Source organism: Eriocheir sinensis, chromosome 31, assembly GCF_024679095.1.
Source record: "Eriocheir sinensis breed Jianghai 21 chromosome 31, ASM2467909v1, whole genome shotgun sequence".
Classification (NCBI taxonomy): Eukaryota; Metazoa; Arthropoda; class Malacostraca; order Decapoda; family Varunidae; genus Eriocheir; species Eriocheir sinensis.
The window spans coordinates 619,892-744,781 of record NC_066539.1 but is presented as its reverse complement, the minus strand read 5'-3'; the positions used below and the strand labels follow the sequence as shown (position 1 = coordinate 744,781).

At 40.6% G+C, this 124,890-nt stretch overlaps 1 protein-coding gene and 2 long non-coding RNA genes across 4 annotated transcripts; 1 reads left to right on the top strand and 2 right to left on the bottom strand.

Annotated features, from left to right (window-relative positions):
• Positions 1–6,392: 6,392 nt before the first annotated feature.
• LOC127005778 (uncharacterized) lies at positions 6,393–64,943 on the bottom strand. The gene is made up of 4 exons (XM_050874872.1): positions 64,804–64,943; positions 47,472–47,558; positions 16,626–16,925; positions 6,393–6,560 (listed from the first exon to the last, which is right to left on the bottom strand). The coding sequence occupies exons 3-4, from the start codon at positions 16,833–16,835 to the stop codon at positions 6,408–6,410; spliced, it is 363 nt and encodes a 120-aa protein (XP_050730829.1). The 5' UTR covers positions 16,836–16,925; positions 47,472–47,558; positions 64,804–64,943; the 3' UTR covers positions 6,393–6,407.
• A 4,007-nt stretch (positions 64,944–68,950) lies between these two features.
• Positions 68,951–70,602, top strand: LOC127005779 (uncharacterized). 2 transcript variants are annotated; one of them, XR_007758908.1, is made up of 4 exons: positions 68,951–69,013; positions 69,056–69,139; positions 70,184–70,309; positions 70,519–70,602. It is a non-coding gene; the product is annotated as an uncharacterized LOC127005779 (long non-coding RNA). The 2 variants fall into 2 exon arrangements; XR_007758909.1 differs by lacking the exon at positions 68,951–69,013 and having other exon boundaries at positions 69,034–69,139.
• Positions 70,603–104,649: 34,047 nt separating this feature from the next.
• Positions 104,650–111,296, bottom strand: LOC127006013 (uncharacterized). The gene is made up of 3 exons (XR_007759012.1): positions 111,081–111,296; positions 106,526–106,585; positions 104,650–105,522 (listed from the first exon to the last, which is right to left on the bottom strand). It is a non-coding gene; the product is annotated as an uncharacterized LOC127006013 (long non-coding RNA).
• Positions 111,297–124,890: the final 13,594 nt, after the last annotated feature.

The window sequence follows — 124,890 nt, the reverse complement described above, 5'->3', positions numbered from 1 at the left end:
TATGACGAAATGAAAGCTTTGTGAATCTTAAGTCAACATTGATAGCTGAAACATAAGTTCGTAGCTTTTACTGTGGGCCATTAACGCACATCTCTGTGAATCTCGCTAGTTGATCGGGAATTTTGTACAGAGATTTAAAGTCAGCTGCATTTCACGGGAAGCTCATTGAAATTCTAGTCAGAAACTCAGTCACCAGCGTGTTGGTTATTTTCTCATGAGGTCGGTAAGTTGTGGTCACAAGAAGAAGAAGGTCATATCAGCTGATCGGGTTAGTAGCCATTACATGTTTATTCCAGTTCCACAATGAGTTCCATGAACCTAGATAAGCTTGGAGTAACCAGGTTGAGCAGGTCTTGGACTTGAGTCTTGTCCAAGCGTAGCCACTGCCTCATCATGCCTGGGTCCTCATTGCTAAGCTCTCGTGGCATTTAATTAACAGTAGCTGTAACACACTCTCCCTTTGTCTCTTAGCTAACTACTCATGGACCAACAAATGCTTTCTTTCCATTTTTTTTCTTTTTCTTCAGCAAACACCACAAAGCAAACGTCTGGATCCATTGTTTGTTTTGCTTCTCAGCTGATATATCCCAGAATGCAACAGTCCTCTGTGTGACCAAACTAGAGGATCAATTCGAGGCACAAAAATTGTCAGAAGATAATTTCGGTGATTCAGTGAGAAATTCCCAAGAAACTAACTTGTGTGACCACGCCTTTAAGCTGCTGATGTCACACTGGGCCTTTTTCCTCCAACTGCGTTGGCGATAGGGGCGACCGACAATTCGCTCCCGGTTGGGCGCACGAGCAACCGCGGTTGCCAGTAGCCCCATCGGATGGAGGAAAACGGCCAGTGTGACACCGCCTTGAGGAATTGCACATGATGCCGACGGTAGGTAGATGTGATCCGTACACGTCAAAACAACGCAAAACTCGGGGCGATAATGCGTGAAAGTCGGGATGGTAAGAATTTAGGACTGAGCGCGAAACACGAGGGTCGCAAAACTCGGCTAGCACGAAACTTGGGAGGGTACTGTAGGTAAATACACACACACACACACACACACACACACATAAAAGAAAAAACAGAAATAGTGAGGGACACAGTTGAAAAAAAAGAAGTCTGTAATAGTGGTGGGCATTAATGAAGAGCACATGCCGATCAAACATACAAGGAAAAAGAAGGAAAGGAAGGCAGTGGAGCAAATAATTGAAGCAATTCAGGAAGAAGGTCATGAGCTGGTAGGAGAGTTCAAAGAAGTATTCAGGCTTGGAAAGTATGAAGGAGCCCAACGACCAGTAAAAATTAGATTTAGGTCTCAAGTAAGAACATAAGAACATAAGAACGCAGGAGTCTGCAAGAGGCCGGTAGGCCTGTACGAGGCAGCTTTGACCCTAAGCTCCCGTGTATCTAACCCCACCTAATATCGCTGTCCATGAATTTATCTAGTCTATTTTTGAATGTGACAATTGTATTGGCACTCACCACATGACTGCTAAGCCTATTCCACTCATCCACCACCCTGTTAGTAAACCAATTTTTGCCTATGTCCCTGTTGAATCTGAATTTATCCAGTTTAAACCCGTTACTTTGTGTCCTACCCGGTTCTCTTACCAACAAAACCTTATGAATGTCTCCCTTATTAAAGCCCTTCATCCATTTATAAACCTCGATCATGTCTCCACGCACCCTTCGCCTTTCTAGAGAATGCAAGTTTAACTGTTTGAGTCTTTCCTCGTATGGCAAGTTTCTCAACCCCTGAATCATCTTAGTCATCCTCCTCTGCACCGATTCTAACATTTTGATATCCATTCTATAGTAGGGTGACCAGAACTGAACCGCATAGTCAAGATGAGGTCTAACTAATGCTAAATATAGTTTGAGGAAGACTTCGGGGCTTCTGTTGCTTACGCTCCTTGAAATAAATCCCAGTACCCTATTAGCTCGATTTCTAGCTTGAATGCATTGTGCCCTTGGCTTGAATGCATTGGCTGCAGAAGAAGTGGTGGGAAAGTCATGGAAGTTAGCAAGAACAGAGACCTACAAAAAAGTCTGGGTAAGAAAGGACAGAAGTGTGGAGGAGAGGAACACGATAAGAGAATTGAAGACTCAAGCCAATGAAAAGAATGAAGGAAGATCAGAAGAGGAAAAAAGGAAGTTTTCTGGAGTGATAGACATGGACCTAAGGAAGTGGTACAGAAGGGAAGAGGTGACAGCTTGAAGGTGGCATACAGTATGTGAACGGGTTAATATCGTCAATGTTAGAAATAGGAGATTACCTGAGTAAGGAAAAAACAGATGTTTTGGGGGTTACGGAAACCAAATTGTCTGGTAGTACAGATGCATTTAACATAGGGGATGGTAAATATAATGTATGGATGAGAAATAGAGAAAATAAACAAGGAGGAGGAGGATGCTATCGTTGAAAAAGAATGGACAGTGGAGGGTGTCACCTATGGCGAAGGGGAAGCAGAGGTCTTGAGTGTGGGAGTAAGACTGCAAAGGGGGAGGATGCAGAAATATCGTAGTGGTGTATGTCCCTCCAAAAACCAGCTCATGGATGGAAGAATTGTACAAGAAGAAGCTGGAAGATACAATGCCTAAGGAGATTGCTGGAGGAGAAAGATAAGATTCTGATAATGGGAGATTTTAATTGTACGGAAGTGTCATGGGAAAACTGGTCAATGGAAGGAAGTGAAGCTTCATGGGGGAACAAGGTTTTGGAATTGGTTGTAGATAACGTCCTCACACAGTGGGTGGAGGAAAATACAAGATTCAGAGGAGAAGACGAGCCATCTAGATTGGACTTGATAATCACCAGGGAGCCAGATACCATAGAGGAGATGAACTATAAGAGCCCTATAGGGAAGAGCGATCACGTACTTATCGAGTACATATTACGAGAAGGAGGTAAAATAATCAGGAATGAGGACTACAGGAAAGAATGGTTCAACTTTAATAAAGCAAATTTTGAACTTGGGAAACATTTTGAAGAAGCACAATGGGATACTTTTTTTGAGGCTGAAAATGTGGAGGAAAAATGGGCAATCTTTCTACGGATTTACAACGAAGAAGTGGAAAAGTGGGTACCAAGGATGAAAGAAGGCCAGAAATCAAGAGAAGAGTGGTACAATAGAAAGTGTGTAGACGCCAAGCAGGAAAAGGAGAAGGCATGGAACAAATGGAGAAAAAATAGGAGGATGGATCTATGGAATGAGTACAAAAGGAAGAGGAATGCTTATGTCAAAACAAGGAGAAGAAAAAAGAAATTTTGAGAAAAATATTGTAGATAAGTGCAAAGACCAGCCAAAACTGTTTTATAAGTTCATAAATGGAAAGTTGAAAAATAGAGATGAGATTCAGAAAGTTAAAGTTAATGGTGAAACTTTTGATACTATATGTAAGTGAAATAGTAGAAGTGATGAATAATTGTTTCCAAACAGTGTTCACAAGGGAGAGTGAGTTTGAAGGTGTAGATGCAGTGCCGTGAATAGAGTGGGTCTGGAGAGAATACAAACATCAGCAGATGAAGTTAGAAAATTATTGGAAGAATTGGATGCGAGGAAATCAGCAGGACCGGATGGTATATCAAATTGGGTGCTAAAAGAGTGTAACCAGCAAATAGCTGAAAAGTTGAGCAACTTGATTAATGTCTCACTACCACAAGGGAAGGTACCGAGAGACTGGAAGAGGGCTAACATCGTCCCAATACTTAAAGGAGGAAGTAAGGAAGACCCGTTGAACTATAGGCCAGTGTCATTAACAAGTGTAGTAGCAAAGATGTGTGAGAAAATTATAAAAAACACAGGTGGAGTATTTAGAAGAAAACAGTATATTAACAAATAGCCAATTCAGATTCAGAGGAGGATGGTCTTGTGTAACTAATCTGATCAGCTTCTATTCAAGAGTAATTGATATAATACAGGAGAGGGATGGTTGGGCAGATTGTGTGTATCTGGACTTAAAGAAGGCGTTTGATAAAGTACCACACAAGCAGTTAATATGGAAACTTAATCATGTTGGAGGTCTGGGCGGTTCAATATTGGATTGGATTGTGGACTTTTTGACGAAGAGAGAAATGAGAACAGTAATCAGGAATAATAAATCAAGCTGGATGGAAGTGACGAGTGGAGTCCCCCAAGGATCGGTGCTGGCTCCGATTATGTTTGTAACTTATATTAATGACATGACAGAAGGGGTGACAAACTATATGAATATGTTTGCTGATGATGCTAAAATAATGAGGAGGGTGGCTAATGAAGAAGACTGTGTAGCCCTGAGCCAAGATCTCACTAGAATAAGCGAATGGTCATGCAAATGGGAAAGGACATATGACTTTCAGGTTGCATATAATCTTGCATTATTACTCCCAGGTCTCTCTCTTCATTTACTTTCTTTAATATTTCACCATCTCCCATTTTATATGTCCATTTTGGTCTTTACACTTTTTCCCATTTCCATAACATGACATTTCTTCATGTTGAATTTCATCTCCCATTTCTGACTCCATTTCCAAATCTTGTTTAGGTCTTCTTGCAGCTCCTTGCAGTCTTCACTGTTTCTTATATGTCTTTGCAGTTTAGCATCATCTGCGAACAGGCTCATGTAGCTGTTTATTCCCTCTGGCATATCGTTAATATAGACCAGGAAGAGTACTGGTGCTAAAACCGACCCCTGGGGCACTCCACTTTCCACCGTTCTCCATTCCGATCTAGTGTCCTAAACCACGGTTCTCATCTCTCTTCCTCTTAAGTAGCTTTCCATCCAGCACTTCATTTTCCCTCTCACTCCTCCTTTATTTTCTAGTTTCCACAGCAGTCTTGAATGTGGAACTTTGTCAAAAGCCTTCATTAAGTCTAGGTAAATGCAATCCACCCATCCGTCTCTTTCCTGTAATTTGTCCGTCACTCTTGAGTAAAAGCTCAGCAAGTTTGTCACACATGAGCGGCCTTTCCTAAACCCATATTGATTGTTTGTGATTAGATTATGTTCTAGAAATTTCATCTATTGTTCTTTTATTACTTTCTCACATATTTTACATACTACGCTGGTCAGAGACACCGGTCTGTAATTTAGGGGTTCTTCCTTTTTTCCACTTTTGTATATAGGTACCACTTCTGCCCTCTTCCACTCCCTAGGCACTGTGCCCTTTTTTATTGAGCACCTAATGATGTCATATATCGGGCCGACTAACTCATTTCTGCACTCTTTAAGTATAAAACCTGAAACTCCATCCGGTCCCACGGCTTAGGTGCTTATTTAAGTGTGTTCCTACTTACGTTGATTTATATCGTTTTTATTTTTTAGGCTAGAAAATACTTATTTTACCGCAAAATCCCGCAATACAGCAAAAAATCTGTGATACGATACAATTTAAAAATCCATGATAAGTGAACATAATATGGCGAGGGATTACTGTACAGACAGAACTGCCACCTTACTATAGCAAATAAACCAAAAACCGAGTCCTTGTGAGCCCTTAATACCAACATATTAAAAATGACACGAGCGTGTCACGTGGGGTGCACCCGATGACTGGTGGGCACATCAAGCTGTGACACGCACGTATCACAAAACAAAAAATTGTATGGCCGCTGAGTAAAAAGTCAATTATAAGGAGAGCAGAAAGAATTCAGAGGGCAGCAACAAAACTGGTTCCAGGACTATGTGATTTAACATACAAAGAGAGATTGAAGCAGCTGAACCGACCGACACAGGAACAGAGGAGGGAGAGAAGAGATCTGATTGTGGTATATAGGGTGCTGAATGGGATGGAAAAAGTGGACAAAGAAGATCTAATAATGTGGGATACATGAAAATCAAGAGATCATGGAAGGAAGATGAAAAACTAAGGCTGTAGAAGAGACATAAAGGAGAACAGGTTTCCACACAGTGTGGTGGAGGCCTGGAATGGCTGGAATAAGAAGTGGTCCACGCAAAGACGATTCATTTTTTAAGGCCAAGTTGGATTATGGTAGATAAAGAGATGAGACAGTACAAGCGTAGCTCCTCTCCCTTATACCACGACTAGGTAAATACACACCTGGTACTGAAGGGGTTCATATCATCGTGAGACAAGGGATAGAGGTGGTGGCAATGCAATAACTGCCTTTGAAACCCATGGTAGTAAGCTATGCATGATTCAAAATTGATGAAATGTATACTATTTCCAACCCCTCATTTCTAGTAGTAAAAACATCCATTTGGTAATGAACTAAGAACTAAAAAATTGGGTTGAGAGACCTGCTTCAGACCTCCATATCACTTCCTTTGTATGGATTCAGAGTAGTGCAGTGTGCAGAAAATTCAAGTTATATTTTTTGACACTCTTTTTATCTGTGGCTGCTTGATCTATGGATATGAAACACACTGGTCTTGAGGGCTGACTATATGATTACAAAGATGCTATGATTCACTTACTTTCATTCCACTCTAGGACATTCTGATGGTGGACCCTGAACTCTATGTCTGGCACCAGTGTCATTGCCCGTCGATAGAACTGGATGGCTTCATACAGTCGTCCACTTTGCTCCAACTCAACAGCTTTTTTGAACAATTCTGCTGCCTAAAATGGAAGCATCAATTAATTTTACATATACAGTACCCTCCCGAGTTTTGCGCTTGCTTCATTCCGAAGGTATAGCGCTAAACTCAAGGATCGCTAAACTTGAGGTATTGAAAACACTGAAAGAGCTTATTTGTTCTGACCTGTGGTGAACCTGACTTTTTTTTCCTCCTTTACTCCCTTGTTATCTCAAAATACATACAGTACTGTCTCCAAGTTTGCGATAAATAGGTCGACGTTGTGGGTCGCAAATGTTGAAATCGCAAACTTTGAACCATTATTCTAATGGGGAAAATTGAAAACCATCAACATCTCTTCTGAAATGCCGGGCTGAAAGCTGGCGATAGAGAGAGCCGCATGCCCATGCCTAGCGTGTTCCACGAAAGGACCGGAGACAAGCCGGTCCGAGCTCTCGGCATGAGTGGCGAGAGGGCTCAACTGCCACCGCAAAATGCGAGCCGCGGCACACCGGGCCGTTTGCTCCACACCCCATGAGTGTGTCCTGCCTGTGACCTGCGCTGCGTGAGCCCTGCGGTGGATCCCTGCCACTGCCCTGCCATGCCGGCTTTAGCGCGGACGGCAGAGGGGGACTGGGAGCGAACGGAGAACGCCACGCCGAGGCTTTGAGGGCCCAAATGATGTGGGGGTAGAAGTGTGGGTGGGACCAAGGATGAGAGACATATAAAGGATAGCTCGCTAAGCATTTATTTTTCCCACAATGCACCGCGCTCGTGATGTCACATGTAAACAGAGACGTCACTGGAGACCCACACGTGTGGCCGCGGCGCCACTGGATTGAAGTTTCAGAGAACACCACACTGCATAATATGATGTGTAAATCCTTGAATAAAACCAAAATTCAAATGAGACTCTTGCTGGCGAGGGTCTCCAGCATGTGTCACCGACGTGACGTCATAGAACACGTGACGTCATGGCTAAGTTGATGACGTTTCACTGAACTATTGGCCACGGCCACACGTGTGGGTCTCCAGTGACGTCATGGCTGAGTTGATGACATTTCACTGAACTATTGACCGCGGCTACACATATGGGTCTCCAGTGACATCATGGCTGAGTTGATGACATTTCACTGAACTATTGGCCACGGCCACACATATGGGTCTCCAGTGACATCATGGCTGAGTTGATGACATTTCACTGAACTATTGGCCACGGCCACATATGGGTCTCCAGTGACATCATGGCTGAGTTGATGACATTTCACTGAACTATTGACCAGGCTACACATATGGGTCTCCAGTGACATCATGGCTGAGTTGATGACATTTCACTGAACTATTGGCCACGGCCACACATATGGGTCTCCAGTGACATCATGGCTGAGTTGATGACATTTCACTGAACTATTGGCCACGGCCACACATATGGGTCTCCAGTGACATCATGGCTGAGTTGATGACATTTCACTGAACTATTGACCGCGGCTACACATATGGGTCTCCAGTGACATCATGGCTGAGTTGATGACATTTCACTGAACTATTGGCCACGGCCACACATATGGGTCTCCAGTGACATCATGGCTGAGTTGATGACATTTCACTGAACTATTGACCGCGGCTACACATATGGGTCTCCAGTGACATCATGGCTGAGTTGATGACATTTCACTGAACTATTGGCCACGGCCACACGTGTGGGTCTCCAGTGACGTCATGGCTGAGTTGATGACGTTTCACCGAACTATCCTTAGTTGGGTGGGACCGCGGGGGTGAGGTGAACAATGGCAGTGGGCAGCAGAATACAGTGTTGTGGTGGTGATGCCGCAGTGCGTCCTGATGTCATGACCCCCTCCGCCCCGTTAACTACAGCGGAAACCACCACTTTCTCACGCGCGCCACCCACAAAGTTTGGGTCATATCGCAATTTCAGTTGTCAATAAAAAGCGTATTTTTTGGGTCCCTATTGCAAACTAAGTGAATCGCAAACTTGAAACTCTCACTCCTGGAGACAGTACTGTACCTTGGAAAAAGGAAGAAAACAGTAAGAGAGAATGGGTCGTTATAAAGTCACATATGAAGCCTTATGATTGGCTGAGCTCTGAAAGCACGCTTGTGATTCACTGGGAGTCCGAAGACATCATCACTGGCGCTCACCCAATCGGCGGCCTCACTGCCTTAAGGGGGTCCGTTTTCCTCTAACCGTTGTGGTTACTGGCAACGCCCGTACGCACGTTCGGGAGCGAGTTGTCAGTTGTCCATAACCTGGTGTCACACTGGGACTTTTTCTTCCCACCACGTTGGCGGCAGCTTGAGTAACCGGCAAATCCAACTTTTCCGGGTGTGCGTCACACACGGCCAAGGTCGGTTGCCTGTATCCACATCCACAATGTAAACAAAGCACTTGCCCTGTATCAACATGGCGTCGTCTGCTAAAGTATGGGCTGTTGAGGCTTGTGCTGCCATTACCCAAGTTGTGGACTTGTTGCATTAGTTAAATGGACGGAAGAAGCTGTTGTGGGTGTAGCGTGTCTGTGGGTCCTCCGTGCCAGTTCTCATTGTCACCATTGCACATGAGCGGCCAACGCACCCATCTAGACTCCGACAACATAAACACGTGGATTGAGTAACAACAAACACACACACACACACGCACACACACCACACTCATCATGAACCATGGCAAATGTTTTTCACAAACAAAAATGGCTTTGCCATTTCCTTGAGTGTGTTAGAACTTATTTGGTGAGCGGTTCATACAAACCAAACATACCCAATGGCAAGAAGAGAGCAGTGTTAAAGACGACTGCTCTCTTCTTGCCAAGAGCTAGGTTTGGTTCATGTGAGTCATTCACCAAATACTGCCTAACACACTCAAGAAATGGTGAAGTTGTTTCTGTTTGTCAGAAACATCTGCAATGGATCCTAATGAGTCTGGTGTGTGTGTGTGTGTGTGTGTGTGTGTGTGTTGCTATTCGATCCATGTGTTTAAATGTGGTTGAGTCAAGATGGGTGGGTTGGCCGTGCACTCGCAGTGGTGACAATGAGAACTGGCATGGAGGAACCACAGGCATGCCACACCCACAACTGTTTCTTCCTTCCATTTAACTGCAGCAACAAGTCCACAACTTGGGTAATGGCAGCACAAGCTGTGACAGCCCTTACTTTAGCAGATGACGCCATGTTGATGCAGGGCAAGTGCTTTGTTTATGTTGTGGATGTGGATGCGGGCAACCGACCTTGGCTGTGTGTGACGCACACCAGGAAAAGTTGGAGTTGCTGGTTGCCCAAGCTGAAGCCAACGTGGTGGGAAGAAAAATGCCCAGTGTGACACCAGCTTACAGATAACCGTGAACTCGCTCCCGGTTGGGGGTACAGGCATTGCCCATAACCCCAACGGTCGAATGAAAACGGCCAGTGTGACACCACCTTAACCCGAGAACGTCGGCAGACCCTTTTCAGGGCTTTCACGAGTCGTGGCTGTGGTACGGTGGACCCTAAAAAGGGCTTGCCATAAAACACCTAATTCAAGCTAATTGTAGGCGGTGGTGGCATAGCGCAACCCACCATGAATGCCCTGGGTCATTGTGGTGGGTGAGTGATCTTTAGGTGGGCTTTTTCCGTCATAGGTGGTGCTGTAAGGTCATGGCATAATGAATTAGCTATCCACACAGTAATCACTTGTCAAATTCTCTAAAGTTGACAACAAGCGACTTTTGGCTAGATGCCATGAGTCACGAGACTGTTTATTTTGTAACAAACACCACCCAAAAAGAATGGAGTTTGAGTAAAAGTAAATATTTTTAACGGCTTTATGGGGATCAGAGGAGTACTGTGATGTACGTTCCATGCTCTTTTCTTAGTCTCAAAATGCAGTGTAATTTTGTTTCTTGGCCACTTCTCGGCGTTCCCATATGTCAGGACCCAGAAGATGGACAAACAGAGGATGACCATAGCAGCACAGTTAATTAATAATGACACCAATCAGAGGCAAATACCGAGTGGAGACATGGAGACAAGAATTGTAAATATGATAGGAGAGGGAAGGAAAGCAATTAGTCAGATATATAAAGTCGTAAACATCTAATAAGCACTAACACTACTGAGAGGTTATGGAAAATACCCAGACCCACTTACAGAAAACAGATACCCAGTAGGCGTGGTCAGGAAGTGTGGATAACCATTCAAGAGGACTCTAATATGTCACGTGCGGTGTGACGAAATGCTATAAGCGAATAACTGAAAAGAGAAGTCACTGTGGGGGTGTCTTAAGAGTGCATCACGAATAAGCAGGAGAAGTAGACAATACAACATAATGAGCGAGCCAATGGTTGTTGACAGGAAATATTGGCTACTGGTTATGTAGGAAATGAAGGCGTGTCAAGGATGTAGTTCCGCCTCAAGCAAGGAAAAATGTGACCTAGACAACAGTGGTATGAGCAGACCGAGCCTTGCACTCGCTTCAAGCAGTACTGCTACTCACTCAGCTGAGAATGGCTGTTATGATCTTAATCATGAGTAGAAATTTGAGAATCTAAGGGAAACCGACTGTATTGTCCTGGAGATTATAATGTAGGAGATGTGTAGTAGGATTGTGAGTGGGACAGGATTGTGATTATTTTATTGCGATGTAAAGCAAAGGTAAAAACCACTGGGTGTGGTATAATTTGGTGCTTCCGTGAAATTGTAGTAGATTATACTATAGGAATGTGTTATTAGGATGTGAGGAGAGTATCTAAATATTGTGATGCAAGCAGAAAGAAACAAACCACTGCTTGTGGAACGACGAGTTATTATTATTGGCAACAACTGAGCACATATTGTAGTATTACGTTTAAGACATGTTGTTTGTCATATGTTGTATCCATTGCTGAATATGCCAGAGTGTTATGATCGTCTGAGCATAGAATATTGCATAAGGCAATTACTTTCATTTAATTTTAAATAAATGTATATTTTCTTTTTCTCTTGTTTATCCACGAACACCAGTCTCCAACAACAACTTAAGCCGGATCATGCTGCCAGGGATACGAGACGGTGAGATCATTTATGGAGTAATTAATGAGTGATAAAAGAGTTGTTTTAATACAAGTTAATGCAAATGAAATAAAATGGTAAGAATTAAATACAAGAAAAGAAGGATCCAAAACATAGCCGAAGCCCACGGGTTAAGGCAGTGAGGCCACTGATAGGGTGAACGTCGGTGATGACGTCATCGGACTCTAAGCGAATCACAAGCGTGTTATCAGAACTGTCAACCAATCATAAGGCAGCCGCCTTCAACTGCGGCATCAAAACGACCTGTTCTCTCTTCCCATTTTCTTCCTTTTTCCAAGGCACATATTTTGAGACTCTACATGGACAGGAGTTCCTCACATCCCCCCTCCCACTCCCTAACTTTGGCTTCTCTCTCTCTCTCTCTCTCTCTCTCTCTCTCTCTCTCTCTCTCTCTCTCTCTCTCTCTCTCTCTCTCTCTTGCCATAGCCACAATGTTTGAAGGAAAACGTCCAGTGTGATACTACCTTTTAAGGTAGCGTGCGTGACACCAATGGTAAGTAGACATGACCCGTACATGTCAAAGCAGCGCGAGTCTCGGGGGTGATAATGTGTAAAAGTCAGGATGGTAAGAATTTAGGACTAATCGTGAAACTTGAGGATCACGAAACTCAGATAGCGTGAAACTCGGGAGGGTATTGTATTTTTTTTTTTTTTAAATCTAAAGTGAAAATCTTGAGTCATACAGTAGATCAGACAGTCTCGGGAAGTGAAATGTTGAAACATCGTTAATAGGCACACCTATCACCAAAACGTGGGGTACAATCTTGGCTTAGGGACGGTTTTGGGGGGCCATAGAAGGTAGCGGGCTAAAGAGTGGCCTATCCGGATATTTTGTTTTTATTTATTAATGATCCACGAGACATCCAAGAGTTAAATCAAAGTATGTGCTTATCTTTGTATTCATTCATACACACACTGGTAATATTTCTGTGGGGTCTAATTCACTTATTAGAGTGAAATTCTATTGTGAAAAAGTCACAAATTTGTGTCACTGGCAAAAATGAAACTAGTAATATAAGTTTTGCCACCATAAAATATACACAAATAGATAAATATGAAAGCTCATGAAGTCACAATAAGTGGCATTATCTACTTTGCGCAGTATAAATATGCTATTTAATGGAGGCGGTGGCTGAGTGGTTAGCGTGACGGCCCCGCGTTCAGGAGCTCCAGGAGGGACGCGGGTTCGAATCCTGGCCGCCGCACAGCTGAGGTTTTTCAGTCACCGCTGAGTGGCCTAAGACTACCCACATGCTGGCCTGAAGACCATCCATCAACCCAGGCTCTTGATAACCTCTCCAAAGAGAGGCTCAAGATGAGTTCCGGGGGGCAGCACGAGCCAACACAAGATGGTGCCACTATAAACACATGCCTGCACCAGAACAGGCTGGGCCGACCATCAGGCCCCACGGGGAAGAAGCCTTGGGCCGACCATCAGGCCCCGCTGGGAAGAAGCCTACTGGCGCAATAGGCTGCGATGTAAAAATAAATAAATAAAAAAATAAAAAAATAAAAAAGTCTGATACCCTCAAAATGGTGTGCGCGCTCCCTCTGGCCTCGGAGATATACAGCCTCAATGTTACCAGGCTGTCGTACTCAGCCGATTATATTTCCTGACTTCCTTCCCCCCAAACTGTCTTCTGGGCTCCAATAACGAAACTAATTTATAGTTATCGTTAAAATTTAGATTCTGATGTTTCTTGGCAATAGTTAGGCGTCAGAAACAGGTAAATACTATGCTCTGAGTAAGACAATCTGCCAAAGGTGGCTATACGTATTTTCATATTATTTTTCTGTTGTTTATTCAATGTTGTGTTCAAGAAAATACTCGTAATTTTAATTAGTTTTTGGTTATAAGGATTCTTTATGAAATACAATTATAACGCTACCTCCTCTATTTTAGGAAACGTACTGAATCCTGGATCTGCTCAGGTGATGTTAGGTGCGCCTATTCATCTCAATTAACTATGAGGACATGTTGCAGTTAGTATATGACAGGCTAGTGTCACCTCTGCTGCATCTCCTTACCTTCTGTGAATAGTTTGTTCAACACTGATTGATGTTTCAAGTAAATAATCATCTCTAGGAGCTGCTGCAGGAATATTGTAAGGAGGCTGTTGTTGAGGGACCCCATTTTGGTTGCGTTCACCTGATCGACTGTCTGGTTTGGCTCCCACCCCCCCACCCCACCCCACTACTGCAGGGAGCTGTGCAGGCTAATGAGTGAACCAAACACAGCTGAAACTTGTCAACAGTGGAGATAACTGGATACTCACTCCACCCTTGTTCAGCTCATGTGCTAATCAACTGGTGTCTGCTAGATCTGGCAGTATGCTTGTAGAGCAGACTGTAGCCTATAAACTGATAGGGTAATGACTAGCAACTGCAGCATGAGCAGTACTTAAAGCTTGAGTTTCAATACCAACTAAAGGAGAAGCATGGGTGGGGTGGCCAAGACCATGGTCGCCAAATATGACTCAGGGGAGGCGGTGGCTGAATGGATAGCGTGACAGCGCTGCGTTCAGTATGATGCGAGTTCAATCCCCGCCTGGTGCCACCAAGCTGGGATTTTTCAGCCGCCACCGAGTGGCTCAAAACTACCCACATGCTGTCCAGAAGACCACCCATCAACCCGGACTCTAGATTCTAGGATTAAAGATGAGCTCTGGGAGGGCAGCATGAGCCAATGCAAGATGGCGCCACTATAAACACTCGCCTGCGCCAGAACAGGTTGGGCCGACCATCAGGCCCCACCGGGAAGAAGCCTACTGGCACAATAGGCCACGACGTAAAAAAAAAAAAATAAATAAATAAAAAAATAAAAAAAGGTGTTTTCTGGGGAGGGAGGGGGGTAGTAATTGCCAATTGGGAGAATGTGGTCGCAAAATGAGAATTGGGGTAATGACTGACTGAAGTCACTGAATGCAAATTTGCAAAATATGAACACACCATATATAAAACTTTACTGTATAATATTCCCGGAGATCAACTGACAGCTAAGTACCTTATAGTTCTGGTTGGATCTTAGGTTTAGCCCTATGTAAGATCTAAGGAGTCTAGCAGGTAAGTTCACACCTTTGAATTCTTTCTTTCGAGTTAATGTGTGGTTCAGTTGTAGTGCGGCGACGGCCTGATGAACGAGCCACCCAAAACCCACTTAGCCAGTGGGGTACCTCTTTGGCCGACTCGGTATCAATCCCAGGCAGCCGGGGAATACCCTCATTTTGTCTTGATTAATTTCTCGTGTTATTTCGATACACGCAGAGGCCGTGTTGAGAAATAGGAAGGATTGAGAAAAGAAGCTCGCGGGGCATTACAGTGGTGGCATAGCGGTGGGCATCCTCTCCTGCAGTTCTGTTGAGTTTCCCCGAAGGGGTAACAGGTAGGATGGCCCATGCTCCGAGGTTGATAGAAAATGGGAATGTTGGAGGTAGTATGTCTAAAAGGGACATTGTGGAGTTATGTCTCAAAGGGACATTGTCAACACACAGAAATTAATCTACATAGGGGGGAAAGCTGTGTAGTGCGGCGACGGCCTGATGAACAAGCCTCCCAAAACCCACTTAGCCAGTGGGGTACCTCTTTGGCCGACTTGGTAAGGAGTGGCTCTCCCGTCACGCTGGTCGCGGGTTCAATCCCAGGCAGCCGGGGAATACCCTCACTCTTGATTAATTTCTCGTGTTATTTCGATACACGCAGAGGCCGTGTTGAGAAATAGGAAGGATTTAGAAAAGAAGCTCGTCGGGGCATTACACAGTGGGCTCCCTTAACCCGGTAGCAGCGACGGGCCAAATTTGTGGCTTCACCGTGTAGCAGTGACGGGCCAAATTTGTGCCATGATATTTACCCCCCAAAATAGATGATACATAATCTGATCACAAATGCTTTGATATATATTATAAAATGGTTTGTGTGAGGGGTGATTTTTCTCTCATTTTTCTTGCTTGGAGGGACCATTAAGAAACATGATCCCCGCTGCTACTGGGTTAATTTAATTTATTTCCAACACTTGCAATGCCCACACGTAATTTTGACACTCTCTCTCTCTCTCTCTCTCTCTCTCTCTCTCCAAATACACAGCTCAAAAGAAAAAGCTTAACAAGATATTCCTATTCTGTTCAAGGTATTTCTTTTTTATCAGGTGTTGAGAGCAATTATAAAACACTGGAAAATCAATAAGCTTTCAAATGATATACAATGCAATATTCATGAATGAAATCTTTATGGAAATATCAATGTTTTATTAATTTCAATGTTCAAACCTCTTACGTACAAGGAAGTCTGGATTGTCCTCTGTGTCATATACAGGTAACTCTTAATTTATGCGAGTTTGGTTTTCGCGTTTTTGAACTAACATGGGATCCAAATAAATGTTTAATTTACACGTTTTTTTTCACTTATACACGATATTTTAGGGAGTGGCCACCAGATATCTAACGCAACTACTGACTGGACACACGGCCACACAGCTGAGCTCAGTTCTTCTTGCACGCCACTTGAACAACAATACAGTACCCATGCTACCACGCTACTCAACAACAACAACAACACCCTCGCTGCTGTGCTACCACGAGGGGAAGGGCAGCCAGAGGAGGAACCACAAGAGGGAGAAGAGTCAGAGTGATACAGTAGGCAATAAAGGTACAAACCTACCTCTTGTTTAATTTATATTGTTTTTGATTTACGCGACCTTTTCAAGGACACAATACTCGCATAAATCGAGAGTTACCTGTACTGGGGCAAAGGGGTTAAACTTACTGATAACCGTAAGCAGAGGCACAGAAGCCCTGTCCTCCATCCACTTGTTACCTTACAACACTAATAATCTTGTTATTTTCTAGAGAAAAATATAAAATACATATCAGGACCTTTATATACCTCTAAATTTTAAAAAGAAGTGAGGGATGAATGTTTTTGATGACTGTTAGAAGGTCATAATCTGATAAAAATTGACAACTATTGCTCTAGGGCCCCAACTATTACTCATAACAATATATTATGCACCCAAAACATTGAATCTGCATAAACAATTCCATAAGCTTCATACCTTTGTTTCAACATCTGGAGTAACTTCCTCCATATGAGCACTGCTGTCAACATCAGGCTCACCATAATCCTTATTCTCTCCTGCTTCACTGATGTTTGCACCAACACTATCACTATCAACGTCCTTTTTAGGAGAACTCTGCAAAGCTTTCAGACTTCCTTTAGGAAGGTTGGGGGACACTTCTGTGGCTTTTGAGGGAGACTGCTGCATGGACTCATTGCACAGACCTCTCTGAACCTGAGCACCTTCCAGTTCACGTTGCCATTCCTTGCGAAAGGTAGCCAGCACAGCTTCAGGGTCCTGCAAAGACATCATGGAAACAAATATTAAAAAATGACACCGACTATAAATTCGTAGTAACTGAGGAAAAGGAATGTTTCGTTCAGTCGGCGCAACATCTGTGGTCATATGCCGGAGAGAGACAGAAGGGGAAGGAATTATAGGAAAAGGGAACAGATCCCAGGAGACGGGACACAACCAATGATTAATACCTGGTACCCATTCCCTGCTGGGTGGACAGGGGCGTAGGGTATTGGAAAAGCCGCCCAAATTTTTCCACTCCACCCGAGAATCGAACCCGGGCTCTCTCGGTTGTAGTAACCATAGCTGGGCATTATCGCGATACTTTATCACTGATAACAAAATTGGGATATCGGCCATCCGCTACTTATTTTAATATATATCGGTATCTTCGTTACTTTTGTAACCAAACTAGCGATAATCGCTACTTTTTCCCGCCTCTCAGAAAAAAAAACCGTTGTCTCCTCCCTACTGCACATGCGTGGTTATTTTTTATGTTACTCAAAAATCAATATATCAAAGAGAAAAATCATTTAACTTTGCCCCCAAAATTATTATTCACTGCCTCAAATTTGATATTCCATATTCGTTTGTGAGCATGCCATGGTATTGAAGGCACCTGGTGAAGTGTATTTGGTTTCCCATCATCGAAAAGCGCACACTGGTCTCCCGTGAACTGCGCATGTTGAGACCAGTAAGCGTAGCCCTGTACAGTCTCACAAAGCTTTTTATCACATTAAGAGTTGCTGGAAGGCTGAATCAGACAAACAGTACCACTATCCTCGCTGTTTCTAGAACGACACTCTGTACATATAAATACAACTCGTACAGAGTGTCATTCTAGAAACAGCGAGAATAGTGGTAGTGGTACTGTATGTCTGATTCAGCCTTCCGGCAACTCTTAATTACGGTTAAAAAGCTTTGTGAGACTGCACAGGTCTACGCTTGCTGGTCTGAGCATGCGCAATTCACGAGAGACCAGTGTTTGTAAACAAAAGCGCCAGCTTTTGACGGTGGGGCCGCCAAATAACACAACACCGGTTCAGGCGTTTCTAGAATTACCGTCCATATGTACGTGTCAACGTGTGGTTTTAAGGTTTTGTAAGTTTTCTAAAATACAGATGATGAAAATTTGAGTTCATCTATGTTTTTTATTTGAAATATCAATATAGTATCATTTTCGCCTATCGGACTTATCGCTAGCTAGTATTGGAATTGTGGATTTATATCGGTTATCGCCTATATTTGCGTTTCCAGTTAACGAATATCGGTTATCACCGTTAAGGTTTTCCATTATCAGTTATCGGTTATCGGGAATAAGGTTTTTTGTTATCGTGCCCAGCTATGGTAGTAACGGAGGGAAACTTTGAATTTTAAGGGTAGGCAATGCCTGCTAATAGACTTGTTTGCTCAACTTGAGGTAACGATGGATTGGAAATCTACCAGCCCAATATGGTAGGGCAGTGAGGTTGAATTTTCAATGTGAACAGTATTTTTGATGTTACAGCCAGTTTAAGTACATATACATTTCTGTGCTCCAAAACAACTGGCATCATGTTATGACGCCACCACATGACAGCAGCACTCCACTGCTCCCGGCTGCAGAGCACCAACCAGTCAAGCAGCCTCTCCACAGTACCATCAACGTGCATTACCACTACTACCGCAAGATGGCCAGGAATCCTCCTTCAGGTGATGTGATAGGTTCACTGTGTTTGTGAATAGATAAGTTGTAGTCTATAAGGAAGAAGTGGATAGACAGGGACAAGTGGCTTATGACAACAGGCAAGTGATATCTGTGTAATGAAATGTATAGCTAGACAGATGGACGAACTCATAGAAGAACAGGTAGAACGAGGTATATGTCATCCTTTCCCCACACGAACCAAGCATTCGCTTGTTTTCGTCAACCTAACACCCACCTCCCACAACACTGAACTCGACTCAGTCAATCTTTATTAATTATTTTGTATATATGTACTATTATTGATGAAAGAAGTACTGGTAGGCTAAAGCCTTGTTATATTTACTTGTGCCATAACTAGAGGAGGTCAAACTGTAAATTTTGGTTTACAGCATCCTGCCATTTTTTTCTTGTTGTTGTTGTTGTTCCTTTTATTTCATTTTTGTTTTTTCAGAGAAGTCACCCTTTTCATGAAGGGTGGCCCTACCTGAAACAATGAAGCAAGTTTACAATAGTTCATGATCATGATCATCTCATCGACGCCTGCTCCTAGGAACTCCCGCCAGGGGATGGCCATGGCAGAAGAGCTTCCAACTTTCTCTATCCAGACACTCCCTCCTTGCCTGCTAAAAGTTTCTCATGGATCTTTCCCCCCTCTCCCTAACGTACTCTTGCACCTTATCTCTCCATTTCACTGGAGGTCATCCTCCAACATTCCCTCCCTCAATCTCACTCACATACACCCTTCTGGTCATCTTACTCTCCTCCATTCGCTCCATGTGGCCAAACCACTTTAAAGTCTGTCGCTCCACTTCTTCCACCACTCCACACTTCTTCCCTTCACCCCTGTGACACATTCCAAAACACTCATACACACTTTCATTACTCACTCCATCCATTCTACTCACACCACATACACTCCTCAAATAACTCATTTCCACTGCCTGCACTCTAGACCTCTGACTTTCATTCCAGGCCCATGTTTGGCTTGCATATGTGAGGGTTGGTTCTATTATTGTATTTCTCAAATCCCTCTTTACCTCCATGCTCACACTTCTGCCAGTCATGATACGTCCCAAAGACCCTACCACCTTTCTTCTTGCAATGCCCTTTCTCTTGTCTCTCCTGTACCACCATGCTTACACATAACTGATCCGAGGTACGTAAACTCATTAACACATTCCCCACATTATGGCAAGAGCTTGTCCCGCTCCCCTTGTGATTCCTTCCTTTGTCTATTACATCAGTCTCCCACGCGCTACCAAAGCGAGAGGAGGTGAGCGTCATCTCAACTGGCTGAGAAATGTCAAGAGCAGCAGAAAAGTGGTGGCTCACCAGTGGCCCAACACATCACACAATAATAATATATAGTAGGAGGAGGTAGGAAGACACCAACCGAATGGGAGTGAGCCACTCCCAGTGAGGATATATGGGAAGCGAGGAGGGTGCTGAAGCCCTTCAAAGACCCTTCCCATGTCCTCACTAACCATTTCCCTTTTGTCTCATCAGCACCAGAGAGCAGTTCAGCATGCTCTCTAAAGACAGTTCCTCTCTCTTTCTACACCACACTACATTCACACAACACACAACTTTTCCTGAAATTCAAAATTCAAAATGGCGAAAAATAACACTGCCTCGGTGTCCCGGCTGGAGGGGGGGACCATAAATTCTCCCAGGGAGGACTCCCTGGGATAAAATAAAAAAATAATAAAAAAAAGTCCGCTACTCACTGCTCCAAAAAAGAATTAAAAGAGGTGGCCAAAAGAAAGATCAATTTTAGAAGGAGAGGTGTCCTGATACCCTCCTCTTGAAAGAGTTCAAGTCGTAGGCAGGAGGAAATACAGATGAAGGAAGATTGTTCCAAAGTTTACCAGCGTGAGGGATGAAAGAGTGAAGATGCTGGTTAACTCTTGCATAAGGGGTTTGGACAGTGTAGGGATGAGCATGAGTAGAAAGTCGTGTGTAGCGGGGCTGCGGGAGGGGGGGAGGCATGCAGTTAGCAAGTTCAGAAGAGCAGTCAGCGTGGAAATATCGATAGAAGATAGAAAGAGAGGCAACATCGTGGCGGAATTTAAGAGGTAGAAGACTATCAGTAGGAGGAGGAGAGCTGATGAGACGAAGAGCCTTAGACTCCACTCTGTCCAGAAGAGCTGTGTGAGTGGAGCCCCCCCACACTTGAGATGCATACTCCATACGAGGGCGGACAAGGCCCCTGTATATGGATAGCAACTGCGCGGGGGAGAAGAACTGGCGGAGACGATACAGAACGCCCAACCTCGAGGAAGCTGATTTAGCGATAGAGGAGATATGAAGTTTCCAGTTGAGATTTTGAGTTAAGGATAGACCGAGGATGTTTAGTGTTGAAGAAGGTGACAGCTGAGTGTTGTCGAAGAATAGGGGATAGGTGTTTGGAAGATTGTGTCGAGTTGATAGGTGGAGAAATTGAGTTTTTGAGGCATTGAAGGACACAAGGTTCCTTTTACCCCAATCGGAAATGATAGCAAGGTCTGAGGTTAAGCGTTCTGCAGCCTCCAGTCTGGAGTCGTGTACTTCCTGATGTGTTGGTCTTCTACTGAAAGAAGTTGAATAATGCAGAGTGGAGTCGTTGGTGTATGAATGGACAGGACAGTTTGTTATGGAAAGAAGATCATTGATGAATAACAGGAAGAGAGTGGGTGATAGGACAGAGCCCTGTGGAACGCCACTGTTGATAGATTTAGGGGATGAGCAGTGACCGTCTACCACCGCAGAGATAGAATGGCCGGAAAGGAAACTGGAGATAAAGGAACAGAGAGAGGGATAGAATCCGAAAGAGGGCAGTTTAGAAAGCAAAGACTGGTGCCAGACTCTATCGAAGGCTTTCGATATGTCTAGCGCAACAGAGAAAGTTTCACCGAAACGGCTAAGAGAGGATGACCAAGAGTCACTTAAGAGAGCAAGAAGATCGCCAGTAGAACGCCCCTTGCGGAACCCATACTGGCGATCAGATAGAAAGTTAGAAGTGGAAAGGTGCTTTTGAATTTTCCAGTTAAGGATTGATTCAAAAGCTTTAGATAGACAGGAAAGTAAAGCTATAGGGTGGTAGTTTGAGGGATTGGAACGGTCACCCTTCTTAGGCACAGGCTGTACAAAGGCATACTTCCAGCAGGAAGGAAAGGTAGATGTTGACAGGCAGAGACGAAAGAGTTTGACCAGGCAGGGTGTCAGCACAAAAGCACAGTTTTTAAGGACAATAGGAGGCACTCCATCAGGTCCATAAGCCTTCTGAGAGTTGAGGCCAGAGAGGGCATAGAAAACATCATTTGAAAGAATCTTAATAACAGGAGTCAGAGGGGGGATGAGTAGGAGGAATATGCCCAGAATCATCCAGGGTGGAGTTCTTACAGAAAGTTTGAGCAAAGAGTTCAGCCTTAGAGCAGATGAGACGGCAGTGCTGCCGTCAGGGTTAAGGAGAGGAGGGAAAGAGGAAGAAGTGAAATTGGAGGAGATATTTTTGGCTAGATGCCAGAAGTCACGGGAAGAATTAGAAGAAGCAAGGTGTTGACACTTTCTATTAATAAAAGAAGTTTTGGTAAGTCAGAGAATAGATTTGGCACGATTCCGGGCTAAAATGTAAAGGTCATAGTTAGCGGGAGTTCGAAGGCTCTGGAACCTTTTGTGAGCTGCCTCTCTATCGTTTATAGCATGAGAACAAGCGTGATTAAACTAAGGCTTTTTAGCATGAGGAGTAGAGAAAGTACGTGGAATGTATGCCTCCATTCCAGAGACAATCACCTCTGTGATGCGCTGAGCACACACAGAGGGGTCTCTCTCCTGGATGCAGTAATCATTCCACAGGAAATCGGAAAAGTACATCCTCAGGTCGTCCCACCGAGCTGAAGCAAAATGCCAGAAGCACAGCCTCTTCGGCAGGTCTAGAGGATGTACAGAAATACAGAAAGGTACAGAAATACAGAAAGGTACAGAAATAAGGTTATGATCGGAGGAGCCCAACGGAGAGAACAGTTTGACAGAGTAAGCAGAAGGATTAGAGGTAAGGAAGAGGTCTAGAATGTTGGGCCTGTCTCCAAGACGGTCGGGAATACGAGTAGGGTGCTGAACCAACTGCTCTAGGTCGTTGAGGAGAGCAAAGTTGTAGGTCTGTTCACCAGGCTGGTCAGTGAAAGAGGATGAAAGCCAAAGCTGGTGGTGAACATAGAAATCTCCCAAGATGGAGATTTCAGCAAAGGGAGAGTGAGTCAAGATGTGCTCCACTTCAGAGTTCAAATAGTCAAAGAATTTTACATAGTTAGTAGAGTTAGGTGAGAGATAAACAGCACATATGTATTTAGTAATAGAATGACAATGAAGTCTTAGCCAGATGGTGGAAAATTCAGAAGAGTCAAGGTCGTGGGCACGAGAGCAAGTGATGTCGTTCCGCACGTAGGCGCAACATCCAGCTTTGGATTGAAATTTAGGATAAGAGATAGTAGGAGGGAACAGAGTAAAGGTTGCTGTCAGTAGCCTCAGAAATCAGTGTTTCGGTGAGGAAGTGAAGATGAGGTTTAGAGGAGGAGAGATGGTGTTCCACAGAATGAAAATTAGAACGAAGACCACGAATGTTGCAGAAATTGATAAGGAGGAGGTTCGAGGAGTTATCACGACACCTCTCAAGTCGGCAGCCAGAAGGAGAGTCCTTCCTGGGGGAATTTATGGTCCACCCCCCCAGGCGGGGACTCCGAGGCAGTGTTTTCGTTAGCCATTTTGAATTTTGAATTTCGGGAAAAGGTGTGTGTGTTGTGTGAATGTAGTGTGGAGTAGAAAGAGAGAGGAACGGTCTTTAGAGAGCATGCTGAACTGCTCTCTGGTGTTGATGAAACAAAAGAGAAACGGTTATTGAGGACATGGGAAGGGTCTTTGAAGGGCTTCAGCACCCTCCTCGCTTCCCATATATCCTCACCGAGAGTAGCTCGCGCCCGTTTGGTAGGTGTCTTCCTACCTACTCCTAGGATAGTCGTGGATGTTGCGAGAAAATTTATCTGAATGAAGGCTATGCTGCAGCAAGAAACAAACTGTGACCACTGTGATGATAAGCCACATCTTTGTCTTCCTTGCTTTACTGAGAAACATAAGTGTAGAATAGTGTGTTTCAACAGGTACTAAGTCATGTCAGTCATTATTATGTGAAAAAAAAAAAAAAAAAAAAAAGTTATAATATAAAACAAAAAAAAAAAAAAAAAAAAAAAAAAACATGAAAATGATGTTACTTTGGTGTAGATAGTGTTTCAGGTACTAAGTCATGACAATCATAATTATGTGGGGAAAAAAAAAAAAAAAAAAAAATCTTTCAGTTATAATAGTGTGTTTCAGGTACTAAGTCATGACAATCATAATTATGTGGGAAAAAAAAAAAAAAAAAAAAAATCTTTCAGTTATAATAGTGTGTTTCAGGTACTAAGTCATGACAATCATAATTATGTGAAAAAAAATTCTTTGTTATAATGAAAAAAAAAAAAAAAAAAAAAAAAAAAAAAGGAAAATGCTGTTACTTTGGTGTAAAATATAGTGTTTCAGGTAATAAGTCATGCCAATCATTATTATGTGAAAAGGAAATTAATTTTGTTAAAACAAACAGTAAAATTATGTTAATTTGATATTCCTGAGACATTTTTTTAGTTTTGTGTCAGCAATTTTTCTTGCAGTTTATTAATATACTTTGGATGGCAATGATATGTGAGTGTTTCATTTAAGCCTTTGTGATCAAGAAAACAAACAATCCAATTACATATTAGCCTATAAAAGGGATAGAAAATATGCTAATTATCAAGTTCTGAATTTTTTTATTTTTTGGCCACCAGTGGAACAATATGTACCAGAACATAGTCTGATATGGTACACTGGTGAACCAACACGCGGGTAACGTGTTAACCTCCTCCATTTCTTCACCATTCAAAATTATTTTGCATTCTCTTTCACATTCAATTCCCACTCTATATGGGCGTACAAAATCCACAACCTCACTTCTACTCCACTCACAAACCATCAATTTACTTTTGTTGACATTTACTTTCAGCTTTCTACTTCTACATACCCTATCAAAAATGCTGACCAAATTTTGTAGGTCACTTTCATTTTCTGCAATGACCACTGTGTCATCAGCAATAAGATTGAATTCAGTACCCACTTCCTTCCCTCAGTGAACATTTTTACTCCAACTTCCCCAACTTTGCCCTTAATTTCTCTCATAACACCATCCATATAAATACTGAACAACCATGGTGACATGACACACCCCTGTCTTAAGCCCACTTTTATCTCAAAATGTTCACTTGTTTCTCCACTAATTTTAAAACATGTGGATGCATCCTCATAGAAAGACTTCATTGCAGTAAGCAGTTTTCCTCCCACACCATATATCTTTAAAACACCCCACAATGCCAGCCAATTGACTCTGCCATAAGCTTTTTCTAAATCCATGAAGGTAGCGTATAGTTCTTTCCTTTTGGTAATATTTTTCTACTACCATCCTGAAGGCAAATATCAGATCCACACATTCCCTTCCCTTCCTGAAGCCTCCTTGTTCTTCACTGATTTTCTCTTCTGTAAGTCTTTGCACCCTCTCTATTATGACTTTTCCATATACCTTTCCGGGTGTACTCAGGAGACTTATACCTCTATAGCTCCCACATTCCCCTCTCCTGCCCTTCCCCTTGTAAACTGGGACAATGATGGCTTTTGTCCAGTCTGCTGGCACCCCCCCCCCTCCCCCCTTCCCATGCTACTTCATATATCTTGACCATCCATTTAACAACTACATCTCCTCCACACTTCAACATTTCTGCTGTGATTCCATCAATTCCTGCTGCCTTTCCATTTTTAATCTTCTTATTGCTTGATTTACTTCTTCATATGTTATAGTTCTTTCTTCATATACTCCTCCTCTACCTCCACTCAAAACTGCTGCTGTTACGGCTGCTGGACGTCCATCCTCAAAATTCATTAAGTTTTTTAACTATTCTCTCCATCTCTCTTTCACAGTTTCCCCGTCTTTCAACATCTTTCCATTCTCATCCATAACTTCATTTATTTTACTTGGGGAGATATTTTCTGCATTCCTTTCATTCTTTACTTCTTTCCAATATGATTTTGTTTCCTTTATATTTTTCATTTAGTCTTTTTCCAAAGTCTTCATCAACTCTCTTCTTACTTTCTTTTATTGCTTGTTTTAATTTCATTTTGCATTCTCTTTATTTCTTTTCCCTTTCCCTTTTTATTTGCTCAGCCACATTTCTTTCTTGAGTTTTCTTAAAAAGTTCCCTTTTCTCTTTTACTATCCTCCCTATCTCTTTTGTCCACCATGAATTTCCTTTTCTTTTCAATCCCTCACCACTTTCATCCCTTACACTTTTTTGTTGTAGCTAACATTATTTCTTTAAATGTTCAAAAACTTTTTCAATATCTGTACTATCTTTTACACTTTCCCATTTTTCATTTAAGGCATCTGCCATTTCATGTTTATACTCCTCTTTTATTTCTTTTCCCTGTAACTTTTCTAACTTCAATATTTCCTTTTTTACTTCACTTTTCTTTTCAAACACCCACTTTTCCTTCAGCCTTAATTTTGCCAGCACTGGAAGATGGTCAGAGTCATCAAACATTTCTCTTACTACCTTTGCGTCACAAATATCGTTCCTAAGTCTTCCATCTACTGCCACATAATCAATCAATCCTTTCTGCTCATAATCTTTCCCCCTCCTCCACGTGTATCAGTGGATATTCTTGTGCTGAAAGAAGTTGATCGCTAGGAATAGCCCCATAGCTGGGCGTTATTGCAATAAGTTATCGCGATACTTTATCGCTGATAACAAAATCGGGTTATCGGCCATCCGCTACTTATTTAAATATATATCAGTATCTTTGTTACTTTTGTAACCAAACTAGCGATAATCGCTACTTTTTTCCGCCTCAGAAAAAAAAACGTTGTCTCCTCCCTACTGCGCATGCGTGGCCCAGGCGCCTGGTGTTGTATGAAAAAACTTCAGGGTATGAAATATCTTTGGTGAAGAGATTTCATACTTAGATCTTCAACATTAAAACACTAGTTTTTTTATGTTAGACTCAAAAATCAATACCATACCCTCTCGAGTTTCGCACTATCCGAGTTTCACGATTCTCAAGTTTAGCGCTTAGTCCTAAATTCTTACCATCACGACTTTTGCGCATTACCGCCACGAGTTTCATGTTGCTTTGACATGTACTGGTCACGTCGACCTACCGTCAGCGTTATGAGTGCTGCCTTAAAAGGCGGTGTCCGACCATTGGAGCTATGGGCAACCGCAATTGCCCGTATGCCCAACCGGGAGCGGGTTGTTGGTTGTCCGTATGAATGGAAAACGGTTGTGAGTACGAGCGTGGGTACCGAACGGCTGCATGTAAACAAACAGACGACGGCAGTGGCTGAGGAGTGAGGAGCAGTGGAAGATGGCCCACCAAGAGACTCGTAAAATGGACTGGCAGAGCTGCTTTGCTTACTATTTGATTGACAAGATAAGAGAACACCCCGTGCTGTGGAACCACAGTCCAAAAATCTTTTTCTCAAGTCTATGAAAATTGTAGATCTGGTGTTGTTTTCCTTTTCTTCTTCTTCTTTTGACCTGTAATGCATGGCAGTGATGGTGAAAAGTAATAGTGAAAAATAGCCAAAAAGGGCATAGAAAAGCAAAATCAGGGAAAGAAAAGGACAGAAAAACACCTAAGTTCAGGGTGAAGTGTACAAGTGTGCACTGTTAAGTAACTAAGGGCTGCTTTCACAGTCACTTTGTTTGTTTTGATCGTTACCAATGGCGGCGATCGCCGCTTAGTATTTCACGTGAAACTGGCCGGGTAGTGGTGGCTGCAGACGAAGCGAGAGGTGTTGAGTGTGTGGTAAGTGCGGGGCTAGGCTAACCCCACAGCCGCCACTACCCATCGGCCAGTTTCACGTGGAAATACTATAGCAGCGATCGCCACCATTGGTAACGATCAAAACAAACAAAATGACTGTGAAAGCGGCCCTAAGTGCATGTTGTGAAGTATAAAAGTGTGGAGAAGGAGGACCTAAGAAGCGATACAAAGCGTTACAGGTCAAAAGAAGAAGAAGAAGGTCCACTACACTGGCTGGTGTTGCGAGAAATATCTCCCCGATGAAATTAGTCATTCTGCTGTCCACCATGCATGCACGCTGTGGGAATACACAGCATTAAAAGTACTAATTTGCCTGGTTTTGTTCTAGTCTGTCTGCTTGTGATCTTTGTGAGCGGTGAGGGAAATATGGAAACAGTAAACAAGTTGAACCTCTCTGCGAGCTATTTTGCGGCGGCGGCAGCGGTTTACATTCAATAGGCATTGAAAAGTCAATCATGATATTAGTGATTTCATGATTTTCAACAGAAAGAGTTAGCAGATTATTTCATAACACAGAAAACCACCAGAAAAATATAGGTTTGTCCAACTGTCCCATGGGTGACCACGAGCGACCGCCCTTACTTTAGCAGACGACTCAACGTGGATCACAAGCGTGTATTCAAAACTGCCATCCAAGTGTAAGGCAGCCGCCTTCAACTGCGGCTTAAAAACGAACTGTTCTTACTTCCTATTTTCTGCCTATTAACAAGGTACGTATTTTGAGATAACAAGGGAGTAAAGTCGAAAAAATTGGGATAACAAGGGAGTAAAGTCGGAAAAGTTATGATATTCCATATTCGTTTGTGAGCATGCCATGGTATTGAAGGCACCCGGTATTGTTATTTGGTGTCCCATTGTCAAAAGCTGGTGCTTTTGTTTACAAACACTGGCCTCTCATGAACTGCGCATGTTCAGACCAGTAAGGGTAGACCTGTACAGTCTCACAAAGCTTTTAACACATCAAAAGTTGCTGGAAGGCTGAATCAGATATACAGTACCACCATCCTTGCTGTTTCTAGAACAACACTCTGTTAACATAAATAAAACTCAAACAAAGTGTCGTTCTAGAAACAGCGAGGATGGTGGTAGTGGTACTGTATGTCTGATTCAGCCTTCCAGCAACTCTTAATTATGGTTAAAAAGCTTTGTGAGACTGTACAGGGCTACACTTGCTGGTCTGAGCTTGCACAGTTCACGAGAGGCCAGTGTTTGTAAACAAAAGCGCCAGCGTGTGGTTTTCAGGTTTTGTAAGTTTTCTAAAATACAGATAATGAAAATTTGAATTCATCAATGTTTTTTATTTGAAATATCAATATAGTATCGTTTTAGCCTATCGAACTTATCACTAGCTAATATTGGAATTGTAGATTTATATCGGGTATCGGTTATCGCCTATATTTGTGTCTCCAGTCAACGAATATCGGTTATCACTGATAAGATTTTCCATTATCAGTCATCGGTTTTCTGTTATCGTGCCCACCTATAAATAGCCCCATCTCAGCACAGACGTCCACCAGCCACTCTACATTTTCATTCTTTCCAGGTATCCCCCATTTTCCCACCACATCCATCACCCACTTTAGCATTTATATCTCCCATCATAATAAGTTTCCTTTCTTTCTCAAAACTCTTCAAACATGCATTCACTTCCTCCCAAAAAGCTTCCCTTTCCCTCAGTCCTTTTTTACTTTTCACATATACTGGTGCATAAATACACACCCACACATACTTTACTCAACCTACTTTTCCTTTCACCCACACAATTCTTGATCCCTTCCAACCATAGTCAGTCACATCATTCCACACTCTTTCAAACATCACACTAACCCATCCTTCCTTCCTCCTGCTATGGTTAACTTTAGGAACAAAACTTTCCCAGTCTTACCTAACTCACCAGTCAAAACCTCCTAACCTAACCCTATGGTAACATAACTTATCCATAAATTAACTGACCCCATCCTAGTCTTACCCAGCCTAACTTAACCATAACAAATCAAATATACTATGACATTCTGATAATAACGTTTCTCAACATTCCATAAGTTTTTAGACATGACTTTTTTTTTTATGTCGTGGCCTATTGCGCTGGTAGGCTTCTTCCCAGTGGATCCTGATGGTCGGCCCAAGGCTTCTTCCCGGTGGGGCCTGATGGTCGGCCCAGCCCGTTCTGGCGCAGGCGAGTGTTTATAGTGGCGCCATCTTGCATTGGCTCATGCTGCCCTCCCGGAGCTCATCTTTAATCCTAGAATCTAGAGTCTGGGTTGATAGTTGGTCTTCTAGCCAGCATGTGGGTAGTTTTAAGCCACTCGGTGGCGGATGAAAAATCCCAGCTTGGTGGCACCGGGCGGGGATTGAACTCGCGTCGTCCCGAACGCAGGGCCGTCACGCTATCCATTCAGCCACCGCCTACTCCTTTTGGATACATTTTTTTGATGTGCCTTTTAACAATTTGTTCTTTGTATGGCCATTGCTCTGCTTAAGGGGAGAGTCCGCCGTGAAAATATGAAAATAATTTTAAAAGATATACGAAATTGAGTTATATGATCTATGGCAACACCCTATCCTTTGGCTTTCGAATGGTAAATTTTTTTCAGTCAGACATAATTTTAAATGCCAATAGTGAGGAGATTTAAATGGCTACTGTGTGGGCGTTGCACGCTGCCTGCGGCGCATTAGCTGGCATGCCAGAGTATGGAGTAAATGTTGGAAAATCAAACATGCAGCAATCTTCACGGTGAAGTTTGTAACCCATGTAACAGTTTTGGAACACAATTATGGATATGAAAAGTGCAACCTGCTCACAAAAATGTTTAGAATAAATGAATACATAGAAAAAGGATTAGAAATGAGAGAAAAGAGAAGAATTACACTGAAGAAGACAATAAAAAAGAAGAAGAAGACAGACAAAGGAATTTCAACCACTAGTTATACACTTGGAGAGTGCTGACGGAACCTTGCAACAATGAGGGGTGTGGCGCGCCTGAACACCTTCGCCTTTGAGCGATTAATACCTTCATGAGGGGGGACGAGGTGCCTGATCCTGTTATGCACTTACTGACATGTGATTACTGATACCATAACTTTCATATGAAAATGGCATTGACAATATAGTACCTTCACTGGGCCGAAGAACTTTAGCAAAACTTTAATCACGTTTTTCTCAAAACTAGTACAAAATGAACATAAATTTTGTTTTTATTTTCTGCACGATTTTCATGTAACTTTAGAACATACAACATCATATATCGTACTAAAGTTCTACAAGATGTTTTTTTTTTTTTAAATGGCATAGGGTAAGGTAACCAGTAGGTACGCAAAAAATCGGCGATTTTTTTACACTCTGACCTGTACCCGCTATACTATTTAAGCAAACTACATCAATTATTGTTTGCAAATAAAGGAATGGCTATAGTTTCATGTGGTACAAGCATTTTTCGAATAAGATTTAACTGTACAGAAAAAATGGTGTATAAAGTTAGTGCGTACGTTTAGGCCTACCCCTACCCATTAGGTACTCACCCTTGTCCAGTAGGTACTCATTAATTTATAACTAAAAAACTACAACAGCTAGAAGAGTCTCCTTTGGATATTTTATTCATTCAACCTCCCTTTATATGTTAGTTTATTTGTTTTTGGTGATCGCAAAGCAGTAATTAATGTATTCATGTAAAGGTGATGAAAACACAAAAAAATACTTTATTCTCTAATTTCTTAATTCAAATACGCTCCTCTGTCCAAGTATAGGCATAATGTTGATTTGGTTACTAAAAACAATAACCTGAGTACTACAATTACTGAATTACATTTTAGTAACTCTGAAAAAAATAAATATAATGCTGCATATGAGGCCGCCCGTGCAACAGGGACGTAACCCTGAAACCATACTTCCGAGTAAAACGCGCTCAAATTTAAACGCTGCTAACGCACCTAAGATTGGTCTAAATATGTAAGTATTATACATCAAATAAAAGGTCTTTGGTAGTTCTGTTTAGTTATGTAAGTTTTGTAGGTAAATATGAAGATTTTTGGTTGATTAATGATGCAATAATGTAACCCTATTCGGTAGGGAAAAACTTTTTTTTTCTAACAGTGTTTCTAAGTTATTATTTTAAGAGTACCTAACATAATAAGGATTATGTGAAAGTTTCATGAAGATTGCTGTAAAACTAACGTTGTTATGAATTTTTTTCGAGCGAAAAAAATCAATTTTACTCCTGACCGTCACTTTAATACTCCTACCACTCACGCTGGTGTCCTGTTATGTTCAGTAGTGTGTAATAAAGATAAAATTATGTTTGTTTATGCATTCTGGTAAGTATTAATACAATACTAAGACATTAACCCGCGTGCGTCGGGTGACGGGAATTCCCGCTCGGGCGGAAAGCGTCGGGTGGGTCATTTTGCTCGATTTTGGACCTTCATATCGGTGCCTAGATGGTCGGATTTGCCTTGGCCGACATCACCACGCGACTTTTACACCTTTCCGCTTCACTGAGCAGGCCAAAACAGGAAATGGCAAATTCGAGGGTTACGTCCCTGTTGCACGGCCGGCCTCATATAAAACACTAAGAAAAGTGCTCCCTCCGTTATGTGAAGAAATTATCCATCCATGTAAATGAAAAGAATTATTGGGCATTTCTTCAAGAAAATAACTCAAAAGCATAAGTAAATCTAAAATATAGATATTGAATCTAATTGGATCCTGAATAGGCTCTAATCAGTTGTTAAACTTAATCAAGTGAAATGTATATTGTAAAGGAAAAACTTTAGTTTTAGTGAATAAGAATATAGGACTTCCTTCAAACAAAATAGCAGTTATCACTTTACAATTTGAAGTGGGAGATAAGTATTTCCTTTATAGAAGTAGTAAATGCAAATCCAGAGCACTCTTTATATTTTTGTCACTGTGTTTTCGTTGAATTACACTTTTCTTTGTTTTCTTTTTCTTGGGCGAATGTGCCAACTTAGTTTTTTTCTTCTTGGGTGACCCTGCCATATTTGTAATACCTGTATTATATTCTATTGTGTTCCTGTAAAGAAAAAAAGTTGAAAAAGGAAGGATGACCAAGTGCAGTGCATGTTGCCCTGTAGGTGCGAGAGTACCTACTGGACAACATGCACTGCACTCTACTGGACAGCCAGTGGGGTAAGTTTGATGAGGTGGCACACAGACAGTTTTCACAGGACAGTGCTTCTTGTTCTCATATGCCATAGAGCTTGAGTTGTATTGCTGTGGATTGTGGCATCGTCTCTCTAGCAGTCATTTGAAAAATGCGTACCTACTGGTCAAGTCTTGATTTCCTTGTCCAGTAGGTACGCACCTTTTTCCAGTTTATAGATATGTACTGGAATAAAACCAACACCTATTTCTTGAAGTTTACCTCCCAAATCAACCTGCAAAAGGAAAAGAAAAAAAAATGCACCGGAAACAAGGCAGACAACAAAAACGAAATTTGCAATCCTTAGCATTTCCCTAAGAAAACTACCACATTTCCTAATTGCATTCTTTTAGGGTACATAGTTTTTATGATATACATGTTATTTGTGGGATACTTCTGTATATGATGGAGGGATGGTTGAAGTATAATATGATATGAAGTTTGTTGATTTTGCTTTGGTCTTTTTTTGTGGGGACATTTTTAAATGCCAAATGCGTACGTACTGGACCACTGCGTACCTACTGGTTACCTTACCCTAATTTCAATGTGGGAAATTTTCCAAAATTTTCAAAACTTTTAAAACATTTTTACAGGTTAACAAAAACAGTTTAAAAAAAAAACCATCTTGACAAATTGTAAACATAACAATGAATTATAAGATGTGCGTGTCACAAGAAATTCAGTAAAAAAATGGCTGAGAAAAATTAATTCTTAAGTTTTCATAAAAACAACGAAAAATATTTTTATTAAATTTTCATTTCATCTGATCAGCTTTAAATTTTCATATGATAACAAAGGTACTAATATATACAACATATTAATTATTCATGACCATAGATGCAATTTTAATCCACGGCAAACTTTTCCCTCAATCACTCTTTTTCAAGGGGAGACAATACCTCAAGTAAACCTTGGGGAGTCCAGGGTGAGCTTGCCTCCTACCCCCCCATGGTTTAGGAGCTAAGATATTGAATCAGGTTAGTAAGAAATAACATCAGACCTAGAAAAAGGTTCTTTTAAGTAAATTAATGCTATAGATGTAGTGGGTTCCAGATCTGCTGGGGAGGATTATGGTGATGATGCTATCAGCTATGTGCAACTGCTGTGAAGAGATGGATTGTGAGAGACTGCAGAACAGACATCATCAGAGCTTTGAGTAACTACAAAGCCTTACAATGTTGTAGCCATCATCAATGAATCTGAAGAGGAAATACTTAATGCCAAGTGTCAAGACTGCACAGCAGCACAGGGGCTTGGTAAACATGTGGCTGCTTTGTGGGGTGGCTTGACAGACGCAATGCTGATAAACAAGTCACCTCAGTACGATCTCATTGGAAGAAGGCTACACTTTCTATGGTAACTGTTGAAACTAGAAAGACAAGCCTTGCAAGTCTTAAAAAACAAAGTGGAGAATGAATGCAATGGCACAAAATAGTTTTTCTAGGGATGTCCTTGGTCTTCCCATATTTACAATTCAGTGTGTGCAGTCCTACCTCAACTACAGGAACCTGCACTGCAAGATGATGAAAAAACAAGTTGAACAGTCCTGCATAATTGATTTATTATTATCCAGAGGACTGTTTCCTCATAAAAATGCAGCTGCCGTTTCCTTCATCAAAATGACACATCTGTAGAAATCTTTTAACAGCATTGCAGTTATATAGCAGAATGATTTATAATATGTTATTGGCAATGCAATGAAGATAGAAATGTGGGTATTTATTGATTGTCCTTTTATATAGACTGGTCAGGAGCACTCAGGTGACAAGACAAGCTGAAATTTCCGGAAACAGGTCAGGTCATTATATAACTTTGAGCACGGTGACTGGTCAAATCAGGAGCACTCAGGTAACAATACAGTGAAGACGGAGGAAGGCTGTAAAGAGCTGCAAAAAGACCTGGATAGAGTGTATAGATGGAGCCAGTTATGGGAGATGGAATTTAATGCAAACAAATGCATGTTATGAAAATGGGGAAAAGTAAAAAACACCGAGGAAAACATACAGGATGGGAGAAGAAAACTTAAAGGTGGTACACAAAGAAAAAGATTTGGGAGTAACGATGCAAGACACACTATCCCCAGAAAAGCACATAAACAAGTTATTTGGAGAAACCTACAGGATGATGCAAAATATAAGGGTATCATTCATTTATATGGACAAGGAAATGATGAAGAAAATAATAACAACAATGATAAGACCAAAGCTTGAATATGCTGCAGTTGTGTGGTCGCCTCACAAAAAGAAGGATATCAGAAAGTTGAAAAGAATACAGAGAATTGCAACTGAAATGGTCCCAGAACTCTCAAATACGACGTATGAAGACAGATTGAAGGAGATGGACTTGACGATACTGGAACAAAGAAGGGAGAGAGGAGATCTGTTTATGCTGTACAAGTTGGTAAATAAGTTTGATGAGGTGGATAGAGATGATCCCTTCTCTACTGTGAGAACGAAGGGGTTGAGAGGACATGGAAAGACACTTAATAAAGGAACCTGTTTGAGTGACTTGAAGAAGTATAGTTTTCCACATAGAAGTGTTAACACATGGAACAGCTTGCGGGAAGAGGTGGTGGAGACGAGCAGTGTCCATCAATGAAGGAAATGCTGGATGAATGTAGATATGGAGACGGGACTATTAGAGCTTAGCTCGGGCCTTGTAGACTACAAATAGGTAAATAAATAGGTAAATACATCAGATGAGATCTCGGGAGACAGGCCAGGTCATTATGCAGCTTGGACTACAGATACTGGGGTAGACCACATGCTACTGTAGAACCCTTCCGGTTTTGTCTTGGTTATTTTGTTTTAACGTTTGGAACATTAGGGTAAAAATATAGTTTTCCATACACACACCTTTAACCCTTACATTACGGCAATCGTATGTATGTATGTATGTATATACACTCAACCCTCGATTTGCCGGACTAAAAGGGGGGAAGGCTTGTCCGGGAATGGCAAATGTCCGGCAATGGAAAATGTCCGGGGGTCTACCCCCTTGCCGGACTTTACCCTATATATGTCCGGGAAACACAACCCACCCCCGGACTACACCTCGCATAGCTGTCCTATACTGTCCTGTAATATAATATATTACCTTCTACAACATGCACATATACAACATACATATACTATATACAGGTACTGTACTGTACTGTACTGTACTGTAAGCACGTAAGCACAACACTCGTGTGACGCGGCAGACTTGTGTACAGTCCAGTACTAGACGTGTATGTCCGCCCGCGCTGCCATCTAGTGCCCGATTTGCGAACTTTGTCTGGCGCGGTAGTTTGAAATCGACTTGTCCCGGAATTTTTTTTTTTTTTTTCCCCACGGACTCTTGTCCGGCAAATCCGAAATCCGGCAAATGGAGGTCCGGCAAATCGAGGGTTGAGTGTATATATATATATATATATATATATATATATATATATATATATATATATATATATATATATATATATATATATAAGTGCGCTCCCACACACCCCACCCGTACGGGGATCATATATATAATCATCACACTACGCTCCCTACGTTTCAAATATACTGCCAGTTCTTGACTCAGAAGAATGGTGGTGGCATCTGGCATCTGTGCACACTCTCATTCGTCTCAGTGCGTGCCCTACTGAAGGCCACAGATCATTTTCCACTTTTGTTCGGATTACATCTGTCACGTCTCGTGACGCATCAAGCAGTTACTCTGCTCCAGGCGGAAGTAAAGCGCGGGCGAATCAAAGTGAACAGTGATTCTGATGACTGCTATGGTAGTGACATTGACAGAGAGCGAGTGGGGTGCTTCCACGTCACGGCCACGAGAGAATGTGCAATGTTTTCGGCTGTCATAACTTTTTTTATTATTATAAGAAGAGAAGTTTTATTACACCACCATGTATACTAGATGAATATACAATTATTGCAAAGACACCATTTCCACCTCTTTTAAATGTCTAAATTTTCCCCATGCACAGCATTCAGAGAAATATATCGCCACCCGTACTCTAAGGGTTAGGTGTAGCATCAGGATATGTATTGAAAATATCAAATTTTTATTTATTACTTTCTTATGAATTGAAAAAAATATATTTTCCATGCACATTCCTTGAATGTGTAGCATCAAGATAGGTAACAATAAAAAAAAAGAAGCAAATTTAAATTACTCTATGTCCCGCCATATAAGACGCACTTATTTTTCTTAAAAGAAGATTGCAAAACTCATCCTGTGTCTTATACCCCGATGATTAGGTTTTGGTAGGCCAAGGGGTTATTGTTACTGCTACGGTACCAACGCCCAAAACACCTCCGTTTGACACAATAGTTCCCAGATGTCCCCAGAATGAATCATATATGTTTATAAATTATTAGACTATGATTACAAATGAAATTAATGCTGAAATATAAAATCAACATAAAGATTGTTGTCATTGTTGGTGTACATCATTGTAAATAGTAAACAGTAATGCCCAGCTCAGGAATAGTAACAGAGGTATTTGTTATATATCACGTTCCATAAAAGCTCATAATGTGAATTCGCATATATCAAACCTATCATCCCATTAATTATAGGGGGTTATGTTCCACGACCCATTTTCGAACCCTCTAACTATTTATTCCAGCACCTTTCCACAATAATAAAGCACTTAAACAACAATAAAGCAAATTAAATACAGATAAACTGTAAAATATTATATGAAAATACATTGTAAACAAACAAAAAATTAGAAATTGTACTCACTCAATTTAGGATCAGAAGGAGGAAAAGGTTAATTATTATAGGCGAGGAAAGTGCGGGAAAACATTTGCACCCGCCGCCCTCTAGTGCGAGTCGGCCACCATACCTCACCAACAAGTCGCACCAGCGCCGGTACTCGCAAAATAGCAAATTTTTCTCACATAAAACGAATACTTGGCACATTTAAGTCAATCGCATTCGCATGGAATAAATAGTTAGAGGGTTCAAAAATGGGTCGTGGAACATAACCCCCTATAATTAATGGGATGATAGGTTCGATATATGCGAATTCACATTATGCGAGCTTTTTGCGGAACGTAACCCTTGCATATAACGAATACCTGGTGTACTGTTACTATTACTGAGCTGGGCATTACTGTTTACTGTTTACAATGATGCCATGTTTTGTTTGTGTAAGGTGTTACCACCAAAAACAACAACAGTCATCTTGTACCTACACCAACAATGGCCACCTCGCATTTACAGCGTCTAGACAACAATCTAAGAGACTTTTATGTTGATTTTATATTTCAGCATTAATTTAATTTGTAATCATTGTCTAATAATTTATAAACATACATGATTCATTCTGGGGACATCTGGGTACTATTGTGTCAAACGGAGGTGTTTTGGGCGAATTCGCATATTTCGAACTCGCACATATCGAATACACAGTGTATTCTGTGAATAAAATCCTTGGGAAGTTTGTTGAGGTAATGAATAGACTTATGCTGAAGCCATAGCCATAATTTATATCATGAAAGTGGCACTAGCTGATAACGTTATGTGCACCACCCCTGCCCCACCCGCTGCCCCCGACCCCATACAGCGTAGTGGACCACCCCCACCCCCCCCTTCGCCCTGCCCTCACCCGTCACCCCTGGCCCAATAGAGGACCAACCCTGGCGCCCCGCCCCCAACCAACTAATCCTAACTATGAACTTAACATTTCTGCCCGGAATCGTACCAAATCTATTCTCCGACTAACCAAAAACTCTTTCATTAATAGAAAATGCCAAAACCTTGCTTTTTCTAACTCTTCCCGTGACTTCTGGCATCTAGCCAAAAACATCTCCAACTTCACTTCTTCATCTTTCCCTCCACTCCTCAGTGCTTATGGCAACACTGCCGTCTCATCTATCTCTAAGGCTGAACTCTTCTCTCAAACTTTTTCTAAAAACTCCACTCTGGACGATTCTGGGCATATTCCTCCTACTCATCCCCCCTCTGATTCTTTTATGCCTGTTATAAAGATTCTTCAAAATGATGTTTTCTATGCCCTCTCTGACCTCAATCCTCAGAAGGCTTATAGACCTGATGGAGTGCCTCCTATTGTCCTTAAAAACTGTGCCTCTGTGCTGTCACCATGCCTGGTCAAACTCTTTCGCCTCTGCCTGTCAACATCTACCTTTCCTTCCTGCTGGAAGTATGCCTTCATACAGCCTGTGCCTAAGAAGGGTGACCGCTCCAATCCCTCAAACTACCGTCCTATAGCTTTACTTTCTTGTCTATCCAGGATGGCGCCACTATAAACACTCGCCTGCGCCAGAACGGGCTGGGCCGACCATCAGGCCCCACCTGGAAGAACCCTTGGGCCGACCATCAGGCCCCACCAGGAAGATACCTACCGGCGCAACAGGCAACGACGTAAAAAAAAAAAAAAAAAATCCAAAGCTTTTGAATCAATCCTTAACCGAAAAATTCAAAAGCACCTTTCCACTTCTGACCTTCTATCTGATCGCCAGTATGGGTTCCGCAAGGGGCGTTCTACTGGTGATCTCCTAGCCTTCCTAACTGACTCTTGGTCATCCTCTCTTAGCCGTTTCGGTGAAACCTTTGCTATTGCGCTGGACATATCAAAAGCTTTTGATAGGGTCTGGCACAAATCTTTGCTTTCCAAACTACCCTCCTATGGTTTCTATCCTTCTCTCTGTACCTTTATCTCCAGTTTTCTTTCTGACCATTCTATTTCTGCTGTGGTAGACGGTCACTGTTCTTCCCCTAAACCCATTAACAGTGGTGTCCCACAGGGTTTTGTCCTATCTCCCACTCTCTTTCTGTTGTTCATTGATGATCTTCTTTCCAAAACGAACTGTCCTATCCATTCTTACGCCGATGACTCCATTCTGCATTACTCAACTTCTTTTAATAGAAGATCAACCCTACAGGAACTTAACGATTCAAGGTTGGAGGCAACATAACGCTTAGCCTCAGACCTTACTATTATTTCCGATTGGGGCAAGAGGAACCTGGTGTCCTTCAACCCCTTAAAAACACAGTTTCTCCACCTATCCACTCGACACAATCTTCCAAACAACTATCCCCTATTCTTTGACAACACTCAGCTATCACCTTCTTCAACACTAAACATCCTCGGTCTATCCTTAACTCAGAATCTAAACTGGAAACTTCATATCTCATCTCTTACTAAATCAGCTTCCTCTAGGCTGGGCGTTCTGTACCATCTCCGCCAGTTCTTCTCTCCCGCACAGTTGCTATCCATTCACAGGGGCCTTGTCTGCCCTTGTATGGGGTATGCATCTCATGTGTGGGGGGGCTCCACTCACACAGCTCTTCTGGACAGAGTGGAGTCAAAGGCTCTTTGTCTCATCAGCTCTCCTCCTCATACTGATAGTCTTCTACCTCTTAAATTCCACCGCCATGTTGCCTCTCTTTCTATCTTCTATCGATATTTTCATGCTGACTGCTCTTCTGAACTTGCTAACTGCATGCCTCCCCCCCTCCTGCGGCCTCGCAACACACGACTTTCTACTCATGCTCATCCCTATACTGTCCAAACCCCTTATGCAAGAGTCAACCAGCATCTTCACTCTTTCATCCCTCACGCTGGTAAACTCTGGAACAATCTTCCTTCATCTGTATTTCCTCCTGCCTACGACTTGAACTCTTTCAAGAGGAGGGTATCAGGACACCTCTCCTCCCGAAATTGACCTCTCTTTTTGGCCATTCCTTCGACCTCTGTTCAGGAGCAGTAAGTAGCAGGCTTTTTTTTATATTTTTCATTACACCCTTGAACTGTCTCCTTAGCTGTAAAAAAAATAAATAAATAAATAAATAAAACGTTACCCCAGGCCCCTCAGAAGACCACCCCTGCCACCCCGCCCGACCGTACCCATTACCCCCAGGCACGTAGAGGACCACCCCCGCCGCTGCCCCCCCCCCTACCCGTTAACCCTGGCTCCATAGAGGACAACCCTCACCCCATCCGTAACCCCCGACCCTGTAGTGGATCACCCCCAACTGCTGCCCCATCCTACCATTTACCCCCGATCCCCGTAATGGACCACCCCTACCACCACCATGCCCCACCTGTTATCCCCCGCCCCAGAGTAAACCACCCCTACCACCACCCGCCACCGCCCTGCATCACCCCACTCGTTACCCCCGCCGCCGTCCCGCCCCACCTGTCACCCACGGCCCCATAGTGGACCAGCCCTGCCGCCGCCCCACCCCACCTGTTACCCCCGGCCCCATAGTGGACCAACCCCGGTGGCGCCCCGCCCCACCCATCACACCCGACCCCTTAGTGGACCACCCTCGATGCCCCACCACACCCCACCCATTATCCCCGGCCCTGAGGTGGACCAGGTGATGCATGGGACTACTGACATTTGTGTAATAAAATGTTTGTTTAATAGGAAGTAAGGTGGCCAAATGTAATACTGCATAAACAGTAAGTTCAGGGAAAATGTGGATCTTTATTTTTTTTTCCAAACATATCTTGCCAAATTATAGGTGCATCTTAAACTCCGGTGCATCTTATATGGTAGGATATACGGTACAGTCAAGTCGCGTATGACGCAGATTCATAGGGCGCGGTTTCCTATGATGCGGTATGGTTTCAGAACCGTATGTTCAGATCATGCGGGCAAAACCATCTATGACGCGGTTCATGGTCTCCCGAGGTGTGTTTGAGAGAGCGACTCTGGCCGCCCCGGGCGCCCAGACCTCCCGGAACCCTCTATCAAACACTTTTGTGTGCCTCTCAGTTAAGCCTCGTCGTTGCTATGGTAACGGCATCTCACTGGCAGTAAAATGGCGTCCACTGATCTTCCTGATGACATTTAAACCTGCATCACAAGCTGTTCTGGCCAACGAGCTCCTTGCAGCAGAGGATGAAAAGGAAGCTGCAGTGGTTATGGTGGCACAGAGAGGTGAAATGCAATGGAAGCACTAAATTGTGTTTGTTTGGGCCGCCATATTTGCTGTTGACGTCATCACAGCACGGAGGCGCTCCACCTCTCCAAACCAGGCTGGAGCGGGCAGTCCGAGTTGGCAACTCGTGCTGCGGCGTCACGCATTTGAGAGTATCCAGGGCGGTCCCAGCAAGCCTGCTGGGAAACCCATGGGCAAGATTCGCCCACGTTTGTGAACGCAGGTGGAATAAAATGGCGGCTAGCCAGTACCAAACTGTATTTTTCCTCCTACTCATCCCCCCTCTGACTCCTTTATGCCTGTTATTAACCCTCTCGCGCACGATGACTCGTTTTGAGTCAATAAGGGAAAAAGGTCCTGGCGCACGATGGCACGTTTTGCATCATAAAACTTTAAAATATTCATTAAAAATAAAGTTTCTGGTGAAATTGCGTCGAATTTGGTATAGTTATTCAGTGGGATAAGTTTCTTCATGGTAACATACGGCAACCTCTCTATGGGGTGCAGGAGAGGAGCGCGGAGCCATTTTGTTCATCAGTTTGGCCCAGAGGGGGTTCCACAAGGTGGTACGCGCACCCTCACTCCCATCTAAGCGAGGCCCGCGTGGGCTGTAATCCGTCCCGCACCACCGAAAATCGAGTGTTTTATGATATATACGTGTGTAGCGTTGTGTTCTACGTAAAAATAATATATTTTTTGTGTGTGATTTCAGAGTGGGGAAGATACGATACTTAGTTACGGAGAGCGAAAGTTGCGTATATTGCGTGGGGAACTTCATTGCAGACGTTACCACACGATACCTACAAGGGTTGGGGTAGTTTTGAAGGTTGCATCTTCTTCCATATGAAATCAGCTATATAATGCTATAAAATTTATTTACAAGTGATAAAAAAAAATAGCGTAGTAGTAAAAGGAAATGAGAGGGAGCGCAAACTCTGATGATTATGTAGATATAAATTCAGTTCTCTTGGTGTAACTCAGGAACTAACAGGCGTATGAGGATTTTGAAGATACCAAAAGAATCCTCACTAAATTCCGCTTCGAAACATATATTCGGCAAGAAAAGTTGGCCCACAAACTTTCGAGCTAGCGAGGGGGGAAGACATGGTACTTAGGATTTATTGTTTACAATACTCTATACAGAGAGAGACCTAAACAAGTTTGTATTGTTTATTTTCCTCTATTTTTATTTGCGTATGTTCTAGTACAAGACTTTATGAAGCCATTGATACCAAATTTGTTGGGGTACGATATATTTGTGAGGGTAAAATACGGCCGGGAATGTAGAGTATCGCGGCGGCAAAAAAAGGCCGGTCAGGCCGAGAAATCCATTGTGAGTGGAACAGAAACTTATTGGAAACTTACGGTGCGCGAGAGGGTTAAGATTCTTCCAAATGATGTTTTCCATCTATTAACAGTGGTGTCCCACAGGGTTCTGTCCTATCTCCCACTCTTTTTCTGTTGTTCATTGATGATCTTCTTTCCAAAACGAACTGTCCTATCCATTCCTACGCCGATGATTCCACTCTGCATTATTCAACTTCTTTTAATAGAAGACCCACCCTTCAGGAACTTAACGACTCAAGGCTGGAGGCTGCAGAACGCTTAGCCTCAGACCTTACTATTATTTCCGATTGGGGCAAGAAGAACCTGGTGTCCTTCAATGCCTCAAAAACACAGTTTCTCCACCTATCCACTCGACACAATCTTCCAAACAACTATCCTCTATTCTTTGACAACACCCAGCTATCACCTTCCTCAACACTAAACATCCTCGGTCTATCCTTAACTCAAAATTTCAACTGGAAACTTCATATCTCATCTCTTACTAAATCAGCTTCCTCGAGGCTGGGCGTTCTGTACCGTCTCCGCCAGTTCTTCTCCCCTGCACAGTTGCTGTCCATATACAGGAGCCTTGTCCGCCCTCGTATGGAGTATGCATCTCATGTGTGGGGGGGCTCCACTCACACAGCTCTTCTGGACAGAGTGGAGGCTAAGGCTCTTCGTCTCATCAGCTCTCCTCCTCATACTGATAGTCTTCTACTTCTTAAATTCCGCCGCAATGTTGCCTCTCTTTCTATCTTCTATCGATATTTCCACGCTGACTGCTCTTCTGAACTTGCTAACTGCATGCCTCCACCCCTCCCGCGGCCCCGCTGCACACGACTTTCTACTCATTCTCATCCCTATACTGTCCAAATCCCTTTTGCAAGAGTTAACCAGCATCTTCACTCTTTCATCCCTCACGTTGGTAAACTCTGGAACAATCTTCCTTCATCTGTATTTCCTCCTGCCTACGACTTGAACTCTTTCAAGAGGAGGGTATCAGGACACCTCTCCTCCCGAAATTAACCTCTGATTTTGGACACTCCTTTAACCTCTGTTCGGGAGCAGTGAGTAGCGGGCCTTTTTTTCTTTTTTTTTCTTTGCGCCCTTGAGCTGTCTCCTTAGCTGTAAAAAAAAACAAAACAAAAAAAAAAGCCCTCTGGCCTCAACTCTCAGGAGGCTTATGGACCTGATGGAGTGCCTAATATTGTCCTTACAACTGTGCTTCCGTGCTGACACCCTGCCTGGTCAAAGTCTTTCGTCTCTGCCTGTCAACATCTAGCTCTCATTCCTGCTGGATGTACGCCTTCTTACAGCCTGTGGCTAAGAAGGGTGACCGTTCCAATCCCTCAAACTACCGCCTTATAGCTCTACTTTCCCGTCTATCTAAAGCTTTTGAGTCGATTCTTAACCAAAAGATTAAAAAACACCTTTCCACTTCTAAACCTCTATCTGATCGCCAGTATGGGTTCCGCAAGGGGCGTTCTACTGGCGATCTCCTTGCCTTCCTAACTGACTCTTGGTCATCCTCTCTTAGCCGTTTCGGTGAAACTTTCTCTGTCGCGTTAGACATATCGAAAGCCTTCGATAGAGTCTGGCACCAGTCTTTGATTTCTAAACTGCCCTCTTTTGGAATCTATCCCTCTCTCTGTTCCTTTATCTCCAGTTTCCTTTCCGGCCGTTCTATCTCTGCGGTGGTAGACGGTCACTGCTCATCCCCTAAACCTATCAACAGTGGTGTTCCACAGGGCTCTGTCCTATCACCCACTCACTTCCTGTTATTCATCAATGATCTTCTTTCCATAACAAACTGTCCTGTCCACTCATATGCCGACGACTCCACTCTGCATTATTCAACTTCTTTCAATAGAAGACCAACACAACAGGAAGTACACGACTCCAGACTGGAGGCTGCAGAACGCTTAACCTCAGACCTTGCTATCATTTCCGATTGGGGCAGAAGGAACCTTGTGTCCTTCAATGCCTCAAAAACTCAATTTCTCCACCTATCAACTCGACACAATCTTCCAAACACCTATCCCCTATTCTTCGACAACACTCAGCTGTCACCGTCTTCAACACTAAACATCCTCGGTCTATCCTTAACTCAAAATCTCAACTGGAAACTTCATATCTCCTCTCTCGCTAAATCAGCTTCCTCGAGGTTGGGTGTTCTGTACCGTCTCCGCCAGTTCTTCTCCCCCGCGCAGTTGCTATCCATATACAGGGGCCTTGTCCGCCCTCGTATGGAGTATGCATCTCACGTGTGGGGGGGCTCCACACACATAGCTCTTCTGGACAGAGTGGAGTCTAAGGCTCTTCGTCTCATCAGCTCTCCCCCTCCTACTTATAGTCTTCTACCTCTTAAATTCCGCCGCGATGTTGCCTCTCTTTCTATCTTCTATCGATATTTCCACGCTGACTGCTCTTCTGAACTTGCTAACTGCATGCCTCCCCCCCTCCCGTGGCCCCGCTGCACACGACTTTCTACTCATGCTCATCCCTATATACTGCCCAAACCCCTTATGCAAGAGTTAACCAGCATCTTCACTCTTTCATCCCTCATGCTGGTAAACTCTGGAACAATCTTCCTTCATCTGTATTTCCTCCTGCCAACGGCTTGAATGCTTTCAAAAGGAGGGTATCAGGACACCTCTCCTCCCGAAATTGACCTTTCTTTCGGCCACCTCTTTTGATTCTTTTTGGGGAGCAGCGAGCAGCGGGCTTTTTTTTTTTGTTATTGTTTTCTTTTTTTTGGTGCCCTTGAGTTGTCTCCATTGTTGTAAAAAAAAAAAAAAAAAAAAATAAAAAAAAAAAAAAAAATACGTACTGAGTGAAAAAGTGGGTGTTAGTGGTGGCCGAGTGGATAAGGTGGTGAGCGTGGGGTCGGACTGAACAACATCAAAAGGCAGTTACGTAATGCCTACCGGTGCACGGGCTAGAACGAACGAAGAAAAAAAAAAAGAAAAAAAAAAAAAAAAAAAAAAAATGGGGGTTGGGCAAAATGGCAAGGGCCAGAACCAAATTGAATTTTCTTCATAGGTTTAGTTATTCCTATGACGCGGTTTCCTATGGTGCGGCCGTTGCTCAGAACCAATTAACCGCGCCATATGCGACGACTGTATATCTAATGAATTGTTATCATTAGTGTATTATTACTAACATATTAAAGACAACTTTCAAATAAACCTTCTTGCACTTTGTACATATCTTCATTTTATTATAAATCCTTAGATTTGCATTTATCTTACACTTTCACAATTCCTTCATGACTGTTATTACCGCCAGGGAACAAATAATAGGAGGTGAGGAGTAAATGGGGAGGCGGTGGCTGAATCGACAGAGTAACACCACCGTGTTCAGGAGGACGCGAGTTCAATCCCCGCCCGGTGCCACCAAGCTGGGATTTTTCAGCCGCCGCCGAGTGGCTTAAAACTACCCACATGCTGTCCAGAAGACCACCCATCAACCCGGACTCTAGATTCTAGGATTAAAGATGAGCTCCGGGAGGCAGCATGAGCCAATGCAAGATAGCGCCACTATAAACACTCGCCTGCGCCAGAACGGGCTGGGCCGACCATCAGGACCCACCAGGAAGAAGCCTCGGGCCGACCATCAGGCCCCACCGGGAAGAAGCCTACCGGCGCTATAGGCCGCGACGTAAAAAAAAAAATAATAATAAAAAATAAAAAAATAGGAAAAGAGTATGAAGGTTGTGGCGCTCATGGTGTAGGGACGCCTATCCTCTGTTAATATCCGTGTACTATCGCAAAGGTCATTTATTGTCGGGAATGTTATGACATTACGGTCAGAGAGGTCACCAAATCCATTAGGCTGGCCTACACTTGGATGACGGCACCCTTGTTCAGTGTCCTGAGTGAAACGCCATATAGGAGAGAATATGGTCTCAAGGTGAGGAGGGAGAGGCAGATTGCTAAAGGTCTGACGATGGGAAAACATGTCTTCTCGTCTTCGCTGTCTGCCCCTGCAGGAGAAGTCCACCTGAAGGAGGGACATGAGGAACAGAACGACGGAGATGTTTCCAGTAGGACCAGAATACGTAAGTGCATTCGCCTGCGTAATATGATTATATCTTTGCCCATTTACCCAATTATATACTGTATTGTTGTTGCCTTCGTTGCCTTCATACAATGTTGATGTTAGTAGATGTTAAGTGACATACACGTACAATGTTGGACGTTAAATGTTAAGTGAAGTGCTTAGCTGCCCTTTGTGGTGCTAAGAGACACGGACATTTTGAGTTTTATGTTTGTGATCCTGAAAGTAAATGTTATTGTTGACAGGTTTGACCACATTATATCGTACGTCTACGAGAAAGGTTGTTTCATTGTCCTACTGGCTACACAACTGCGGTAACACTGTTGATCAGCCCACATGCATGTTTTTTTTTTTTTTTTTTTTTTTATGTCTACGCCTATAGCGCCAGTAGGCTTGCTTGCAGACGCTAGGCGCAGACGTAAAAAAAAAAAAAAAAAAAAAAAAAGTAATCATGCCCACTGGATGAGGAGTGGCATGGTGTACACTAACCTGTTGGTTCTCAGCATTAGACTCTTGCTCTGTTAAGTCACCAAGAGCGATATCGTCATCAGCCCCAGCAGAGTTTGTGGTGTCAGCCTGGATGAAAAAGACAGTCCATTAGTATTACTGTGTCAGCAATGGCATGAAAATACAGTAGCTTGTACTGTTCCTTAGTCATACAATCGTAAGCCAGCTGTGACATCAAGATCAAGATCATACAAATGGCGCCCGAGGGGAAAACGGGATAACAGCATGGCATGGGCGATCCTCCTCAGTGGAGAGAGAGAGAGAGAGAGAGAGAATATCCATATCACCGAGCTATCCAATCAGGCACTCAGTCTCAGCCTCACTCGTCTGAGAAAGAAATGAGGGACAGCATGAGCGCCTGGATAGTATTGGTACCGGTACCGTACCGTATATATAGCTGGTACCGTTAGTATCGGTACTGGTACCGTTACCTGCCCACCCCTGTCGTTGAGTAGCGTGGCAGCGTGGGTACTGTATTGTTGTTCAAGTGGCGCGCGGGAAGAACTGAGCTCAGCTGTGTGGCCGCGGCGCCGTGTGAGTCCAGTTGCGTGAGACATATGGTGGCCACTCCATAAAATATCGTGTATAAGTGGAAAAAACGTGTAAATTAAACATTTATTTGGATTTTGGACCCCGTGTTATTTAAAAAAACGCGTAAAACAAACTCACGTAAATCGAGAGTTACCTGTATCTTATTTGACAGTCTTACATTTACGATTGCAGCTTCTTTTCTGTTTTTGCAAGCTTTCTCAGTCTACTCTAAAAATCCTTATTTTTCTTTAACCTGGTAGCAGCGGGGATCATATTTCATAATGGTTCCTCTAAGCGAGAAAAATGAGAAAAAATCAACACTCACACAAACCATTTAGTAATGTATATCAAAGCATTTGTGATCAGTTTATGTATCATCTATTTTGGGGGGTCTATGTCATGGCACAAATTTGGCCCGTCACTGCTACACAGTAAAGCCACAAATTTGGCCCGTCACTGCTATCAGGTTAAATAACAGAGAAAAGTAAAGTTTCTAGTACATGCCATAACGTGAAGATATACTGGGCTTTCAGTGCAATAAAAATCCAATAATCAGCATACGGACGATTATAAAATCCCAATAGTCTGAATTTCTAAGTGGCTGACAAATATTCCAATAATGAAAAGAAATTAAGAAAACAAATGAGCCACCAAATGCATTGAGCTGTGCCAAGCAGTGAGGAGACTCAGGAGAGATTAAAATTTGTCTGCATGTTGACAGACAAATATTTCTGTTCTCTGGACTGGGTAGCGGGAATGGGGTGAATTCGTATTCGTATTCTAATACGAATACAAATACTTCATATTTATGCGAATACGAAAACGAATATGAATACACTGAAATACTGATAATTTGAATACAGTAAACCCTCTCGTATCCGTGTTAATAGAGCCACGGGGGCACCCAGATATGGGAAAAACTCGGATATGGTGTAGGTTAAGTCTACGGACCTGAAAACCCAACTTTTGATCACGGCCTGCCATAAAGGCAATGACAGAGTACTGCATAGGTGCTTCTGTCCATACTCATACTATGGTATGCCCCATGGCTTTGTAGCAGTCAGTCTGCACCAGGGAGTGAAATGCGTGCGATTGATGTGCTCCGGGCGCTGAGAAAAGGGTTCGAGCAGCGTCATCGCGGTTTGCACTCGCGGCAATCTCTCCCTGGCTTATCGCAGTCCTGCTGCACCTTGGGATTTGGCAATTAGGCGCAACAGCCTCAGCCGCTAACCCATTGCTGGGGTGCCTAGCCCTGTGTTAACAGGCAGCAGCTAATGTTTCCCTGCCTGGCCAATCACAGTAGCGGGGCCTGGACCTAACCCAGAAAAGCCCAGGTATTTGTGGCAGCTTAACCGCCCAAGTCTGCACCATCGTGTTGACCACGTAGGCTTTCTAGCAGACCCAGCACTGCCACAACAAACTTTTTACGGGTCCTGTTTTACAAAACTGGAAGGCCGATCGCTTTGTGCTGTTCTTAGGTGCGCGCCCACGGCTTTATTGCTGTGTAGCTGCATTAGCAACCTTGTGGCAACGAGCACCGCGGGCTTTACCACCCGGGTCAACCAGAAGGCAAACCAGAGCGATACCCAAAGCGGTCCGGACCTGCAACGAGCATCAAGTGCTCCGAGCAGGCTTCTATACGGACGCCCGGGCAGGCACCCCAGGGTGCTACTCTTTTAAGCCCGGCAATGAGCCCGAAGGCACTCAGACGCCGGGCAAGTACGCCAGGCCGCCCCACTCTAAGTGTGAGTGGGGAGGATAACCAAGGAGTCAATGACAACCTGGCGCATCCACTTGCACGGTGATCTGTGGCTGTTTAGTTACACTGTGTTGCCCTTGCGAGCCAGGGTGGGCAGGTACCCCCTGCACAGTGCATCCATTGGGACCACAGGGAGGCCAGCCACAAGAAGTAACCACGATTCACGGCCAGCCCGCACCTCCAGATCGGGCTGGCCCACGGGACTCCCGAACCCCTGCGGGCCCCTTTACTCACCTTACAGTTAGCATGGTAAAATCCTTCTTTCACATGTCGGACCAAGGGCGGTACTTATCCACATTTCTTATTCCGTCCCGACTCCCACAGGAGTGCTAGCAGACCCGCAAGCCTTCTCCACAGGGACGGAGCCCTGCTCACCTACTCCAGTCTGGACTTAGGCAGTCATCAAGGCTTAAGCTAGGGTTCGCACTGTGTGTTTCATTTAAACAGTCCTTTGACACTCCCGCCATTTAAACCTGCACTGCCTTGACTCTTGTCACTTCGATATGGTCTGCAGCGCTCGGCAAGGACATTTACGTGCCAGTTGTACTGCGAAGCACACAGCTTTCCTGCGAACCTTCACACCAGGACATCAATATTATTGCTACGTGCAAGCTGGGGCGCACCTTACGGGTGCGGTGCCGGTAAGCCGCCTGAACAGAGATTAGAGGCATCGTGCGGGCATTTTGAACGACTTTAGGCAGCACGCGACAATTTTTTTATATTTTTTGGAAAAAATCAAATATTTTTTAAAACTCCTGGATACGGGCGAGGTCGGATACGGTGCACCCGGATAACTGAGGGTTTACTGTACAAATACGAATACTTCATGAGAGTATTCGTGAATGCATTCATGAATACTTTTCCGTGAAAATAACTTTTTCATGTAGGTACTTTTTTTTTTTTTTTACAGCTAAGGAGACAGTCCAAGGGCGTAAAGAAAAATAAAAAATAAAAAAAGCCCGCTACTCACTTCTCCAGAATAGAGGTCAATTTCGGGAGGAGAGGTGTCCTGATACCCTCCTTGTGAAAGAGTTCAAGTCGTAGGCAGGAGGAAATACAGATGAAGGAAGATTGTTCCAGAGTTTACCAGCGTGAGGGATGAAAGAGTGAAGATGCCGGTTAACTCTTGCATAAGGGGTTTGGACAGTATAGGGATGAGCATGAGTAGAAAGACGTGTGCAGCGGGGCCGCGGGAGGGGGAGAGGCATGCAGTTAGCAAGTTCAGAAGAGCAGTCAGCGTGGAAATATCAACAGAAGATAGAAAGAGAGGCAACATGGCGCCAGAATTTAAGAGGTAAAAGATTATCAGTATGAGGAGGAGAGTTGATGAGACGAAGAGCCTTTGACTCCACTCTATCAAGGAGAGCTGTGTGAGTGGAGCCCCCCCACACATGAGATGCATATTCCATACGAGGGCAGACAAGGCTCCTGTAAATGGATAGCAACTGTGCGGGGGAGAAGAACTGGCGGAGACGGTACAGAACGCCCAGCCTAGAGGAACTTAATTTAGTAAGAGATGAGATATGAAGTTTCCAGTTGAGATTTTGAGTTAAGGATAGACCGAGAATGTTTAGTGTTGAAGAAGGTGATAGCTGAGTGTTGCCAAAGAATAGGGGATAGTTGTTTGGAAGATTGTGTCGAGTGGATAAGTGGAGAAACTGTGTTTTTGAGGCGTTGAAGGACACCAGGTTCCTCTTGCCCCAATCGGAAATAATAGTAAGGTCTGAGGCTAAGCGTTCTATTGCCTCCAGCCTTGAACCGTTAAGTTCCTGTGAAAGTGGGTCTTCTATTAAAAGAAGTTGAGGAATGCAGAGTGGAGTCATCGGCGTAAGAATGGCAAGGACAGTTCGTTTTGGAAAGATCATCAATGAACAACAGAAAGAGACTGGGAGATAGGACAGAACCCTGTGGGACACCACTGTTAATAGGTTTAGGGGAAGAACAGTGACCGTCCATCACAGCAGAAATAGAATGGTCAGAAAGGAAACTGGAGATAAAGGTACAGAGAGAAGGATAGAAACTGTAGGAGGGTAGTTTGGAAAGCAAAGATTTGTGCCAGACCCTATCAAAAGCTTTTCCAGCACAATAAGCACAATAGCAAAGGTTTCACCGAAACGGCTAAGAGAGGATGACCAAGAGTCAGTTAGGAAGGCAAGGAGATCACCAGTAGAACGCCCCTTGCGGAACCCATACTGGCGATCAGATAGAAGGTTAGAAGTGGAAAGGTACTTTTGAATCTTCCGGTTAAGGATTGATTCAAAAGTTTTAGATAGACAGGAAAGTAAAGCTATAGGGTGGTAGTTTGAGGGATTGGAACGGTCACCCTTCTTAGGCACAGGCTGTACAAAGGCATACTTCCAGCAGGAAGGAAAGGTAGATGTTGATAGGCAGAGACGAAAGAGTTTGACCAGGCAGGGTGTCAGCACAGAAGCACAGTTTTTAAGGACAATAGGAGGCACTCCATCAGGTCCATAAGCCTTCTGAGAGTTGAGGCCAGAGAGGGCATAGAAAACATCATTTGGAAGAATTTTAATAACAGGCATAAAGGAGTCAAAGGGGGGATGAATAGGAGGAATATGCCCAGAATTGTGAAAAAATCTGCGTGAGCGGCGTGGATCGAACTCGCGTCCCCTAAGGTGGAAACCCTAAGCTCTACCACTGAGCCATCGGGCAGTGTGTGTGTGTGTGTGTGTGTGTGTGTGTGTGTGTGTGTGTGTGTGTGTATGGTATGCATGTATGTATGTATGTATTTATGTGTGTGTGGAGGGGATGTGTGGTATGAGTGCTTGTGGAATGAGTGCTTGTGGAATAAGTATTTGTGGAATGAGTGCTTGTGGAATGAGTGCGTGTGGAATGAGTGTGTGTGGAATGAGTGTTTGTGGAGTGAGGGGTTGTGGAATGAGTGTGTGTGGAATGAGTGTTTGTGGAATGAGTGTTAGTGGAATGAATGCGTGTGGAGTGAGAGGGTCTGGAATGAGTCCTTGGAATGAGCAAATGTGGAATGAGTGAGACAAAGAAAACAAAATAACTAGAGAGTTCCCATTCAATTACTATGGTGGAGGCGCCAAGTGCAGGTCATTCAATATAGCGGCCGGCGGCCGAACGCTGACGGGAGAGATAACCCCTCCATGTGTATTAGAGCTCAGTGGGAGAGAGGCGCACTATTACGCTATATGTAGCAACGTAAAAATAATGAAACATAAAATACCTTCACATATATATATATATATATATATATATATATATATATATATATATATATATATATATATATATATATATATATATATATATATATATATATATATATATATATATATATATATATATATATATATATATATATATATATATATATATATATATAAGTTTGTGGATGTCTGCATTTATGTAGGCATGCTCATATATCTTTCTATGACTTGCACTACATCTATTAATTGAACCTCAACTTTTTATATTTGAAATTCAACTTTTTTAATTTGAAATTCAACTTTTTTAATTTGAAATTCAACTTTTTTAATTTGAAATTCAACTTTTTAAATTTGAAATTCAACTTTTTAATTTGAAATTCAACTTTTTTAATTTGAAATTCAACTTTTTTAATTTGAAATTCAACTTTTTTAATTTGAATTTCAACTTTTTTAATTTGAATTTCAACTTTTTTAATTTTGCAATTCAACTTTTTTAATTTGAACTTCAACTTTTTAATTTGAATTTCAACTTTTTTAATTTGAATTTCAACTTTTTAAATTTTGAACTTCAACTTCTTTAACTTCAACTTTTTTAATTTGAACTTCAACTTTTTAATTTGAATTTCAACTTTTTAATTTGAATATCAACTTTTTTTTAATTTGAAATTCAACTTTTTTTAATTTGAGGGTGAAAAGGTGTAGAATGTTGGGCCTGTCTCCAAGACGGTCGGGAATACGTGTAGGGTGCTGAACCAACTGCTCTAGGTCGTTGAGGAGAGCAAAGTTGTAGGCTTGTTCACCAGGCTGGTCAGTGAAGGAGGATGAAAGCCAAAGCTGGTGGTGAACATTGAAATCTCCTAAGATGGAGATTTCAGCAAAGGGAGAGTGAGTCAAGATGTGCTCCACTTTAGAGTTCAAGTAGTCAAAGAATTTTACATAGTTAGTAGAGTTAGGTGAGAGATAAACAGCACAGATGTATTTAGTAATAGAATGACAATGAAGTCTTAGCCAGATGGTAGAAAATTCTGAAGAGTCAAGGTTGTGGGCACGAGAGCAAGTGATGTCGTTGGGCACGTAGGCGCAACATCCAGCTTTGGATTGAAATTTAGGATAGAGATAGTAGGAGGGAACAGAGTAGAGGTTGCTGTCAGTAGCCTCAGAAAGTTATTCAATAATAAAATGGCATCATGAACTTATAACTGATGGCAGCATTCTCCTAGACATATTTGTTTTCCAAAATGTTCAAGTATATATCTAAGCTGTACTGAAAGAAACACAACAAAATACCTTATCAAATTATATTAACCAAGTCTTTTTTAGTATCCTGCTGTAGATCTTACTTCTATTATAATACACCCCCTACCACTGGCAAGAGGCAACTGAGAGCCGCCGTCGCCGCCAGACTCCAACAGTCACAGCAGCCATGCTAGTGAACCTGTATCATACACGTCGGACAAACAGGAACGAAGATTTGTGACGTGGAAGGAACAATAACTATTATTTCTGATGATGGATTTAAGATCATTCGGCATATTATTCGAAGAATACGAATACTTTTCCCAAGTATTTGAATACGAATGCGAATACTTTGATGTCAGATGACAAAGTATTTGAATACGAATACACCCAAATACTGTACTATTTGAATGTATTTGAATACGAATACCGAATACGAATACCCCATCCCTGCTGGGTAGTGCCTTAAATTATTGAAGAGATGGCTCCAATGAGTACTACAAGTGAGTCCTGAGCTGATGCTCAAGGATGAGTGAAACTGATAAAGTGACATGTACAGTAGGTACGTTAAAAAAATTTTGCATGGTCCAGTAATTATGTAAAAATATTATAAATGAGTGAAAAGTAAATAGATTACCGCTGCTACTGGGTTAAGAAATTTTGCATGGTCCAGTAACTATGTAAAAATATTATAAATGAGTGAAAAGTAAATAGATTACCGCTGCTACTGGGTTAAGAAATTTTGCATGGTCCAGTAACTATGTAAAAATATTATAAATGAGTGAAAAGTAAATAGATTAGGTGAATATAGACTACTCAGGCAGCTTTGACTCGATGAAATGACACCTCCAAGTTACAGAGTGTTTTTGTAAACTTGCTTTACTATTTATTGCCTTATTTTCACCTCTGGATCTATTCTCTTTGAAGGGATTTAAATTCCTAAAACTGCAGTTTAGCACTTTTATGCAATATTGGTGAGTAATGAAGTACAGTTAACCCTTGATATAACGGACTAATTGGGGGGACATTAGTCTGTTAATACCGAAAGTCTGTTATAAGCGGCATATATTTAAAGATACGCACAATAATACCAACGAACCTAATAAACATAGGTATAGTTTTTTTTATTGTGTATGTTGTCTCCACGTTGTCTGCAGAACTTTTTTTTTTTTTTTTTTTTACGTTGTTGCCTATTGCGCCGGTAGGCATCTTCCCGGTGGGGCCTGATGGTCGGCCCAAGGCTTCTTCCAGGTGGGGCCTGATGTTCGGCCCAGCCCGTTCTGGCGCAGGCGAGTGTTTATAGTGGCGCCATCTTGCATTGGCTCATGCTGCCCCCCGGAACTCGTTCTTGATTTGCTTGGACGGCTTCCTCTAGAGTCCGGGTTGATGGGTGGTCTTCAGGACAGCATGTGGGTAGTTTTAAGCCACTCGGCGGTGACTGAAAAATCCGAGTGGTAGCGTGAGGATTCGAACCCGCGTCGTCCATCACACGGCGAATGTGGGTCCAGTACGCTATCACTTCGGCCACCGCCTACCCTACTGCACAGCACACTTGCCAACGGACTGCAATGCACTGAGGCTGCCAGGTTGGAAGTGGGGCCCGGCAGGGGGACCGTATTGTTACAAGTATGGGTAAAATTTTACAAGTGTGTCTATCTCGCACTGGCAGACGAAACCTTTTTTTTTGGTAGTTTTCGGTGTATTATGAAATAGTCTGCTAACTGTTTCTGTCACAAATCAATAAATGATTGACTTTTCAGTGCCTGTTGTACACCCGTCGCCGTTGTCGCATAATAACTCGCAGAGAGAGGTTCAGCTTGCTGACTGTTTCTCTGTTTCACTCACCACTCACAAAGATCACAAATGGACAAACTAAAACAAAACCAGGCAAATTAATGCTTTCACTGCCGTGTATTCCTCCAGTGCGCAAGCATGGTGGACACCAGAGTGACTTATTTCTGCAAGGAGGTATTTCACGCAACACCACCGCCGTGCCCCGTCTTGCACCGTGTATTTCCTCCGCCCCACACCAAATCCAGAATAAATTCAAACTAACCAAACCTAACCTAACCTACCTAACGGGCGACCCCTTAAGCTGTGTCAGTACCGATACTCACAAACACTTGGTTATTTTCCATTACATTTACATCCTGGATTGATGCATAAGACTTTCTTGTGGTTAAAATAGGTTCTTCATTTGAATGGGAACCACAAGGAGGAAAATATTTCATAAGGTGGGCTGAAAAAGACAACAGTAATTGAAGCAGATAACGGGAGGAGGGCGAGGTGGCTAGCAGATGCCAATGTAGTTACCGGGCACAGTTCATTAAAAAACATTCTCGGTTGGTCCCCGTGAATTTCTGACCCTCTGACCTTGTCCGTTATATCCGAAATCCGTTATATCGAGGGTTTACTGTATAGTAGAACCTTGTTTATTCAGCATTCAAAACTACGGCACCCTCAAAACAACGGCAAATATCTGGGGCCCAAATTAACTTTTTTTTTTTTGTGTTGCCTCTAGCATCGGTAGGCTTTCTTAAGGGGCCTTGTGGACAGCCCCACCCATTGGTGGTGCAGGCTGATTTAATTTATAGTGGCTGCCATGATGTATTACTCTTTCTGGGCCCATACTGTCCCCAGTGCTCCTCTTGACCAAAGTCGCTGAAGTTAGGGTTGATTGAAGATTTGGACAGAATGTGGGTGATTTTCTGCCACTCGGCATCAACTTGAAAAATCAGCTTATTTCGGTGGGGGTTCGAACCTAGTTCCGGCCAAGTCTACCACGCCCGCATGGTGACCATTCAGCAGCTGCCTCCCCGCACCTTCTGTAGATGTGGGGTACACAGATGTAGATGCCGGGTACACACACCAACAAAACATCGTAACGTAACTCTTGTCATGTAACAAAAACGCCAGTGTGGACGCGACCTCATAACGACACTGCATAACACCCGTGCCAACATACGTATATGTTACGTGTCGGGGTTTGCTCCCGTTCCACCAATTGTTGTTTTTTGTGCGTCACATAAAAGGATGTTACAGGGTGAGGTTAAGCAGTGTATGGACGGGACATGTGTTAGATGCATATCAGCTGGCTGCACTGAGTCTGTTCAACTTGCTGACAGCTCAGTAGTCTGTTAATTGACCATGCCTTCCCTCACCTCTTCTCTCTCTCTCTCTCTCTCTCTCTCTCTCTCACTAGAGAGAGAGAGAGAGAGAGAGAGAGAGAGAGAGAGAGAGAGAGAGAGAGAGAGAGAGAGAAGAGGTAAGGGAGGGCATGGGCATATGAGTGTGTGGGAGTGTCAAAGTTTGTTGAGTGACCCCTTAAATGGTGTCCACACCACCGTTCTCGCAGATGGTGCCACAGGTGAGTTTAAATCGGAAAAGTTGGAAAGTTTCATTTAATCAGTGCAACATCTGTGGTCATATGCTGGAGAGAGACAGAAGGGGAAGGAATTGTAGGAGAAGGGAACAGATCCCAAGAGACGGGACACAACCCCCGATTAATACCTGGTACCCATTCACTGCTGGGTGGACAGAGGTGTAGGATATCGGAAAAGCCGCCCAAATTTTTCCACTCCGCCTGGAAATCGAACCCGGGCTCTCTCGGTTGTAAGCCGAGTGTGCTAACCACTGCACCACGAAGCCCCCCGTTTAAATCGGAAATATGCTAGGTACCCAAATTTCACATAGAACACTTCAGTAACTGAATCTGTAGTAATAGTACTTAATAATGTTAAATGATGATCTAGTCAAGAAATGTAGGCATGGTAAGGTAGCGTTTATAATTATAAAGGTTACGATATCATTGGCACAAGGTGATAGTCTTTCCTTGTGTGTAAACAAGATCACGTGTTATTCACCATGCCATAGACCGGTGTGTTGTGCCGCAATATTGAGACCTCCCTTTAACCATTACTACTGGACCATTGGGCCTATTATTCGGTAGGACAGGATGTATTTACTTTATTAGCAATTCTAAAGGAGTTCTATTCTATTGGGGAGGCGGTGGCTGAGTGGTTAGCATCCCAATCCCGCACTTCATTGCGTCCTGGATGATGTGGGTTCAAATCTGCCACTACCAGCCAAAAATAGATGGCGCCACTAGAAATACTTGCCTGTGCCATGACAAGCTTGGGCCGACCACCAGGCCCAACCAAGAAAGCCTACCGGCTCTATAGGCCTGGATGAAAAAAAAAAAAAAAAAAAAAAAAAAAAGAAAAAGGCTGGCAATTCTATAGGAGTAAGTCTAAAAACAAGGGCAAAATGGTTTATCTGGCACAAGCTTCACCGCATTCGTGCCGGATAAACGAGGTTCCACTGTACTTTGCCTCCAGGATTCACTTCAACCCCCATCAAGCCACGAGCCCTTTGTCCAGCTGCCCATCATCATCCAAATTGGACAAAATATGAACGCGTGCATATTTTGTCCAACTTAAATGATGACGACACTTCAGTACGTAGGACTCATCACACCACCTCAAAATTAGGCGCTAAAAGCTGTGGAAAGTTCCAAAGCTACTGAAGTACGCATGTGTGGGCACAACCCGAAATATTGTGCCACTTCTGACCTGCCTCGATTTTTTCATAAACTTACGTTTTTGCATTTGTCTCTTCCATATCTATAAATTTTGTTCTATGATTTTTTTTTTGTCCAATGAATATGAAAATTCAACTTATTTTCAGTTTATTATAATTTCCAGAGTAATTACTAAAATAATTTATAAAATGTTTAAATCATTAGAACCAGCTTGAAATGCTGTAAAACTTTTATCAAATGAGTTTTTACAAGATATGTACTTGAAAAATGGCTGTTTTTTTGTGTTCTCCAGAGGCACCTCTTAGATTTTTTGCGTCCTTTAGGGGTTAACCCCTTCAACATGAGGACGTGTATACTGCGTTCTTGCATGCCCTGTACCATATATGAGGACGCGCATACTGCGTCCTGGCTTGCTTTTGCCAATATACAAGTTATTTTATCTCTATATTTATGCTTACGTCTCAAAATTATCAATTAATTTATGTTTCTTGATGTGCACCATTTAATTCTGCATCTTTTCATATATAATACATGATGATTATGTCAAGTTTATGGCTGAAAACTTATATTCAATAGCGACATTTGAAATTTGGCACGCACGACAATCCTGGATACGGCGCGGGGCACTGTTTTGGCCCGGCCGTAGTGAGTTTCTTTATGTGCACCATTTAATTCTGCATGTTTTCATATATAATACATGATAATTATGTTGAGTTTATGCGTGGCAATCTTGGATAAGGCGCGGGGCGCTGTTTTGGCCCGGCCATAGTGAAGGGGTTAAGGTCACATATTTCATAATTGAACCTCAAATTTTCTGTACCAAATTGGAGAGCCTGACACTCATCTATATCGAAGGGCATCTGTCAGACCAAGCTGATATTTTATGCAAATCTTCTTGGAGGCTGTCTGTCTTCATGTTAGGACTAAATTACCAATCTTTAAGTCGTTGGCATATTTACTCATGAGATTACTGAGTCCAACATCAATATTGTTGGTGTAAACTATACACAGCACTGGGCCAAGAGTTGAACCCTGGGGGACACCACTCATGACAAGTGCCCACTCAGAGTTAAACCCATCTACCAACACTCTTTGCTGTCAGCTGTTCAACCAATTTGTGATTCATTGGCATACTCTACCAGCAATACTTGGTTGCTTTATTTTATAAAGTAATTTATGGTGTGGAACTTATCAAATGCTTTCTGAATATCAAGACAGACTACGTCCAGTGATTTGGTTATGCCAAAAGCTGAGAAGAGGTCGTTATAAAAGGTTAACAGGTTCGACAAACAGGATCTCTTGTTATGCACAACATGTTGAGAATCCTTAATTAGAGGAGTTCTGTCCCCCCAAAATTGCCAGTGATCGCTAGCTACTTTAACTAAAACTGAGTCAACTCCTGTTGAAGCTATGAGGACTCGCACACTTTGAAATCTCTCACGTGATAAATCATAATTGCACTGTACCTATAGTCTACAAGACATTGACCCCAAGTGTTTATTCTAAAAATTTTCATGTGAAGTGGTGAGAAACACTCTACCATTCAGTTATTACAAGCTAAATACTCACACCTAAGCTTACACCATTCTCGCATTCTTTTCTAATCTCCTGCCGCATGTATAGCTTGAACCATTTTTCTAATAGATTCCACAAAGACTAATGTTTAATCTGGAAAGTACTGAACAGAATCTAATGGGTAGAACTCATGGTAAAGAGATATTTAAAAGGCCAAAACCCGCACAGTACTGAAAGGAGCCACTGAGGGGCCGAACTCACTCTCAACAAGACTTACCAACACATTGGGGCAAAGGGCTGTAGCTGTCTAGGACACTGGGGAGAAAGAAACAGTGGAACACCTAATTGTAGAATGTAGCAACTACGAGAGGCAGAGAGGGGAGTTAGTACCAGAAGAAGTGATGGTGATGAGCCGATGAGAAGTGATACAGGTCAAAAGAAGAAGGAAGTTTGTTTTGGTTTGGAATGCCAAGTCGTATAAATCTTCCTCCAAGGTATAAATACATACGAGCTATGTTCGTGATTTATTAATTGCTTTAGTGCATGAAGTGCCTAAAATTGACAGTACATTAAGTTTTTGTACGCCAAAATACAATGAACAACAGGTCGTAGGTTCAGGCTGCTGTGCAACCGAAGTTTCATAATATCATTTATCATAATACTGCATCTGTGTTAAAGATTACTGAAGAATAATGTTCTCAATATTCATAACTTTGTTTTGAATTACACTGGGATAAGCAAAAATTTTTTTTATAGTAGACCCACTTTTCTGTACCAAGTTATGCTTTCCAGATAATCTGGCATTTTTTTTTGAGGGCCAGAACTCCTCTAATTAATGAGTGGCTTTCAAGGTAACTCACAATTTTGTCTCTAATTATTCTCTCGAGTAGCTTACTTACTACTGAAGTTAGATTAATGGGCCTGTAATTACCCGGTACTATTTTGTCACCTTTTTAAAAAATCAGTGTCACATCATCCATTTTCCAATCTGAGGGGACGATACTGTCGCAAGAGAGAGAGAAAGTAAAGCAAACGAATATAGAAAATCAGGCTTCAAAATAATAAGAAATAAGAACTGATGGTTGGAGGTTGCATAAAATGTATTTCAGCTCTTCACCAAATTCGTCCTGTGCCTTCTGGTCTTGCCGATTGATCATGCAAGCATTTTATTTAATTATTTTTTCTAATATGTATACATGTGTTTGTTATGTAAAGAGATCTGTATTTATAATCCTTACTATATACATGAAGCAGTGTATTCAAGAAGCATGATAAAACCATGCAGATTATACAAACAAATTTCCAAACTCCTAATGTGACATCGTAAGCTCTGAGACAAGGTTAATTTGTAATTAAGAATAACAAGGAAGTCACACTTAAAGTAATTGCCCCCGTGTAACAGGACCTTTAGGAAATAATCTTTTGTTGAATTCAACTTGAACAGCAAAGACCAGTTTCATTAGACTGATGAGTGGAAGGTAACTTTTTCTCAGTGCCCTAGAATGAACCAGCCAATATGCCTCACCAAAGAGCTCCACCATGCACTGTGTGTCAAAGGAATACAACACAATCAGCATGCATTTCAGTGCAATGAATGTGACGGAGGGCAACATAGTAGGTTACCTGCATAACCGATCAATTTACATTCTTTTGTTTGTTAAACTTTCATCTACTAATTTGACATCCTGCCACTATTGTTAATTAAATTTTAAATTTAGACCATACTTTTATTCCTGTGGGTAATCTTTTCCTTCTGTAATATTATGTAAGTACAGTCATACCTCGGTTTACGAGTTTAATTCGTTCCTGAGTTTTCCTCGCACACCAAAACACTCATAAACCAAAACGAATTTCCCATTGAAATTAATGTAAATCCCATTAATATGTCCCATATCTCAAAAAAATATTTATACATATAAAAATCGTTCTACATGTTATTTTATCCAGAATTAAAGTAATTTTACTAACAAATACCAATGATAAATAATATAAAACACAAATCAATGAATTACAGTTGTTACGGAGACTCCCGCAACCACTAACTACACTCGAACTCGAGGTGTAGGCTTCGCACCGGGGTTTAGCAGCCACAATTTCCCTGTTCTCGAGGCACCGGAACTATGTTCGACCACCAACATAAAGTTAACCTGACGTATCGTCCGAGATGGAGGATGAACAGGAGTCAGTCATGTCCAGGAGGGCATACAAGCCACCGAGGCTCACACTCTGTTCATGTTGCAAGCATTGTATCCACCGTTCCTGTTTTCTTCTTTGCAGCACCATCCCTTTTAGCCATCCATCTTGGGGACATTGTTAAAGCACAAAGAACGCACACTGTACTGCTGAAAACACTAAGATCGCACACCAAAGCACAAATGCGAGTTAACAACAGGAAAGATGCAAACTTGCCACCCTTTCCTTAAGATACGGAACACCATTTGTTTCGTATTTGGCTGTCTGAATGGTCAAGGGAGGGCTATACCTTTGACAGACAAAAAAAAAAAAAAAAAAAAAAAAAAAAGTTTTTTTTTCACATTTTCACATTTTCTGTAGATTTTCATTGCGGATATCATGTACATACGATGACTCGGTACATAATGACATCATGATATCCTGGTAACGCTATTAATTATCTGAAACATGGACTAAAGCAGAAAAATTACTGTAATAATGCACATATCAATGACAATGTTTCTTTTTTTCATATTCCTTATACATCATGAAATGTCGCAGTCATAATATGTGTCACCATGCATGATATGAAATAGGCCTGATTTTGGCACTCCCCCCCCCCCCCCCCTCCCCCCCAAAAAAAAGTGCACCAAATTTTTTGTTTAAAGAAAAAATGACATTGTCAGTTGAAGAAAACCTATATAACTATGCAATTTCAATCAAATCCATTTCATTATAAATTTTCTACAATTTTTTTAAGGCACGAAAACTGTTTTGAAATATGGCCATTTGAAGTTTTCACTGTCGTGTATCACCGTTAATACTTGCACAATTGCCATTATTTTCACACACAAGTCACCAGCCACTAGCGTTAATGTACATAACAAAACCGCAAATAATTTTGATATCTACTGTGACATGTCGCCATCATTGTGTCACGTCACCGGGCATTGCCACTTTCATGTCTTCTTTCTTCTTGCACTTTTACCGGCAAATTGCCTCATGCAGGGGTATCATCACATGACCAAATCATCGGAATGAGGTTTTGATTATCCAGCAATGAGCGCATTCTTATTCCTTCTCATTCCTACCAGCTGGCACTTTTCACTGGCAGACTTGCACTTGGTGGAGGAATATTAAACTGCTAAAGGATGCCAGATGCTTCTAGATGTTTCTCTGCAAATGTTGGCCTATCTACAATGCCTTATACTTGCAGGAAATAGAGAAATATGGCGGGATACTATCGTGTGCACTATGGTTGGTTCACCCAAGTCTGAAGTGAGCAGTATCGTCGCTGGCAACCTCCCATCACACGGAGTGTCCAATTTCATGGATACTGTATGCTAGCCTACACATAGTAAACAGTTGTCAGTGTTAATAATGTGCAGGCAGCAATAACAAATACCATTGATTATGAGTTAAAAATATTAGTAATGTCGCAATTAGTTGTTTTGTTAATTTACAAGATCACTGAATATGATTATTAAACAGTCTTGAAGCTGTCCACCACCAAGTAAATCAGCAGGCTTTATAATAATAAAACAGCTACAGGGGGGTCGCCTGATATGCGAACTTGGGATATGCGAACCACCTCATATGCGACCTCCTTCCTCCCTCCCTCCCCCCCTTGGGGGGTGGAGCACGTGGGAGCGGTGACTTGACTCGGTAGTAAGAGAAAAGTTTTTTTTTCATTCATTTCATGTTCCCGACTTCGCTAACATCCATTTCCTACCAAATAATGAACTTGCTGTTACTCACTTCCCGAAGGAAGGGAAATAAACAATGGCGCAATCTGGCAACTCTACTCTGTGAGACGGCTCCACGTGTTCTCTTCATCAGTACGTCTAAAGCAGCCATTGCTCTCACAAGCTGTGTCTGTGCTGTGTGCAAGCTAGCCTGTGGGCTATTGTTGTTGCTGTTGTTATTATGGCGCCTCTAAAGAACTCGAAAAAGCAGTTTATTACATTGGAAACTAAGTTAAAAAAATGTGGCTGACCGCCCATATACCATTATTTACATGCTTTTTAAGGTTCCTAATATGCGAATTTGCGATATGCGAGGCTTTGAACCGCCCATATTCTCGCATATTAGACGACCCCCCTGTATTTGCGAATTACTAATATTTTTTAACTCAAAATCGACTATACAGAAGCCCCCTGTCGTTCACGGGTATTTGGTTCCGCGAGATTCCCGTGATCCGCGAATCTGCGATCGACAGGACTATAATCAAATAGGGAAAGTAGGGTTTTGTGCTACCATCTCCATCGAATAAAAAAAATCGATTTCTAAGGCATTTCTAAGCATTGTTATATAGTTTTGCATACACGTGAATCACAAATTAAATATGGACTGTAATAATTTAACACTCACTCTGTGGTTGGTTGTGGTGAGTGTGAGTGCGTAGGCGGTGGTGGTTGTGGGCTGTGGCGTCACACATTTGAGAGGACCCGGGGCGGTCTGGGTTGCCCAAGTTGCCCTCTCAAACGCACTCCAGCTGGGCGCTACAGACCGTGTATACGCAAGTTTTCATCTGGCTTCGGTGGGGGGTGTCGCAAATACCCTACCCGCGTATAAGCGAATCCGTGAACAGTGAGGCCGTGAACGGTGGGGGGCTTCTGTAATTGATGTTATTTGTTGTTGCTGCCTGCATATTATTGACATTGACGACTGTTTACTATGTGTAGGCTAGCATACAGTATCTATGAAATCGGACACGCCGTGTAATAGCGGGTTGCCAGTGCACGATAATGCTTACTTCCGACTTCGGTGAACTGACTATAGACCTATGGTGGAAAGGGGGCTTTAAATGCCTCCCTCTAAACAAGTCACGTGCAAAAACGGCCACGCAGCAGCAATTTTAATGACGTTCGCCTGAATTTTAGATGGTTGAAGATTCTAATGCTTCCTATTTCACATCTCAACCATGACTTCATTTTTTATCACATGAAAGGTATAGCCCCCCCTTAAGCAGATAAAATTCTGTATTTTAAAACTGTAGTGAGCATATTTTTTGGTGAATCACAAAACCAGTCCATAAAATTATGTTTGTTAAGGGTCGTCCTGAAATAAGTGTAAAATATGCGTTGTAACATCCCTCCCCCCTTCCTCCTACCTTAACCAGCAGCGTGCAGCGGCTGTCAGTCACGGCAGGCTAGAGAAATTTTAGGGTTGTCATCCGTTCCTTAAAACATGGATTCATTCTGAATTGGAGAATGGGGTGCTGTGTTACTTATTTTTTTAGCTCAAGTGGCAACCCTACCTAACTGAGACTCTATTCCCATTGTTTTCATTTGAGCACTCACATCTTGCGGCGAACAAAGGGAACCCATGCTCAAGTCTTCGACTTGTACAAAAAAAACACGCCAGTCCTCATTGAAAGACCAACTTGGTCGGCTAGGCTGACGTCAGCATCTTCCCCTCCCCTTCATGAGCCGTCACCTGGAAAGGGTCTGTGGTCCATCCTCGGAGGGATGTACGTGCTTGACCACGATGGCCTCCACATATCCCGTGTCCCCTCCCTTGAGGTAGCAACAAATTTAAGAAAAAAAAAAGTACAAACAGGATGCTCGTACAGGTAACTCTCAATTTACGCATGTTTGGTTTACGCGTTTTTGAAATAATGTGGGGTCCAAAATCCAAATAAATGTTTAATTTACACGTTCTTTCACTCATACGCAATATTTTATGTAGTGGCCACCAGATGTCTCACGCAACTGGACTCACACGGCGCCGTGGCTACACAGCTGAGCTCAGTTCTTCCCGTGCACCACGTGAACAACAATACAGTACCCATGCTGCCACGCTACTCAACAATAGGGGTGGGCAAGTACCGGTACCAGTACCGGTACTAACGGTACCAGCTATACTGTACGGTACCGGTACCAGACTGCTTGGTACCAGTACCAATACTAGCCAGTCGCTTATGGTGTCCCTCATTTCTTCCTCACACGAGTGAGGCTGAGACTGAGTGCCTGAGTGGATATCTCGGTGATATGGATACTCTCTCTCTCTCTCTCTCCACTGAATGAAGTGAATATTTATTTTTTGATAGAAACCTACCTCTTGTTTGATTTACATTGCTTTTGATTTACGCAACCTCTTCAATGACACAATACTCGCGTAAATCGAGAGTTACCTGTATACCAAGTCACCACTCATAAACCAAGAGATTTTTTGTGATTTATTTTTGCTCGTAAATCAAAACACTCGTAAACTAAGGCACCCACATACCAAGGTTTGACTGTATATATAAATACAAAGGTATATTTGGCTGGAGTAGGTAGGAAGACACCAGTGGTGGGCACCGATCACTTTTTTGCTGTTCCGATCCCCGATCATCCGATCACTTTGGGCAACTGATCCGATTCCGATCATCCAGTCATTTTTTAAGTACTGCTGTTCCGATCACCACTCCGATCATTCGATCATTAAAACTTATAATATTCACTATTAATCTTTTAAAATAATAATTACAAGAAACACCTATTTTTGGCGTTCTTTAAGTAATAATTTCAAATAAGTAATAGCTTAATTATTTGCTTATAAATATCTTTATTTTTCCTCTTTCTTTTGGTATATAGGGCATGGCACAGAAAAAATGTTATCTTAACTTCTTATTTTAGGAATCCATTTAAGTCTACTGTTTTTATTCAATTTCTGAAAGTATGAAAAAGAAATTATGTTCGCTATTTTAACTATTGTTTGAAGTTGATTTAGATTTTTGACAAATATTTTTCAACTTTTTAATATTTTATCATCGATATCTGGGAATTTTTTTTTACTATTCTATAAAAAACGAGTGATAGTGATCATTAATCTCCTATCCTTCCTGATGAACTATCTTTCTGAATAAAAGATATTGGTCCATAAATAAATCAGTTACAAGAAAAACATTAGCAATAAGGTTTTGATTTTAAGTGAGCCGGTGTTGTGTCATCTGATATCCACGTATCCTAAGACATCTCATCCTGATCTGCGCATGCGTGGAACCCGATGTTTACAAACACAGTGTTGATATCGTAGTTTGTCCAGGCAAGATGGTGGCAAGACAGCATGGCAGCTTTTATGGAAAAATGGCCAAATTCAAGAATGACATGGACCCCATAATTCAGATAGCCTACCATTAAATGGAGAGAATCCGAGAAACATGACCATCAATCAGAAGAGAGTGTAGGTTATCTCATTTATCATATATACTGACATACAAGGGGTGCAGGTCATCTCATTTATCATATATACTGACATACAAGGGGTGCAGGTTATCTCATTTATCATATATACTGACATACAAGGGGTGCAGGTTATCTCATTTATCATATACAGTCACCCCCCGCCGTTCGCGGTCTCACCCATCGCGGTCAACTAATTGTGACCCCCCCCCCGCTTATACGCGGCCCCAGTTTCGCGTATACGCCGATGCATTGACGATAAATAGGAAGGCAGAGAGGTGGGTGGGAGGCAGAGTGGTGGGGGGAAGGGTGAGTGGAGGGAGGAAGGCAGCGAGGCGGGAGGGCGGGAGGCAGAGAGGAGGGAGGCGGGGCAATGGACGTTAAGGCGGTGTCACACTAGCACTTTTTCCGTCGATTAATGCCATTTCACGATTTTCATCGTTCGCATGAACTTATCGCATGAATTTGTCAGACGATCAGGATCGTTTCCGCCTGCAAATTTCCGCCTTTTTTTAAATTTCCAAGACCAATACCGAGTCTTTCCGGGGGGCTTAAACCTGTCTCAAACGGACTCCTGCCGTGTCAGCCCTCCTCATCATGGTGTCACTTCTGGCAATAAGATGTGTCACTAAATCCAGAAGTCTGTGGTACTGGCTCTTGTCCAACCTGATCAAATTATTCAGAGTCTCATGATCCTCTAAAATCAGCTCTTTTAACAGCCTGTGGTACACACTTTCTTTCCGACGAGCCAACCATGAGCGCATCCATGCACGCTTTTTGGCTTGTTTAGCTCGTCTAAGTCTCACAATACACAGTATTAGGTTCAGAGCAGCGTATCTTTGCATAGCGTGGACTCCATGTTTGTTTACATTCCCATGGTCTGTGCCGACGGAAAGTTTCAGACGAAACACCGTTTGTGTGTGACAGGCCGCAGCCAAGATATCGACAATTTTCAGAAAAACGACGGAAAAAGTTGACGGAAAAAGTGCTAGTGTGACACCGTCTTTAGGTTGCTCCTGAGTGACGTCACGGTTAGACTGTGACGTCATGCTTTCCTATTGGCCAGCAGCTCACTCATGGACGACTGCTATTGGTCGAGATTTTCTCATAGCAACATTATCCTAAAAAAAAAAAATTCACGCGCCGCCACACTGCAGTGTTGCCAGATTGGGCTACTTATCGCAAATTGGGCTACTTTTGGGAACGAAAAAAAACATGTTTTATATGACGTGTCAGAGGTGACTTCCCCAAATGCATATTTTCCCATAGGGTTATAGTCCCGCCGTTCGCGGTTTCGCGCATCGCATCAAGTCCGAAGCGAAATACCCGAATGATGGGGATGACTGTATACTGACATACAAGGGGTGCAGGTTATCTCATTTATCACATTTACTGACATACAAGGGGTGCAGGTTATCTCATTTATCATATATACTGACATACAAGGGGTGCAGGTTATCTCATTTATCACATTTACTGACATACAAGGGGTGCAGGTTATCTCATTTATCACATTTACTGACATACAAGGGGTGCAGGTTATCTCATTTATCACATTTATCGACATACAAGGGGTGCGGGTTATCTCATTTATCACATTTACCAACACACAAGGGGTTATCTCATTTTTCACATTTACTGACAAACAAGGGGTGTAGGTTATCTCATTTATCACATTTACCGACATACAAGGGGTGTAGGTTATCTCATTTTTCACATTTACCGACACACAAGGGGTGTAGGTTATCTCATTTATCACATTTACCGACACACAAGGGGTGTAGGTTATCTCATTTATCACATTTACCGACACACAAGGGGTGTAGGTTATCTCATTTATCACATTTACCGACACACAAGGGGTGTAGGTTATCTCATTTATCACATTTACTGACATACAAGGGGTGTACGTTATCTCATTTATCACATTTACTGACATACAAGGGGTGCAGGTTATCTCATTTATCACATTTACCGACATACAAGGGGTTTAGGTTATCTCATTTATCACATTTACCGACATACAAGGGGTGTAGGTTATCTCATTTATCACATTTACCAACATACAAGGGGTGCGGGTTATCTCATTTATCACATTTACCGACATACAAGGGGTTTAGGTTATCTCATTTTTCACATTTACTGATATACAAGGGGTTTATGTTATCTCATTTTTCACATTTACTGATATACAAGGGGTTTAGGTTATCTCATTTTTCACATTTACTGATATACAAGGGGTTTAGGTTATCTCATTTTTCACATTTACTGATATACAAGGGGTTTATGTTATCTTATTTTTCACATTTACTGATATACAAGGGGTTTAGGTTATCTTATTTTTCACATTTACTGATATACAAGGGGTTTATGTTATCTTATTTTTCACATTTACTGATATACAAGGGGTTTAGGTTATCTCATTTTTCACATTTACTGATATACAAGGGGTTTAGGTTATCTCATTTTTCACATTTACTGATATACAAGGGGTTTAGGTTATCTTATTTTTCACATTTACTGACATACAAGGGGTGCAGGTTATCTCATTTATCATATATACTGACATACAAGGGGTGCAGGTTATCTCATTTATCACATTTACTGACATACAAGGGGTGCAGGTTATCTCATTTATCACATTTACTGACATACAAGGGGTGCAGGTTATCTCATTTATCACATTTACTGACATACAAGGGGTGCAGGTTATCTCATTTATCACATATACTGACATACAAGGGGTGCAGGTTATCTCATTTATCACATTTACTGACATACAAGGGTGCAGGTTATCTCATTTATCACATTCACTGACATACAAGGGGTGTAGGTTATCTCATTTATCACATTTACTGACATACAAGGGGTGCAGGTTATCTCATTTATCACATATACTGACATACAAGGGGTGCAGGTTATCTCATTTATCACATTTACTGACATACAAGGGGTGCAGGTTATCTCATTTATCACATTTATCGACATACAAGGGGTGCGGGTTATCTCATTTATCACATTTACCAACACACAAGGGGTTTAGGTTATCTCATTTTTCACATTTACTGACATACAAGGGGTGTAGGTTATCTCATTTATCACATTTACCAACACACAAGGGGTGTAGGTTATCTCATTTATCACATTTACTGACATACAAGGGGTGTACGTTATCTCATTTATCACATTTACCAACATACAAGGGGTGCGGGTTATCTCATTTATCACATTTACCGACATACAAGGGGTTTAGGTTATCTCATTTTTCACATTTACTGATATACAAGGGTAGGCAGTGGCTGAGTGATTACCGTGCGAGGCCAGCATTCATCACGCCATGGACACTGTTGAATCGAATCCCCACGCTACACCATGAGCTATCAATGAGGCAATTGACTCACGTTATGTGGATATGTATTACATAAGTAAAACTTAAGGTACCATAAACGGTAAGATTCTAGTGTTTGCCCATACTCCCCCCTTCCCCCCATACAAGCCTAGGGACCTGGTGGGAATGCGGGGTTTTGGGTGGGGGCAGTCCCGTATTAACCTATGGCAGGTCTCCTAGGCTTCGAGCTTCTTTGGGCCCCTCGACATCCCCCTCCTCATTTCACGCTCTCTCTTCGTACAATTTATTACACTAAATTACAGATGAAATAATTAATGAAGTAACAAAGAAAATTATATCATCTTATCAGACAACCTTTGATTAGCATGAAGCAAAGCAACACCAGAATACCTGTACTGAACTGTAAAGTTAAATATATATGGGCCTACAACCAAATGTATGGAGCTACTTAAAGCATTTTTCTCGTTTATCTTTCAACAAACTCATCCAGAACATTGTTCAAATTTGATTTCCGGAGCACAGACAATTCTATACATATATAATTGAGCTTTTCATCTTTCAGAGTGGATTGCACGTATTTCCTAATATGTTTCAGTGCAGAAAAAGACCTTTCTCTCCAGAACAGCTTGTGATGAGAAGTGACAAGTAAATGCGTAAACAAATGTACACATTTGGAAAAGTATCCTGCATTTCATTGTTAACAATGGTGTGAAGCATTAATTCTCAATGCAATAAAGGTCCCCTTATTTTCACCTTTTTGACTAAGCCACACATCAGATTCAGGTTCATTCATGTACTCTTGGAAATGATCAATTTCCTCAAAGAAGCTGGTACTGAGGTCTTCCAGGTAGGTTTTCACCAGCCTCTTTGCTGCATCCCTCAGCTGCATGGTCACCGTTTACCGAGGACATTTTATTAAAAATAAGCCAAATTAGCTAGAGACAGCATCATATGCTTTCAGCCTCTGCTGAAGTGTTGTTAACAAGTGATTGATCATGGTAAGAAACACTGTGACCCTAAATTTCTCCCTCCCTGAAAAAGCAGTAGCCTACCTTCAGAATTGCCATCACTTCGCTTGAGCTTCACACTCCTTTGTTTCTTTCTTTGGGTGTCTTCTTTGTACACTGAATCATTTTCAAGACCAATTTTGATCTTCCCTTTCTCCTTAAAGTCCTCAAAAACATCTCTTCAAATGGCGACATAATTATTCAATGAATCTAAGAGCTTCACGGCTTCATTCAGGTCCATAATTGTGCTCTGCAGCTTTAAGCTTGTCTAGTGAAACCTTTCCATGACGACAGACCAGAACACCAGCAAGATGCAATTATCCAAGGTATTCAACTTGGATAAAATTCCCCTTGCCTCATGTCATGCTTGACTGTTTCATCTGGGTTTTCTGTAAATTACTCTAAAGCCATCCTTATTTTTTCATATCCACTGTTGAGTGCCTTTGAAGCATCGGAGTGGGCAGCCCATCTAGTGTCACTCGGGCATTTGACAACAGGCAGGCCAGCAAGGGCGTTGACTAACAGTTCCCACCGATGAGTTGATGCTGTGAAGAAGCAGTAGACATTCTAAATTAACTCAAAGAATTTGTAAGCAGCAGAAATGTTGTCCACAGCTGAATGGCCAACTAGGTTGAGGAAATGGGCTAAGCAAGGAATGGAGTCAGCAAGAGGATCATTTTCCCGAGTTCTTGCTTGCAATCTCGAGTATTTGCCACTCAAGTTTGTTTGATGCATTATCATGTGATTGGTCTCTACAGTCACTTATTTCCCTATAATAAATATGAGTTGGTCACATGTAGTAAAAGACAAGTAAGAAACTTACTCCTTCTCCTTGTTGCCATACTTTTCTAAGTTAGCAGCTAAAAAGGGATCAAACTGGGAAAGCAATTCCAGTGTGCCTAAGTTGCCATTGCTTGGTGACCCAATCACCCCAATCAGTCTCACCTCAAAAGGTGAGACCTCGTTCAGCTAACAACTTGATTGTAGCAACTACTCTTTCCAGCACAGCTTTAGCATAAACGCGGTTAGCTTGGCACTGGTCAATCAACAGTGAATTCACACAGCCAAATGCTTTTGCCCTTCGGCGCATAATTATATTCATGTCCTCTACATACCCAGAATCCCGCTTAACCAGTATACCCGCCGCACACGTACATGAGATCAACAGATCATTATCGCCATGACGCAAAATTAAAAGCTTCCTAACTTATCACCTCCATGGTCTAGTGGTCAGCGTGCCTGGCTACTACTCCCCGGGCCTGGGTTTGAATCCCGGCCTGGGCAGTCGGCGTGCAGCTCATCCAGCTGTTCATCCCCCCCCTCTCGGGTTGGTTGATAAACGGGTACCTGGGGAAGGTAAACTGTGGTAAACCGGATTTCACACTGGCCCTGTGTTCCGGTGTGGTGTCATCTGTCATCCGGTATCGTAAGACATCCCATCCTTAATTTCGCATCGCGTAACCAGTTATTTATTATCACAGATTAACTAAGTGAAGCGTCTAAGTGTAAAAAAAGTACCAATGAGGACCTAAAAAGCAATGCAAAGCAAAACAGGTCACAAGAAGAAGAGTAAGTGTTGATATCCTAGTTATATATATATATATATATATATATATATATATATATATATATATATATATATATATATATATATATATATATATATATATATATATATATATATATATATATACATGCTTGGGTTGTATCGATGTATTGGTACATTTTAAGAGTATCGGTATCATTATTAGCTGATTTTCTGCCGATACTACCGATACTTGAAGGAGTTTTGTATGTTGCATGTCATTCGTTGCAAATAATTTTGTTCAACAGAAATTGGATTTTCTAATTTGTTGAAAAAATATTAGAAAAGTGAAATTATCCAGTATCATGATACTACATAGTTTGGAATTTCCTGTGATTTAATTTTCATCACTTTAAACGATAAGATTCATATTACTTTGAATACAAATATATAATACTTGGTATACCCGGACTCTAGATTCTAGGATCAAAAATGAGCTCTGGGAGGGCAGCATGAGCCAATGCAAGATGGTGCCACTATAAACACTCGCCTGCGCCAGAACGGGCTGGGCCGACCATCAGGAGCCACCGGAATGAAGCCTTGGACCGACCATCAGGATCCACCGGGAAGAAGCCTACCGGCGCAATAGGCAGCAATGTAAAAAAAAAAAAAAAAAAAAAAAATACAGCAGGGGTCGGCAACCTTTGGCACGCAGAGTGCTTGCCTATGGCACGCCACGTGATTCGAAGAAGCAAAGAAAAAGTTAAAAAACAGAACAATGAGAGAGAGAGAGAGAGAGAGAGAGAGAGAGAGAGAGAGAGAGAGAGAGAGAGAGAGAGAGAGAGAGAGAGAGAGAGAGAGAGAGAGAGAGAGAGAGAGAGAGAGAGAGAGATGTGATTTGTACAGCCTTACTTTTATCACAGTTTAAGTTTTCGAACGATTTTAAATCATTCTTATCTATGATACATTGAATTAAAACGAAAATGTTTCATACCCGCGATGAGGAATATGTGAGTACAACGAGATGTAAACGAGTATGAGACGCGTTGCCCCCAGCCGCTGCTGACGCAGTGGCAGCGTTGCTATTTCTGCTTCAGTAACTATTTAGCCGCCGTGAGTGACACTTTTTCTAGTTACTGTCGCCATGGCTACTGCAAACAAAGTCAAGCTTGATGTCCGATCATTTCAGGCATCATGGACAAATGACTTTGGATTTATTCAGCAGAATGATCGTGCTGTGTGTGCTCTCTGCTGCGAGAATGTTGTGTGCCGCACATCGAGTGTTAAAAGACACTTTGAAACAAGACACGAGAAGACTTTCAAGGACAGTACAGACAAGGCTGAAGCGATTAAGAAAGCAGTATCGCGCTATGAGAAACAAAGTAATGTGTTTAAGAACCTGAGTGCTAGCAAAAACAATGCAACTGAGGCCAGTTACAAACTAGCTCTGTGTATTGCCAAGCATGGAAAGCCTTTTACTGATGGAGATTTTATAAAAGCAGCTTTCCTAGAGTGCTCTGAGGTGTTATTTGATGGCATATCAAACAAACACATGATCATCTCAAGGATAAAAGACATGCCTGTCACAGCTAGGACCGTGGAGAGACGTATTTCTGAAATGGCTGCTAATGTAAGTGAGTAGCAAACTGTTGCTTTAACAACTACACCTGTGTTCAGCGTGGCCCTGGATGAAAGCGTGGATATAAATGACATTCCCTTGGCTGTTTTTTTGCCAGGTATAGTGACACAGAGATACACGAGGAGCTGTGCTGTCTTAAACCTATGTGTGGCACTACCAAGGAGAGGACATACTGAAGACATTCACTGATCATTTTGAGGACAGAGGGTTGACATAAGAAAGATTTTTGCAGTTACAATGGATGTTGCCCCTGACATGGTAGGAAATAACAAGGGTTTTAAGAAGATGTTTGAGGATAAAATTTTGCAACCAATTCTGAAATTGCACTGCATAATCCATCAAGAAAATTTATGTGCCAAGATCTCGAGCTCTGATCTCAACAAAGTGATGGCTACTGTTACAAAAGTAGTGAATTTTCTTGTTGCACACTCTTCTCACACAGGCAGTTTCAAGCTTTCCTTGAAGAGGTGGACAGTGCTTACAAAGATATACCCTTGCACAGCAGTGTTAGGTGGTTAAGCTGTGGGAAGGTATTGGAGAGATTTGTGGAATGCTTTGATGAAATAAAGATTTTTTTATCAGAAAAAGGCCAAGACTATCCTGAGCTGGAGGACAGAGACTGGACTGTGAAACTTATGTTTCTCCGAGACATCACCAAACTTCTAAATGACCTCAATCTTATCTTGCAAGGTGCAGGAAAAACAGTGATGGATTTGTATGATATTTTGAAGGCATTTGTTGCAAAGCTTGCAGTTTACTCATCAGATATCAAAACTGATTCTTTCCGTTACTTCAAAAACTTGAAGAACTTATCTGCTATTCATGCTGTCAACACTACTGATCTTCAGGTGTACATGCAAGAATTAAAGTCTGAGTTCTCAATCAGATTTCAAGATTTCCAACACACTGGCCCAGTGTTTTCATTTTTAATCAGACCAGACACCTTTAACTACAGTGAGTTGGATGAGTCTCTCTTTGAGTGGATGGAAACTGAGGAGTTGGAAATGCAGTTGATTGACCTTCAGGCCTCATCATTGTGGTCAGCTAAATTTAAAGATTTTCGAGAAATATTGTAAACTAGTATGAAAGATCATGCAGCCTCCATAATAAGTTCCTGGACCTCACTGCCTGATAAATTCAATTGCATGAAGAAAGTAGCTTTTGCATTGCTATCAGCATTTGGATCTACATATCAATGTGAGCAGATATTTTCTCACATGAGGCACATCCTCAACCCCCATCGCAGCAAGCTTACAACGGATCATTCTGAGGGTTGTGTGAAGCTCAAGGTGTCCAGATACTCACCTGAAATTTCAACTTTCGCCAAAGGGAAGCAAGGGCAAGGATCGCATTAATATTGTGAGTATAAATTTAAAATAAAAAATAATATATTTTTAGTTACAAGGAATGCTAGTTGCTACAAAAATGTAACATTTATGTTCTACATGTGCAGGAAAATATACTTTACTTTAGTTATAATGGTCACTACATACTCTATGTCTATGATTATGATCTCAATTTCCATAGGACATATGCTTTATAATGTGGGAAAAAATAACACCTGGCACGCAAGGTAGTAAAAGAAAAGGCATTAATTAGACTTGGCACTCTATGTTCAAAAGGTTGCCGACCCCTGGTATACAGTATAGCCTTTGGTACTGCGGAGGGGGCTTCGTGGTGCAGTGGTTAGCACACTCGGCTCACAACCGAGAGGGCCCGGGTTCGATTCCTGGGCGGAGTGGAAAAATTTGGGCGGCTTTTCCGATACCCTACGCCCCTGTCCACCCAGTAGTGAATGGGTACCAGATATTAATCGGGGGTTGTGTCCCGTCTCCTGGGATCTGTTCCCTTCTCCTACAATTCCTTCCCCCTCCTGTCTATCTCCGGCATATGACCACAGATGTTGCGCCGACTAAACCAAACTTTCCAACTTTGGTACTGCGGACGCGTACAATACAGGTTTAGTAGCTTGGGCGCGGGATTGGCGGAACCCCTTCCCTAGCCTCATTTGCCTGCCTCAGTCAGTCAGACAGCCGCCCCGCAACGGGGTACACTGCCAGGGCTGCCTAAATGTACGGCAATTAAGGTAAAGTTAACCTTTCTGAGTCAACTAGACCTCACGAGGCGCCTCCTACCTCGCCCCTTGTCGAAACTCATGGGGGTGGGTGTTAACACTTGGGTTAACCATGCACTGCTGCCTCGCCGCGCCGTATAGGGTTAATTAATATGCGCTTCCGTGGTGCAGTGGTCAGCACGTCTGGCTACGGATCTATGGACACCTTTTTTCAGGCCACCACTGGCTACTTTATTTTTCTTCCCTTCTATGGTGGAAAAACGAGTAGTATTTTTTTTTTTTTTCCCCTACCATTGTTTCTTTTTAGTTTCCTGGTGCTACTTCTACATGTATCCTTAGTTGTATAATCACACCCTGTACTGCCTGGGGGTTGGGATGGCATGCTCCTCCCTTCTCCTTTGTTGTTTACTTGCAACAATAAACTATCAATCAATCATCAATCAACATTTGATATTGCCTTTTAGCTGCTGGAATTGTTGTATAAAAAAAATAATGCACAGGTATCGGCATCAGTATCGGTATCGGTCAAATATTGGGGTATCGGTATCAGTACAGGTAACTCTCGATTTACGCGAGTATTGTGTCCTTGAAGTGGTCGCGTAAATCAAAAACAATGTAAATCAAACAAGAGGTAGGTTTCTATCGAAAAATAAATATTCACTTCATTCAGTGGAGAGAGAGAGAGAGAGAGAGAGAGAGAGAGAGAGAGAGAGAGAGAGAGAGAGAGAGAGAGAGAGAATATCCATATCACCAAGATATCAACTCAGGCACTCAGTCTCAGCCTCACTCGTGTGAGGAAGAAATGAGGGACACCATGAGCGACTGGCTAATATTGGTACCGGTACCGAGCAGTCAGGTACCAGTACCATACAGTATAGCTGGTACCGTTAGTACCGGTACTGGTACCAGTATCAGCCCCCCCCTATTGTTGAGTAGCATGGCAGCGTGGGTACTGTATTGTTGTTCCAGTGGCGCGCGGGAAGAACTGAACTCAGTTGTGTGGCCGCGGCGCTGTGTGAGTCCAGTTGCGGGAGACATCTGGTGGCCACTCCATAAAATATCGCGTATAAGTGAAAAAAACGTGTAAATTAAACATTTATTTGGATTTTGGACCCCACGTTATTTCAAAAACGCGTAAACCAAACTCGCGTAAATCGAGAGTTACCTGTATCGGTCAAAATTTTGGTATCGGAACATCCTTAATACATGCGTCATCATTTGCTTTCATAATAATATAAATAAACTTGGGTGGGGCAGATCCTGACAAGCAGTCGACAAAAGACACGGTACCGTGTCGAAATTCATGTATGTATTCAGGATGGGATGTCTCACAATCTTGGGATGTCTCACGATCTTGGGATGTCTCATCACTCTCATGACACCACACCGGAGTAATGGGCTCCCTCCCACCACACGCTCAAGAGCCAATGCGACGGAGGTGAGCACTGAGGCCACGCGCTGCTACATGCAGCGTATGCCCCCAACTGTACCTTTACCTTAACTTATCGAGCATTAAGGTAATTATAACCGTTATACTGTACCGAACAATACCATATATTCATGGCCATATCAGAACTACAGTATAAGAAAGATATCTGCAAATATCACATTTACAATATCCTGCGGCAGCTGTTGTGCCAGTGTGTGTCACATAATGTGTACGTAGCAGACTTCCCAACTTCAAGTTGATCTCAGAGAGAGAGAGAGAGAGAGAGAGAGAGAGAGAGAGAGAATTACATAGAAAATCAGACCACACAGACCCCATGGTCCAGTCTAGGTGGTCTGTCCTTAAACCTAAGTGAATCTACACTAATCAGATGGCTCCAAAACGTTGCTTTTCTACTCTAGTTAATATTAAGTTCAAGGAAGTGACGGTCGAGCTTGTTTTTAAAGGAGTCAATCATGTTACGCTGGACCACTGACAGTGGGAGCTTATTCCATTCTCGCACTACAACGTTGGTGAAGAAAAATTTGGTGCAGTCTGAATTTACTTGTCTACATTTGAGTTTTATGCCATTGTTCCTCGTTCGCAAAGTGTCATCGATCATAATCAATTTTGTTCTGTCTACATTCGTGAAACCATTAAGTATTTTAAAACATTCGATCAGTTTTCTTCGGAGGCGACGTTTCTCAAGAGAGAACATGTTAAGGGTGGAAAGCCTTTCTTCGTAGGATTTGTTGCGCAAGGAATGGATCATTTTTGTTGCCCGACGCTGAACACCTTCTAATTTAGCAATGTCCTTTGCATGGTGAGGAGACCAAAACTGTACCGCATATTCCAAGTGGGGTCTGACTAAACTACTGTAGAGCGGAAGTATTACATCTTTATTCTTGAATAAAAAGTTTCTTTTAATGAAGCCTAACATTCTGTTCGCTTTATTTGCTGCATCGATGCATTGATGTGAGAATTTGAGGTTTGACGCGATTTTGACCCCCAGGTCCTTAACGCATGGAACGCTTGTGAGTTTAACGCCGCGCATTTCGTAATCGAACTTCTTACTTCTTGTTCCAACTTGAAGGACCTGGCACTTGTCTACGTTAAAGGGCATCTCCCATCTATCCGACCAAGCTGAAATTTTGTGCAAATCCTCTTGGAGGCTTTGCCTGTCTTTGTCAGTGAGAACCGAGTTACCAATCTTTGTGTCGTCTGCAAATTTACTAATGCGATTATTGAGTCCAACATCCATGTCGTTGATGTAAATAATGAAGAGCACTGGGCCAAGAACTGAGCCCTGAGGGACGCCACTAGTGACCGGCGCCCACTCTGAGTTAAATCCGTCAATCACCACTCTTTGTTGTCTGTTGCTCAACCAATTCGTGATCCATTGGTTTACTTGACCGTCAATACCTATTTGCTTTAATTTATAAAGTAATTTATGATGTGGGACTTTATCAAACGCTTTCTGGAAGTCAAGATAGACTACGTCCAATGATTTGGTTACCTCATAAACTGAGAAGAGGTCGTTATAAAAGGTCAATAGGTTTGATAGGCAGGATCTTTTGTTACGGAGGCCATGTTGTGAATCCCCAACTAATGAGTGGCTTTCGAGGTAACTCACAATTTTGTCTCTAATTATGCTCTCAAGTAGCTTACCTACAATTGAAGTTAGACTAATGGGTCAGTAGTTACCTGGTATTTTTTTGTCTCCTTTCTTAAAAATCGGTGTCACATTAGCCTTTTTCCAATCAGAAGGGACGATGCCTTGTTGCAAGGACATATTGAATACGGTTGTGAGGGAGGAGAGTATTTTGCTCTTTGTTTCTTTAAGCAGTATAGGATATACTTTATCGGGTCCGGGACTTTTATTTGTTTTAAGTGAATGGAGAGCTTTAAGGACTTCATCAGTTATTTCAAAATTAGGCAATGCTTGCTCAAGATTTACATTAGTACTGGTGTTGGTGCTAGCGGGAGGAAGACTGTTAGTATTAAACACCGAGGAAAAATAATTGTTTAAGAGGTTTGCAATGTGTTGGCTGTCAGTTACTAGTGCACCGTCGCTGTTTGTTAAAGGTCTAATTCCACTTCTGATCGCCTTTCTGTTGTTTATGTAACTGAAGAAAGATTTCGGATTATTTTTAGTTGGCTGCAATATTTTCTTAATATCTACGCTTTGAAAGAGAGAGAGAGATAGAGAGAGAGAGAGAGAGAGAGAGAGAGAGAGAGAGAGATATGATGCTCACGCATCACAACACACCAGAAAATACAAACCAGCAGGATCCTGATACAAACGTTCGGACTTTAGTTTCGACTCCGGGTTATAATAAAACAAAAACCTTGTTATGTGTATGTTAATGTTATGTTACATAGGTGTTAGTTAAATGTCTGTTACCTTACCCACATTTTTTTCATCACATTATAGACCCATTTATGAGTATGAATCTCTTAACACGCAGTACTATTTGCTAATTTTAATCAGTATGTTATCAATTTGTGTAGTTATTCAAAGAGGGGGGGCCCTAAAATTGGGGGCATCCAGTGGGGCACAGCCCTAAAATAGAAGGGGGAACGTGCCTCTCAAATTTTCGCCACTGCATGGGCCCCTGCTCTTGGTGGGCCCCAAGGCTTCAGCCTAGTCAGCCTTATGGATAATACGGCCCTGGGTGGGGGACACGAAATCCGTTACAATCGCGTATTTTTTTTAGTGTGTGTGTGTGTGTGGGGATAAAAAAAACCTAGATCTAGGGAGATTCCCTAAATTTAGGGATTTTTCCTCCCACCACCCCTAAAATGACCGTTTGCAACGAATTAAGTGTTTCCCATACGGAAACCACGCGTAGTCACTGGATCCCCAAGCTTGTTTTGGGAGAGAAGCGAAGTGAACCCACCAAACGATGCTCACCTCACCATCTGGCGTGGCGCCGTAGGCCATCTGCGCTCACATAAACTGCCTACACCACACTCATGCCCTCTCCCTCTAATAGGTTGTCACCTCATTGTAAGGTTTCTGTCCTCCAAGTAGAGTCCGTGGCACCAAACACAGTGTACCTTCATTGTTTATCGCTGACACAGCAAAACCACCGGCTAGCTGTGATCCGTCCAAAGCCGTGCCTTAAACAGTACTGCGGGTGCTAGAGCAAGTGAAGGCTCTCGAACCTCCTGCCCGAGCTGTTCAAACACATGAATCTTACTGACCGCATTTTGAATCTGCTTCACGGGTTCGTATTCCCAGTATACAAGGTGATTGTGGCTATTGGATACGAATCCAGAATACGTTAATCCGCCTCCATATATCATAGTTAAAAAAACAAAATACATGTCCCTCAACCATAATATGAAGGCGGAAGTACTTACAAGTAAAGAAGAAGCTGAATTAATCCCCTTCCCCCAACAATCTTTGGGGACCCGCGGGAAGTCAGGGTATTTGGGTGGGGGAGCATATTTAAACTACTCCAACCAAACTTTACAACCTGCTAACGGGGGGGGGGGGGGTTGCCACCCTTGCCCCCCTGCTAACCAAGGGGGGCTGCGCCTCCCCCTGGACCCTTCCCCCTCTTAAAGTACCCCAACCGAACATTACGACCTAACAGCTAACTGAGGGACATTGAACACAAGTAACCTGCGTTCGAACCTGCTTCACGCATTCGTACGTGATACCAAACCTGCTTCACACGCTCGTACGTGCTACCAGTAAGTGAATACATAGTCGTATATGACGGCTGAAAGATTCCTATGACGTAAATTACTTAGCGTTTAGATGCTTCATTATGACCTTAATACTGTAACGGGGGGCTTCGCCCCCCTCGAACCCCCCCTTTGATATGGAGAGAGAGAGAGAGATTGCATGGTTTCCGTACGTTGTAAAAAAAAAAATGGAATGTATGAAATTTCCCTACATCTAGGGTATTTTTCAACCCCCCTTAACTCAAAAACGGTAAAGATTCGTTTTAGGTCCGTGCCAGTATCTCATAATCTACTTTATGAAACATCAGTATCTATTCATATATCTTTTCTACAAACCTTCAACAGTCATGGAAACGCTTTGAAAATCCAATTCAAGGACTTTTTTTTTATTCTTGAAAATAGGGATAATGTTTACAAAGCGCTGCCGCCTCCTCTGGTGACAGCTGTGACAGTGCAGCCGCAGCCGTAAAATAGCTCGTAGAGGGTTTAGGGTCGGGGAGCATATTGGTAAATCTTAGGAATAGCGGCTCCTAGCAGGTGCTCGTTTAGGGCACGGGGTAATAATTCAGGAGATGTGGGCTCTCGAATTTCCAGGCACAAACTATTTTTTTCTAGGTAAAATGTGGTGCTTTTTCAAGTGGAGATAGTCTTTTTTTCCGGAAACTATTAGGAAAGGGGCTATTTCAATTTTTTTGATCAAGTCACAATCCTAATATTTCCGGAAAAAAAACATCTCCACATGAAAAAAACACCACAAATTACCCAGAAAAAAATAGTTTGTGCCTAACCTAACCTAACCTATCCTAACCTATCCTAACCTAACCTAACCTAACCTATCCTAACCTAACCTATCCTAACCTAACCTAACCTATCCTAACCTAACCTATCCTAACCTAACCTAACCTAACCTATCCTAACCTAACCTAACCTAACCTATCCTAACCTAGCCTAACCTAACCTAACCTAACCTAACCTAACCTAACCTAACCTAACTTACGTACTGCTTAACGGCAAACCAGCCCGAGGCCGTGGCACTGCTTCTGCGACAATCAGTCATGCGCGGTATGTGATAAAGGGAGGGTGTATGTCTCTCGGGGTCCAGGAATAATTTTTTTTTTATGTATTTATTTTTTTTATTTTTTATGGTTTCCGGAAGTGAACAGGGTCTACACTATATACTGATACAGAAATAATGCAGAAAACGTGAGTATTAACGGCGGTAGAGAGAGCCCATACCTCCTGAATATTATCCGGGCACGGTGTGGTGGTAATTACAGCATTTCGAGCACGTACGACAGGGTTTTGACCAGCGGACAGGCGTGTTTATTGTCACAAGGAGTGTATTTTTCCGCGTGGGCTCTTCCCTTTCTTCACCCCGGAGCTCACAGTCTCATTGCCAGCGTGGAAATATACACCCCTTGTGACATAAACACGCCTGTCCGCTTGTCAAAACCCCGTCGTACGTACTAAATCTGTTGTAATTACCATCACACCGTGCCCTAAACGCGCACCCGCTAGAAGCCGCTATTCCTAAGATTTACCAGAACTACTCCAACCAAACTTTACGACCTACTAATGGGCCCCCCCTTCTAACCATTATCCCCTATTTTCAAGAGTAAAAAAAAAAGTCCTTGAATTGGATTTTCAAAGCGTTTCCATGACTGTTGAAGGTTTGTAGAAAAGATACATGAATAGATACTGATGTTTCATAAAGTAGATCAGGAGATACTGGCACGGACCTAAAACGAATCTTAACCCTCAAAAACTATGCATTTGCGACGCATTTCATGTTTACCACCGCATTCCCCGAAGTCTCAATGGCCCCCTAGCCAATTTTGGTTGCGAGGGGTGAGTATGGGCAAACACTAGAATAATACCGTGTAAACGTTATCAGTCTTAACAGATTGCCGTACAATACACCAAGGAACCAATGCTTTTTCCATCACCCAAGCCACCTTGTAGCTGTGCATCACTCCGCCATAGACACATTATCTTGTCGTTCATCAATGATTAACGGTGGAATGTTATGGCATAAAGCTGTTTTACTTACATCCTTACGCAGAAGGTCGAAACACGGGCTCAGGTTTATATACAATTGAAGAGCTGATTGCAACAAACATATGTCATAACCATTCTCACCATTATTATCTGCTTGCTGAAATGTTCAGACAAAAGATTCACGGTCGGAGAAGCGCACAACACAGGAAAAAATTATCTTGGATCTGAAGACGGCTGCCATCTTCTCTGGGTATCCACTGCGTGTGCCAGCCAGCATGCAACTCTCGTCCTTGCTGCCGACGCCACAAGAGCCACTTTACCACACTGCCCCGCCGCGGTGTTTACGACGCCGTGTTGATCTTGATCTTGATGTCACAGATGGCTCGGGATTTCTCCCCAGCCAGGCCTTTGTATCGGCAGCTCATGCGAATAGAAAACAAAACATGCGGGAAGTCTATGTTCTCGGGGCAAGATATCATTCCCTACATCTTGCACGCCACATGCCCTCCAAGAACTCTTTTACCGCCTCAATCACTCGTCCACTCGTCTCTCCACTGAGCCCCAGCAGCAGCACCATCCACTCCCAGCCTCCCATTCACTCCACGTCCCATCTCGCTCAGAAACACATGCATCATCTTCGTTCTCTCCCTGTCATACTTCTTACATTCCACAGCACTAGTATACATGCTGCACGGTCTCGTCCACACCCCTGTCACACATCTGGCACGCTTTGCTGCGGGATTCAGACCATCTATAGCTCCTTGCATTCACATCCAGACACTGCGCTCTAGCACGGAAAAGAAGATCACCTCCCAGGCTTCCCTCATACCACACCTCACACTTTGGGGCTTCTTTCTCCCTATACCAGTCGAGAGTTTCCTTTCTTTCCATCTCATTCTTCCACTTGCTCAATCCCTCATCTTTAACTGCCATATCTATCACATTCTTCCTTCTTCTTCTTCTTCTTCTTTTGACCTGTAACGCTTTGTATCGCTTCTTAGGTCCTCCTCCTCTCGTTCCTCCCTTCTTATTCACACAACTTTCTTTTCAGCGTTATGTAATTTTCTAATCTGAAATAAAGCCACTTATATTCACTTATACGGACATTTGTGCCCTTTTTTCCCAGCACTGCGCGAGGAACACTTTTGCCAACTTTACCATTCTTCTTTCCGTTTCCTTTTTGTCTCCATACAGCCCCAACACCGTGCAGATCGCCCCGTTTTCCTCCTCTAGTCTCCTAGCCCACTCCTCTCCGCCTATTACCATCACTACTCCTGCCACCAACTCCCCTCTCTGCCGCTCATAGTTGCTGCATTCCACTATTAGGTGTTCTACTGTTTCCATCTGCCCCGTCCTACAGCTACAGTCCTGGTTTCCCCCGTCCCTGTTCCTGCCGTTTACCTCCAGGGTTCCTGTTCTTGCTTTAAACAATAGTTTGCTTCCCCAGTCTCCTACATGCCAGTGTACTCCCTCTGGTTTCTGTTTCCTACTGTACCATTTTAGCGTTGACTTGCCACTCATTCCTTCCTGCCATTTGACTTGTCCGTTCCTTTCTACTGCCTTCTTCACATCCCTGATCTCCATTTCATTCCACTCTTCCCTCAGGTGTTCTCTCCTTTTCCACCTCTCTAACTCTTTCCCCCAGGTGGACTTGTTTCCACTTTCTTGCAGTATTTTCTTTGCCCATCTCTCCTCACTACTCTTTTCAATTTTCTTAAGGAAGCCTAACTTGCCCTTTACAATTCTTTCCTTGAATGTACTCCATCCCATATCTCCTCTGACGGCCTCTACCGCTGTGCTCCTAGGGGCTCCTAATCCCCACCGGCCTACTGTGTTCTGAACCTTTTCTAGCTGTGCGATGTCCCCTTCTCTGTAGTGCGTTATCTCTGATCCACTTTCTTACATCCTTTCTTACATCCCACTCAAACCCCTTGCTCTTGCTCTTGCTGTACAGGTGACCCGTTGGAGAGTCAGGGCCCGGATCCACAAAGGCTTTAGTTCGTAGTTTTGGGCCCTTAGTGCGTAGTTTTGAGAACATCGAGATTCACAAAGCTAACTGCCAACTAATCGATGACGTCACGGGTTAGCGCGCGGATCTACAAACGTTTACCGCGCTGTGTGACGTTAAATTTGTTGTTAAATAACTACTGCCTCGGAGCTGACGGTAACGCTAACAATATTATCAGATTTACGTATAAATGCTTATAAATCGCGCTTTTCAACTTGAAATATAACTTTGCGAGTAGAGGAGGCCCATTTCTTTATAAAATGTTGAGATATGCACCCTTTGAGAGGTATATGATTAGTGTGGGCGGTATGGCAACACCCGGCCGGGGGATTGCCAGACCTCCCTCCTCTGCCTGCCGTGGAGGATGGCTTGGCGACGAGGAAAAGTTGCCGAACTTTATGTAATTTCTGATTTACTAGGGAGAATTTTGCGTTTTCCTTCTATATGTAAATACAGAAAGCGTTCATTTACCCATACATGTCAACAGAACGATCTTACAATATATAATAGCGAAGAAATCCGAGGCATATAGATGCCCAGACTCAATTCTGCCCGAGGCTCAATTTTATCGATGACAGGGGCCTATATTTTTCCTTCCCCTGTCATTATTAATGAATCTCAGGTGTCGCAACTTGGTGTGAACATGCCCTAAGTATTCACCTGTGGAAATATATTGATGTATATGTGATTGGTATCCTATTTTCTGAGAAAAATAAATGTGCGATCATGGGTGTCGGAGTGCTGCTCTGTAGGATGACTTGGCGACGAGGGAAAGCTGCCGAACTTTATGTACTTTCTTATTTAATGAGGCAAATTTTGACATGGTCTTTGTCATCATAATAAAGAATGATGATTATGCTAGCTCTAGACGCCATATCAGTCGAAAAGAACCCCACATACACGAGCTTGAGCTAAGATAACAGAGGCATGTGGATGTCCGGGCTTAATTTTGCCCGTGACACCGCCCCCATCCGTGGAGGGACCATGGACCTTTGTCGGGTGACAGCTATCCCATGAGTTGGGCTGCAGATATGGCAAGACAGTCTTAATTTTCCCTATTCCTTCCTTCCGTCCTTCGTTCTGTCTGCCTCGATATCTGTCCCATATTTCTATTTGCTTTCTTCCTGCCTCAGTCTCCTCCGTATCTTCTTTTTCTTCATCTTAAGCATGTTCGTAGGTAACAAGACATCGAACAGCAGAGCTACTTTGACGTAAATGTGCAGCAAACAACGAAATAATTGAATTCATAGATTACGATTTAGTACAGTTTGCCTTGAAAGGAAGAAAAATGGGAAAAGAGAATGGGTTTCTTGAACCAGCAGCTCCCTAGGATTGGCTGACGGTTCTGTAAACGTGCTTGCGATTCGCTGCAAGGCCAATGACGTCATCAACCAATCAGCGGCCTCGCTGACTTAGCGCGCCTCTAACTACAATCTAAGGTTTGCTTCGTGAAGCTGACACTATAGCGTCGGTAGCTAAATCAATAGTGCGTAGTTATGTTAGTTCGCAGTTACTGAGTCTGTTTGTGAATTCGGGCCCAGGCCTTCGTATCGGCACACCCCACAGAGTTATATACCTAGAGCGCGCGAGCCAGACACTCGGGTGCGGCAACCGGAAGTACCTCGGCCGCCATCTTTGGGAGCCCAGTCCGGCCAACTGCTCCATCCGGCAACTTCAAAGTGGAGGTAAGTGGTAGGTGGTGATGGTGGTGGTGGTGGTGCTGTACTGGTGGTAGTGGTGCTATAGTGGTGGTGATGGTGGTGGGTGGAGGAGTACGTTGGTTGAGAAAGAGAGAGAGAGAGAGAGAGAGAGAGAGAGAACTCTCTCTCTCTCTCTCTCTGTTTATGAAAACCACCATCACCAGGACAACCACCACCACCACTATCACGTACCACCATCACCACAACCACCATCACCACCACCACCACCACCACCATAGGCGGATCCAGGGGGGGGGCCACGGGGCCATGGCCCCCCCCAAACGCTCTGAGAGTATGTTTTGGCCCCCCCCAAAGAAATTCGTTACAGATACTGTCAGCCTCCCTCAATCATATACATATCATGTAGAACTCGATAGTCGATACTGCATCGCTCTACTACATAAAACAAAATCCAATTCTATGGCCTCAATGTATTAATATATGCTTAATAAAGACCAAAAGTATTCTGGATCTAATTCTTGAGTTATGCCCCTGAAAAGCACAATGCAATCCGATGTGACTTAATTCCATGTGTACAGTCCGTCGTCGATGAACAGTTGGCCCCCCCCAAAACTCAAGGCTGGATCCGCCCTTGACCACCACTATCACGTACCACCACCACCACGTACCACCACCATCATCACCACCACCATCATCACTACCACCACCACAATCACCACCTTTACCACCACCACCACCATTACCACCACCACCACCATCAAAACCACCACCACAGAGTGAGGGAAAGTGGGCTCCCCAAGATGGCTGCCGCGCCAGGGTAGCTTGCCTCACCCGCCGCCAACCCCACAACACGGGAGCGCGCGCTCTAGGTATATAACTCTGTGGCACACCCTGTAAAAATAAAACAACACAAGCAGTATCCATTACAAATCTTCCAATTCCCTATTTCTTGCACACCACATCTTTTCCAGAAAACTCTTCATGGCTTCTATAATTCTATCATTTGCTTCATCACTCAGTCCCAGCAGCAGCAGCATCCATTCCCTCTCTGTCCTTGCAATATCCTCCCATTCACATCCCAGTCCATCTCACTCGTGCCACCCTCATCATTTCCGTCCTTTCTCTCCGGTACCTCCCACACACATGCACGACAGTTTCATCCACACCCCTGTCACACATCTGACACACTTTGCTGCGGGACTCAGACCACCTGTAATTTCTTGCATTCACATTCATACACTGCGCTCGAGCTTGGAAGAGAAGATCACCACCCAAGCTTCCATCATACCAGCTGACACACTGCGGGGGCTTCCTTTTCCCTGTACCATTCCAAAGTAGTCTTTCGCTCCATCACATGCTTCCACCTCCTCAGACCGTCACCTTTCACTGCACTGTCTATCTCTTTCTTCCACTTTCTCACATTCCATTCTAGACCCTCACTATTTCTGTCAGTCACCTTCCATTCAAAGATACGCCTCCCTTCCTCTCTGCTCACCCACCTGACTCGCATACCACTGTCACCAACCATTCTCATGCAGTTTTTAATCCATTTGCTCTCATGCACACTCCACAAGTAGACCTTCCGTGCCAATCTCGCGTCATCCATTCGTTCCAATCTGACTTTGTATCTAAGGGTAGCCCTCCTAAATCTTTCCCTAAAGGTACTCCACCCCATATCACCCCTCAATGCTTCCACCGCTGCATACCTTGGTGCATTCAAAGCTAACCTACCGATCCTATTTTGCCCTACTTTCAATTTATCCATTTCCAACTCACTCCATGTAATCACCTCCATCCCATACATCACACTCGGCACTGCTACACTCTTCCACACCTCTCTCAGCACATCATACTTATACATGCTCTCATTCTTGCCGCATTTCCTAGACGGCCCACCCATTGATTGACTAAGCTAATCTTCTCATTCTTTGTCCTTTCACATATATACGCTCGGACTCATCCATACACCCAGGTACTTGTATGCATCTGTTTGCCCTAGCTAGCTGTGTCTCCTAGCCTCCAGGTCCTATTTCTCTCATCTTCTGCCCCATTCACAACCATTATCTGACTTTTCTCACTACTATATTTCACTCCAAAATCTCTCCCATACTCATTCACCACATCTAATAGTTCCTGCAGTTCCTCCGCTGACTCACTCATGACTACCACATCATCTGCATACAGAAGCACACCCTGTCTTCTCCCACTTTTACTCCTGCATTCTTTCTCCTCATCTGACAACTCCTCAGTGTATAGACTGAAGAGAGTTGGAGACAGGATGCAGCCCTGCCTAACACCTCTTTCACTCCTCACCCACTCTGTCTCTAATGCTCCTAACCTATACCTGGCTCTCGTATCCGCATACATGCTCCTAATGATTCGCACTATCTTATCACTCAAACCTACTTTCTCCAGTACCTTGCACATCACCTCCCTGTTCACTCTATCGTACGCTTTCTCAATATCAAGAAACCCAAGATACAACGGACTTCCATTCTTCCTTTTCCTCTCTATCATCTCATTTACCACATACATATTGTCCTCTGCCCTCCTGTCTGTGCGAAAACCATTCTGCTCCTCACCCAGCACTCTCTTTCAATCCACTTACACAGCCTTTCATTCAACACAGCACAGAAAATCTTTCCCACCGTATTTGCCAGGGCTATCGGCCTATAATTCTTCAGCTCTTTCTTACTCTTATGTCCTCCCTTGTGTATCAGAGTCACTCTGCATTCGTTCCATTCCCGAGGCACTCTTTCATTCTCCCATACAGTTGAACAGCTCAGTCATCCTGTCTATCACCACCTCACCTCCATTCTTATACAATTCATACGGGATCTCATCCAGCCCTGCTGCCTTGCAATTCTTCTGCTTCTTCAAACATACCTCGACTTCCTCTCTGCAAATTCTCTCATTCAGCTCATCCGCATCCTTCCTCTCAAGCGTTACACATCCCTCTCTCACCTCAAAAACTTCACCCAACCCTCCAATCTCTTCTCAGAAACCTTTTATACACTCTTTCATTCTATCTGTGTCCCTGATATCCTCACCATTTACTTTTAGGCACTCCACGGTTTCACTATCAGTCACATTCTCACCCCTCAAGAATTTATACCATTCACGCCCACCTTCTACGCCTTTTTCTTTCAGAGCCTCAATCACACTCCTCTCACACCTGACCTTGGCCTCCCTAATCTTCCATTTAGTGACCCTCTGTTGCCTTACATACTCTGACCATGTATTCTGATATTCATTCTCTGCCTCAATGTTTTCATGTCTCTTTCCTCAGTCTCCTACAAACCTTATTCATCTTCGTTATTGATCTTGATGTCACAGGTGGCTTGATATTTCTCCCAGGCAGGCCTTTGTATCGGCAGCTCCTGTGAAAGAAAAACAAAACATACAGAAAATCGGTGTTCAGCTACTCGGGGCAAGATGCCATTGCCTACATCTTGTGTAGTGCGCCGACTATGCCTGATGAAAGAGCCTCCCATAACCCACTTAAGACGATATTTCACGGGGATGCTTTTGGTGCAGCATGCCCACTCCGTGAACAAAAGTTCACGGAGTGGACTCGTGCTCATGAACCAGAGCCAGAGGGGGTACTAGAACGGGTAGGCTGGAGCTATTCTCTGCTGCACAGGTAGCCCGCCGCGCGTCTCACTCTACCCTGATTGGCCGGCTGGTTCAACTGCTCCTCCCACTTCAATGACGTCACTCTAGCCTCGCCTCTCGCCTCCTCTCCTCTTCGGTCTCTCCTCTCCTCTCTCTCTCTCTCTCTCTCTCTCTCTTCACTTTATTGTACTACTTTGAATTTTTATATGTAGCTTCATAGATTGTTTATTTATAGTAGTTTATAGACAGCTCTCGCTCGATCTCGCTTTAATTCTCTCCTTCCTCTTCTCTTTTCTTCTCTCTCTCTCTGCTTATACTACTTCGAGTAGTTATAGGTAGGGAGGGACCTTGCATATATCGTATTTATTCCTATAAAAAAAAAGTGCGCGCCAGCTAATTTGGCCCGTGAGAGGGAGGGCCGTGAAAAATGCTCATATGTCAAGTGAACGTATTTGGCTTTAATTAATGTGCGTCATTTAAAAAAAAAAACTTTTCAAAAGATATAAACACACACTAATATTATTTTAATTCAAACTGCAATGAGCTACACAGTGTACTGTTACTTATATATTTAGGTTATTATAAAACGGTGGAGAAAACGTGACAACAGTGTTCAACAGTGTTGTCGGGTCACGACCTCACTGACTCCTCCTCTGGCCACTCCCTGTTCCCTCGGCCCAGCCCGGCATTCCACTTCTACCTCTTGGGTAGTGTGGAAAAGAAGTCGATATTGTTGTAAGTAAATTATGAGGGAGATAAATCTTTATCATGAAGTACAAAATCTGTTAAAATTCGGGACAGAGAGAGAGAGAGAGAGAGAGAGAGAGAGAGAGAGAGAGAGAGAGAGAGAGAGAGAGAGAGAGAGAGAGAGAGATTTACATAGATTTACATAGAAAATCAGACCACACAGACCCCATGGTCCAGACTTGGTGGTCTGTCCTTAAACCTAAGTGATTTTACATTAATCAGAAGACTCCAAAACGTTGCATTTCTACTCTAGTTCTCTCTACTCTCTCTCTCTCTCTCTAGTTCTTTCTACTCTAGTACTCTCTAGAGTCTAGAAGGAAGATTGTTCCAGAGTTTACCAGCGTGAGGGATGAAAGAGTGAAGATGATGGTTAACTCTTGCATAATGGGTTTGGACAGTATAGGGATGACCATGAGTAGAAAGTCGTGTGCAGCGGGGTCGCGGGAGGGGGGGGAGGCATGCAGTTAGCAAGTTCAGAAGAGCAGTCAGCGTGGAAATATCGATAGTAGAAAGAGAGGCAACATCACGGCGGAATTTAAGAGGTAAATGGCTATCAGTAGGAGGAGGAGAGCTAATGAGACGAAGAACCTTAGCCTCCACTCTGTCCAGAAGAGCTATGTGAATGGAGCCCCCCCACACGTGATATGCATACTCCATACGAGGGTGGACAAGGCCCCTGTATATGGATAGCAACTGCGCAGGGAAGAAGAACTGGCGGAGACGATACAGAACGCCCAACCTCGAGGAAGCTGTTTTAGCGAGAGAGGAGATATGAAGTTTCCAGTTGAGATTTTGAGTTAAGGATAGACCGAGGATGTTTAGTGTTGAAGAAGGTGACAGCTGAGTGTTGTCGAAGAATAGGGGATAGGTGTTTGGAAGACTGTCGTGTTGATAGGTGGAGAAATTGAGTTTTTGAGGCATTGAAGGAAACAAGGTTCCTTCTGCCCCAATCGGAAATGATAGCAAGGTCTGAGGTTAAGCGTTCTGCAGCCTCCAGTCGGGAGTCGTGTACTTCCTGATGTGATGGTCTTCTATTGAAAGAAGTTGAATAATGCAGAGTGGAGTCGTCGGTGTATGAGTGGACAGGACAGTTTGTTATGGAAAGAAGATCATTGATGAATAACAGGAAGAGAGTGGGTGATAGGACAGAGCCCTGTGGAACGCCACTTTTGATATGTTTAGGGGAAGAGCAGTGACCGTCTACCACCGCAGATATAGAACGGCCGGAAAGGAAACTGGAGATAAAGGAACAGAGAGAGGGATAGAATCCGAAAGAGGGCAGTTTAGAAAGCAAAGACTGGTGCCAGACTCTATCGAAGGCTTTCAATATGTCTAGCGCAACGGAGAAAGTTTCACCGAAACGGCTAAGAGAGGATGACCAAGAGTCAGTTAAGAGAGCAAGAAGATCGCCAGTAGAACGCCCCTTGCGGAATCCACACTGGCGATCAGATAGAAGGTTAGAAGTGGAAAGGTGCTTTTGAATCTTCCGGTTAAGGATTGATTCAAAAGCTTTAGATAGACAGGAAAGTAAAGGTATAGGGCGGTAGTTTGAGGAATTGGAACGGTCACCCTTCTTAGGCACAGGCTGTACAAAGGCATACTTCCAGCAGGAAGGAAAGATAGATGTTGATAGGCAGAGACAAAAGAGTTTGACCAGGCAGGGTGTCAGCACAAAAGCACAGTTTTTAAAGACAATAGGAGGCACTCCATCAGGTCCATAAGCCTTCTGAGAGTTGAGGCCAGAGAGGGCATAGAAAACATCATTAGGAAGAATCTTAATAACAGGCATAAAGGAGTCAGAGGGGGGATGAGTAGGAAGAATATGCCCAGAATCGTCCAAGGTGGAGTTCTTACAGAAAGTTTGAGCGAAGAGTTCAGCCTTAGAGACAGATGAGACGGCGGTGCTGCCATCAGGGTTAAGGAGAGGAGGGAAAGAGGAAGAGGTGAAATTGGAGGAGATATTTTTGGCTAGATGGCAGAAGTCAGGCTTACCCTCTAATGATACCCAAAATAAAAGTCAACAAAGCAAGCCTCCTCCTACCGTGCCTAACAGTATATAGCTAGGAAATATTATAGCATGAGGCAGAATTTTCGGTAAAAATTCTCACTAGTCTCAGTCCAATTGCAGACAACAAATAAATAGGGCAAGGTCAGGCCTATAACTATTAACACACAACCTACATATATACAGCAGTACCCGGTAAGTCAAAGAACAGATACAGAGTAGATAAACATGTACAGTACGCCTACTACATGTACTACATAATAGTACCTACAACATAAAATACCCACTAAAGCAAGGGAAAATTTGGTACAATAATGAACAACTGGCACCTAAATTAAAATTATTGTTGCACACTCACCTTTTTCTCCTCACCCGTACGTCAGCTGGCCACCACCGGGGGTGTCAACAGCAACAATCCACTACACATGCAATAACACTAGCTGGCAAGTGCACACTCACACCAACATACAATTTACAGGCACTCGCTGCACAGAGTGCACCCTCGTGCTCACAGCATTCCAACCAGAGTTAAATTAGGTTAGGTTGGTTTTAGTTAGGCTAGTTTTAGTTAGGTTAGGTTTAGTTACATTAGCAGGAATGGGTGTGAGCGTGAGGGTGCACTCTGCGTAATGAGTGCCCAAATTACGTAGGTATATACCATCCAAACCCGCACTCACACGCAAGGAATAACCACTCACACGTACTCACACACCTATATAGATGTGTATTGATCTAGAAAAAAAATGTACACACTGAGACACACATGTTTCGCCCCAAACAGGTTTTATCCTGACGATGTTAAGAAAAAAGACAACTGCACACCATTACACAAGTAATACGAGCAACATACGTACCGTACTGTACTACACCACACAATCCACACACATCATACTGTTAGTATTAGATGCCAACGGCAGGTCAGAGCAACAAGGAAATCACCAAAGACGGGGGAGGGCAAGAGCGATCTTACTGTACACATGTTCTTGTTGTGTATTTGCTGGGGCCCGTGAAGGCTGTGGTACCACAGCCTCTAGGTAGTGCCCCAAAGGTGCAAGTAGCAGGTGGATGACGTACTGTTTGACTTGAGTTGCTCCGTTTTCTTGAGAAAGGTTCTGGCGAGTTTTAGGATCTTGAAGGTCAGGCCAGGGTCTTGGTTACCACTCAGGAGGTCAGATACTGTGGGTCTGTGGATGTGGAGTGAGGCCAGTGAGTGGGGGTTTCCCTAGTTCTGGTTATGGTGTTTTTCCCTCCAAAAACCGCTTGATCTTGATTTTACAGGAGACTCAACAGCTTCCCCTTGAGTCAGGCCTTTGGAACAGCAATTCCTGTAAAAAAAAGTAGGTAAATTTATCGCAGAGGTCTGAATAGGATTTGGGGATTGAAACTATTTTTTCCTGATAGATTTCCATCGCAATTTTTTTTTTGCCCCCCCACCCCCACCTAACCAAACCAAAACTACCTAAATTCCAGGGGATAAGGAAAAAAACTTTTTTTTTTATATTTTTTCAATTAAAAAAATCCCCCCTGCCCCCTAACATAGCCAAAACTAACCTAACCTGACCTAACCAAACCTAACCTAACCTAATCTTGCCTAAAGTATGGGGGGGGGGGGGGGCAAAAAAAATTGCGATGGGAAAAAATGTCAGATTTCTAATCAGCACATCGAAATCTATCAGAAAAACGTAGTTTCAATCCCAAAATCCTATTCTGACCACTGTGATAATAATACCGAAAAATTCATACGAACAATACACATCATACACACTATATTCTCTAAACCTGGCACACCACATTCTCTCCAAGTACTCCTTCACAGCCACAATCATCTTTTCAGTCGTCTTCCTACATAGTCCCAGCAGCAACAGTTTCATCCTTTCGTCACATCCTAAGGTATCACCCTAAGGTACACAAGGTTCCTGTTTTCCAAGTTTCGAGTTGGTCTTGATACCAACACAGGAAACCAAAGCTCACGCCTCTCACACGCCACTCCACTCCACCTGGTGGTCACACCACTCTCACACACGCCACAGGTGCTCACAGGCATCTTCAAGAGTAAGTAGGCTTACTCACAGCAAAAACTTGGGTCAGAAGAGTCGCAAAATCGTCGTTAAATCAGATGAATCAAGTCCGTCCTTCTCTCTCCGCTCCATTTTGAATATTCTTGATCTTGATCTTGATGTTACAGGTGTCTCAAGATGCCTCTTGGGTCAGGCCTTTGAAACGGCAGCTCCCGTAAAAGACCAAACAAAAACATACGAACAATACACAAAATACACACTACTCTCTACACCTGGAACACCACAATCATCGTCTCTGTCATCTCCTCACTCTTTATTGTTTGAGCCTTTTCCTCGGCCGGACTAAACAGCCTTTCAACAAAATAATGTGCTATCCAGATTAATAATGAAGTTTTATTTTAACTTTTCAGGCTTCGAAACTATTATGGCCTTTAAAATTAGAGAAAATTCACAAAATACGTTTTAGAACACTCCTGACAGCTGATCCAAGGTGGCTCACATTGCCCATATGGGTTCCACAAAGAGACTATATACGAAGAGATAGTGGTATGTAGTAATTCCTCGGGCGTGCGGAAGTAGCGCCATCTATTGCAGCCCACCAAAAACGTCACTTTTCAGGGGTAGCTTTACTATTTTTGAAGTACCTGCCACAGCACCCTATCCAGCCTTCACTTATTTTTTTTCATTGTAAAATGATTTACTAATGGGGTAAAGAAAAATATATTTGTTCTTATGTTTTATTAGGTATTATCTACACTATATCAATTTGTTTTTTTGATTAAAAATATGATTTTTCAAGCTTTTGCTAATATATATATATATATATATATATATATATATATATATATATATATATATATATATATATATATATATATATATATATATATATATATATATATGTGTGTGTGTGTGTGTGTGTGTGTGTAGCAAACATATCCAGTGCTTTAAATACAAGCAAAGCATACAACATTCTATGCATGCTAGATTACTATAATGCCTTTGCAACTGTGGTAACCCGGATGTCACACTGGTCCTGTGTCCCAGGGTAATGGGTTCCCTAACACCACGGGCTCAAGGGCCAATGTTACAGAGATGAGCACCGAGGCCACGCGCTGCTACAGTGTATGCCCCCAGCCTTACCTTTACCTTTTGCAAAATGCTCTTAGCTGAGTAAAAATATCATACTGTTATGCCGGACGTGCTACTTGGGTTCCGTGTCGCCGTCAGGAGACTCCGTGGGAGGGAGAAATGTAAACACTTTGCACAGCTTCTGTAGTTTAATATTCTTCCTTAGTAGTACACTTCACTTTGACTCTTCACTTACCACTAGCTTACTATGACTGGGACTGGGACTCTCCCGCCCTCTTCTCCTATATATATCCAGAACAGTACAGTCTAGAATGTTACAGTATATTTTAGATCATACAAGAACATGTAGCAAAAATATGTGCGAGTTGGCAACACTTCCCGCCCGGCGCCTGGCCGCGCCCCGCGGGGCGCGGACGGCTCGCCCTGCTCTCCGCCCCCTTGCTCGTTTCTCCGGGAGCCTTCTAGAGGCCTATGGTCGCCGGGGGAAGCTTCCAGCACAACACTATCCCCCCCTCTTAATTGTGATCGTCCCGATCACACACTTAACTATATACAAACGTAAGAGAATTAATCAAAAACATAATAATCGTCGTATCGCTGTGGACGCCTGCGTTGTCTCTGTCTTCTGCTCGGTGCCTCCTGCACGTCTGTCTCCTAGTGCGCCTCGTCGTCGTCCGCTTCTTGGGGTGTCCCTGGAACATCTGCCGAAGCCGGGAGGTTATCTCCCTCGGCTGAAAGGTCCAGAAGGCTTATGTCGTCGTCGACCTCCTCTCGGTCCTGGACGTCCCTTTCGTTTTCGTCGGCTGCTGGGTGTCTGTAGTTGTTCCAGGTGTAGTTTCCCGGACCGTGGTACCTCCATAGGCGGTTGACGTGGACAACTTTCGGCTTGGTCCTTTCCGTTCTCCGGATTCGGTAAGTCACGTCGGAGAGGCGTTCTAGCACAGTGTAAGGGCCTTCCCAGGGGCTCTGTAACTTCGGAGACTGTCCTTTCTTCCTCTGCGGGTTGTAAAGCCAGACTTGGTCTCCTTCCTTGAAGTCAACGTGGCTTGCCCTCATATTGTAACCGCGCTTCATAGCCTCCCCGGAGAACTTCAAGGCACCACGGACTTGATGGTGCACCTCTTCCAGCCGGCAAAACTGGAGGCGTCCCTTGGAAGGCTTTCCCCAGGGGGCCTTCCTGTCAGTAGGTCCACCGGCAATCGCAGCTCACGTCCAAACATCAGCTTTGCCGGTGAATACCCCGTAGTCTCGTGGGCGGCAGACCTGTAGGCCATGAAGCGCAGGCAGCTTCTGATCCCATGAAGACTGATCATTGTTGCACTGCTTGGCCAACTCCTGGCCCAGCGTCCAATTAAACCTCTCCACCATTCCATCTGACTGTGGGTGCAGAGGGGTGGTGCGGGTCTTCTTGATACCCAGAAGCTTGCAGCACTCAGCAAGGACTGTTGACTCAAAATTCCTTCCCTGGTCGGAATGGAGCTCGTTAGGCACACCGAAGCGACAGAAGAACTCCTCCACCAAAACCTTGGCGATGGTAGTGGCTTCCTGATCAGGGATGGCGTAGGCTTCCGGCCACTTGGTGAAGTAATCCATTGTGACGCAGATGTACCTATTTCCGTTCGTCGTCAGAGGCAAGGGTCCTGCTATATCCACTGCCACCCGTTCCATGGGGGCTCCAACCTGGTATAGTTGCAATGGGGCACGGTGACGCTTCTTGGGGCCCTTCTTTGCACAGCACACCTCACACGCGTGACACCATTCTTCCACGTCCTTCCTCATGCCAACCCAGTAGAACCTTTGGCGCAGGCGACTCAGTGTCTTCTTTACCCCAAGGTGTCCGCTGGTGATGCTGTCGTGCATTTCTTTCAAGACGCCTTCCCGGGACTTCACAGGTAGCACCGTGGACCAGTAGTGGTCAAGACCATCATGAGAGACCCAGCGTCGCTGCAACACCCCGTTGTCCATCCGAAGAGTGTCCCACTGAGTCCAGTAATTCTTGGTGGTAGGGCTTTCTCTCGAGATTACTTCCCATCCAGGTCGCGTTGACGATTGACTCAGCCACTCCGTAATTGGTCTCAAATCTCGGTCCTCCCGCTGCAGTTTTCCCAAGTCTTCCCATGGCACCTCCGCTGTCTGTTCCACTGTAGTGCGGCGGCACATATTCTGGACGCTTTCCCTCTGGAGGCAATGTTGATACTCAGGTTGGCAGGGGCGCCGGCTCAAGCTGTCCGCGTTACCGTGTGTTAGCCCAGATCGATGCACAATAGTGTAGTGATGTTGCTCTAGTTTACCTATCCAGCGAGCAAGCTGGCCTCAGGGTTTTCAGTGACTTCAAACACCTCAATGCAGCGTTATCCGTGCGGATGTTGAAAGTTGCACAGTACAGTTAAGCATGGAAAAAGTCAAGGCTCTTGACTACTGCCAGGAGTTCTTTCCGGGTCACGCAATAGTTTTTCTCGGCTGGGGTGAGCTTCTTGCTGAAGTAGGCCACAACCCGTTCCATGTCGGCACATGCCTGGGACAGCACTCCACCAATCCCCTCATCACTGGCATCACAATCCACTATAAAAGGCTTAGAGGGGTCTGGGTAGGTGAGTACGGGCGAGCTGATGAGGGCCTCCTTGAGCTTCTCAAAGGCAACCTGAGTTTCCGCTGTCCACTCAAACTTGCGCCCCTTCTTCGTCAGGAGGTGCAGTGGTGCAGCACTCGTAGCGAAGCCTTTCACAAACCTGCGGTAGTATGAGCACAACCCGAGGAAGCTCCGCAGCTCCTTCACGTTGGTGGGTGTCGGCCAGTCCCTTACCGCAGCCACCTTCTCAGGATCAGTGCGTACTCCAGCCTCGCTCACGATGTGTCCCAAGTATTGGACCCCCTTTTGGAATAGACAGCATTTCTTCGGGCTGAGCTTAAGGTGTGCAGCTCTAAACCGGGCGAAAACCTCTGATAGCCTTTCCATCTCCTGCTCGAAGGTCTGGCCAAAGACAATCACGACGTCGAGGTAGATGAGTGCCGTCTTCCAGTGAAGTCCCTCCAGCACCCTCTCCATCAGCCGCTCGAACGTGGCCGGCGCGTTGCACAGGCCAAAGGGCATGACCTTAAACTGCCACAGGCCTTGACCGTAGGAGAAGGCTGTTTTCTCTTTGTCCTGCTCCGCCATTTTGACTTGGTGATACCCAGACTTCATATCCAGTGTTGAAAACCACTTGGAGCCCACCAAAGGCGTCGAGCGTGTCGTCGATCCGTGGGAGTGGGTATGAATCCTTGATGGTGAGATCGTTGAGGGCTCGGTAGTCCACGCAGCACCTGAGGGAACCGTCCTTTTTCCTGACGAGCACTACAGCAGACGCCCACGGGCTGCTGGACCGCTCGATTAACCCCTGTTGCCGGAGATCATCCATCACCTCATCCATCTCCTTGCGACGGGCTGGTGCCATCCTTCGAGGAGCTTGCTTCACTGGGCGGTGGCTACCTGTGTCGATGTGGTGCTCTACCAGGTCCGTACACCCCAAGTCCAGGTCTCCTGTGGAAAACACATCTGTATTCCTCACGAGAAGCTCCCTGAGCTGTTCCACTTGGGGCTCCTCTAGACACTTGGAGCTCCTGTCAAACAGGTCGCACAGGTAGTCGGGCAGCTCCTCCTGGGGCTTCGTCAGGGTTCTCCGGCAGACACAGGTTCTTGGTTTCTGGTCGATCTCTTGGCACAACCCCACCATGGTCCCTTGTTCTATTTTCTTTGGACTGAAGGAGACATTGGCCACGACGACAGGCACTTCCGCTGCAGCAGGGTCTACCAAAGTACTGCCTACAATCACCCCGTTTTCTACCGGGCATCGACTTCCACTCTCTACCACACACAGGCTAGCCGGGGGGGCACCCGTAATTTGACAGGGTAATAGCATCTCCGACCTCGGAGGAAAAATGGTGGTGCGCTTGATCGTCACTGGCAGGTCTTCCTTGTTCACAGTCGTCAGTGGCACCCTCCTTCCTCCTACAGTCAGCTGCTTAGCGCGGAAGTCCAGCTCGCACCTGTGGGAGACAAGATAATCCATACCTAGGATGCAGGGGTCATCCATGTCAGTCACGTACACAGAGAGAAACTCTTCCATTCCTCCGAGCTCAAACTTCACGTCCACTGGGCCTCTGAGCTCTGCGTAGTGTCCTGTGACTCCGCACAGTCGATGCGGCGTCTTAGGAAGCCGACGATGACTCACCACGTCAGGCCGCACCAATGTGCGTTCCGAGCCTGTGTCGACGACCACAGGCCACAACACTCCGTCAACCTTGCCCTCCACTTGGCAGCTTGTCATGGTGGTTCTCCTGCACACTGATATCTTCGGGGCATGTACAGGACAGACTGGTCGTTGCCCCCGTGAACCAGTCCCTCTTAGTTTCCCGAGTGGTGGTTCCTCGTTGGGGGCACATTTTTCCGACACTCATTCTTCCAGTGCCCCTTTTCTCCACAGGTCCAGCACTTGGGTCCTTCCCTGGGCTTCTTCTTAGCGCCACCTTCATATTCCTTCTTCCTCTTATAGCATTCGTTCTCCTTGTGCCCAACCTTCTCGCAGTACCAGCACGTTCCTTGGAACCTGTCTGTGTTGCTGACAGCGCCCTTTCGTGCCCTAAAGCCAGAAGTCGAGTCGTCCCTGAAGCTTGACAAGCTAGACCTAACAAAGGACTCAAACTCCATGGCACGTGCCAGAGCTTCCTGCATTGATGTTGGCTTAGCTTGGTTCACTTGTATCTTCAGCTGAGGGCTGTCCAGGGCATCGATGAATTGATCACGCAGCAAAACCGTCAGCAGGTCAGGGGTGGCACCTGGGTATGCCTTGTGCGCCATGCTCTCAAGGTCCTGAGCGAGTTCCTGAAGAGACTCGCCGCGCCTCCTGTTGCGGGTTCTGAACCTAACCCTGAAGAGCTCGTTCTGGTGCTTGGTCCCATATCGTTGCTCCAGCGCCTGTGCCAGCCCGCTGTAGCTGCCCTTTGTCGCATTGTCGAGCTGAGCAAGGACCTCCAGCGCCGCCCCTTTCAGGCTAGTGGCCAGCTGTACCGCGCACTCTTGGTCATCCCATCCGTTCCGAGCTGCCAACAGCTCAAACTGAGCGCGGTAAGCCTCCCAGGAGACCTTGCCATCAAACTCCTGAGGCTTCTTTCTAACAGGCGAACCCAGCAGACTCATGGGGCTGGCGGAACTTCTTGCGGGGATAAACTCAGGCGAAACAGGGCTCAAACTACCCCGGACTTGCGTAGGAGAAGCATCTTGGGTACAACTAGCCCCTGCAGGCACTGGCTGTCCGTTTCCAGCCAAGCAGTCTTCAAGGGCCTTCACTCTGTCACTTCTAATATTTCTTTGTGTGTCGTCTCCCGTACCACCTCCATCTCTTGTTGAAGATTTGTGTGTTCTTTCTCCACTTCTATCAGGCGTTGTCCCAAGTTCGTGGTCACATCAGTCATTTCTCTTCGCACTGATTCACTGCCATCTTGTACTGCTTTTAGCTGTAGCTGTAATCCTGTGAAGCGATCTTCTAGCTGTTCTTTGAGTTCTTGGAGTGTTCCTTCTTGTTGATGCTGTGCTCTTTCTTGTTGTTCTTTGAGTTCTTGGTGTGCTTTTTCTTGTTGTTCTTTGAGTTCTTGGTGTGCTCTTTCTTGTTTCTCCCCCTGTAGTCTCAAGGCTTCCAAAAGTTCAGTCAACATGTCGTCCCTCTGGGCAGCTTGGGAACGAGTCTCCATGGCGAAAAAACAAATGGCTACACTCCTGACACCAGTGTTATGCCGGACGTGTTACTTGGGTTCCGTGTCGCCGTCAGGAGACTCCGTGGGAGGGAGAAATGTAAACACTTTGCACAGCTTCTGTAGTTTAATATTCTTCCTTAGTAGTACACTTCACTTTGACTCTTCACTTACCACTAGCTTACTATGACTGGGACTGGGACTCTCCCGCCCTCTTCTCCTATATATATCTAGAACAGTACAGTCTAGAATGTTACAGTATATTTTAGATCATACAAGAACATGTAGCAAAAATATATGCGAGTTGGCAACACTTCCCGCCCGGCGCCTGGCCGCGCCCCGCGGGGCGCGGACGGCTCGCCCTGCTCCCCGCCCCCTTGCTCGTTTCTCCGGGAGCCTTCTAGAGGCCTATGGTCGCCGGGGGAAGCTTCCAGCACAACAATATTAACTGTACAAGTGCCAGATAATGGCAAGCATTGCATACTGCTTGACAGGGCAGAGAACAAAAGCTTCTAAGCATTACAACTGAAATAAACAATGGGAGACACTCAAAGCTTGTTAACTGAACATGACCCGATTTATAACAGGCAAAACCAACAATGGTGCGTTATATACAATGAAAACTGTATAAAAATGTTGCAAGGCACATCAATATAAGAGCAAAGCATCATAAAACATGCTGAAATACATGATGGAGGACATCAAGAAGGTAACACATGAGCTGTCTTAAATGGAATGCAATAACTTGGTGGTCCTGGGAGACAGCCAAGCCTGGAGGTGAAAATGGAATGTAGGACACGGTATGATCTCACAAGCTCTGACCTTGGTGTCAGGGTCATGAAGATATTAAGCTCAGTAGGCACAACTATGCAGTGGAGGCACATATGATAAAAGCAAATGAGACAAAATAAGGCAACTCATAGTGTAAGAAAATAGCAGGAAAATTATGCTGCAGTATGTGACACACCAATTAAATTACAGGGCAGAGAGTGATATGTATTTCATAGGCTACATCAGTAAACATGTAGCATTTATTGCAGGAACCACACATTAAAGTTGGATGTAATAAAATCATTTGATATGGAACTCCTTGAACTGGCCAACCAAACAAACCACTCTCTGCCTCCCCCCCTACCCCCCCCCTCAAAAAAGCATTATTTTTCACAAGGTTTATGAGGTATTAGTCAAGAATATCAACTGCCATTACATTTTGTAAATCATACCTATGTGATTATGTATATCGTATAAAGCAGAAAAAAAATTGCATGCTGTAATACAAACAAGATTACTCCTGGAAGCCACATTAATGATGCCAGACACGTGATGATAGACACTTAGTGTCATGAAATTACATGCTGTATTTCACATTATGAAACCAAGCCAAGTGTCACTGCAGCACATATTAGGTAAGGCAGACACCAAAAACTTGTTACCTAAACAAGATTAAATATAACAGGCAAAATCCACAATAAAGCATTGCATACTGTTGGGTAGGGAAGAGAACAAATGCTTCCAAGCATTACACCTGAAATAAACAATGGCAGATATTCAAAGCTTGTGAGCTGAACAAGATCTGATTTATAACAGGCAAAACCAACAATGGTGCATTACATGCGACATCTGGCAGGGGATTCCTTGCATTACAACTGGAAAGTGGCAGACACCTAAAGCTTGTTAACTGAACAAGATCTGATTTATAACAGGCAAAACCAACAATGGTGCATTACATGTGATATCTGGCAGGGAAGATAAATGATTCCTTGCATTACAACTGGAAAGTGGCAGACACCCAAAGCTTGTTAATTGAACAAGATCTGATTTATAACAAGCAAGCCCAACAATGGTGCATTACTTGCAATGTTTGGCAAAGTATATGGAAAAAAATTCTTGGCGTAACAAGAGTAATACTAAATAATGGCAAATCCCATGAAGTTTCTCTTCTTTTGACAAAGCCTGTGCTCTTTGCTGCAGGGCTGTCAGAGTCTGTTTGCTCCAGCCAACATGTACTGAAATACCCCTGAGTCATGAGTGAAGTGTTGAAACTGAAGACAAGTGAAATACTGTGCTCAGAAATCTATTAGCATTTGGATTTTGATAGTATAAGGCCAGAGCAAACCTCCTCTCTTGTAACCCATATCTCCTACTAGGCTTAGATCTTGGCATCTTGCAGCATGTTGAACCTGACCTCAGAAAAAATCCATCCCTATTGGATCTAAAAAATTGCTGGCTCTGGGCAAAAACTGCCCAGGAGTTGTAACAGCCTGGGCTTTGAGCTGCCTTGCCTCCCGGTGCAGACGACAGACTGTTGTGTGCAGCAATTTTCACTTTTCATGTCTGAAAATACATGAAAAAATATTTAATCACAATTAATCACAATTCTAAATAATAAAATATGTGCATGTAATTGCATTATTTTCAGTGCTATAAGGACAGTGAATCTAAGCATTGACATTATGTCTGCACGCCAGCTTCGATGGAAGGCTTCACTTAGATTGCCTGACAAGAGTAATATTTTCAGGAGAGATGGGGGAGAGGATACAACTGGAGACTCTTGACAGATATAATGTCAAGATCTACAAGCACCCATTTACCATATATATCTTTGATGTTCAGTCCATACTAAAACATTTGTCAATGTGTTGCCACACTAAAAATATAAAAATTCCGTTCCTGCAATGTTAGTCATACCTAAGCCCTGCTAAACCATCCAAGTGAATCAAGAATAAGTTCTGGGCTAATACTAAATGGCGCCACTATATAAAAAAAATGCCTGCATCATGACGGGCCTGGGCCGACTGCCAGGCCCCTGAAGAAAACCTACCGGCGCTATAGGCAGGTGGGAGGGAAAAAAAAAAAAAAAGGATCACATCAGAAGAATGGACAAAGGTTTGTTAGTGGCACTTCAAGGTTATGCTACCTCTTCAAAGATTGGCCAGTCATGGTTTAAAGTGGAACAGGATAAACAAGAAACAGGCAGGTATCTGTGGACACTACTGTTACTATCAATTGCCAGCCTATGGCAAAATTTGAGCCAATGCTTTCAAAACATAAAACCCATATGCTGACCACTCGACTAATCGTAACGGTACTACAGCTATAGAAACATAATAAAGAGTTTAAATATATCATTCAAAATGTCAACGTTTTTACATACCTCTTTTTTTTTTAAGATATGAAGCCTACTGGTGTAACAGTTAAATATTGAACTCAATTTGTATGCAGAGATGTGAAGTATGTTATTAAGCTGTAATGTTTCCAATACATTAGTTGTGATTAAAGCAACATGGAATAGTAACTAAAGAGGATAAATTATCACTGAGAACAAGAGGTTCCTTACTATATTGTGGTGAGCTTGATGGCCGAGTCGAGTTTCCTCCAACCCCATCAAGTTCACACCCTGTTGAGAGGCAATTTTTTAATCAAAGTGAAAAATGGATGCAAATGGTCACTAAAACAAGTTATTATACTTGGTGTCACAAATTTGGGCAAATAATTTAGGGAAGGACTCCCGGACTTGGCGTCACTGATGAGGTAAATGATCTCGTGCACTCATTGGGCTATAATATATACTTACTTACTTACTTACTTAGGTATACTTAGGTGAGTGCTGGACGCAGGCCCAAGGGCCTCTATATCCAGATCTTCAGTAACAGCTCAAAAAAAAACTATGGTATGGACATCTGTGGCGAAACAGACAACTTTGCTTCATAGTTAAAAAACACTTCTTGATGCTGCCAGTGGCGGTCAAGTCTCTTTTCAAATGTATAAATACTTGGGGCCTCTACTACAGAGGAGGGAAGACTATTCCATACATTTACTATCCTATTCATGTAACTGTTTTGACGGATCCTTGTGTTGCACCTCTTTTTATTCAATTTGTATTGGTGTCCTCTTGTCACTAATTCTTCACGTACATTATAGTCAAGCACTGGAGCCACTCTGGTGTCATATTTCCCCCTTGCAGTCTTATAGGTCTCTATCATTTCACCCCTTAACCTCCTATACACCAATGTTGGCAAACAAAGTTCCTTTAACCTTTCTTGGTACGATAGGTGTCTAAGTCCATTTACCATTCTCGTTGATCGCCTTTGCACATTTTCCAGGGAAGTGATGTCCTTCTTTCTACTCGGACTCCATATCACATTTCCAAATTCCAGCTGTGGTCTCACCAGTACTTTATACAATCTAATAAAATTTTCATTATTTAAATCCACAAATGACCTTCTGATGAGTCCCATTGTTCTATTGGCTTTATTTATTTTGTCATTAATATGTTGTTCAAATGTAAGATGCTGGTCTACTATTATTCCAAGATCCTTTTCACTATCCACTCGTTCAAGACTTACAGGTTGGTCTTCCTTCTGCATAAAATATTCTCTTTCCACTTGTTGATTCCTTTGCCTTGTCACTGTCATAACCTTGCACTTCGCTGGATGGAACTCCAATAACCAATCCACTGACCAACTTTGTAGCCTGTCCAAATCCCTCTGGAGTGATCCTTGGTCCCCAGAACTTCCAATTTCCTTAAAACATTTAGTGTCGTCAGCAAACATGTATACCAATGACTCAATATTATCTGGCAAGTCATTAATATATATCACAAACAGTAATGGTCCAATAACACTTCCCTGAGGCACTCCACTGACAACATCCTTCCACTCTGACGAGGAACCTCTAACAACCACTTTCTGTTTTCTTCTGTTTAGTAAGGCTTTAATCCAGTATACAAGTTGATCTCCCATTCCATAGGCTTTTAACTTCATCATCAATCTGTTGTGTGGGACAGTGTCAAATGCCTTTTTTATATCTAGATACACTACATCAAGTTCTCCTCCACCTTCCAGTATTTCAGTCCATGTATCCATTACCTTTAATAACTGTAGTGTAATTGACCTCCCACTGATAAAGCCAAACTGACTCTGGCTAAACAAATTGTTTGCTGACATATGATGAACCATTTTATCTCTCACTATAGAGTCCATTACTTTAGATAATATACATGTTAAGCTTACCGGTCTATAGTTGCTTGGCGTTTTCTTACAGCCTTTCTTAAATATAGCCGATATTGTAGCCTGTCTCCATATTTCTGGTACCTTTCCCGTTCGAAGTGATGTATTATATAAGCTTTTCAGGGGCTCTGCAAGCTCAGAACTAAGTTCCTTTAATATCCTCAGTTGTATTTCATCTGGTTCAGGAGATTTATCCACTTTGAGATTTTTCAGTTTCTCCTTAATTTTATGAGCAGTTATCTCGACCATCTCAAGTCTACTTCCATAATTTCTGGTTGCGATGGGTGGTGGAACTGAATCAAGCTCCTCTATAAATACACTACTAAAGAAATCAGCTAGTACCTGTGCTTTCTCACCATCTGTTTTTGTCAATTCTTCTCTGTCCCCTGACTCTGATATGTATAGATCAGCTACACCCTCTTTTACCTTCACTTTACTTTTCACATATTTCCAAAAGTTTTTTGGGTTCTCCCTTACACTTAATGAAATTTCCCTTTCCGCTGCCCTCTGCAGTTTCCTCGTCATAGACTTTGCCTTATTTCTTGCCCTGGCATATTCTTTATATTTCTGTTGATCCATGGTCTCAATATACCTTTGCCATGTTCTATGTTTCTTCCTCACTGCTTGTCGTGTCTTCATGTCAAGTGGTGTATTATATTGTCGTTGTCCTGCAGTATCAATGATCTTACTGGGGATAAATTTTTGTTTTGCTAACTGCAAATTTTCTGTGATCATCTTCAACTGTTCCTCTACATTATCTTTGCAGTGTTTGAATCCTTCTTCCCATTCGATACTCCCTAAAAATGTACGCATAGCTTCATAGTCCCCTTTATCATAATAAAACTTCTCATATGAGCGCTGGGGTACACTGTTGAAAAATTTAAGGTCTATTATAAGTACACAGTGATCACTTTTACCAAGGGGGGACTCATATTCAATATTTGATATTATACCTTCCTCTCTGGTCATAATTAAGTCAAGTAAACTTGTCGAAACCATGCCTCTTCCTCTGGTGGCCTGTGATACATGTTGGTACATGTAAGAGTTCCTCACTGCTTCTATAAATCTATATTCCTCTGTTTCTGTGCTCCCTCCCTCTGTAGTCCAATTTTCCCAATCAATTTTGGGATAGTTGAAATCACCAACCATAAAAACGTGTGTATCCCTACCAGAATTCACTTCCACCAATAACTGTCTAAGTTTATCGTTATTTTCCTTACTGCTGTGTGGGCTTCTGTATAAACACCCCATCAGTGCTTCCTCGTTCTTGTTAACTCTCATGCGTATCCATAAAGCCTCTTCAAATTCTGTGTTCATCTCCACTTGCCATGCTGATATACTCTCATGTACATATATTGCTATTCCTCTATTCCCTCTCTTTAAATATAACTTATATCCAGATATTGACATTTCTTCAGCTGTCAAGGGATATCTCAAATTTTTTGGATTAACCTCACATATAAATAACAGAAGTGGCTTGCTTATACAATGCCTTAATCTAAATCTTAACTCGATTAACTTGGTGCTCAAGACATCAGCATTTGTATACCAACACGTCATTGCTCGTATGTCTTTACTATTATTTCCTTTACTTAATTTTTTACCAACCTTCTTGCCCAAGGCGGGCCCTGTACTTTGAAGTTGCCTTTCCCCTGCTCGGTCAAGTTTTTTGCTTCCAGTCTTAATTCATTCTCCTTTTCCCTCTGCCTCTTTGTCAAGTCGTTGGCAACATTGATCCCTGAGTATTCCTCAGTTCCCTGCAGCTTTCTAATGTTTCTGAATAGGCTTGCTTTTATGTTATTCTCTTTGAGGACTACTAGCAGTGGTCTCTTTTTCTTCTGTTCTTCAAACTTCCCCAGCCTTCGAACATAAAGTACATTTTCATCCTTATGACCAGCCACACACGTATGCAGGACACCATGTACAAAATTTAAATCAGATCCCTCCCTCTCGCTCTGAACTTTTGAATCACATTGAATCACATTGTTATAATGTGTATTATTGTCTTGTTACTATATATTACCTACTGATAATGGAAATACATGTTAGGATTAATCATCAAATACAAGGAAAAAAGAATCATGTATGGAAATTGTGAACTTTTAAGCTCATGTAACAAACAAGGTTTATTATACACAAAAAGGTTGGATACTTCAGATATAAAAGATTTTTGGATATAACATCACCCCCTTCCTCCATATTGGTTCTTTAAAGCAAGGGTTGACTACAGCTGATTATTATTTGCAGCAGGTTACACGACACTTTTTTTAGTGCAAACCATTTGGAAATCAATGATCATTATAAGGAATAATTCTCATGAGTAGCTACTAAAACTTGACAACCTAGAAGGATGCAGCATCAGACTGTAAAGGATAGATATATTATAAGACATAGCTACATTGGTGGATCCAAAGGGGGGCCCAGGCGCCCCCAATGTTCCTGAGTGATACAGGAAAACTAGCTCAAAAGCGCGCTGCGGCTAAAACAATGCTTTGGCACAAAGTCCAGGCCGTTATACCCATTGATTTAGGTCACTCCACCAGTTTTTCAAGACCAGGACTGCCGAGAATGGCTAATCGGTAATGCTAATGCTCCTTCCACCCGCAAAAAGTCTGACGTCCTCCCAAAAAACTCATTTCCTGGATCTGCACCCAAAGACATACCGTAAAATGGTTCAGTGATCATGGACAAAAAAAAAATGTTAAGACAATCAATATCCAATCATTTTAGGATGCATAAATCAGCATCCATATGAAGGAATTCTACAACTTAAAAGTGATGTTGAGCAGGGCATGTGTTAAGTGACTTGCACAGTCTATTTTGTGAAGTCATAATTAGATTAATAACACAACAATCAACAAACACTAGATGAAGTATTCATACCAAAATCAGTACATGGAGCTGGTGCACTGCAATGGGAAGCACATCCCTGCAGCTCACCAAGAGGGTTGGATGCTGCCATGTAGTTCAGGGAGTGGCTAAATGTCTTCACCCTTGGCCTCTTTCTTGGACTCTCCCCTTCAGCTGCCACATTCTCTTGGATGATATCGGACGTGTTCGGATCTGTTGGGATGTGGTTGTGTTAGATGTGGAATAACATACGACAGTGGAACATGGAAGGAAATAGTATGTCCACACGGTAAAATACAGAGGTGAGGATTGCACTGCATTAGTTGAGTGATTACAAGATGTAAATTGAAATTCTTTGGATACTGAAAGGATGTACAGGGACAACTTGGTGAGAAGGGAGAGAGATGCAGATTTTTATGTTACATAGCACGTTACACCAATGAAGACTTAGGGCATACACATTCAGAAAGACCACAATTTTGGCTGCTAGATGGAAAAGCACTAGATGTCAAAGTGCCAGGACATTGAAGGAAGTAATAATAAGAAAAGCAATAATAATTAATGAGTATAAATATATTTCTGATATTTTTGTTTATCTTAATGCTAGTATTGGAGTTTTCAAACACTAAGAATATAATAAATAAATATTGATAAATTAATTAAAATAAATACATTAATTGTACTAATACTACCACTAACAATATTAACAGCACTGAATCTAATAGACTGAGCAATAAACTGAGTCTGATATGTAACCATAATTAAACTGTCTCTGTCTGAGTGTTATGTGAAGCTTGCTCCATGCACCATGATAGGAATGGCATAGATGCATGCAGGTTACTGCTGAGATGAGAAATTACTGAGATACTTACAGTCACCAGACACTTGTAGATATGGCACCAAAATGTGTTGGAAGCATTGGCGGCCAACTTCCATTTATTTAATTATTATTTCCTTTAAACAAAGGAGACAGCTCAAGGGCAACAAAGCGTACTAGAAAAAAAAGCCCCACTACTCACCACTCCCAAACAGACAAAAGTAGAGTCTTGATACACTCTTCTTGAAGGTCAAATTATAGGCAGGAGGAAATGCAGACAATGGAAGTCTGTTCCAGAGTTTATCAGTGTAAGGGATGAAAGAGTGGAGATGCTGGTTAACTTTTGCATAAGATGTTTGGCAAGATAGAACATGCAGTAATTGACTTAAATTAGAAAAGTATAGATTTAGGAGGGAAATGGGCAGGCATTGGTTTAGTAATAGGGTGGTGGGGGAATGGAATAGACTCAGCAATCACATAGTGAGTGCAGGGACGATAGCTTGTTTTAAGAGTAGACTGGATAGGTACATGGACGAGGCTGACAGGTGGTAATGGGGAGGAATTTTGAGCTGCTGTGTGTAGGCCATTCGGCCTCTTGCCGCGGGAGGAGGGGAGGCATGCAATTAGCAAGTTCAGAACAGCTGTCAGCGTGAAAATGATGAATTTCCACATTATCATTATTTATATATATCACTTACCCCGGCTGGCATCCTTCCGTAATAAATGTAGCTTCACACCAGGCTGTGTCCTCTTTATCAACACAAAGGGACATGATTCGAGGCTCCGGCTGGTAAACGCGGCGGCGTTATGATTTTTGAACGAGGCAGCGTTGCAATCGGAGCAGAGAAAGATATTGCTGCGAATAGCAGTATAATAAACAGTATAAGTTAGACCAAGATAATTATATTCACCCACTCTTTCCCCCTACAAACCAATGACTCAATGTAAATCATTACTGATGGAAGTCAGCGTGCGTGCTAAAACAATGAGTTTGGAAGAAAAACATGATCACATAGTTTTTAAAGAACGGCAGTAGGGCTACAATTCCTTGGTTCATTCCAGTATGTATACAGAAAGGTTAAACACATAAAACACATCTAACCACACATGCAGAGAAAGTAATATAATTGCGGTATAATAATAATAATAATATATATATATATATATATATATATATATATATATATATATATATATATATATATATATATATATATATATATATATATATATATATATATTTTTTTTTTATTTTTTATTTTTTTTATGCAAATTTACGTTGTTTTATGTTTATTTGTTTATATATTTTGATAGAAATTTACAATATTTTATGGGTATTTGGTATATACGTATATTTCAAAACAAATTTACCTAATTTTATGTGTATTTTGTATATCTATTTTCATACAAATTTAAATTATTTCTGTTTTTTTTTGTATAGATTTTAATACAAATTTTAGTTATGTTATGTGTATTTTGTAAATTTAATTTCACACAAATATATATTATTTTAATGGTATTTTGTTGATTTATTTTGATCAGAATTTACATTATTTTATGTTTAATTTGTATATATATTTTTTTATACTTATTTACACTATTTATGTGTATTTTGTATATATATTTTTAAACATATTTATGTTATTTTACGTGTATTTGTATATATATTATGATACAAATCTACGTTATTTTATGTGTATTTTGTATATATATTTCATTACAAATTTGCCTTATTTTATGTATATTTTTATATTTATTTTCATTCAAATTTAAATTATTTTACGTGTATATATTTATTTGTATTTACGTTGTTTTATATGTATTTTCTATATATATTTTCATTGTGAATTACATTATTTTATCGGTATATTGTTCATTTATTTCGATACGAATGTAGATTATTTCATGTGTATTTTTTATTCATATTTTTATACGCATTTACATTATTTAATGTGTGTTTTGTATATATATTTTTTATACAATTTTACATCATTTTTTGTACATTTGTGTTGTTGTTTTTATACAAATTTACATTATTTTAAGTGTATTCTGTACTTTTTTACTACAAATTTGCCTTATTTTATGTGTATTTTGTTTATTTATTTTCATACAAATTTAAATTATTTTATATGCATTTTTGTACATATATTTTTATAGAAATTTGCGTTATTTTATATGTATTTTGTATATATTTTTTCATACAGATTTACATTTTTTTATAATTATTTTGTTTATGTATTTTGATTCGAATGTACATTATTATACGTGTACTTTGTATATATTTTGTATACGTATTTTCATTATTAAATGTGTATTTTGTTTATATATTTTAAAACAAATTTACGTTATTTTATGCGTATTTGTTTAAATATTTTGATACTAATATACATTATTTCATGTATTTTGTATATATATTTCAATACAAATATAGTTTATTTTATATATATTTTGTACATCTATTTTCATACAAATTTAAATTACTTCTGTGTATTTTTGTATATAGTTTTCTACAAAATTTACGTTGTTTTATGAGTATTTTGTATATTTATTTTCATACAAATTCACATTCTTCTATTGGTATTTTGTTTATTTATTTTTGAACGAATTTACATTATTTTATGTGTATTTTGTATATATATTTTTATACGTATTTACATCATTTTATGTGTATTTTATATATATATATTTTTTTTATAGAAATATACGTTTTTGTATGTGTATTCGTATATATATTTTGAGACAAATTTACATTGTTTGATGTGTGTTTTGTATATCTATTACATTACAGATTTATCATATTGTATGTGTATTTTGTGTATTTATTTTAATACAAATTTAATTATTTGAGGTGTATTTTTGTATATATATCTTTATAAAAATATGCTTTTTTAATGGGTATTTTTCATCTTTATTTTCATACAAATTTACATTATTTTATTGATATTCTGTGTATTTATTTTGATACGATTTTACATTGTTCTATGTGTATTATGTATATATTTTATTTTACATATTTACATTATTTAATGTGCATTTTCTATATATATTCTATACATATATACGTTACTTTATGTCTATTTGTTTATATATTTTCATACAAATTTACCTTATTTTATGTGTATTTTGTATATGTATTTCAAAACAAATTTACCTAATTTTATATGTATTTTGTATGTCTATTTTCCAGAGCTGGGCGCGTTACTGGATATCGGGTAGTCCGGTACCGCTCCTCCGCACCTCGAAACACATATAGTCCGTACCTGTACTTCCGCGCCTAAAATTTTTTCACTCGTTCCGGTACCGCACCTCCGCACCTCCGGTACCGTACCCAAAACTATTAAAGCGCGCCTGAAAAATCTAGTCCGTACCTTAAAAAAAAGAAATACAAGGCAATACTGCAGCAGCATTATTATTATCATTATTATTATTATTATTATTTTTGTTATCATTATTGTCATTTTAACGCATAGAATCTCCACCACCTGAAGTAAAGTAACTACTTTTACACTCATCATAATTATCATACCTCAGTACACATGCAACACAGAAAATTCCGGTTAATATCATTCAAAAGAGGAAGAGAAGATATGGGAATAAGGAAAGATATGTTGCTGATTCAGTTTACTATATGTATCTTTCACAAATGACTAGGTATAAAAATGATTCACAAGTTTACAAGTTCATTATAATTTAGTAAATTATAATGAACTTGTAAACTTGTGAATCATTTTTATACCTCAGGTGCGGAGGTACGGACTTAAAATACTGCCGTTCCGCACCTGTTACTTCCGCACTTTTGAAAAACTTTCCGCACTTCGGACTTCCGCACCTCGTTTAAAGGTCCGCAGGTCCGGAGGAGCGGAGGTGCGGACAGAGGTACGGAAGTGCCCAGCTCTGCTATTTTCATACAAATTGAAATTATTTTTGTGTATTTTTGTATGTATTTTTATACAAATTTTAATTATTTTATTTATTATTTTGTATATTTATTTTCCTATATATATACATTCTTTTATTGATATTCAGTTTATTGAATTTAATACGAATTTACATTATTTTAGGTGTATTTTGTATATATATTTTTATACGTATTTACATCATTTTGTGTATTTTTTATATATATTTTCATAGAAATTTACGTTACTTTATGTGTTTTCGTTTATATATTTTAATAGATATTTACATTATTTGATGTGTATTTTGTAGATCTATTTCAATACAAATTTACCTTATTGTATGTAAATTTTTTGCATTTATTTTAATACATATTTTACTATTTCATGTGTATTTTTGTATATATATTTTTATATAAATATACGTTATTTTATGGGTATTTTGCATCTTTATTTTCATAGAGATTTACTTGATTTTATTGATATTCTGTTCATTTATTTTGATACGATTTTACATTATTCTATGTGTATTTTGTATATATTTTTTATACATTTTTCCATTATTTAATGTGTATTTTGTATATATATTTTATACAATTTTACGTTATTTTATGTGTATTTGTTTATATATTTTGACATATTTTATGGGTATTTTGTATTTATATATTTTGACATATTTTATGGGTATTTTGTATATATATATATTTCTATACGTATTTACATTATTTAATGTTTATTTTGAATATATATTTTTACACAAATTCATGTTATTTTATGTGCATTTGTATATATATTTTCATACAAATTTACATTATTTTATGTGTATTTTGTACATATATTTCATTACAAATCTTCCTTATTTTATGTTTATTTTGTATATTTATTTCATTCAATTTTAAATTATTTTCATGTGTATTTTGTATACCTATTTTCATACAAATTCAAAATATTTCTGGGTATTTTTTTTATATATTTTAATACAAATTTTCGTTATCTTGTGTATTTTGTAAATTTATTTTCATTCAAATATATATTATTTTATTGGTATTTTGTTGATTTTTTTTATACGAATTTGCATTATTTTATATGTAATTTGTATATATATATATATATTTCTATACGTATTTACATTATTTAATGTTTATTTTGAATATATATTTTTACACAAATTCATGTTATTTTATGTGTATTTGTATATATATTTTCATACAAATTTACATTATTTTATGTGTATTTTGTACATATATTTCATTACAAATTTTCCTTATTTTATGTTTATTTTGTATATTTATTTCATTCAATTTTAAATTATTTTATGTGTATACTTGTATTTGGATTTAGGTTATTTTATGTGTATTTTCTATATATATTTTCATCCAAAATTACATTATTTTATTGGTTTTTTCTTAATTTAATTCGATTCGAATTTAGATTGTTTCATAGGTATTTTGTATACATATTTTTATACTCATTTACATTATCTAATGTGTGTTTTGTATATATATTTTTATGCAAATTTACTTTATTTTATGTGCTTTTTTGTTCATATATTTTTATAGAAATTTGCGTTATTTTATGTGTATTTTGTATATGTTTTCTCACACAAATTTACTTTATTTTATTGGTGTTTTGTTTATTTATTTTCATACGAATTATATGATTATATGTGTATTTTGTACATATTCTTTTATATGTATTTACATTATTTAATGTGTATTTTGTTTATATATTTTTAAAGAAATTTACGTTATTATATGTGTATTTGTATGAATATTTTGATACAAATTTACATCATTTTATGTATCTTGTATATATAATTCAATTCAAATTTAGCTTATTTTATGTGTATTATGTATATATATTTTCATACAAATTTAATTACTTTTGTGTATTTTTGTATATAGTTTTATATAAATTTACGTTATTTTATGTGTATTTTGTATATTTATATTTATATAAATACACATTCTTTTATTGGTATTTTGTTTATTTATTTTTATACGAATTTGCATTATTTTATGTGAATTTTGTATACATTTTTTTATACGTATTTACTTAATTTTATGTGTATTTTGTATATATATTTTTATAGAAATCTACGTTATTTTATGTGTATTCGTATATATATTTTGAAGCAAATTTACATTGTTTTATATGTATTTTACATATCTATTTCAATATAAATTTACCTTATTGTATGTTCATTTTGCATATTTATTTTAAGCCAAATTCAAATATTTTATGTGTGTTTCGGTATATATATTTTTTATAAAAAATGTGTTATTTTATGGGTATTTTGCATCTTAATTTTCATACAAATTTACATTATTTTATTGATATTCTGTGTATTTATTTTGATACGATTTTACATTATTCTATTTGTGCTTTGTATATATTTTTTTATACATATTTACATTATATAATGTGTATTTTGTACAAATTTATATTATTTTAAGTGTATTTGTTTATAGATTTTCATTCAAATTTACATTATTTTAAGTGTATTTTGTATATGTATTTAAATATAAATTTACCTAATTTTATGTGTATTTTGTATATTTATTTTCATACAAATTTAAATTATTTTTGTGTATTTTTGTATATAGTTTTATACAAATTTAGGTAATTTCATGTGTATTTTGTATTTCTATTTTCATACAAATACACATTCTTTTATTAATATTTTGTTTATTAATTTTGAAGCGAGTTTACATTATTTAATGTGTATTTTGTATATATATTTTTATACGTATTTACATCATTTCATGTGTATTTTGTATATATATTTCTATAGAAATCTACGTTATTTTATGTGTATTCGTATATATATTTGAAACAAATTTACAGTTTTATGAGTATTTTGCATATTTTTTAATACAAATTTACCTTATTGTATGTGCATTTTGTATATTAATTTTAATACAAATTTAATTATTCTATGTGTATTTTTGTATAAGTATTTTTATTAAAATATGCTTTATTTTATCGGTATTTTGCATCTTTATTTTCATATACAAATTTACTTTATTTTATTGAAATTCTGTTTATTTATTTTGATACGATTTTACATTATTCTATATGTATTTTGTATATATATTTTTATACATATTTACATTATTTAATGTATATTTTGTATATATATTTTATGGAAATTTACGTTATTATATGTGTATTTGTTTATATATTTTCATACATATTTACATTATTTTATGTGTATTTTGTATATGTATTTCAATACAAATTTGCCTAATTTTTTGTGTATTTCCTATATTTATTTTCATACAAATTTAAATTATTTTTTTGTGTATATTTGTATATAGTTTTATACAAATTTAGGTTATTTTATGTGTATTTTGTATATCTATTTTCATACAAACACACATTCTTTTATTGATATTTTGTTTATTTATTTTGAGACGAATTTACGTAATTTAATGTGTATTTTGTATATATATTTTTATACGTATTTACGTCATCTCATGTGTATTTTTTATATATATTTCTATAGAAATCTACGTTATTTTATGTGTATTCGTATATATATTTTGAAACAAATTTTCATTGTTTTATGTGTATTTTGCATATTTTTTCAATATAAATTTACCTTATCGTATGTGCATTTTATATATTAATTTTAATACAAATTCAAATATTCTATGTGTATTTTTGTATATGTATTTTTATAAAAATATGTTTTATTTTATGGGTATTTTGCTTCTTTATTTTCATACAAAATACACATAAAATCAGTTAAATTTGAATTGAAATGTATATACAAAATACATAAGATAATGTAAATTTGTATCAAAATATTTATACAAATACACATATAATAACGTAGATTTGCATAAAAATATATATACAAAACACACATTAAATAATGTAAATGCGTATAAAAATATGAATACAAAATACCTATGAAATAATCTAAATTCGTATCGAATTAGATTAACAAAGTACCAATAAAATAATGGAATTTTGGATGAAAATATATATAGAAAATACACATAAAATAACCTAAATACAAATACAAATATACGCATAAAATAATTTAAAATTGAATGAAATAAATATACAAAATAAACATAAAATAAGGTAAATTTGTAATGAAATATATGTACAAAATACACATAAAATAATGTCAATTTGTATGAAAATATATATACAAATACACATAAAATAACATGAATTTGTATAAAAATATATATTCAAAATAAACATTAAATAATGTATAAAAATATATATACAAAGTATATATAAAATAATGTAAATTCGTATCAAAATAAATCAACAAAATACCAATAAAATAATATATATTTGAATGATAATAAATTTACAAAATACACATAACATAAGTAAAGTTTGTATAAAAATATGTACAAAAATACCCAGAAATAATTTGAATTTATACATAAAACTAGGGAAATTTCTTTTGAAATATATATACAAAATACCCATAAGATATTGTAAATTTGTGTCAACATATATCAACAAATACACGTAGCGTAACGTAACGTAACGTAACGTAAATTTGCATAAAATATATATACAAAATACACATTAAATTAAGGAAAAATGTATAAAAAAATATATAAAAAATACACAGAATAATGTAAAATCGTATCAAAATAAATGAGCAGAATATCAATAAAATAATGTAAATTTCTATGAAAATAAAGATGCAAAATACCCATAAAATGACGCATATATGTATAACAATATATATATACAAAAATACACATAAAATAGTTAAATTTGAATTAAAATAAATATACAAAATGCACATACAATAAGGTAAATTTGTATTGAAATAGATATGCAAAATACACACCAAATAATGTAAATTTGTATTGAAATATATATACGGAAAAACATAGGCTAACGTAAATTTCTATGAAAATATATATAAAAAATACATATAAAATGATGTAAATACGTATAAAAATATATATACAAAATACACCTAAAATAAGGTAAATTCGTATCAAATACAATAAACTAAATTTCAATAAAAGAATGTATCTATGTAGGAAAATCAATATACAAAATAATATATAAAAAACCTAAAATTTGTATTAAAATACATACAAAAAAACACAAAAATACTTTCAATTTGTATGAAAGTAGATATACAAAATCCATATAAAATTAGTTAAATTTGTATTGAAATATATATACAAAATACACATAAAATAATGTAAATTTGTATGAAAATATATAAACAAATAGACATAAAGTAACGTTTGTTTGTATAAAATATATATATATATATATAGAGAGAGAGAATGCACATTAAATAATGTAAATATGTAAAATAAAATATATACAAAATACACATAGAACAATGTAAAATCGTATAAAAAAATACACAGAATATCAATCAAATAATGTAAATTTGTATGAAAATAAAGATGCAAAATACCTATTATTAAAAACATATTTTTATAAAAATATATATACAAAAATACACATCAAATAACTAAATTTGTATTAAAATAAATATACAAAATGCACATACAATATGATAAATTTGTATTGAAATAGATATGCAAAACACACATCAAACCGTAAATTTGTTTCAAAATATATATACGAATACACATAAAAAAAACGTAAATTTCTATAAAAATACAAATAAAAAATACACATAAAATGATGTAAATACGTATAAAAATATATATACAAAATACACCTAAAATAATGTAAATTCGTACCAAAAAAAAAAAAAAATACCAATAGAAGAATGTGAATTTGTATGAAAATAAATATACAAAATAAACATAAAATAACGTAAATTTGTAAAAAACTAATACAAAAATACACAAAAGTAATTTAAATTTGTATGAAAATAGATATACAAAATATACATAAAATAAACTAAATTTGTATTGAAATATATATACAAAATACATAAAATAATGTAAATTTGTATCACAATATTTTAACAGATGCGCATAAAATAACGTAAATTTGTTTTAAAATATATAAACAAAATACACATTAAATAATGAAAATACATATACAATATAAATACAAAATACATATATAATAATGTAAATTCGTATCAAAATGCGTAACCAAAATACCATTAAAAAAAATGTAAATTTCTTTGAAAAAATATATACAAAATACACATAAAATAACGCAAATTTCTTTAAAAATATATGTACAAAAATGCACATAAAATACTTTAAATTTGTATGGAAATAAATAAACAAAATACACATAAATATGTCAAATTTGTTGAAAAATTAGTACAAAATACACTTAAAATAATGTTAATTTGTATAAAAACAACAACACAAATGCACATAAAATTAAGTACAATTGTATAAAAAATATATATACAAAATATGTATAGAAAATACACGTGAAATAATCTAAATTCGAATCGAAATAATGAACAAAATACCGATAAAATAATGTAATTTTGAATGAAAATATATATAGAAAATACACATAAAATAACGTAAATACAAATTAATATATAGACATAAAATAATTTAAATTTGAATGAAAATAAATTTAAAAATAAACATAAAATAAGGCAAATTTGTAATGAAATATATATACAAAATACACATAAAATAATGTAGATTTGTATCAAAATATATATACACGTAAAATAGCATAAATTTGTATAAAAATATATATACAACATACACATTAAATAATGTAAATACGTATAAAGATATATATACAAATTACACATAAAACAATGTAAATTCGTATCAAGATAAATCAACAAAATACCAATAAAATAATATACATTTGTGTGAAATTAAATTCACATTATACTCATAACATAACTAAAATTTGTATTAAAATCTATACAAAAAAACACAGAAATAATTTAAATTTGTATGAAAAGAGATTTACAAAATACACATAAAATTAGGTAAATTTGTTTTGAAATATATATATACAAAATAATAAAATATTGTAAATTTCTATCAAAATATATAAACAAACAAACATAAATATATATATATAAATATATATATATATATATATATATATATATATATATATATATATATTTATATACATATATATATATATATATGTATATATATATATATATATATATATATATATATATATATATATATATATATATCTGTCTATATATATATATATATATATATATATAAATATATATAAATATATACAAAATACCCATAAAATTATATATATATATATATATATATATATATATATATATATATATATATATATATATATATATATATATATATATATATATATATATATATATATATATATATATATATATATATATATATATATATATCTATATATATATATATATATATATATATATACATATATATACAAAATACACATAAAATAATTAAATTTGTAAAATAAATATACAAAATACACATATAATTAGTTAAATTCATATTTTTATAAAAATACATATACAAAAATACACAAGGAATAGTTAAATTTGTATTAAAATTAATATACAAAATGCACATACAATAATGTAAATTTGTATTGAAAAAATATGCAAAATACACATAAAACAATGTAAATTTGTTTCATAATATATACGAATAGACATAAAATAACGTAGATATCTATAGAAATATATATACAAAATACACATGAAATGACATAAATACGTATAAAAATATATATACAAAATACACATTAAATAATGTAAATTCGTGTCAAATAAATAAACAAAATATCAATAAAAGAATGTGTATTTGTATGAAAATAAATATACAAAATACAAATAAAATTAGGTAGATTTGTATTGAAATACATGTAGAAAATACACTGAAAATAATAATTAAATTTGAATGAAAATATATAAACAAATACACTTAAAATAACGTAAATTTGTATAAAATATATATACAAAATACACATATATATATATATATATATATATATATATATATATATATATATATATATATATATATATATATATATATATATATATATATATATATATATATATATATATATATATATATATATATATATATATATATATATATATATATATATATATATATATATATATATATATATATATATATATATATATATATATATATATATAACACAAATAGAATAATGTAAAATCGTATCAAAATAAATACACAGAATATTAATAAAATAATGTAAATTTGTATGAAAATTCAGATGCAAAATACACATAATATAATGCATTTAAAAAAAATATATATATAACAAACTACACCTAAAATATTTGAATTTGTATTAAAATAAATATTCAAAATGCACATACAATAAGGTCAATTTGTATTGAAATAGATCTGTAAAATACATATAAAACAATGTAAATTTGTTTCAAAATATATATACGAATACACTTAAAATAACGTAGATTTCTATAAAAAATATATAAACAAAATACACATAAAATTAAGTAAATACGTATAAAAAAATGTATACAAAATACAGATAAAATAATGTAAACTCGTATCAAAGTAAACAAATAAAATACTAATAAAAGAATGTGTATTTGTATAAATATAAATATACAAAATACACATAAAATAATGGAAATTCGTATCAAAATATCTGTTTAAAAATATACATACAAAAAAAACACATAAAATAATTAAATTTGTTTTAAAATAAATATCCAAAATGCACATTCAATAAAGTAAATTTGCATTGAAATAGATATGCAAAATACAGATCAATAATGCAAATATGTATCAAAATATATATACGAATACATATAAAATAGAGTAAATTTCTATGAAAATATACATACAAAATACATATAAATGATGTAAATAAGTATAAAAATATATATACCAAATACACCTAAAATAATGTAAATTCGTATCAAAATAAATAAATAAAATTCACATAAAAGAACGTATATTTGTAGGAAAAGAAATATACAAAATACACATAAAATAACGAAAATTTGTATAAAAATATATACAAAAATACACAAAAATAGTTTCAATTTGTATGAAAAAAGATATACAAAATACACATATAACTAGTTAAATTTGTATTTAAATACATGTACAAAATACACATAAAAGAATGTAAATTTGTATGAAATGAAAACAAATACACATAAAATAACGTACATTATATATACAAA

Bases quoted from the DNA above. Each gene is read 5' to 3' on its own strand.
- LOC127005778 (XM_050874872.1), bottom strand. From the start codon at position 16,835: ATGCAGCAGTCTCCCTCAAAAGCCACAGAAGTGTCCCCCAACCTTCCT. The intron at 6,561-16,625 runs GTATGAAGCTTA...CTTCCATTTTAG, and splicing joins CTCCAGATGTTGAAACAAAG to GCAGCAGAATTGTTCAAAAA.